We start from the raw sequence: 108,488 nt of genomic DNA, 5'->3' as shown, positions 1-108,488 counted from the left end.
GCCTCTCACTTCATTGGCACCATTTACACTCACACTGAACTTCTGCTCTCACGCTGCCATGCTGAACTGTTGGAGCAAATCCGAAACCTTATGCTTCCTGCTCCCTCAAATTGAGCCCACAAAGAGGGAGGTTCTGGCCTAGTTTTGTACAGTCACTCACATTTCTAAGAGGCAAGGATTTTTTTTAAAATTTTTTTGCTAAATGAATCCCAGCCCATTTCTTCAAAGGGTGCGTCAAATGCCTACGCGTTTGAGAGCAAACCAAACCAGTTGCCTTTCGTCTATTTCCAGTTTTATTTTTGTGCTATAAGATGCAGTTTCACAAAGTTTTCTAGGGAGGCTAGGGATTGCCAGCAGCAGGAAGAATGTACTAAATTAATTATGGATGGATGTTAAATTACTTTCATTACCACTCTCCGTTCTGGGATGGGATCCTGCAAGCAGGAAGAATGATGAAACCGCATTTTTATACAGCTCCCTGGTAGTGGACACTTTTACTCAACTGGCATTGTTGTTTCTGAATTCAGGAAAGCTAGAATTGTGTTTCAGAAAGCCCAGGGCCAATCTAACACAAACCTCGGCTATTGGAAAAGTATTGTGGCTAAAATGTGCACACTAGAATTTTGAGCGGTGCATCTTGATTCTAATGTTGGTACCACTTCATGGAGAATGTGGCAACAAGCCCCTAAATGTATACCTCAGGTACCGAATATTAGAATGTAAATAGTGTTTACAAGCTGGCTAGAATATTTGGACACAATTCAAGAAACCTAGTTAGCTAACTGGGCATTATTTCTAAAGACATGCCCAAGACATAGTTGCTGAAACTGAATCAGCGATGAAAGAAATCCATGTACATTTTTCCTGTTTCCCTTTATATCTAACTTGGCATAGTTTATTTTCTAGGGAGTGATGGCCAGATGGAGTTAATAACCATCAGCTTCACTTCAGTCTATCAGCTCTTCACAGTCAGTCATTAATCCCCAGGAACTATTCTGTTCCATGATTTTTATTAAAATCAGTACACTATATCATCATGCACCATCCCTAATTACTAGCTTTAGATACGCTTCACAAGGCAAGTAAATTAACTACAGTGTAGTTAGCTTGCAATTACAATGCAGTTACAGTAGTGTGCTAATCCTTGTTACAAGTGATTACCACTGACTCCTATAACTGGAAGCTGGACTTAATGGCTGAATTACTTAGCATGATCTCTCCAGTCTCATACCCAACACTGTATATAATGTACCTGCATTTAGTTTCTCCAAAACTTGTAAATGATTGCGCTAATTTTACAGTGAGTGAATTGCTTAAGTAGTCAAGTGTCATGTTTGATTCCTTGTAAATGTTGAAAAATAAAATGGGTAGAAATATTTTACTTACAATACGAAAAGTTCATATGTTACAAAGAATTTGTGACCAGCATAGAAAAATGTGAAAAGTAAGAAGTGGGGTTAGCTGGTAGTGTAGACTTTAAGCACTTCGTGTATTTTTCTTCAGAAGATGTGGGTGTTTAAATAAAGATTAAATGGTGGTTCAACCGTGAAATGAGCACCTAACGAAGATTAGGCAAATCAGTCTTGCTACTATCAGGGCACATTGCAAGACCCTCCACTTCATTCAACCATCCTGGCATATGTATATACCACTAATATTACTCATGATATATTAATAATAAACAGAGGCTAAGACAGCCAGTAGAGTCTAGCAAAGAGCTAGTGAGTTATAACACTGCTCGACTCTTTTGTGGCTAAGCACAGGTATCCAGATTGACTCAGAGAGCTATGATTTAGACACGAAAGTGGGGGTATCCAGAATTAGAGGCCACTTTAGCAAACATGTAGCTGAGTGAGCAAAAGAGTATGTGCCCTATGCATTTTGGGCACCAGGAATGGAGGCACCCTGTGACAGGGCACGCGCCCTGCACTGGCCCTTTAAGGGCAAAACCCAGGCCTGGAGCAGCGGTTGGCAGTAAAGACCCCGCTAAGGCTGTTCTGGCTACTGAGGGCCCAACTGAGGGCTATATAAAGGAGAGTAGTCTCTCATCTGGAGGGAGAGCAGTAAGGGGCTGGCAGCTGAGTAAGCAGGAGGCTCACAGGAGCTAGAGCAATGCTGGAGCAGCAAGGCAGGGCTAGGGGACCTCTAGCCAAGCAAGCTCCCAGGCTGTAGGGCCTGGAGCAAGGCCCAGGCTGTAGGGCCTGGAGCAAGGCCCGGGGCTAGGAGGGCTGTAGCGAGGAAGTCCTGGTAAGTGGGGATAGTGGGTCCACACCCCCTCGCCAGTGGTGAGCGGCCAGCACAGACTCTAGGTTGCCCTGAGATGGGCTAGACGAAGACTGGCAGTGGGTCATTGAGGCAGGGTGGTGAGGCAGCCCCCCAACACACCCCAAAGCATGCTGGGTAAGTGGCATTATCATTAACTAGCTCTCAGACTAGCGAGCTGTTCGATTATGGTAAAATTGAAAGCTTGTTTGCATGGTGTCTCACAAAGCTGTATTCCACTCAAAGGAAAAGGGAGGTTTCAGTCCTGATTTTAATTTAACATCAATGCTCTATTTTTCTGTCTTTGTGCAGAATAATGTTTGTTATGTGCAGATGTGCACCATCAGCAGAAACATATGCTGCCAGTTGTAGGAAGCTGTGGGCACTCTACTACTTAGCTGGGCAGCTCCTGAATCTCTTCTGGGTGGCTGCCTAAGCTCACAACTTACAGGGAACACTGCTTATCACTAAAAATCATTAAGAGACAATGTATCTTCTTTATAATTTTCTTGAATGAAACTCAAAGGCTCATTTGTCTTAAACATATCAGCTTTCTCACACGGTTGCCAGACAGAAAAATGACAGACATCGTAGACAACACATCTTGTCAAGACGGAATATATTTTCTCTTAAATCATTAGAATATGCCCACCCTTACTCTGACTAAGGTGGCTTATGAGGATAATGCTGGGGAAGCTGCAAAAACATCAGTCATGGAGAGGAAGAAGAATGTGCCACTGCATCCTAAATGTCATCCCTCATAAACAAGGCCTACACCCATGTTAAAAATCTCAGCTTGTGAGCTGGAAACGAGTCATACGTTTTTGAGGGATGGGCACAGCCAAAGGTCAGATGTTGTGCTGACCCTTCATGCTGCCCTATGCTTGTGAGACTCAACACTCGTAGACTCATAAACCACTCGAACTAGAAGGGACCATGAGAGGTCATCAAGTCCATTCCCCTGCCTTCATGGCAGGACCAAACACCATCTAGATCATCCCTGATAGATGTCTATCCAACCTGCTCTTAAACATCTCCAGAGATGGAGATTCCACAACCTCCCCAGGCAATTTATTTCAGTCTTTAATTACCCTGATAGTTAGGAAGTTTTTCCTAATGTCCAACCTAAACCTCTCTTGCTGCAGTTTAAACCCATTGCTTCTTGTCCTATCCTCAGAAGCTAAGGAGAACAATGTTTCTCCCTGCTCTTTGTAACACCCTGTTAGATACTTGAAAACCACTATCATGTCCCCTCTCAGCCTTCTCTTTTCTAAATTAAACAAGCCCAGTTCTTTCAGATTTCCCTCAAAGCTCATGTTTTCTAGACCTTTAATCACCTTTGTTACTCTGCTCTGGACCTTCTCCAATTTCTTCACATCTTTCTTGAAATGTGGTGCTCAGAACTGAACACAATACTGCAACTGAGGCCTAATCAGTGCAGAGTAGAGTGGAAGAATGACTTCTCGTGTCTTGCTCACAACATGCCTGTTAATGTATCCCAGAATCATGTTTGCTTTTTTTTGCAACAGTGTCACATTGTTGACTCATATTTAGCTTGTGGTCCGCTATTACCCCTAGATCTCTCCTGAAGTACTCCTTCCAGACAGTCACTTCCCATTCTGTATGTGTGAAACTGATTGTTCCTTCCTAAGTGGAGAATTTTGCATTTGTCTTTATTAAACTTCATCCTATTTACCTCAGACCATTTCTCTAGTTTATCCAGATCATTTTAAATTTTGACCCTATCCTCCAGAGCAGTCGCAACCCCTCCCACTGGGTATCGTCTGCAAATATAATGGTCATATTCTCTATACCATCATCCGAATCATTGATGAAGATATTGAACAGAACCGGACTCAAAACAGACCCCTGTGGACCCCACTTGTTATGCCTTTCCAGCATGATTGTGAACTGTTAATAAGTACTCTCTGAAAATGGTTATCCAGCCAGTTATGCACCCACCTTATAGTAGCCCCATCTAAGTTGTATTTCCCTAGCTTATTGATAAGAAGGTCATGTGTGACCGTATCAAATTCTTTATTAAAGTCTAGGTATACCATCTCTACCGCTTCTCCTTTATCCACAAGTCTTGTTATCCTATCCAAGAAAGCTATCAGATTGGTTTGACGTGATTTGTTCTTTACAAATCTATGCTGGCTGTTCCTATCACCTTGTTATCGTCCAGATGTTTGCAGATGGATTCCTTAATTACTTACTCCATTATCTTTCCTGGCACAAAAGTTAAACTGAAAGGTCTGTAGTTTCCTGGGTTGTTCTGATTTCCCTTTTTTATAGATGGACACTATATTTGCCCTTTTCCAGTCTGCTGGAATCTCTCCCGACTTCCATAACTTTTCAAAGATGATAGCTAAAGGCTCAGATACCTCCTCTATCATCTCTTTGAGTATTCTAGGATACATTTCATCAGGCCCTGGTGACGTGAAGTTGTCTAACTTTCCCAAGTAATTTTTAACTTGTTCTTTTTTTTGTTTTAACTTCTAAACCTACCCCATTTCCACTAGCATTTGCTATGTTAGGCATCCTGTCAGCATCAATCTTCTTGACAAAAAACAAAACAAAGAAGTCGTTATGCACCTCTGCCATTTCCAAGTTTCCTGTTACTGTTTCTCCCTCTTCTCTGAGCAAAGGGACTACCTTGTCCTGGGTCGTCCTCTTTCTTCTAATATATTTGTAGAATGTCTTCTTGCTACCCTTCATGTCTCTAGCTATACTGAGCTCGTTTTGTGCTTTCACCTTTCTAATCTTCCAATCTTTCTTGCCTCTTTATACTTGTGTTGTTTGCTTATATTCATCTTCTGTAATTTGACATAGTTTCCACTTTTTATATGACTCCTTTTTGATGTTTAGATCACATTAGATCTCCTGGTTAAGTCAAAGTGGTCGCTTACCATACTTTCTATCTTTCAGTGGAATAGCTTACTTTTGGGCCATTAATAATGTCTGTTTGAAAAACTGCCAACTCTCTTCAATTGTTTTTCTTCTTAGTCTTGCTTCCCATGGATCCTTACTTACCAGCTCTCTGGGTTTTCTAAACTCTGCCTGCCTGAAATCCATTGTATCTATTTTGCTGTTCTCCCGTCTACTCTTCCTTAGAATCATGAACTCTATGATTTCATGATCACTTTCACCCAAGCTGCCTTCCACTTTCAAATTTTCAACCAGTTCCTCTCTGTTAAAATCAAATCAAGAACAGCTTCCCCTCTAGTAGCTTTCCCAACCTTCTGAAATGAAAAATTGTCTCCAATGCAGTCCAAGAACTTAATGGATAATCTATGCCCTGCTATGTTAGTTTCCCAACATATTCCTGCATAGTTGAAATCCCCCATCACCACTCTCTTGGGAGTGTAGTCCTCATTTGGATTTCTCTGTGCCTCAAAATCCACTTGAGTGGGATCTGTCTATCCACCCTTGGGGCATATATGGGCCTATGAGTATAGTAGCTTAGCACCTCACAGTCTTTCATGAATTTATCCTGACATCTCTGTGAGGTCGGACAGTGCTGTTATCCCCATTTTACAGATGGGGATCGGAGGCAGACAGGCCAAGTGACTTGATTATGGTCACCCAGGAAGTCGGAGGCACAATTCTGGTCCCTCAGATCCCAGGCTAGATCTCTAGCTTCCAGACCATCTTTCAGGAGAAAAGGACAAGGGCTTCCTTCAAGGACAGCTAGTAGCCCCAAAATCTCTGTCAACATGGCTCTTGAGAGACACCTTCTTGTGGGGTCTGAATGCCAGTAGAAACCAGGAGCACAGGCTTCTGCACATGGGGATCTAAACAACTGCTGGCCCTCCATGATCCACTGGGGATTGGGCGGGGGAGCGGGGAACCAACCCCCCCGATGAACTAATGGGGAGAATATTGCAGATTGCTTCCTCCATCACTCCTCTTCCATGACTGGGCCTTCGTAACCTCCTCCAATGGTATAAAATGTGCCAAAAAGCTATTAGCCTGGCAAATCTGTTTTCTAAGGGCTGGATACAGATGCTGGGTTGTAAGGAAGATGCAGGAAAGCTCATTGTGGACCTTCTGAGAATCTTTGGATTTGTGCTGGTACAAGGGCTGGTCGGTATTGAGTATCAGCATTGCTACACACCTATTAAACATGTGAGCCTGTCATTTGTTCAGGAAGAGAACGCAATCCCTCAGTCCTGCTGCTACTCGTAGGAAACTCCCTCCCCTCTCCCCGTTATTTCATTTCAGCCGTAGCAGCACATCCACCCCCTGACAGGAGCCACTAGCTACCGCTCTGCTTGCCCACCTAAGAGGCCATCTATAATGTAACCTTACTATGTGCTAGTTTTAATCAGAATTATATATAAAACTCATTGATGCATGAATGATGGTCTTTGCTCCTAACTAGATGGCTTTTGATAATCAAAGAATGAAAAGAGTTCTTACTGGGGAAGGGAGGGAAATATCCTATTAGTAAGAGCAACAGACCTCTGTCTTCTAGTAGAGCTGAACGTTTCTGTAGCAGAGTGTGTTGGCTGGATGTCTTTGCATTGGCTATCTGCACATGTGAAATGCAATGACTATTTTGTAATGTTTTGCTTGCCCTGAATTTAAACTGCAGCTCCAGGCTACTCTCAATCTATATAATTTTTAATAGATCCAGGGTGCTCATTCAATAGTCTCTCCGTGTCAAGGGCAGGGTTTGATTATACCTTTCACATTGAAAGGGGAGGGGAAATTGAGTGACTTTTGCAATAGCAACCTCACTTTCCGCCATGCTCCTCCATGTCGCTTTCTGTTTCCTAGAAATGGTGCAAGATACGGAGGCAGGCCGTGAGTTGGGTAAGGCAAACAGAGAACTCTCCTACCAGTGCTGCAGAGGGCAGAGTTAGACTGCCAGAGGCCAGACTATGTGTGTTTGGTCTCAGTTGCCGACTAGTAAACTTTGCTTTGGAGAAATTAAATCATCTCACGAGTGGTGTTGAGCCATCACTTTCAAAGTACAGCCAATCTGAATTTAAGACTAAACATTTGAAAATACTGAGCCCACCCTAACGACAAGTGAGTGTGTGTGTGTGTGTGTGTGTTTATATTTATGCCATATGCATGGTGCTCATGTTTGTGTGACGAATTGCAAGAACTATGTGATTGTAATGAGTCTAGGACAGCAACATGGCCTCCCTCTGACCCAGAAGAGGAAGGGCCCTCTAAGACCCCTTGGTAGGAGGATGCAGGCTCACCCAGCCCTACCCACAGGAGTATAAGAGCTCAGTTGGAGCCTAGCGGCTGAATAGGCCAGATGCTCGGCCCCAGCTCCCACAGCAAAGGGCCCAGCTGTGCTGCACCCGACAGGGGGACTGGGTTGGGCTGCCAGGACCCCTGCCAGCTCCCGACAACTGGCCCAGGCTGCTGAGACTGCTGCTATGGTCCGAGGACTTGCCAAGACCCCAGGGACCCTCGCTAGGCCCCACCGACTGGACCGATCCATCCAGGTCCTTGCTTGAGCTGGAACCAGAACCGATGGACCCACGGTCAGCACCTCCATCCCCAGCTGACCCCAAGGAGCAGCACCTGAGCCAGGTAGGCTCCCAGGGGGAACTGGGAAGTGGCCTAGAGACAGCCAACCCCGGGGCGGCTGAGGAGATGGAAGTTGGTTGGGCCGCGTGTTGCAGTCCGGATCCCTGCCGACCCAGCGGCTGTTGTGCTGCCACTCTCAGGGCCCTGGGCTGGGACGCAGTGGAGCGGGTGGGCCTGCATCCCCCCCTGCCCTCCCTTCTCTTAGGGAGCAGGTTCCCCCTGTAGGGAGAGAAACCCCTGTGCTTGTTGGCTCCCTGCCATGAAGAACACCCAGCCCTGGGCTCAGCCTGCAGACTGGCCAGGGTTTTGGACTGTTTACTGCTTGACTGTTATTTACTGCCCCACCCTGAACAGGGGCATGGCCTCTGTCACCGCGGTTCAGCCTGCGGCCCCGGACTTCTGTGGCTTGTGGCTAGTCGGCGTGGCTGACAGGAACCAGTACAGTGAGAAATAAAACTTAAAATATTCAACAATTACATTCTTTTAATTATATCCCAGCCTGCCAGCAAGGGCCTCACAGAAATCCCAGTCATAGACTCATAGACTTTAAGGTCAGAAGGGACCATTATGATCATCTAGTCTGACCCCCTGCGCAGTGCAGACCACAGAATCTCCCCCTTCCCCTCCCCCTCCTAGAATAATCCTCTCACCTATATCTTAGAACTGGAAGAGACCTCAGAAGGTCATCAAGTCCAGCCCCCTGCTCTAGGCAGGACCAATTCCAACTAAATCAACCCGGCCAGGGCTTTGTCAAGCCAAGACTTAAACACCTCTAGGGATGGAGACTCCACTACTTGCCTAGGTAACCCATTCCAGTGCTTCACCACCCTCCTAGGGAAATAGTTTTTCCTAATATCCAACCTGGACCTCTCCTACCGCAACTCCCAATTCAAATAGTTTGAAGACCCCAAAATGCAGAGATTCCTCCAGCTGTGACCTGTACCCCATGCTACAGAGGAAGGCGAAAAACCTCCTGGGCCTCTGCCAATCTACCGTGGAGGAAAATTCCTTCCTGACCCCCAAAAGTCCATGCCACTGCCTCCAAAACCCACCAATATAGGATTCAGCAACGGGAAATTACCTCTCATGTGGTGACTGAGCCAAAGCCCACTGAAGCAGTGCAAAGGCTCACAGTGAAATTAATTAGCTTTGGATCATGCTGAAAGTCCTGTTAACATCCATTGGATCCCAAGCATGCTTCTTTTTCAAAAAATCTGAAGAACAGCGGGCATTAAAATGAGAGACAGACCCATGGCACAAACCACCCCAGAATGTTTCATTCTAGAGCTGAAGGTTTAGCAGTAAAATTTGAATCCAGAATGAGCTCTGCATTTCCCTGAAATCTAGTTGTTTGGCTCTAGAGGTTTGGTTTAGACACAGCTCTAATTGATTTTAAAGGGATTCCATATTTCAAACTGACAAATTCTTGCAGGAGTATTCTGGATGTACCTGGCACTGTGTGTATATCATCAGAATATTAAAGGGCCCTACTGAAAACCATAGAAATGTTGTCACTGAGGGCACATCTACACCACAAGGTAAAAGACAAATTAAGCTATGCTACTTCAGCTACATCAATTGCATAGCTGAAGTCAAAATAGTTTCTCAGCTTTTGGTGCTGTCTACACAGACAGAAGTTGAAGGAAGAACACTATTCCTCCATCTTCCCTTACCCCTCATGAAATGCAGGTTACCGGAGTCAGAATAAGAAATCCTCCCTCTCTCCATTATTTCAAAATAACAGCTTGCTCTGTAAACACACTTTAAAGGGTATGTCTACACTGCAACACTATTTCAAATTAACTAGCGCTGTTCTGAAATAATTTCGAGTATGTCGACACTAGCTCATTAATTCGAGCTAGGTAGGTAAATGAGGCAACCGGAGTTTCAAATGAAGCCCGTGATTTAAATATTTGCATGTTCCCGTCTGGTCGCCATTTTGAAATTTCACTAGCCTGAACTCACTGCCGCGTGGCTACACGCAGCAGTGAAACGTTAATTCGAACTAAGTCCTTAGTTCGAATTAACTGTTATTCGTCGTGGAATAGTCTGCCTCAACACAGCAGGCAGTTATTTTGAAATAGAGTCAAAATACTGTCAAGCTGGAGGACTTCTTACTCCAACTCCTGTAACTCTCATTGTACGAGGAATAAGGGAAGTCGGAGGAAGAGCGCTCTATTTCGAAATAAGTGCTCCCTATTTCAAAGTAGGCTATTTTGAAATAAGCTACACAGCTGACATAGCTCCATTTGCATAGCTTATTTCGAGTTACGTCCTGCCATGCAGACGCACCTGAAGTTATTTCAGAATAATGTCTGTTAGTCCGAAATAACGCAGCTGTGTAGACATGCCCTGAGTTCAGTGCGGCTAGGATTTCTCTCTGACCCTCCCCACAGGGAGTTCCAAAGGCCAGGATGTTTGTAGTAGGAGCTAAGCGTGGCCAAGAGAAAGAAGAGCATGGCCACGTGTTTACATTCTTCATACAGGATTAAATGCAGTGGGCAAGGAATGGGGCTGCCCCAGGACTAATATCATGTACCCTAGGCCCTTGCTACTGTGGGGATTTTCCTGGTTACAAGCATTGGTGCACTCTTTGGCTATGTCTACACTCGCGGCTTCTTGCGCGAGAAATATGCAAATGAGGCAAAGCGTGGACTATCGCCGAGCCTCATTTGCATACCTAATGAGCTGCCATTTTTGCAGAAGAGGCTCTCGTGCCAGAAGGAGCTGTCTACACTGCCCCTTCTTGCGCCAGAAAAACCCTCTTGCGTAATGCCTTTCTTCCTGTCAAGTAATAGGTGTAACGGCATTGCGCAAGAGGGTTTTTCTTGCACAAGAAGGGGCAGTGTAGACGCTCCTTCTTGCGCAAGAGCCTCTTCTGAAAAAATGGTGGCTCATTAGGTATGCAAATGAGGCTCGGCGATATTCCACGCTTAGCTTCATTTACATATTACTCGTGCAAGAAGCCGCTAGTGTAGACATAGCCCTTCAGTGGAGTACCCCGAGAGACACCACTTGAAGACGAGTCAAAAACTGCAACCTCCTATGTGTTTCCAAGAAGAAAGTCTTGCTTAATCAGTTTGTTCCTTAACTATTGGCCATTGGTAGCATCTTGGCTGGCATTTTGCTCCTGACAGGTTTCCCTAGTAACAGAAAACATAAAAAAAGCTAAGAAGTAAAACACTTACCAACACTAGCTGCCTTTCTGGAGGATACGTTTTAGCTAAGTTAATGGGCTCAGTACAAATATCGCTAGATAACATTTGAGTGGTTCCTCGGTGGCTATAATGTGGGTGCAATCCTGCATCTCTGGCTACTTGTGTGAACTAAGGTTGCAAGACTGGGTCCTGTCTCTCCTATACTCTGCAACTCACATTATTAACAGATAGGCTGTGTCTAGACTACATGCCTCTGTCGGCAGAGGCATGTAGATTAGACAGATCGGCAGAGGGAAATGAAGCCGCGATTTAAATAATCGCGGCTTCATTTAAATTTAAATGGCTGCCCCGCTCTGCCGATCAGCTGTTTGTCGGCAGAGCGGGGCAGTCTAGACGTTCCCCTGTCGACAGAAAACCCTTTTGTCGTCCGCCCCGTTATGCCTTGTGGGATGAGGTTTACCAGGGCGGATGACAAAAGGGTTTTCTGTCGACAGGGGAACGTCTAGACTGCCCCGCTCTGCCGACAAACAGCTGATCGGCAGAGCGGGGCAGCCATTTAAATTTAAATGAAGCCGCGATTATTTAAATCGCGGCTTCATTTCCCTCTGCCGATCTGTCTAATCTACATGCCTCTGCCGACAGAGGCATGTAGTCTAGACACAGCCATACAGACCAGGTCTACACATAGGTGGCCATCACTGGCACTCAGGGGGTGTAAAAACTGTCACGTTGTCACTGCCACTGCCAGGGCTCGGGGATCCGGGCCATAGCCTGGCCCCAGAGTCACCGTCAGCAGCGGCTTCCAGCTGTGGTGGCCAAGCCCAGCCCCACTGCTGCTGGATCCTAGTGAGCAACCCACTACACTACAGACCCTACCCCTGGGGCCCTCCTGATCCTGGCTCAGGCAACATCCCCCGCATCAAGGCAGAGAAGCCAATGCAGCACTGGGTGCAGGGAGAAGAGAGAATCCCGGGGAGAGGGGAAATGGGGGTTTCTGGGCATACTGAGCCTTATTCCAGAGACCCACTGAGCCAATCATCGAGGCATGGACGAGACCTGGCAGCATGCTGCAGCCCGGCCCCAGTCCGTGGACTGGCAGTTGGGAACCACTGGCTTAACTTGTCACATGCCTTTATTTTGGCCCACGGTATAGAATTCAGCCAGCTGTGATTCCTTCCATTGCTTTAGATTCAGTGAGTTAATCTCAGAGGCAATGTTTAAGGAATAGGGAGGAGAATTGTAAATTACAAGTTAATATGAGGGATGACTCTAAAGCTAAGAGAATCTCTATAAAGTGTTACCCGTTACACCACATTAGCCCCCCATTACTTGTACTATGGCTCTCTCCCCAGCTGCAATAAAGAACATAATCGCTAATGGAGAAAGGGATAGAATAGGCATTCTCTTGCATGTAAGGAGGTGCAATTGATTGGCGAGGAAATGTTGAGAGACTGAAATTTTGCACATCTCATTTTGTGAGAGGAGCTATATTTGAAACCATTGGAGACAGAAAGTGGGTGAGGTAATGTCTTGTGTTGGCCAACTTCTGTTGGTGAGAGAGACAAGCTTTTGAGCTTACCCAGCGCTCTTCCTCAGGTCTGGGCCAACTGATGCAGCTCCATTACAACCCAGCAGGTGGTGCTAATCAGGCCTTCATGGGAAACAGCGGCCATTTTTTAAAAAGACAGAGCAAGAGGCTCACTAGAGCTAGTGAGGCCGCATGGTTTCATCTTGCACGTCTTCTGTGACTTAAAACAAATGGACGTGAACCCCAGGGACATCAATAACAGGGCCATTGCAGTAGCAAAGAGGCAGGGGAAATCTTTGCTTCTGTTTCCTCAAGGACTCTTTCCTGGAGATGGTTGTGCACTCTATCTTGGATTTTTACTACATTAATGGGACTTGTTGGCTAAACAACGTAATAAGGATTCTTTTAAACCCCCAAGCAATCCGTCAGTGTTTGAGTGACACACTTTTCCATAAGGTTACATGTTAATGTAATGCAAAATATACGTCTAGTACTTGAACTCAAGTGAAATGGTTTGAAAACCATCCTTGCACATCTAAAATCTTAAGCATGCTCCCATGTGCCTGTGATGTATGTTTATTAACCGACAGTCGTTCCTCTTGACTCACATTCGCAGATGCTTCCCAGACTTGAGCATGCATGGAAATATGATTTGTGTGTCCGAGCTGCCATGCAAATTGCCAAATTAGATGCACACTCAGAGTGCGTGGCTTCTCAAGAGCCCACTCGAAAAGATGCATCTCATTACAACACTTTCATATTCAACGACAGCAAAAGGAGCAAAGGAAAGTTATCTGGCGGTGATTGACTTTGGAAGCTCAATTTAAGGGTTGATCCTGCCAGGCTCTGAACGCTCTAGCCCCAGTTCATCAAAGCGCTCAAGCATATGGTTCACTTTTGACACATTACTGGAGCGCCTCAGCTGCTTGGAAGCTTTGCTGGATTAAAGGCAGAGTGTTCAGCACTTTGGTAGTATCAAATCCGTATTGAGCTGATAGCAAAGCGCAGAAAGTTACTTTGGACCTAATGACTGAATTAAAACATGCTGGCCTCTTTTGTGCTAGAAATGATGTCATAATCTTCTAGCAATGACATACATACAAACTAAAAATCAGTTCAAGCAATAAAGAAAGACGATAGCTGGAAGGAAATGATGAGAGAACTGGTTGATTAACTTAAGGAGAGTTATGAAGACATACGGAACTTATTATTAAACAGACTGACGGCTTGATCTGACACCTGTGCTGTGCTAACATTCAGATTTACACATTTAGTTATACTGCCCACATATGGATGATTTTATTTATCTGCATTAGCAATGTTACTATCTGTGGCAGTCTTATTTTTTATTTATAAACCATGTATTAAGTTTCTTCTGGCTTCCCATTAAATCATGGTGCAGCTCCTCAGCTGTTGTAAATCAGCGTTATATCCATTGACTCCGCTGCGTTCTAGAGTTCACAGATGGAGAGGAGCTGGTGGGAACCTGAGATATGAAAGCAGGGCCGTTGTAGAGGAGCCCTCATTATCAGCTGGGGCATCATTCTCAGCTGCTTTCAATGGCCTCAAGGAGGCTGCATATCAGTGGGAGCACTAGGCTAGCAAAGTAAATGGAAAGATGCCACAGTGGCTTAAGACTTTTTGCGTTCTGTCCCAGAAGAACCATCTTCGTGAGAAGGAGGATGGATCCTTATCTTTCCCCAATTCCTCATCAAAGAGAATTCTGATGCTCTCACTGCGGGAGCTGCTGATATTTGGGGTGGTAGCAAGAGTAGGTGTCCTAAGGGTTGGTGGTGGTTCTGGCTGACAAGCGATAGAGAAAAGCAGGAAGTACCCATGTGTTGCTGGCCTAGGAAAGTCTTAGGGCTTGTCTTCACTACAGGCTGGATTGTCGCTGCAGTGACCGATCCACCGGCAGTCCATTTATCATGCCTGCTTAGACATGATAAATCAATCTATGAGTGTGCTCCTGTCGACTTTTGTACTCCATCAGGATGAGAAGAGTAGGCAGAATTAATAGGAAAGCAGCCCCTGCTGGCCTTCCCATACGGAAGGCACTGTGATAAGTACGTGAACTTCAGCTGTGCTCTAGCTGAAATTGCGTATCTTAGATCAATGGCGAGGGCATAATTGGCACAGCTGGTGAGACCCTGTCACTACTGAAGCCAATAAGAATTTTGCCTGATTTCCCTGAGACCAGGGTTTCATCTAATATCTTGCAAAGAATTGTATTCCAGAAGCTCCGCTCTTCATCGCAACTACTAGGCCCTCTGAGAATTAGGCAATGCCACTTCAGATACCAAAAGTGGGCATGTTTGTTTTGAAGATGGAGACATGTCCATTCTTCCCCCTGCCGCCTGCTGCATGAACAAAAAGGGATGCGGGGGAAGGGGTGGGAAAGGAATCAGCAGGTGTCAAGCTGAAAATGATGCCAGTAAAATGTGCCATAATTAGAATCATCTTAGGTCATAGGTTTGTAAGGTCATGTTTACTGACCCAGCTAAAGAGAGATTGCTCGCTTGCTAACTGCTATGGATTTAGTATGTTAGCTTTACATATTGTAGAATATTTGTTCCTGAATTGTTCTGGGACTTCTAACTTTTAAAACAGATACAGCAGAACAATATAATATAAAAACACAAGCAACAGAAAATGAATGGAAGAATGGGCTGTCCTTGATCAAAACAAGCAGCACTGAAGGAAAAATTTTGAGAGTATAATACTTTGGATATTTCTGTGAAGTCCAGTATGGCTATCCAGGCTTTGGTATGAGAGATTATGGTACCACTTTATTTCATACTCAAGTATTAATCTGATTTTATTAAGCCATTCTGTAAATAACCTTGCCAATATGTCATAATGTTTCTTTATGAAGAGGTTGAGACATTTATTTAACTTGCTAGGTTGTAGCTTTAGGAGAGCTATTCAAAATTGCTGGTAGTAGAAGATAAAATGTGATTGTCCAGGAGTGTTAGAGCAAAAGTTTAACTTAGATTCAGAAATCCTAGCCCACATTATCTATAGATCAATGAACACATGCAAAATGAGGGTGGGGAGGATTTGACATGTTCATAGAATCATAGAATCATAGAATAATAGGACTGGAAGGGACCTCAAGAGGTCATCGAGTCCAGCCCCCGCCCTCAAGGCAGGACCAAACTCCGTCTACACCATCCCTGACAGATGTCTATCCAACCTGTTCTTAAATATCTCCAGAGAGGGAGATTCCACCACCTCCCTTGGCAATTTATTCCAATATTTGACCACCCTGACAGTTAGGAATTTTTTCCTAATGTCCAATCTAAACCTCCCCTGCTGCACTTTAAGCCCATTACTCCTTGTCCTGTCCTCAGAAACCAAGAGGAACAATTTTTCTCCTTCCTCCTTGTGACACCCTTTTAGATATTTGAAAACCGCTATCATGTCCCCCCTTAATCTTCTTTTTTCCAAACTAAACAAGCCCAGTTCATGAAGCCTGGCTTCATAGGTCATGTTCTCTAAACCTTTAATCATTCTTGTCGCTCTTCTCTGCACCCTTTCCAATTTCTCCACATCTTTCTTGAAATGTGGCGCCCAGAACTGGACACAGTACTCCAGCTGAGACCTAACTAGTGCAGAGTAGAGCGGCAGAATGACTTCACGAGTTTTGCTTACAACACACCTGTTGATACAACCTAGAATCATATTTGCTTTTTTTGCAACAGCATCACACTGTTGACTCATATTCAACTTGTGGTCCACTATGACCTCTAGATCCCTTTCCGCCATATGTTCACTGCATATGTTGTGATAATCATCTTCATTCAGTGTGCCTGTAGTATGCATGACATCAGAGTTGAAAAGCAGGAGCAAAGGATGCCTATAATATTCCAGATTGGGTACATGTTTAAGGCACAACCAAAACCATGCAATCCCTTGTCCTCTGGGCAGAGTCCTGCGTGGTTATTACCAATGAATACTTAGCCTGAACACAGTACATGATGGCTGTGTCTAGACTAGCAAATTTTTCTGCAAAATCATCTGATTTTGCAGAAAAACTTGCCAGCTGTCTACACTGGCCACTTGAATTTCCGGAAAAGCACTGACGATCTCCTGTAAAATCATGAGTGCTTTTCCGGAAATACTATGCTGCTCCCGTTCGGGCAAAAGTCTTTTTCCGAAAGACTTGCGCGAAAGGGCCAGTGTAGACAGCATAGTAGTGTTTTCCGCAAAAAAGCCCTGATCGCGAAAATGGCGATCGGGGCTTTTATGCGGAAAACCACGTCTAGATTGGCCACAGACGCTTTTCCGCAAAAAGTGCTTTTGCGGAAAAGCATCCTGCCAATCTAGACGTGCTTTTCCAAAAATGCTTTTAACGGAAAACTTTCCCGTTAAAAGCATTTTCGGAAAATCATGCCAGTGTAGACGTAGCCTAAGGTTACTAAATCATGGTACAGATGCTGTGCAACTCATGCAGGTCGCTGTCCTACCTATGTCAGTGGCACAGTGTTTGTATCATGATTGGCAGGTTCGTGGCAAGCATGCTCATAATAAGCTTGTTAGGACATTGCCTGAATTGCACCTGGGTTTGGTTTAATTAACATTCCGCCAAGAGCGGCACAACAGGCACAGTGATGAGAAAGTCTTTGGTCCTGTTTGTTCAACTGCCATCAGTGCCAACTGGAGTTATGCACAGGCGTCAGAAGGAGATTAGACCCCAAGCTTTCTAACTACATCAAGGATCCCGGCTAGCAAGAAGCAAGTGAGTGTGAGACCTGGTGATGCTTGCAGCAGTAAATGGAAGAAATGACATAGTATGGAACAGCTGCATCACTTAAGCCAAGGGTGAGGGCCTTTTGGGGGGGGCACTAACCCCACAGAGATATCTGTCAGGCGGGGTACACACAAGTCACACACACACACACGCACAATTCCACAAAACCCCTTGATGTGCTAAAAATGAAATTCTAAAAATGTTAAAAAAAAAAAAACCCCTTGTAGATGCCCCAGCCAGCGCAAAGCTTCTGGGTCTTGCCTAGCTGTGGCCACCTCTTCCTCCCTAAAGACACCCCATGCAGGGAAGGTGCTGGGGGGGGGCATGCCCTCCTCCCCCCTCCCATTCTTGCAAGGAATTCCATCCCATCAGCTCCCTCATGCCTCCTTAATTATTAAGGCTCCAGTTTTCCAGAGGCTGTTCCCTGCTGCAGCCAGCCCATTGGGGGGGCGGGGGGCAAGCTGGCCTCAATATGGCCTCCCCTTCCTCCCAAAAGGTGTCCGATGCAGGGAAGGGGCTCAGGGGCTTCCCTTCCCTCCCGCTCTGGGAACGGATCCGCTCCCTCTCTCTCCTCTGGTCCCACACGCCTGCTCACGGCGAACGGAGTTTTGCTGGAAGCCTCTGCAGCAGCTCCCCAGCCTCTTTTTCACTGAAATGCCGCAGGGCTCCAGGGCACGGAGCTTCTCCCGCCCGATCTCCTGCACGCGCCTCTCCCACATGCAGGCGAGAAACCAGAAGTACCCGGCCACACTGCAGGGGAAGTTTCTAAAGTCGCCCCAGGGACCCTCTGCAGCATTTCACAGCTGTGGGACCTTCCCCTCACCCCCGAGGGCTGGATTAAATTGGTGGGCTGCAGGTTCCCCTCTCCTGACTTAAACCAACAACAGGCAACCTTGGCTAGTGACTGGGCTGCATGAGCGGGCCTCCTTCATCTCAGTGGGCTGCATGATTGATGTAACCAAGACGGTCTCCCAGGACAGGGTAGTTTTGCTAATTACACTGGCATACTTAAGAGTTTGCAGGAGGTGCGGATGGAATCGTAGCTGCACTTTGACCGGCTGCAGAGGGAGCACGCAGCTCTCACAGTCAATATTGTGTACAGTCAGCACTCGCCTCACATGCTCTTGCTGTATGTGCGTGTGTGACGGCGCGTTGGGGGTCCCCCGTCTCCTGCACCCCGAAATGCCACAAACAGACTGCACCAGCCGGTGAACTAGAGGAAGTTTATTGCCTCTCCAGGATACAGCACAGCACAGATGTAATCTGGTCACAGAGCTGGGCTAGGATGCCTCAGGCCCCCTTGAGATGGGGGAGACTGGGCCCCTAAACTCCAGCCCCTTTCCCTAGGCTGTCTCCTCCATGCTCCCAGCCAGCAACTAACTCACTCTCTTCCAGCCCTGCCCCCCAGCCACGGCAGCATTCCACCTTCCTTTGTTCCTCTCCATGGGGGGTGTCTGGCCATACGGGTTTGCATAGTGACTCATCCTGTTTTGCTGGGTCGTGGTACCCACGGCAGCCAGTGGGGGTTACCCCAGAGCCAGCAGCATAGAAACCAGCCAGGTACCCCCACTACATCACAGTGTGTCACTGTAGTAATTCCAGTAGGGGGGAAAAAACCGACATACACAGAACCCAGGAGAATCTGCAACCCTGTGCATGGGCAATGGTGAACAACATGTCTCGCCAGCCACGTATACAACCCCAATGGGCTGCACGCAGCCCTTAGGCTCCAGGTTACCTGCCACTGGTTAAATCAAGGAGAAAAATATTTCCTCCTCAAATGATCTCTTTGGCTGCCACTTGTGCCACGCACAGTCCCGGTTTTGACGTCACGGGAAAGCTTTCCATTCGGGGCAATGAGTCATGGGTCAGGTTCACACTCATGTTCTCATTGAGGATAATGGCAAATCGATCAGGTGTTAGCAAAATATAAAATGAAACACCGCTCACCTGCTATCCAGCCACATTAAAAAAACAATTGTTTTAAAATCTAGAGAGGCTCTTAGGGACAGCCAAATTACAGCAGGCCCAGGGTCTCTCTAGCGTCATCGCCCCTTGCTGAAAATGCACACTAAGCGTGGCTGAATGTAGCTATGGGATAGCCTGCTACCAGAGGTGGTCTCCGGCTGAGCCTCAGTAATTTGTAATGGGTTTGTGCCCTGCCCAAATGCTTGTTAGTATGTTAATATTTACTACGCTAACGATGTGTGTTCTGATTAGTCGTAGAAATATTCAATCCCTCTTTGAGTCCTGCTCTGCTCTTGGCCTCCGTGACACCTTGTGGCAAGGGGTTCCACTGGCTTTTGGAGTGGAGAAAGATGAGGCTTAGTCTCCCACTCTGTTTGCATCAGGCTGTCCTACCACTTGGATGGAACAGGCATGGATACTATGGTATACGAGGCTAGTACCAGATTCTCCACAAAAGGAAAGCGCAACGTTTTCCTCGGAAACTGACACTGAATCCATTACAATGTTTTTCGAAGAGCTGTAGTGACTAGCTTAAAGCTTCCAAATGACATGTGCTGTCAGGAACAAGATGTTCAAACACCTTCATCAACACCATTAGTTCTGAATAATGCTGTTCCTCTTTACGTGTCGGTGTTAAGTATTTTTTTTAAATCCAGTTACGGGAATGTGTTGTCCACAACAAATACAAGACAGAGGCTAAGGCTGAAATCCTAGCCCCACTGCCTTCGCTGGAAAGAGCATTTCAAGCTGACTGCACACCTTTAAGTGTTGTGGAGGAAAGTGTTGGTCTGACCTATGTTTAAAGGGCAGCAGAGAACATAGAAAAGATTCATTTTTTTAAACAGTCATCCTTCACAACTAAGCTGTACTCAGTGTGTACATTGGGTTTAATTAAACCACAGCTGACAGAGCTAAGACATATGATTTTTCTCCGGTATTTGCAAGCAAGGAAGTCAGGGGCTTCAAAGATATTTATTAGATGCCTAATGGCAGTAGAAAGGCATAGGAGTTAGGTGCCTAAGTACTCTGCAGGACCTGGGCATTGGTGTTTATACAAAACCTTTACGGGTTTAATTAATGACCTCTCACAACTCCCTGTTGTTAGCTGCAGTTTATCGATGGGAGAATAGGTGGATGGAGAAACAATTGCAGCAGCTGACTGGTGTGTGAAACACTATGATGATGATATGATGCTAGATGTTGGGTTGCATGTGCGGGTGTGCACACTACGCCACACCAGCTCTGTGCAGATAGCTGGCATGGCAGACATTGAGTGAACTGCCCAATGACCACAAGATCCTTTAAGGCACAAAGGCACCAGGCCAGGTTTATTCCTGATAAAACACATACTAGCACCTGGCAGATTCTACAAGGATACTAAGACATGTATGCCCGTTACAATGGATGCGGCTCAGTGAATAGCACGATTTTCCATTCCCTCCTCAGCTGGACAAAGATACTTCCTCTTGAGATAAGATCAATGCAGCTTCAGTCGATCAGCCGAGGTTCGAACTAGCAGGATCTAGTGACACGCTAATTCGAACCAAGAAGGCGCTCCTGTCGATGCCAGTAGTCCTGCTTCTAGAAGGAGTAAGGGAAGTCGAATGGATAGCGTGCTCCCTTCGACTTCCTGCAGTGCAGACAACGCCAAAATTCAAGTTAACATACTTCGACTTAAGCTACGCAATTAACGTAGCTGGAGTCGCGTAGCTTAATTTGAACTTATCCCTGAGTGTAGCCCAGGCCTCTCCACGCAGACAAGTTAATACTGCCCCCTGCCATCACCTTGGACATGTTGGTTCGATAAAAACATCTCTATTATGTATCGTCATCCTGACCGTATCTTTTAGGGGAGGTCAGTGTGTTCCTGTTATCCTTAGGGAATATTTTTTACCTATCTTTGACACTGGGATGTTTTGGTACCACGTGATATTGGGATGCGTTTGTGTGACTAGCCCATGTTAAGAAGGTCTCTTTCTGCAGTATCAGCCCTGTTCTCCGATTCTGTGAGCCGCTACTGCCTCATCCCCAACCTGATACAAGGATTTGTCATAGAATACTAGGACTGGAAGGGACCTCGAGAGGTCATCGAATCCAGTCCCCAGGCTGTCTTCCTCCTACTGCTCCTACTAGAATGGTGTTCCCATACTAGGGCCTAGATCCTGCAAGCCCACATGCTTATCTTTACTCAGATAAATCGCCTCTCCGTCAATGGGACGAGTCAGGAGTAGAGGTTAAGTGTAAGCTCTGCCACACCCCTTGGCTTGAAGTGGTTTCCATCATATACATGGTGAGCAGTTTGGTTCACTAGCTCTCAGCACCCGGCTATCCAGATTGTTCCAGCACCCCCGTGTATAAGTCATTGTAGGGCTCTAATTGTTCCTACTTAGTTTTCCCAGGTTATTGATGTTGATGGTCGAGCAAGTTGTTGGTCGAGCTGGTGCTAGAATTAATGACGGGCTGGTTCCAGGTCCTGTGCTCAATCCACAAGACAATGTTGCTTACCAACTACAGGGCACATACGCAATCATGTACCAGGGAATACGGTCATGTCAGAAGCAAGGGCTTTAAGTCAAGCTGAGTCTACGGTTGCCAGGTCTAACTGAAGCTATTCCGGAAGATTTCCACCCTCCCCCTCTCCCTCCCCTCATGTGATGTCATGTCATTTTCTTAAAATATCCTATTAAATATCTCCTGCGTGGCTTTCAATCATCGCTGGGAGGCTGGTGCTGATTCCGTGAGACTCTAGGCCAATCCTAGAGGATTGGCAACACTAGCTGAATCTTTAAACCAGCGCTACTCGACTTTGGAAGCCCTGGGGGCCACAATGATATTCACAGCACATGCCGAGGGCAGCAAATTAAGTGTGGTTGCATATGCATGCAAATATATATGCAAATATATGCAAATAGATTCTTTCACACAATGCCCCGGTACTCCCGGCAGCCCCTCCCTGGCGGCTAGAAAAGCCGACACCCTGTACCCGTCTGTTCCAGCCAGCCTGTCTGCTTGCGTCTGTCAGTGCTCACTCATCCTGGGAGATGCCTCGCCGTTGTGGAGCGTGTTCCCAGAGCAGGCCATGTTCAAAGGTTCCCACCCGCAGGCCATGTGTTGAGCCCCGGGTAAACCCAAACTGCACCACGGCTCTCAAACAAACCGGCCTCCAGCTGCATGTGGCCCGCAGGCTGTGTGTTGAGTAGCCCTGCTTTAAACTGAACATGGCTTCCAAATGAAGATGACTGGTATTAAGCCTAGGTCATTAGCAAAAGAGTAGCTGCTAAATGAGAGCGGCATTGAAGCCTTCAAGATCGGCCCTTAAGCCCTGAGCCAAGACACATTGACAACAACGGGAGCCTTTTGGTTGGTTTCAATGTACATGGATCAAGCCCATGATGTCAGTAGCGCTTACGTGGTTCCAGAGCAGTGGAAGATTCCTCTCTAAAACTATCTAATTCAAAGCTCACGGAAGCCAATGGACGGCTTTGCATTGGCTGTGGCTACATCTACCCTATGAGCTAGCGGAGTGATTCCCCTGCACATACGTCCGCAAGCTGTCACTAGGCTCGCATGAGCATTAACAGCAGTGTCGTTACTAACAGCGTGAGAAGGGGCAAAGAAAATAAGGCCAGAGCCACGTTAAGTACAAACCTGCCTGAAACCAGTGAGTGTGTACTCAGTTCAGCTTAACCACGTGGGCTCAACGCTTTTAAGATCCCTATTGGGAACAGGAAATAGCTAAAGCCAAATGGTGCAGAGCTTCCGCACTATAGGAACAAGTATTTTACTGTATGTTCCAGCACTTCGTAAAAAGCTAGCCTTATTTTTCTCTCTTTAAGGGTGTCCCAGACAAAGCAAAGTATAGAAATAGTATAAATGCAGAATTAGAAATCTAAACTCATGGCACTGTTGCAGTCAATTTGAGAAACACAAACAGCAGTATCCCAGTCAACCCATTAAAACAAGTTTAAACTTCACTTTTGCCATTCACTTCTTTTTTGAGTCCCAGTTCTTCTCTCAAAGGTTCTGCCTCAGACCCATCCTGCATCTTTTCTTTGTCCCAGATATTTCCATCCTCTGTTTCTGTCCTTATATGTTTGCTGTTCTGCATGTTCTCTTCCATCTCTTTTTTCTCCTTCTCCTCTTTCGCCAGCATCCGGTAATTGTAGTAATTCATGATGAACAGGAATATTCCTGCTAAGACCATCACAGCTCCACATTTGATGAACATGTACTTGTAATCTCCAAAAGTATCTATAAGAGTTCCTGTGAAATACAAAACCAAACCAGAGTTTAGAAGTGAAGGCAAAAATCTAAATATCCGAGGGTTCATCTACACAGCAGCTACATCGACATTATTTCAAAATACTGTAAAACTCCAGTGGACCGGCATCCAATGGTCTGGCACTCCTGATGGTCCGGCACCATCTGGAACCCAGAAGTGCTCTGGGCAGCTGGACAATTGGAGCTGCTCTGCCCCAGACTTCCCCGAGTCAGCCGCTGCTGAAATTGACCAGCGGCTGACTCGGTGAAGCCGGGGCCAGAGCAGCTGGGGTGCTGCCAGGTTGGTCCCGCAGCGCCGATGGGTGAATCCCCCCAACTCCACCCCAGACCCGTCATAGCCCCCCCTTCTGATAGCCCGGCATATCTGATAATCCGGCACCCCCAGGTCCTAAAGGTGCCGGATTATCGGAAGTTTACTGTAACATAGTACGCATCTACATAGCCAGCCGTAACTGTGTCCATATATGATGGCTTCTATTTCCGAACAGAAGGGCTACTGTTGTGATCAAAGAACAGAATAGGATATTTTCTAATTACTTAGACTCTGTTCGAGCAAGGACTTACCCTTTGCTTAACTTCATGCCCTGTGAATATTATTTTGAAGTCAAAAAATGAGGAGTAACGTTAGTTCGAATCAAGGGGATTGGTTGGAACTAACGCGTCCCGACGCGCACTTTCACTTTCGAAACAGCTGTTGATCAGAGTAATGCGCTGGCAAGATCATGCTAATGAAGCACGGGATATTTAAATCCCTGCTTCATTAGAAATTTCAGTTACATACATTGGCATCCCTAGTTTGAGCTAGACGTAGACGTACCCTTGTGTGTCTAATATTCTGGGACCAACACAACTACAAAAATACTGCATACAGCTATTTCAAAGGCAGGAAAAATGTGACAGTTTCATCTTGTGCCTTGGAAGTTCAGTTATGGAATCGCGGAAGAGATTCGGTCTAATTGTAATGTCCGTGTTCTCCATTATATCACATGCAACTATGGGCATCTGGTAGCCTAGACGGGGGAAGGCTTTGACTTCCCTAACCACCAGGTATGGCCCCGCCCACACTCCACCCTCAGAATGTCTGCTGTAGGCGTTCTGGGGGTGGAGTGTTGCTGTTCCCAGTACCCGCCCTCTTGTGCTCCGGGGCGGGGAGGCTGGAGCCATGCAGTCTCCTCCCTCCTTGGTACTCTGGGGCCAGGGAGGCTCTGGCTATGTGGCCTCCTCCCTCCCCAATGCTCTGGGACACAAAGGCTGTAGTTGTGCGGCCTCCTCTCTCCCCGGTGCTCGGGTCCAGGGAGTCTGGTGTGTGTGCACTCACCTCCTTCCCTGTCTTCCCCTCCCCATAGTGTAGGGCGGAAGAGCATGCTCTGCATGCTGCTCTGCCTCCTCTCCATCCCATGGGCTGTAGGTGGGGCTAGGAGCCTGCCTCCCCTAGCTGCACCTACCGCCCATGCATGTGTAACCCACACACCGAGTGTGGTTACTGAGCAATGCAAGTGGTACCTAGACCACAGCAACAGTTAAGATCAAGAGACTTGCACAGCATGGACTAGGAGCCAGCTGGCTTTTAGCTTAGAGGGTAGAAGCTCCTATACCCCACTTCAGAGAGCCCAGGTTCAAATCCACTCGGTGGTGATTCCAAGTGGGGGCTCACCCAGGATCTCAACTGGGTCTCTGAAGCTCGGGATGCGCTTCCTCACCTAGGGGAAGTATGTAACACACACACCTAAGCTACATCTACACTGGCAGCTTCTTGTGCAAGAACTCTTTTGCGGAAGAGTTCTTGTGCAAAAACTCTTCCAGAAGAGAGCGTCTACACTGGCATGTGCTTTTGCACAAGAGATGTGCTTTTGCACAAGAGCATCCATGCCAGTGTAGACGCTCTCGCAAGAAAGCTCTGATGGTCATTTTAACCATAGGGGTTTCTTGCACAAGAAATTCATGTTGCCTGTCTACACTGGCCTCTTGCGCAAGAACAGTTGTGCAAAAGGGCTTATTCCTGAGTGGGAGTGTCAGAGTTCTGGCACAAGAAGCCCTGATTTCATACATTAGAACGCCAGTTTACTTGCACAAGAACACGCGGTCAGTGTAGACAGGCAGCAAGTTTTTGCGCAAGAGTGGCCGCTTTTGTGCAAGATTGTGCCAGTATAGACACAGCCCTAGTGTGGTTACTGAGCAATGCAAGTGGTACCTAGACCACAGCAACAGTTAAGATCAAGAGACCTCTACAGCATTGGTTGTGCAACACTTGGCTTTTAGCTCGGAGGGCAGAGACTCCTATACTCCGCTCTAGAGGTCCGAGGTTTAAATCTGCCCGGTAGTGGTTACATGTGCAATACAATGCAAACCTTGTTGAGACTGTGATGCTGAATATTAATGCGCGTGTATTGAAGCAGTATGGACTGAATTTAGCATCCCAAATCCTAATTAAAATACAACTGACATATCTCTTTTAGTTCCTTCTTGCAATTAACAGGCTGTATATAAGGTCTGACTTTTTGAAGTCATTTTTTCTCTTTTTCTTTGAGAAGAACCCCCCTGAGTGACAACTAATCTGTTAAAAGTCTGGAGGTTAATTATCCCAAATTATATTCACACTACTTAGGTATTTTATCACCCATTAATGTATTTACTGATTGCAGAAATTATTATTTCAATCGTTTTGGCCAACAAACTTATTTGTTCTATAAACATCCTGGAACACAGCTTTCAATATATTGTCTTATGGACATTACTCACGAAACATCAACCAAAGGCTAATTACTGCAATTCTTGCTTCTTGACAACCAGAATGATCTGGAAGTCTGTTAAATAGGTTTCAATGAAGGTTTTAATGAGTAAAAGCACTGGAATATTCAACAGTAAAACAGTCTCGCCTCTTTTCCTTTGAGAATAAGAGAAGCCATAAAACACACTGGGAACAATTTGCTTAGTTCATTAAAGCGGAACCCTGCAGTGGGTTATTAAATGCCAAAGACCCACTAAATTTGTGGCTTATTAAAATGATAAAAAAATACTCCAAAACTAATATCACTAACTATTATGCCTCACTGTTTGGGCCTCATTAGCAGTTTTTGGCAATTAGCATAATCTCTAGCATAAAAAATTACAGAATTTAGAAAAAACAGTCACCATAAAACTGTGTTTTCTTCTGTTTGCTATAAATTATATAATTACTCTGTGTGAAAAGAAGAGGCTGCAACGGCTTTTATCACAGTGCACGCTACCCAGTGCAAGGAAGGATCATATTGCTCTGTAAGAGAATGAAGCTTAATCAGTTCCTAGTCGTTTTTTAATCCCATGAAATTCAAAACCGTTTTTACTCTGCCTTGTGCTTGTGAGGTCCTTGAGTTTACTATCATGAACAGCTGTGTTGAAGGGAGCAATCACAGCTTTATATACAAATGCCTGTGGAACACCTTACCTGGTAAAAAATGGACAGCTGTTCAATTCATGTAAAGGTGACAGATTAACAGTCCTCGCAGCAGACAGTTAACCTGTCTAGCATGCAAGAGCTGGGTAAGCCTTACCTCCTTATGTGTCCCACCTTCTTCTATTCTAGTCACTGGTTCCTTGTCTCTACTGATATATGGAAAATATGGCAGCTGGGTGTCACATACAAACTCATTTAACTCATGGCCTCATGTGGTTTACGTAAAGGCCCCAGACAGTGAAAAGTGTGTTCGATAATTATATTATGTAGATTTTGTTTGGTCCTGGATGGTAAAGGAATTTACAGTCTATGCTACATAATGAAACAATAGGAGGTAATTCTGTTCATGGGAGAAGCCTTCTACCTGCTGCCAATGACTCTGGGCATTGCTGCAGGTTTAAACGCGGGTTGTTAGTATGGGCCTTGAGGGAGAATGAACCTAAAGCTAGATGTCATAAAGTGGGCTAGTACTCAGCAGCAACAGCTGTGTTCAGCAGTGCTGCTCCTGTGTTTAGTTACAGCTGTGTTTAACTCCTGGCCCGAGCTGATAAAGGCAAGTGTAGCTCTGCTTGCTGTACCAGAGGGAGCACACGCAGCGACTGCAACAAACTAGGGATGTAAAAAATGTGAATAAAAATATTAACAGTGTAACCGATCAAATCAGTGATATGGTTAACCGTGGGGCTGCCAGCTGCTCACCCATGCTCCCTAGCAGAGCTGTAGAGTTTAACCATCAGCTTACTGGTTAACACAGGGCTGGGCAAGATGCGGCCCAGAGGCCAAATCCGGCTCCCCTAACACTTCAATCTGCAGATTGCATCTGGATGCTTTTATTTATGTTCCAGGTGGTGGCTCAGGCAGTGGGAACCTATTTCAAGGGCTCATGGCTCCTGGTTGCAGCGCTACCCTGGCAGGGGCCGGAGCTATGAGAACCTAGAGCAGTGGTCTCCAACCTTTTCACACCCGAGATCACTTTTTAAATGACAGAACAAGCCAAGATCTACTGTCCCGCCCCTTCCTCGAAGCCCTGCCCTTTCCTTGAAGCTCCGCCTTCTCTATTCTCCTCCTCTCTATCACTTGCTATCCCCAGCCCTTATACCGCTGCTTTTTTCCCCAATTCTTCTGTAGGAAGAGGTTTTTCCAACATTTGGCCTGTCTAGACTGGACCAAATGTCAGAAAAACCCCTTCTTTTGGAAGCCCCCTTATTCCTTGTGGAAAGAGGAATATAGAGGTGTCCAAAAGATCATGTTTGCTCTTCCACTAAAAGAAGTGGAAGAACAAATGCATCTGTGGATGCAAAAGAGTTTTTCTGGGATATCTCCGGAATCCTGAAAAACTCCTGCAGTCTAGCCGTAACCTTGCTGGGTTGAGACAGGATGTGTAGGCTCTGGGGTGGGAATGAGGGATTTGGGTGTGGGAAGGGGTGAGAGGTGCAAGCTCTGGGAGGAAATCTGGATGCAGGAGAAGGTGGATAAGGGGACACTGGCTCGGGGAGAGGGCGCCAGGCCGGGCAGTGTTGGGGTCAGATGTAGGGTTTTAGGGTACTAAGCAAGCCACAGACTTCTGGATGTGAGGGTTCAGGAATTTGGGTTGGGGTATGTGAGGGGCTCAGGGCAGGGGGTTCCAGTGTATGATCGGCTCCGATGTAGGGTCTGGGAGAAAGGAGAGTGCAGGAGTGTTCTGATGCTGTGGCCAGATGGGTTCTTAGCCCCAATTTGGGGTTTGTTGGCCAGGCTTCATTTTTAAATAAAATACTGTGTCAAACAAAAAAAGTTTCTGCATTGTCTTTATTTCTGAGAAGGGCAGGGAACCTGTCTTGAGTCAGGAGTCACTGACCCAAGAAAAGTCAGTTGGGGCCACACAAGTGAGATGCAAAAAAAACCCTCCTCCCACCGCCAAGCTTCAGTAATGTGGCCCCAACTGTGTTGGTGGGAGCAGGGGACATAGTACTGGGGAAGGGAGCTAGTGGGTGCTTTGGCAGGGGACAGGGGAGGGATCACGTGAGGATTCCCTGTTCTGTTCTCTCCCTCTGGGACATCTGGCACTGGCCACTGTCAGCAGACAGGACACTGGCCTAGATGGACCTGTGATCTGACCCAGTGTGGCCGTTCTTATGTTATGTTCTTACATTTAGAAATGTAAAAGTTTAACTGGTTAACCCAGGAGAGGGCAATAATTTTCACAGGGGAGACATTTAATGAATTTTTGTATGAGGTCACAGGCCGGCTGGAAGGGGTGGGGCCTAGGGTGGAAGAGGCAGGGCTGGGCACTCAGCCTCTCCCCAGAGTTGCCACTTTTATTCTTTACTATAATTTGCTATAATTCTAACTAATTTTCCCAGTATGGATGTTAGACTTGCTGGTCTGTCATTGCCAGGATCACCTCTAGAGCCTTTTTAAAATATTGGCATCACATATGGTTATCCTGCAGTAATTAGGAACAGAAGCTGATTTATAGGATAGTTTACAAACCACAGTCAATAGTTCCACAAACCAAACCGGAGGCTGTGAGCATGTGGGACTTTTTTGTTCTTTCCACGCCAAAAGGTACTGAAGGGGCCTGGAGAGGAGAGATGCTTGGTGAGTGGGTTCTCAGGGCCTATGTGGGAGGAAGGGTTATAATAATAAAAAATGTCACCAGATGCCTGTCTACGGAAGGCAAACGGTCTCATTTTAGTTTGACCTAATTTTAAATGATCAGTCCTTTGTCAGCATGGCACTTAGAGCGCTGATCTGTTTAGGACTCCTACTCTGAATACCAGATAACATCTAGGGCCCGCGACCCCAGCGATATTTAGGTGCTTAATTCCCTTCGATTTCAGGGGAAGATAGGCCCAGATCCTCCAAAGTATTTAGTATCAGAGGGGTAGCCGTGTTAGTCTGAATCTGCAAAAACAACAAGAAGTCCTGTGGTACCTTATAGACGAACAGATTTATTGGAGCATAAGATTTCGTGGGCAAAGATCCACTGATAAAGTGGGTCTTTGCCCACGAAAGCTTATGCTCCAATAAATCTGTTAGTCTATAAGGTGCCAAAGGATAAGGTATTTAGGTATCCCTTTCCAAGAGGGCTATCACCATCACCGAGACACAGGCTAACTTTCCTGCAGCCTTGACTCAGGGCAGGTTTTGTATCATTAGCTTGTAGCACAACAAATTGTAGCATGGTACTTGGTAACAGAGGGAAACTAGAGTCGGAGGGGTCCCTGCAACAATGTTGGGCAGTGGTGACAAGCCTACCCCATGGGTCTAGCACTCAGCCGTATGCCAGGCCCTTCACAGCGACATAGGATTCTGCTCAGAGCTGCTTTCAGTCTACGAGAACACACAATCCAAAGTTTTTCATGGGTGAACACTGGCTGATGAGAAAAGAATAAAGGCCCCAGATCGCTGTCAAATTTGTTTTCTATTTTGTCAAACATTTTATATTTTAATGAACTGTAAGAAGGAAAAGCAAAAATTCTCAAATTATTCAAACTAAATTATTTTTCCTTAAAAAACAACTTCTATTCCTCTTTACAGCTCGAATGCTATTTGCCAAGATGAGAGGTTGGAAATCCATAAATAGAAATGTGCCAAGTTCCTTTATAGCCAGACTGTACAGCTGCATAGAAATTAAAGGCATCTACATCTGTGATTGTTTGGATCGATCATGTTCTTCTAGACAAATAAAAAACATCAGCTAAGATCCAGGGGGTCTCGATTCAGCAAAAGCGCTTTAATGGAGTTTTTATCATGTTTAAAATTAACCAGGCGCTGGATGGTGGCTGTAAGCAGTCAGTGCTCCGTAGGATAGAGACCGTGGCCTGTTAACACTTTTCCATATGAATAAGTTTACATTTAGGAGTAGTCATAAAGCCACCTGAATGTTTGCTCATCCTCAATCCACGTCACACCTAAAATTGTTGGTTTCAAGATGAATTTTTACATCTGAGACATATGCAGGTTTAAGACCCATGGAATAAATCCCTGGAAGCTGATCTTTTTATTTTTAATGTGGCTAAATCGTCCCTAAGAGACATCATAGAGGACAACTCTATGACCTGTATTATGCTACACCTACTTACTGGTAAAACCAAAACAAAGTGGGATTGAAATGGAAAAGATGAAGTTAGATGCCCGCCCCACCCCACCTATATTTATCACAAGATCAATCTAGGAATGAAAGCAGAAGCTGACATGTCACCATAGTTACAGTCTAGAAACATGCTCACCTCCAATAGGTGGTCCAAGAAGTATAGTGCAACACTCCGCTATGGTGACAAGGCCAACTGCACTTGTGAATCGCGCTGCTCCCACGAGGTCCATGAGGGTTTCGAAGAGCATGGCACAAACCATACCAAAGGCCAAGCCAAAAAAGACGGAGTATACGACTAGACCCGTGTAGCCGGTGGCCAAGGGGCACAAGAGGTGGCAGGCCCCGTTAAAAGCAATTGAAAAGCTGAAAAAATACTGGATCTTTGGCCTCACCCATTTACTGTTGGCAATGATTCCAGTGGCGGGCCTGGCGACCATATCGACCATGGCAAGAATAGAGAGAAGGAAGGCGGCTGAGTATTCATCAATGCCAAGGTGCTTTGCGTAAGGGGCCAAAAAAACAATAGGGGCAAAAAATCCCAGAAACATGAGCACGTTCCCAATCAAGTAAATCAGGAAACCTCGGTGCTTAAAGAGGGACAAATCAAGGTATTTATTAAACTTCTCACAGCAGTCTTTGTCCTCTTTCTCGCCAGTTCCAGCCAACGAGCTGACCGTGTTGGGATGGACCATTTCCACCAGACTTTTACTGGGCTGCTCTTGTCCAGCGTGCTTGATGGCTTGTTTCGGAGCAGGGCTGGCTGCCATTCCAATGGGCCTGAAGAGAGCACCAGCCACACAGCAGTTCAGCAGAATTGCCCCAAGAATAAAGAAACTGCCCCTCCAGCCAAAATGGTCGAAAAGGAACTGGTTCAAAGGCGCCAGGGTGCAAAGCATTACGGGGCTCCCAGCCATGGCAAGGCCGTTCGCAATGGGTCTCCTTTTCAAAAAGTACTTCCCGATGATGATCACTGAAGGTTGAAGGTTCAGAGCCAGGCCAAATCCTGTAACGGAGGAAAAAAACGGTCATAAAAGGGATGGACTCTACGCCCAATTCCACCAATCAGACGGGGGCTCTGTGTATGTCAAAGGTGAGAGCCTCGTTGTCACACTGGCCCCTTTATACCAGGTGCAAGGGCTGGACTGGCACCAAGTGGCCCTCAGAGTCCCAGCTCTGGCTGGGGGAAGGATTCCCCCAACACAGGAACTAAGGAGGGCCACCATAAAGCTGCCTCCAAGGACCCCATTGAGAGACTTGGCTAAGGACACATGCTGGGGAGGGAGGGGGAGCGAGAAGCATCAATGAGGGAGGGATCATATTTCTGGGCTGTGTTTGTCCAGCACTTAGCACAGTGGGGCCATGACTGGGCTTCTTGGCGTGTTCAGTGAAACAAAAGTCAGGACAGGATGCCGCACACAGTGGTGAGGGACTGCAAACAGCCCTGCGGACCATAGGGTAACCTGGAGAGGCTGCTGTAAAATTATAAAGTCCTTGGTGGTGTCCAATTTATACTTCTTCAGCCCCCAGAGGTGCCCCTGGTCAGGAGGGTGCAAAGTGAGCTTCAAGCCACTTTCCAGCCTCTTTACTGGGGGGGATGCAAATCTCACCCTTATAGTCCTGGCTCACAGCAAATGGAAATCTATATACCAGGTCCCCAGCGCTTTTGTAAAGACACAACAGTGTGGTGTGGTAACAATGCCAATCTATTAGCCACAATTTCGGGATTTTTTTTTGTCCCTGTAAACCTCCATGCTTGCATAAAAATACGATGGCCTGTTGTCTGTGACATGTTCATGCTCACTCTAGTGGTCATGTTGCGAGGCACAGGTGGACTTGACCAGCTCTTTTGATTTTAAATCAGACTTGGGACCATCTCCTAGTGCTGAAGTTGCCTTAGCTAATATATCTGCTGCTGAACTCATTCTGGAAATGAGCAACAGAGAATGGTATGGAGTAGCCACAGTAGAGCCATCAGCAATCCTGAAGTCCACTGTCCATCAGGTGTTGGTGAAGATGCTGTGGTCTCTGGCTCAGATATGTAGAGCTGCTTTTAAAAGGATTGTGCCTGAATAGAAAACTGTGAGTGCTTATAGGCACTTGCCTTTTTCACTGACGCCATGTCTTCACTAAGCAGAAGATCAATGCTGCTGCAATTGATCTTTTGGAGTTCAATGTAGTGGGTCTAGTAAAGACCTGCTCAATCAAACTCAGAGGGTGCAGCCGATACTCCTGCGAGGAATAAGGGAAATGGATAGGAGCAAATGCTCCCATTGGTCTCCCACTGTAAGAACGGCAGGGAAATCAAATCAAAGTACATCAACTCCAGCTATGTAATTAACGTATCTTGATTCAACTTTCATCTTTAGTGTAGACCTGGCTTGAGAGATCTCTGGGGAGCTGCAGGATTTCATTTGGTTCTCACTGCTGTTCAACAGCCAGAGGGGAGACAGGTGTAGAACTTAAGTCAAACAAATATGAATTTATACTTCTTTGACAGCACAGAGGGCCCTATGACAGTGCTGGTCAATGCTGCTTTCTTAGCGTCACTGATTTACGTATGCTCAGATACCAAAGTGGTGGGCAACCCTATAAAAACTTAAACGAGTGAATCAACTCATTGCACTCACAGGCAGACCTCTCCCTGGTCATCCATGCTTTCGCTACATCCAGACTATACAATGATATGTTCCTAGCTGGGCTTAGATAGGTTGCAAGACATTTACTCTAAATATGGCAATGTCAGCATTGTGTCATACCTAGCAGTTGCTATTTAACCACTAGAGGGCAACATGCTTACATGCTTGATTAGGACTTTCATCTCATTCCCTGGAGGGCTGTGGCTCCTCAGCACACTGCAGAAAGGCAAGCAGACCTAGGTATCAAGTATAGTAGCACCCATCCCTTCAACTGTTAGGCTCAAGTCTACACTGTGGGGGGAAGGTCAGCTTAAGGTACACAACTCCAGCTACATAAATAACATAGCTGGAGTTGACAGACCTTAAACCAATCTTGGCGCCATCTCCATAGCAGGAGATTGATGGGAGAAATGTTCCCATCGACTTCTCTAACTCCTTGAGATAGCAAGGAGTACTGGCATCAATGTGGGGGCACTCTCAGCGCTTGATTTAGTGGGTCTTTAATAGACCTGTTAAATCAAACCCCGGAAGATCGATCACCAGAGCTTCGATCCTCCAGTATTTGGAGATGTGGCCTTAGTACACTGATATGAGCAATTTAGGCAAGAGATTAAAAGGCCTGAGAGGTCAAGAGCATAAGTATATTGTGATAGCAGAAGTGGCAGACACTGCCGCTCATACTAATTTAGAAGGTCCCTGGAGCTATGAGATGTTTAAATTAAAATACCTTTTTTATTGTATTTAAATAAATAGTAATAGTGCTATACATCAGCATAAGTAATTCAACCGCCTAACTGATCATTTGCATTCCTATTGCGTGAACTGAAATCTGTTTTCTACAACAACAGATGTTAAATGTTGAGTGTTGGACCTCTGGAGCATTCCTAGGTTCTTTAGAATACCAGTATGGAATATGTTCAACTTAAGAGATCTTTAAGATTCTGTATGCTGCTTTCCCTTACAAAATAAAATTACATAAGTAATGCAGATTGGTCTTAAAGTTACAATTTAAAAAATAAACACACAATTTTCTACCCTAGTCCTTAGCTAAAGCATGATCCTTGTAAAACAAAAATGAAATTTAACCCTTGAATTGAGACTACTAAAACTGTGAATCCTGAAACCAGGACCATGCAGGCTTTTTAAGTTCACTTATTAGTCTATTTAATTGTGCAGTACCTGACCAACCATATGACTTTACAGAATAAAATGTAGGAATATCCAGGTCTTTCAAATTAATTAAGGAAAGCTATTGTAAATAAGTCATATTAGCTACACAGAATTCCCCACTGGTGTTGCACAGCTCAAATTCCAAATATGTCATAATAATCAAGATGGTGATAAATAATTATTTCCCAACAGCAACACTTGACTTTTAAAACAAATAATCAAATGTTCTGAAATTTTCAAAAGAAAATTGAACAAATACATATTACAATAATCTTAAAGTTACATTCTTTGACATTCAGACATTGGTATGAAGCACAGATCTGTTGTGTCTCTTAAATGTGATGGGGCACCTGCAGCTGTTATAGACTGCATAGTATGCAAGAAGGCTGAAGTTCCCTGCTGTGCTGAGGGGTAGCTTAAGGTCTCTAAAGGTCACTAAAGGCCAGCTTCTGCAAAGTATGCAGGCAACCCACTTGCACTGAAATCAGTGAGAGTTAGACACCTAGATACCTTTAAAAATCTGGTCTAAAACCTACAAAAAAGGCATAAGGTGAGACGTGCAGGGTATAGTGCTGGTTCTTAGCAATAGCAGTGAATTTCCACAGCTAATATAACCCAGAGACCACAGAGACCTGCACAATTGTTGGGTTAAAGAAGTAACTGCAGTTTTCACTCCAGATTTTCCAGCCTTTCCCAGATGAACCTGGAAACTTACCATTAATTTTAATGGACCCTCTTTCATCTGCAATATGCAATGGCTAAAAGTCACTTTTAGCCAAATCAATTAGAATCCTGTATTAGCTAACCAAAATAATTCAATCTAACTTCATTCTGTTTCTGCTAATTAGGATTTGATCGTTTCAAACGTACTGGCTGGAAGTTCTAATTACTTTAATCTTTTTGCTCTCTGCACAACAGGCCGGGACACTGGCTGGGGGGCAGGATTTGCTATGGAGCCCTTCCCCTCTCTTGGTCACATCCTGCCACGTGGGGCTTGGTATGTAACACAAGTACCTGCAGCGTTCTGCAGCGCTAGTTACTGACTGCTGGTGGTCAGGCTTTTGGTTTTATGTCTCATTCAAAAGATAAGGTGGATGGAGGAATATCTTTAATTGTCTTGCTACAACAACCCTGCCTATATCATCCAAAAGATGGCAGCTCCCACAGTGCAGGGCTTCCTGGCAGTAGGCAGGGTACCTTTTCCCTGACTCACTGACTACATGAATTTGCATCTGGCCTACATATAACGAGGGGGGGGGATGGATACGCTTTAATTGAGAGAGCAGTTGAGAATGGTGTGTCTAATGTAGTCCACGTCACGTGATACATTCCTTTCCAGCCTCTACCTCCGAGGAGATGCTATTAACAAGGCAAGGGAGGGAGGCAAAGATCTTTTGCTGGTGGGTTTCTCATTTTAACTCTGTCCCTTGGGAGTACACAGGGCACGCTCTTCCCAAGTCAAAGTGCGTCTCCTTGTCAGGCTAAGCAGCAGACTAGTTGAAATATAGTTCACTGTAAATTGCTGGGTGTGTATTTCTCCGGTAATTACTTTCTCACAGTCATGCGATCAGCAGGCTGGCTTTATAATAGCCCTTAAATGCTCCCACATTAGATCTGACCAAACTAGGGTAAAAAAAAAAAAACACTTTCAAATAGAGCTAGGAGCATCAAGCAAATTAGGAGCATCACAAGTGTATTCGTCACTCTCTGGACAAAACCTCTGGAGAGGATTCTTATTCTCTCCTGAGCACAGTAGCAGCAGACCCAGGAAATTATAGGTGTTCCTAAGGCCTTGGGCACTTGGGGGAGTCTTACCAGTTATACAAGTACTGATATACAAAAAATAAGTAGGGGGAGAGGTGGTGCGCTCTGCACTTGCACAATTAGATAAAACCATTCCCTTAATTTTCTCTTGCTGGCAAGCTCGTGTGCGGCAACTTGCAACTGTGTCATGTTGCCTTACTGGTACAGGCAATTCCTGTGGTAAATTCTTTGGGAGCAGTGCCTAGTGGGGTGTTTTAAAGCACATAGGCCCAGTGGGAGTTGGGCACTTTACCCACTAGTTACTTAGTCACATCGTTAGATGCAAAAATCTGGGCCTGCAGCTTCTTGTGTGATGGCATGGCCATAGGGTTGCCAGTTGCCTGGTTTTGAACCAGACAGTTTAGAATTTGAGCTTTGTGAAACAAATTGAGAAAATATGAATGCGAAAATATAAATGTCCGGTATTTTCTAACTAAGATGTATGGTAGATTGTGATGTAATGTCAAGTGTGTCCAGTATTTTTGTTGAAACCATCTGGCAACCCTACACATCCAGGGCCAATTGAGGGGCCGGAGAGCCAGGAGGGCCATTTGGCCTAAGCCTCAAGCTCAAAGCAGGCCTCAAATTTAGACCATTGTTAATTTGGGGGCATTCGATAAGTTTCACAACTTGTTTTTTATGCGCATCCCTATCGGACCAAAATGTGGCACGCTCCCTCCGCTTAGAGCTTTGATTTAACAAAAGACACCATTTTTTTTGTTAAGTGATATAGAGTTTGTCATATGAAAGAGTTAGGAATATGAATAAAAATGTATCGGTGCTGAGGGTACGAGATTAGACTGTGATAAATGTGTTCTCTCAGATCAGCTGATGTGCTGGATTAATTTGTATTTTTATTATGGCGAGGGGCCTCTCTGGACTTCTGTGAGGGCCTGGGTAGAGCAGCTAGAACAGTAGGGACATGATTCTGATTGGAACCTTTGTGAGTTCAACTAAGGCAAATAATAAATAAACATAGTTCAAAGGAGAAACTTCCCCGAGGGGCAGCTTATTTCAGAATTGTCCATTAAAGGGAGGAGTCTAGTAATGCGCAGCAGCTGGTAAAGGCCAGGGACAAGTTGCCACGTGGAACTGATCAACTGTGACAATTTACTGTAGCTCAACATTTGCTCAAAGACATGTGCTTCTATTCACCGTTGATTGTATGAAATGCTTATATAGCCTCTAGCAAAAGAACTGTGTTTTACATTAGCTATGATGACTTCTTAGGCCAGGGCTACGCTAGACCAGGCAGGTGGGCTGAAGGTACGCCATCCAGCTATGCAAAATGCATAGCCGGATTCGGCTTACCCTAAGCTGAGCTGCTGCAGCATTTACACTGCAGGAGACCAACGGGAGCAAACGCTCCCGTCAGCTTCCCTAACTCCTCACGGAATGAGGAGTCCTCAATAGCAACAGGAGCTGCCCTCAGTATTTGATTGGGGAGTCTGCCCTAGACTCACTAAATTGAATGCTAGAAGATCAACCTCCAGAGGGTCGATTTTCTCCGTAGTGTAGACAAGCCCTTAGTGGGCATTTGTAAGGGGATGCTGCAATCAAGTGTTCAGCAATGGCTTATAGCTGGGACCCTTGCCCCTTGGACTAGCACATGCGGTTAAGAATTGCAGGTTATTTTTATTCCTGGAATCCCCTTCCAAGAAGCTGTGCCAGTCGTTGCTCACTCAGCGATCACAAGGTCTCCCCTAAGTGTGGTGGCATAATCAGAACAGTGTAAGAAATAAAAAACAAGCCAGTCAGGCACACGAAGTGCCATTTCACAACCAGAGTTAATGAGGCAGTCTGGGTGTAGGGAAGCACGGTGACAAGTTTTCTGTCCCAATTAATATTTCTCCTCTTACCAGTAAACTGGGTTATTAATCTTACAAGTTTAGCCCCTGGAGTTCATTATTGGAAGTCAGAAGTAGCTAGTATAGCCACAGCGAGACAGGATATATTAATTCCCCATCTCGTGCAGGCTGTAAAGTCAGTATTTTAGCTTAACATGTCGCGCTTTCTCACAGATGTACTCGATGCACTAGAGGCAACAATATAGACCTCTCTTCTAAAATGATCAAACGGATGCTGAAAATTAAGCACCTCGATTAGTAGCCTGATTTACAGAGCCCCCCCCCCCCCCCCCCCCCCAATCATCGGTGCCTAATCATGAATTTCAGAGTCTAATTTTAGCCATTCAAGCTAGGCAGTGTTGTTGGCTGTAGTGCAAAGCCAGCCTTATCCTAGCTGGAAAAGGCCGGGTTTGACTCAGTCTGAGGGCTTCACAAAAACAAGACGTATAAACTGGAGAGCAGGGCTACTAAACATGCGGCCTGTGGGTGGGAGCCAAAACCAAAAAGTAGTCAATATAATGGTCTTTTGTTGCTATGCATTTTAGTAGTTAAATTCCTGGACTGTTATTGCTCATTAAAAGTGCTGTCATCTGGGTGGAAATTGAGTAAATATTGCATTTTATTAATATCAGCAGAACTGACTTAAATGGGGGCCTATGTGTTCTGTAGTCTTGCCTTAATCTTTGTGTTCATGCCCATCAGCGTGAAAGAAGCTATTTGCATCTATTTGCATATATATGTGCTTGTATATGCAACCACACTTCAGTTGCGGCCCGCAGCATGTGCTGTGAGTATCATTGTGGCCCCTGGGGCTTCCAAAGTGAAGTAGCCCAGATGGAGAGGGAACAGATTTCATCAGTAATCGGTGGATCCTTTTGGCTTCATGGAGAGGGGTAGAGTCATAAGGGGAGCAGGGTTCAGTAAAAGAGGCTGCCTCTAGCCGAACCTGCTCACTTCCTCCCTGCCGAGAGGCAGCTGGAGAACACAGCCAAGGCTACTGCTCTGCAGCTGAAGTGGAACTGAGGTTGAAGAGGATTATTAAGGGAGCAGGAAGGAATCCATTGATCATCCTTCATGTAGGAACAAATGATACGGCTAGATTCTCGCTGGAACGAATTAAGGGAGACTATGCTAGGCTGGGGAGGATGCTCAAGGAAATTGAGGCTCAGGTGATTTTTAGTGGGATTCTGCCTGTTCCTAGAGAAGGGCAACTAAGATGTGACAGGATTATGATGATCAATAGATGGCTTAGGCAGTGGTGCTATAAGGAGGGCTTTGGGATGTATGGTCACTGGGAGGCATTTATGGACAGAGGACTGTTCTCTCGGGATGGACTTCACCTAAGTAGGGAGGGAAATAGACTTCTAGGATGGAGGCTGGCTCAATTGATTAAGAGAGCTTTAAACTAGGAATTTGGGGGAGACGGTTGGGAGATGCCCAGGTAATCTCTACGCCAGATTTTAATACTGAGAGGGAGGAAAACGAAGTAAGAAAGGATATAGCTGGGGGTAGGAGAATGAACATGAGGAAGGGTGGGGTGGATACTAGTCTAATAGATCATATTGGAGGTATAACGTCCGTGTCAAATTGGGTAAAGAATGTGAATGAGGCCAAACAGCAAAAATTAAGATGTTTGTACACCAATGCGAGGAGCCTAGGTAACAAAAAGGAGGAACTAGAGCTATTGGTCCAGGAAGTGAAACCAGATATTATAGGAATAACAGAAACATGGTGGAATACTAGGCATGATTGGAGTACAGGTATTGAAGAGTATGTGCTGTTTAGGAAAGACAGAAATAAGGGTAAAGGTGGTGGAGTCGCATTGTATATCAAAGAAGAGGTAGATTGTAAAGAAATAAAAAGTGATAGAATGGAGAAGACAGAGTCTGTTTGGGCAAAAATCACATTGGGAAAGAAAACTATCAGATCCTCCCCTGGGATAGTGCTTGGGGTGTGTTATAGACCATCAGGATCCAATTTGGATATGGATAGAGACCTCTTTAATATTTTTAATGAAGTAAATACTCATGGAAACTGCGTAATCATGGGAGATTTCAACTTTCCAGATATAGACTGGAGAACAAGTGCTAGTAATAATAATAGGGCTCAGATTTTCCTAGATGTGATAGCTGATGAATTCCTTCATCAAGTAGTTGCTAAACCAACAAGGGGGGGATGCTATTTTAGATTTGGTTTTGGTGAGTAGCGAGGACCTCATAGATGAAATGGTTGTAGGAGACAACCTTGGCTCGAGTGATCATGAGCTAATTCAGTTCAAATTAAATGGAAGGATAAACAAAAATAAATCTGAAACTAGGGTTTTTGATTTCAGAAGGGCTAACTTTAATACATTAAAGAAATTAGTTAGGGAAGTTGATTGGACTAAAGAAATTATGGACCTTAAAGTGGAGGAGGCCTGGAATTATTTTAAGTTAAAGTTGCAGAAGCTGTCAGAAGCCTGTATCCCTAGAAAAGGGAAAAAATGTATAGGCAGGTGTGTTAGACCAAGCTGGATGAGCAAGCATCTCAGAGAGGTGATTAAGAAAAAGCAGAAAGCATATAAGGAGTGGAAAATGGGAGGGATCAGTAAAGAAAGCTACCTTACTGAGGTTAGAGCATGTAGGGACGAAGTGAGAAAGGCTAAAAGTCAGGTAGAGTTGGACCTTGCAAAGGGAATTAAAACCAATAGTAAAAGGTATTATAGCCATATAAATAGGAAAAAAACAAAAAAAGAAGAAGTAGGACCGCTAATTACTAAGGATGGAGTGGAGGTTAAGGATAATCTAGGAATGGCCCAATATTTGAACAAATACTTTGCTTCAGTCTTTAATGAGGCTAATGAAGAGCTTAGGGACAATGGTAACTTAACAAATGGGACTAAAGATATGGAGGTAGCTATTACCATATCCAAGGTAAAAGCCAAACTTGAACAGCTTAATGGGAGTAAATCGGGGGCCCCAGATAATCTCCATCCAAGAATATTAAAGGTACTGGCACATGAACTTGCAAGTCCATTAGCAAAATTTTTTAATAAATCTCTAAACTCAGGGGTTGTACCATTTGACTGGAGAATTGCTAATATAGTTCCGATTTTTAAGAAAGGGAAAAAAAGCGACCCGGGTAACTATAGGCCTGTTACCGTATTTTCCGGCGTATAGGGCGACTGGGCGTATAAGACGACCCCCTATCTTTTTAATTAAAAGATAGGGTTTCATCTTATACCCCAGCGCCCCTCCGCCTCCTTTGCTCCCGGTGTCACTGGTCTGCTGGAGATGGTCCCCAGCAGACCAGAGGCACCGGGAGCAAAGCCGCAGCAGCTTTGAAAGCCTCGGGGGAAGCCGGCGGGGGGGCAGCCCAGTCTGGAAATGCAGTGGATCTAATCTACCTCGACTTTAGTAAGGCATTTGATACAGTACTACATGGGGAGTTATTGGTTAAATTGGAAATGATAGGGATTAATCTGAAAGTTGAGAGGTGGATAAGCAACTGGTTAAAGGGGAGACTACAGCGGGTCATATTGAAAGGTGAACTGTCAGGTTGGAGGAAGGTTACTAGCGGAGTTCCTCAGGGATTAGTTTTGGGGCCAATTTTATTTAATCTTTTTGTTGCTGATCTTAGCACCAAAAGTGGAAGTGTCCTAATAAAATTTGCGGATGACACAAAGTTGGGAGCTATTGCCAATTCAGAAAAGGATCGGGATATCATACAGGAAGATCTGGATGATCTTGTAAATTGGAGTGATAGCAATAGGATGAAATTTAATAGTGAGAAGTGTAAGGTTATGCATTTAGGGATTAATAACAAGAATTTTAGTTATAAGCTGGGGACACATCAGTTGGAAGTAACGGAGGAGGAGAAGGACCACGGAGTCCTGGTTGATTATAGAATGACTATGAGCCACCATTGTGACATGGCCGTGAAAAAGGCTAATATGGTCTTGGGATGTATTAGGCGAGGTATTTCCAGTAGAGATAAGGAGGTGTTAGTGCCATTATACAAGGCATTGGTGAGACCCCATTTGGAATACTGTGTGCAGTTCTGGTCTCCCATGTTTAAGAAGGATGAATTCAAACTGGAACAGGTACAAAGAAGGGCCACTAGGATGATCCGAGGAATGGAAAACTTGTCTTATGAAGGGAGACTCAAGGAGCCTGGCTTGTTTACTTTAACCAAAAGAAGGCTGAGGGGGGACATGATTGCACTTTTTAAATATATTAGAGGGATAAATACCAGGGAGGGAGAGGAATTATTTAAGCTTAATACCAGTGTGGACACAACAACAAATGGATAGAAGCTGGCTAGTAGGAAGTTTAGACTTGAGATTAGACGAAGGTTTCTAACCATTAGAGGAGTGAGGTTCTGGAACGGCCTTCCAAGGGAAGTAGTGGGGGCAAAAGATCTATCTGGGTTCAAGATTAAACTAGATGGGTTTATGAAGGGGATGGTTTGATGAGATAACATGATCTTGGTAACTAATTGACCATTCATTATCAGTGGGAAATAGGTCAATGGAGGGATGATAGGAATTTCTAGAGAACTTTCTGGGTGTCTGGCTCATGAGTCTTGCCCACATGCTCAGGGTTTAGCTGATCACCTTATTTGGGGTCGGGAAGGAATTTTCCTCCAGGGTAGATTGGCAGAGGCCCTGGAGGTTTTTCGCCTTCCTCTGTAGCATGGGGTACAGATCACAGCTGGAGGATTCTCTGCATCTTGGGGCCTTCAAAGTATTTGAAGGCTTCAATATCTGAGATATAGGTGAGAGGATTATTTTGGGAGGGGTGGGTGAGATTCTGTGGCCTGCACTGTGCAGGGGGTCGGACTAGATGATCATAATGATCCCTTCTGACCTTAAAGTCTATGAGTCTATGAAATGGAACAGAAACCCAAAGGAAGGGCTCACAGAACCAACCACGGAGAAGGGTGGTCAATCCTTCCTATCATCCTGGACTCTTTCTGCCTTCCACACAGCCTGACAACTTCCTCCTGCTGCACTTGGCTCGGTGGTGCTTTGAACTGCGATGGAACAGCCCAACCACAGGTGGATACAGCTGTCTCCACACACACAGATGGGCAGACGGAGGGCTCTATCCACCTCCCACTGAAGTCAACAGCAAAATCCCTGCTGACGCTAGCCGTAAGGATTCCAGAAATGTGGATTATTTAGAATTCTGTCTTTTCAATGGAAATAAAAGGGACTGGATTTTAGGAAAATATTCAAAGGAACAACTTCCTTTTCCCTAATGTGTATGGTTTTTATGTAAAGAGCCCCTCTTCCCTCCTCCTACCAAAACAAGTATCAACAAAACCTGAACTCTCATAGCTCCATTATTTTTGTATTAATGGCCACCTTCCGAGAGAGAAGAATACTATTAGCAGGTAGGGCTATTAGATCATGCAAGGTGCAGTGTGAGCCACTGACTTCAGCAGGAGTTGAGGGCATGAATAACCAGGGCTCGACAAATAATGTAATCTACTCACCCGTGGCGAGTAGGTTACACCCCGGAAGAGCCGGCGCTGCGCTTGCGCAGAACGATCTGTGCACGCGCAGAGCACAGAACCGCGCAGCTGGTGAGCAGGGCTCGCCGCCGCGTGGCAAGCCCTGTGAATAACCCTCTCCACTATTGTCCTAGGAGAGCATGCTGCATGTTAGACAGTGTTATTAAGAAGCAAAGGCCCCACTCCTGTAAACACTTGTGCACATGGAACTTTACTTGGGTGAGTAGCCCTGGCGGGAGACTACTCCAGTGTGTAGACTGTGCACATGCTTGAGTATTTGCAGGACGACGGGGGCTTGTCTTAGAAAAGACATCTCAAGCGCAAGTGAAAAAGGAAAAGCTTGTTTGTTACCTGAAATGACGCCAATGCAGATGTAGAGCTGTAGAATGCTCGTGCAGAATGCCGCTGAAATCATCCCGACTCCACACAGCAGGCCTCCAAATATCACCACGGGTCGGCTGCCAAAACGATTCACTAAAATACTGCTAATAGGTCCTGAACAACACAGGCAGAAGAAGAATCCCAGGGTTAAATAGCTTCCAAACACGCTGCCTTTTTCAAAATAAAGTGCTTAAAGCTCATGGTAGTTTCATTAATACTTAAGTAGTTGGTAGCTGCTGCTTGAATTTCCTCACCCTAAGAAGGACGATTTGTATTGTGGTGGCGTAGAGAGGCCCAACTGAGACAGTGCATGGCATGCTAGTTACACATCAAATGAAATGAACAGAGAGGATATTGATCTATTGTTCTCCAGAGCCACTGAAAGTAGGCCAAGATGTAATGGGCTTAGTTTGCACCACGGTAGAGTTAGGTTAGATATTGGGGGAAACTTTCTCACTGTACTGGCAGAGGAACGCTGGAACAGGCTTCCAACGGGGGTGTGGAATCTCGGTCACTGTCCAACACGTTCTTAAAAACTTCCAGACACCTGCCAAGGATGGTCCAGGTTTGCTCGGTCCTGCACCAGCACATGGGGCTGCATTTGATCACCTCTTGAGGTCCCTTCCAATCCCATCTTTCTATGAGTCTATAATAACGGACAGTTCCTGCACCAAGGAACTTACACTATAAACAGCCAAAGGGCAGGACGGGAAATGCAGCCACAGACAGGTTGGGGGCAAAACTGGGAGTAGAATCCAGGTTTCCTGGGTGCCAGATCCATGCTCTAAGCCAGGGGTGGGCAATAAAATGAGGGTAGTTCGCCAGGGTTAGCCCCTGGCAGGTCACCACCACTATATTCACCTGTCCTCCTCAGGTACAAGCAATTGCAGCTCCCATTGGCCACAGATCACCGTTCCCAGCCAATGGGACCTGCAGGAAGCGCTACGGACTGGGACACCACTTCCCGCAGCATCCATTGGCTTGGAATGGTGATCTGCAGCCAACAGTTCCAGTACCTGTGGCCGGGGAGGTAAACATAATGGCAGAGGCCCATCAGGGGCTCACCCTGGTGAACCGGGTCTGGCCCATGGGCAGATATTGAACTATACTGCTTATCCAGCATTTAGAGTCCAGTGATCCCAACTGCCAGTGTCAACGGGATGAGGAAATAAAGGACTATCAAGAACATTGGTCCATTTGGGCAAAGCAAGCTCTCCTCCCCTGCACCCGCTCCAAATCTTCATGTGTCTTTACTTAGCGAAAAGTGGCACGGTGTTGGTTATACCAGGATAGTTAAAGCAGTACAGTGGCTGCAGTTATACTGGTATAAGATGCATAGGGTGGCTCAGCTATTACCACACAGGAAGGGGAATAAAGCTATAGTGATATGCCAGTATATTTACTCTAGTATAACTGCATCCACACTGGGCCTCAGGCCAGGGCTTAGTTTGAAGAGGAGGGGAGCCACCCAGCTAGAAGATGGGCAACTAAGCAGAGCAGGCTGCTGGGTCACTCCACTTCCTGCAACTCCCATCACCATGGTGAGTGCAAGGCCAGACCAACCCCCGCTGTCACCCCATGACAGGCCCCCTAAGTAGTACCCCAGGCTGCCCTGGGCCCCACAGCTAACCTCTGTATGGAGAATTATCCCATCCGTGAGATGGTTAAGGCAGCCCTCAGGAAGCTCCCCAAAGTGTGAGGCTGAGGGTGGCCACCCCGAACCATCCTATGGACGCCACGGCTTTGCTAATGAGAGTTGTTAAGGCAGCAAAGAGCTAGATGAAAGGTCTGTGTTTCTAAGAAGGGGGCAACAATAGATCATGTCTTGGTTTTATAGCTCCCTCCGTGCACCTAGTCGTGTGAGGAAGCCGGCAGCCTCAGTGACCCTGCACACTCGGATCCATGTATGACCGGGCTGAGGGGATGGTGTCAGGTCTTACCCCAGACCTCCAGAGTGGTAGGGGAAACAGGCAGAGAAAAGCTATCCAAAGTCTCACACAGCTGTTTTCTCTGCCTGCCCAGCATAGGAATCCCCACATGACTTGTCACGGCCCATCTCTTGTTGGACTGTAAAGTAGCTATGACAACTTCAGGAAGATTATTTTGATATTTCTCCTACATCTTCTGCTTTTGTAGGGATAACATATTAATGTATTGAAAATGATTCCCCCAAATGGAAGTGACTCCCCATAATTTGTTCCCCACAACTTAAAGTGTTTAGATTTATTATTAATTCTTCTTCTTATTATTATTTGTTAAGATTGTTAAATGTTTAGATTTATTATTATTATTGCCCCTTTAGAATATAATGTATTAGGTCATGTAACTTAGAACTGTTAAGAATATAATCCTATGTAACCAGAAACAGCCCCCCCTCTGTGCCCCAGGGCATGCTCAAGCTTGTGCAAGGGGCTGCTTGAAATTGACATTGCAGAGATACATTGTAACAATGCATTGTCAAGCCACTAACTCTGCTATGGGAGCCAAGCCCTGTAATTGACTAAGGGCATTGTTACATAATTGACGCCTGTTCTCTTTAAAACATTGTAACTTTACTCAGCACTCAGAGAATGTTTTAAGCAATACCACCTAGAAAGTTTTTGTAACTACAACTCTGATATATGTAAAGTTATTATTATACAAAAATATTGTATGGGAAACATTAATTAAGGAATGTATGTAAGAGAGAGAGTGCTTGGATGATGAGAGAATGGTTCTGAGAGGTGCCAGCCTGAGAATACAGCAACAAAGGGCTGAAGAAGGCGTCAGGTGCCAGTGCAACCAAAAGGTGTCAAGTGGAGAAAACCAAGTACTGGAGGTCCACCCGATGAGATCACTGATGAAGCACCATGATGCAGCAATTTCCATAGACTGGCATAGGAAGAAATTCCTATAAGAACTGGACTAAAAAAACTATGGAATCAGAGTCCAAGGTTCTGCTGCCAGCCTACCAGGAGCTTCAGATGCGCATCTGATCAGGACTTCGCTCCCCACTACCATCACTTGTGTACAGAGTACCTGGCCAGTATTCTGTCACAAGCAACTTCCAGGCTGGTAACTATAACAAATACACAGAACCTGAATGAATGGATGAATGCATGTTTATATGTATATGGGTTAAGTAGTTAAACAACGTTGTTTGCTTCTATCTTTTCTTTATTTTTTATTATCTTTACAATAAATGTGGCTTTTTGCCTTATCCCCCTCATAAGATCCTGCTTGCTTTTATTTGGTACAACACTTTATGCAACACCATTTGCCCATCAAATTTCCCCCCCCCTCCAGCCCCCGGTATTTTGTATTTAGAGGCTCCTCATAATCTGAGATCTTCACTGTAGCTTATTTAGCTTGTGCCTAAACCCAGCACTGATTAAGGACATTGATCCAATGCTCGCTGGAGTCATCGGAAAGGCAGTCATCAACAAGCAGGTTTTGGATCAAGCCCTATGTGCACAGCTGGGACGGTGGAGATCAGAGCTGAAGGTAGGGCTACACTTACTCCTAACACAGAGGTTCACCCGAACCCATCCAGCCAGATCACGTGCATCAGAAAGAAAGGAGAGATTCATTTTCCCCTCATAATGGACCCACATCTGTACTGAGTTACATTCCCTTCTCCACCCACACCCTATTTTCTTTCATGCTTTGTAGGGTCTTCATAGAATCTACTTTTTTTAAGTGACTTCAGAGGGGTGAGAACTGCAAATCATAATATAAACCATCTCCATAGAAGGTCACATTAAGAGTCCCAGAAAAACACAATGACTCATGTTTCTGTTGTGTAAGCACCCCTTTACAATCTGAATGGAGATAAGATTAACATCTTTATAGCATAACGTGCTATGTGAGATTAGTAGGTACATGTGGCAAAATATGTATTACAGCCTTTAGAACAAAATATGTAATGTTAAGCATTTCACTGTTAAGAGCTGCAAAGATACGACACACACCGCTAGCTGTTGCTTCAAAATCCCAATGAAATCCCAACTCTAACACAATTAACCACGTCTGGTTATAAAATGCAAACAGTGAAGGAACCTACGGAATTCCTTTATACAGCCTTTGATAAGTTCCTAAATATTCCTACATTAGTTCATGCCAAAGCAGTTCTCATCCTAGTGGGTAAAAGGGAAAAATAACCTAAAATATGATAGGGATGTTAAATTGAGGATAATCAGCTAATCAAGTAGTCGATGGAATTTCCATCAACTACTCGATTAGTCGATGTGTGGGGGGAGGTTCTCACTGCCCCTGTTGCTCACTGCTACCTGGCTCCACTATATTTAAACTGCAGAGCAGAAGCGGGGTTAGCTCCCAGGGGTGGTGTGAGCTGGAATTAAGTAGTCCCGGCTCGCACTGCCACCAGAAGCTAACCCTGATGCGGCTCTGCCTTTTATATGTAGGAAGAGCCGCCTGGCTCTTGCTATTTTTAAAAAGCAGAAGCACAGCGCAGGATCTGGGGTGAGCCAGGACTGCTTCCGTCCCAGCTTGCTCCAGGTCCAGATCACTGAGGCTCTGCCTTTTAAATGTAATAAGAGCCACTTGACTCTAAGAGCCACTACATTTAAAAGGCAGAGCCGCAATGCTGCTGTGCCTCTGCTTCCCCTACCCTGCCCCTACCGCAGAGATGGTGCTGCGGGCATCTGGCTTTTAAGCCTGCTCCCCGCCAGCTCCAGCTTCTCCTCCCCACCCCACCTTGCTGCCTCTGATATAGGGGGACATTGTGAGTAGGTGACTTGACTACCTGATAACCCTAGGCTTATCAGTAGTCGACTATTCTTTTACATCCCTAATACATAACTGACTTCCAGCCCAAACAACTCACAGCCCCTTTGTTAAATTCACACCTTAAAAAGTCCCTATCCTTCTTCTTTTTAGCTAGATGCATATATCTAAAATTCCCAAAGGGAGCTGCACCTCTATTTGAAAAAAATTAGAGGGTCTGCAAACTTAAAAAGGTTGAAACAATGGATACAAGTAACCCTTTCCAATGTTTTTCTGGTGTTTAGTGGGTAAACATGAATTTCATTTTTTGCAATGAGAGTCTGTCGTGTTTATTGACTAAAATCTAAAATCAGCATACCCCCCCATATAATGCATACATATTTCTTCTTTAAATGTGGGTCACAACAGCAGTATGGAGATTACGAGGACCAAACCTCCTTTTCCTCAGATTGCCCAGCATTTCCAAACCAGCTGGAAGATATAAATCCTGTATTATCATTCATTAGGGGTTTGGAATGGGTCTCATATGAAGAGAGGTTAAAACGACTGGGACTTTTCAGTTTAGAAAAAGAGAAGACTGAGGGGGGATATGATAAAGGTATATACAATCATGAGTGGTGTGGAGAGGGTGAATAAAGAAAAGTTATTTATTAGTTCCCATAATAGAAGAACTAGAGGACACCAAATGAAGTTAATGGGTAGCAGGTTTAGAAGTAATAAAAGAAAGTTCTCCTTCACACAGCGTGTAGTCAACCTGTGGAACTCCTTGCCAGAGGAGGCTGTGAAGGTTAGGACTATAACAGAGTTTAAAGAGAAGCTAGATAATTTCATGGAGGTTAGGTCCATAAAAGGCTATTAGCCAGGGGATAGAAATGGTGTCCCTGGCCTCTGTTTGTCAGAGGCTGGAGAGGGATGGCAGGAGACAAATCGCTTGATCATTGTCTTCGGTCCACCCTCTCTGTGGCACCTGGTGCTGGCCACTGTCAGCAGACAGGCTACTGGGCTAGATAGACCTTTCATCTGACCCAGTACAGCCGTTCTTATGTTTTTATCTTCTTATCTGGAGCATCATTAACTAGGGACTGTTTAGCTTACGTCAATGTTGAATTTGTCCCTAAGTGTCCTGCAACTCAGTAGAGAGAGGGAGCCACAGTCAAAGATCCTGATAAAGACACTTCCTCTTTGAAGCTGGTTTGCAGCCAGAGAGGACACAAGCCTTAGATTTTTCAATTTTACTCAATGTCCATGTCTCATCATGTGAACCTAATTATGCAATTGGGAAAACGTGGCTCAAATTACATTCTCCTGCAAGAGTACCTTAGGGCTTTGTAGAACAGTGGAACATTCTAAAGAGTGCGGAGACACACACAGGCCATTATGGCTTCTCTTTTGCCCTATGTCAATCTGTTAACCCCGTCTTAACTGAAGAATAACTCAAGTCATGGGAAGACATTACTAGGTCACATGTAAGAATACCCCTCCCATATTTTCATTAATAATGTAGCTGAAGTCAGCATACTTAGATCTACCCACTGCAGTAAGTCGAAAGTTGATGCCCTCCCGTCAACACCTTACACTTCTTGTTCTGGTGAAGTACCAGAGTCAACAGGAGAGCACTCAGTGGTCAATTCATCCTATCGATTGCTGCCCATTGATCCAGGGGCAGTGAAGACATGCTCTGACATGATTAGCATCTTTAATTGTGGTCTTTCCTTTGTTTCTCTTTACTGTGAGGTTTTTTTAGTGAAGGCAGGTCAAAGTGTAGCTTCCACTGGAATGGAAGTAGAGGGGTTGTGTGGTGGCTCCTTTGGGAGCCTTTGGGAGTTTGTTCCAACCCCCAAGAATAGAGTTTCCTGTCCAAGGAAAATAAGAGCTTTGTTCTTAATCTTATTTCCATCTATTGATGCATGCCCCAATTCAGTCTTCAGTGAATTGCTTTATAGCAAGCCCATGTGACCGTCAACGACTTGGCTTCATCTTTATGACTAGCGTTATCAGTTACACCTGGTGATAGCCAATTTAATTTGTGGATTTGTACTGATACACAAGCCATAGTCTCAGTGGTGTCATCTGGGTGGGTTGCAGGGTATTAAGTATCAGAGGGGTAGCCGTGTTAGTCTGAATCTGCAAAAGCGACAAGGAGTCCTGTGGCACCTTATAGACTAACTGAAGTGTAGGAGCATAAGCATCTGACGAAGTGGGTCTTTGCCCATGAAAGCTTATGCTCCTACACTTCAGTTAGTCTATAAGGTGCCACAGGACTCCTTGTCGCTTTTGCAGGGTATTGATAATCTTAGGGAAGAGGCAACATAAATGTTTCTCCTTGAGATTCTGGCACTTTAACATGAATTACCATTTCTTTTTATGGTGGGATTTCTAAAAGGAAGCTAAGCGACAGCCTCCAGCTAAAACCTCTTCAATACATCATCCTAAACGATGATCCCTTGCTCTCACAGACCCTGGGATTCAGGCCACTCCTTCCTTACAGACAGTCCCCCAACCTGAGACAAATACTCACCACCAACTACACACCACACAAGGCAAACACTAACCCAAGAACCAATCCCTGTAACAAACCCTGTTGTCAACTCTGCCCTAACCACATCAGCCACACCATCAAGGGTTCATTCACCTGTTCTTGTACTAGTGTGATATACCATCATGTGCTAGCAATGCCCCTCTGCCATGCACACTAGATAAACCAGACTGTCTCTAGGCAAAAGAATAGATGGACACAAATCAGACATCAAGAAGAGTAGCATACAAAAATCAGTTGGAGAGCACTTCAACCTCCCTGAACACGGTAACAGACTTGAAAGTTTAAAAGTCTCAGGAGGGGGTAGCTGTGTTAGTCTGTAATTAAAAATTTTGTAAAAACAAGTGGTCCCGTGGCACCTTAGCGCATGTCCATGCTAGGAAATTATTTCAAAATAACTAAATTTGAAATAATAACTCCTGAAATAACAAAATTGAAATAGTGTGTCTCCACTATGGGGGAGCCTTAAAATTAGTGCGAGACAGGCTCCATTATTGTGATCTCACTACCTTGACTTAGAGGTCCCAGGAAGCACTGAGCAGTAATTACTTCAAATTACTCTGGAATGTAGTTATTTCAAAATGCAACAGATGAGCATCCACACTACCGTTATTATTTCAAAATAAGCGTTAATCCCCAAGGAAACACTGTTATTTTGAAATAGTGAGCTTGGTACTGTGGACAGTCACTTATTATTTCAAAATAAGGGGCGTTATTTCAAAATAACTCCCAAGTGTAGACCAGGGCTTAGAGACTAACCAAACAATATCGAGATAGGATCATGCACTTTTGTGGGCACAACCCACTTCTTCTTTAAGGCTTGAAAGTTGCCATCCTTGAGCAAAAGGACTTCAAAACCAGACTGCAGCATGAAACGGCTCAGCTGGAATACATATGCAAACTTGACACCATCAGAATGAGTCTGAACAGGGACTGGGAATGGATCACTCATTACAAAAAAGTAAGTTTCACCCTCACTTTCACTAGGTATTTTCACTTTCTTACCCACTGTTGGAAGTGAGCCACATCCACCCTGATTGAATTAATCTCATTAGCACTGAAGTAACACTCACATTTCTATACATAAGCATAAATCCCTGCCAACTGAACCTTTCACTTCATGCATCTCACAAAGTGAGTTGCAGACCACAAACGCTTATGCTCTAAGAAATTGGTTAGCCTTTACGGTGCTCCTCGTTGTATAAGCAAGTTGAAAATTTCATGCAAATCATTCCTACTTAAATAGTTAGGGCCTCATCTTGCTTCCCTGGAGCCAGGCAGAGATCTGCCATCAACTTCAATGGAGAAACACTGGCTATAAACAGCCATGCTATGTGGATAGCACATTTCTCTGTTGTGTGCAGTGTATTGCATGCCTGTACTCGTTGCAGGACACAAGCCCAGCTACTTTTTGCAACTATGAAAAGCCCAAGCAAATACACCTCAGCCCATTCAATGTCTTTTCATGATCACTGTTGCACCTACTGGACCAAATGCACCTCACCTGTCCCAACAAAGCTTCCCCTGTAATTTTCTGGGGAGCTTTAGGAAACCTCACACAGCTCAGTATAGTGGAATGGAATTAAGAGCAGCCACCCAAAGGAACTAGTGCCGCAGCTACAGAAAAAGGAAACATGATTCTTCCTTCGCTTGGAGCTAGTGCAAGAATTAAATCGGTGACAGCGCCTCTGGGAACTGCTGGAGTTGAAAGGCAGGACCCATCATTTACAAGCTCTTTGGCGTGCGTGGCCAGAATAATGATATTGAATATTACCATGCAGAAACAAATTACAACAGCAGTATGCATAGTTTAGATCCCAAGCCTATATTGCTCGCTGATACCTGCATGGCCAAAGGGCAGGAGTTGTAGGCTCCCTGTCCTGCAATCTGTACTAAATTATTCCAATTTCTTGTAAGTATAAAAGATTGTGGGACTAAAATGAGCCTGTGTGATTTTCACCTCTTAATTAATAGAATGAGGGGATGACAGGGCAAGGGAAACAGCTGTTCTATCTCTACCATATACTCATAAAGCTGCCAAGTACTTGCCTTGACCTTGCAGAAGAAACAACAGATCCCCTGAAAAGTCTCAGAAATGAGGGAAAAGCCTTTGAGGTCCATTCAGCAGCTGGCGAGTGTGTCACCAATAAAGTGCACAGCCTTCAAAACCCAAAACACCTGAGATCCATCATTGTTAGCCCAGGGCATCTCAAAGAAAGGATGATCAGCTGCTATCGTCTAATGAGGAAGCAGGAGATAAAGCTGAATACTGTGGCTCCTTATTACACCAAAATATATTACAAATGGCTCAGTGCCTGACTTGAAGAACAGACATAATGAGCTTTGCAAGGGATACTTTGCTGATAAAAATGAATGCACGTCCTTCCCCCTCACACACACTTCGCTTAGGCTATGTCTAGACTGCAGGCTTCTTTCGAAAGAGGCTCTTTCGAAAGCATCTTTCGAAAGAGCCTCTTTCGAAAGATCGCGTCTAGACTGCAGGCGGATCTTTCGAAAGAGCAATCCGCTTTTTCGAAAGAGAGCACCCAGCGAGTCTGGATGCTCTCTTTTGAAGAAGCCCTATTTACATTGAAGAACGCCTTCTTTCGAAAGAGGAACTTTCGAAAGAAGGCGTTCTTCCTCGTGAAACGAGGTTTACCGCCATCGAAAGAAAAGCCGCGTTCTTTCGAAATAATTTCGAAAGAACGCGGCTTGAGTCTGGACGCAGGGGAAGTTTTTTCGGGAAAAGGTTACTTTTCCCGAAAAAAACCCTGAGTCTGGACACGGCCTTAGTGAGGCAGCCGACTGCATGACCCAGGAAAGTGCTTCCTTCTTGATGAACTTTCAGTCTCTGTGCATTTCATAACTCATCCGTCACCTAGGAAAAGAAGTGAGCCAGCACGGGACAATCGGGCAATGCGCCTGCTTTCCCGCTCTCTTCCATTGGAATTATCCCTAATATTAGTCCATTATATTCAATGGGACAGCTCCTAATTTCTCCCCATGTAATCAAGGGGGGAATGGGGTCTGAACACTGGACAGTATACCCTATGTTGCACCATTCAGTGCATTCATTAGTGTAGCTTCCACAGATAGGGGTCATCATTTAGTGGTGTGGAGGATGCTGGAAAGCTATCCAAGTACCACCAATTGGGCCTCTGCTCTGCTGCTTCCTTCCTGTGAAACAACAGGGAAAAGGAACCAGTAGGAAGAGATTTGCAAGATTTACAGTCAAAACCAGTGTGACAGGTCGGAAATGGCTATTTTAGAATCACAGATCCTAGAACTGGAAGGGACCTCGAGAGGTCATTGAGTCTAGTCCCCTGCCCGCATGGCAGGACCAAGCACCATCTAGATCCTCCCTGATAGATGTCTGTCCAACCTGCTCTTAAACATCTCCAGCGATGGAGATTCCACAACCCCCCTAGGCCATTTATTCCAGTATTTAACCACCCTGACAGTTACAAAAGTTTTTCCCTCATATCAGGGTGGTTAAAGACTAGAATAAGTTAATAAACAGTTAATAAATCCCCATTAACTGTTTTCCATTCCAGAGTCCTTATGCAATGGGAGGGAGGGGTGTGCACTAGCAAGATGTCCTGTTCTCCAGAAAACTTACAAGCCAGGGACCAGTAATCTATACTAAGCATCCCCTACAGGACGCTGGGAATAATGGCCAGCCAGCACTCCTGGAAAACTAACTGAATGTAAAGCACTGTATTTAGCCCATATAAATCACACCAGTTTAATGCCTGCCCTGTTTAAAAGACATATTTTCTCATACCTGTGGCAGATTTCCATTCATTGCTTGCCTGTACATGAAAAGCCATGTCAAAGAATCAGATTTTGGTGGCAGCAAAATACAGAAACTTGCCTACGGGAAATACACGCAGGCACCTACTCATTTGTTATGTTGTCCAATTACTTTTCACCTTGAGCTTTGAGTTTTCAAAAAAGAAGTGACTCTTTAAAAGGAGTCTATAAAAATCTACATAAAAGAACTGTCTGACCTGGGAGCACCCTTTCAAAATCCAGGCTACGGCTGAGAAGATGATCCAAATTATAGTTGCACTAACAAATACTGCTTAGGTGTTATCTGTCACTGCACAAAGGTCTTGTTCAAGATCTGTCCCTTGTCAACACTGGATTAATTAGCATGTATGAATATTTATTGTTAAGTAAATGAGCGTAAGAATGACACCCATGGTGGCAGCTCTGACAATGACTAAGACACTGGTGTCAGCCACCATTCACTCTATGTGAGAAAGGTGTTCCTGTGATAAACCTGGAGTGCGACAATAAAATCCTTTCTTTTAAAAGCTGAAGCAAATGTAAATTTGGTAAATCTGGCAAATTGTAATGCCATTAACATTATCCAGTGTTGTGATGCTAATTTGCGTGCCATACTTCTGAGATACTGAAGACTGGGGTCTCTCACCTCTTATCAGTCTGCCACTCCATGTAAGCAAGAGGAGACAGCTTTGAGGAGACAAAGGACCTTAATTCTGAGCTACTGGATTATGGCTTTACATTTTAATTTCCAGGATTCGTGTCCTACGTGCATGGGTTCAGATGGCATCCTGAAACACGTTAGGCCCACGCTATTTTTAAAGTTCGGCTCTTATATGCATGTTTAGGCCCTACAATACTTCCAACAGCACCAAACCTGCAACGGTTTCAATTGGTTTCAGTGGATGCCACTTGGCGGATAATTAGGATGCTCACATACTAACATGACAACCTAACTGTAGACCAGGAGTCTCAAACTCCAAGCCCATGGGACAACCCCAGCGGGAGCAACTGTACAATCTGGCCCAGGACTCTAAGGGTATGTCTACACTGCATTCCTTCTTTGAAAGGAATGCAAATGCAGATGAACGAAATTGCAAATGAAGCAGGGATTTGAATTTCCTGTACTTCATTTGCATAATGGTGTCTGGCCACTTTTTTGAAATACCCTATTTCGGAAAAAAGCGCCGTCTAGACGAGGTTATTTCGGAAAATAACCCTTACTTCTTAAAAAATTAGGTTTAAGAGTTATTTTGAAAGAAGGTATTTTGTTTTTTTTTAAATAATCCCGTCTAGACAGCGAGGGGGTTTTTCTAATTAGGGTATTTTGAAAAAGCAGCCGCACCCCATTATGTAAATGAAGCACGGGAAATTCAAATTCCCACTTCATTTGCAATTTCGTTCATCTTTATTTGCATTCCTCTCTCGAAAGAGGAATGCAGTGTAGACATACCCTTTAAGTGGGCCGGGAAGGGGAGGATGCCCGTTACTGGCCCCGAAGCCCTGTCCCTCCCTGCCACCACCTCACCATCTCCCCTACATTGGGGATCACCAGGGGGCATGACGCCATGTGGCGGCAGTAGTTGTGTGTTCTCCATTTTCCCTGGCACTCCTTGTGGCGGCAGGAGCCATGGGGATGAAGTGCCATGGGGGAAGAGAGTGGGGCATGGTAAGAAGGGGCAGTCTTTGGGGGCGAGTAATGGACAGCCCCCCGCTAACCCTCCGGGAGTCCCAGATCAGATTGCACAATTACTCCAGCCAGGGATGGCCTGGGGGCCAGGAATTTGAGAAATCTTGGCCTTGCCTTTTTGTGATCCCCCCCCTCCCCTCCCCTGCGCAATCTTTGCTGAAATTTTGACAGAAATACATCCCTCTCGTAACCTGTCTCCATCCAATGTCTACATGCTAGTTTGCTAACCCACCGGGATGCCTATTTCCTGACCACACAAAGGTTTGCTTTACATCCTGCTTGAGACTACGAAGAAGCTAGTTTTCTTTGTGCATGTGTATAAGGATTCTTATCAACCTCCACAACATGAATTTGGCACGAGTAGGCTAGGCTCTTCAAGACATCCCTCGAGCTGGAATACTTCTCACATGGCTAGTCGCCACAATTGGGAGCAAGGAGCAGTGACCACAATGCGCACACCTCATCAATACCTGGCTCAAACCAGGGAAGCCAGTGCTCCAACCCGAGGGCCAAATTCGGAGATGAATCCTGCTCACATGTCACCGGAGGCTCATTACACATACACTAAGAAGAGGACTAATTGAGTGAGTAAAGCTCTGTGGAAGCCGTAGCGGGCTTTTCTTGTACACATTTGGCAACATCAGTCCAATGGCAAACACGTGTGGTTGCAATTGTAGCACCTGGATGAAATTCATACCATGCAGATTTAATACAATGTGCTTTCATACACAGACTTTCCATTGTATTGTTAACTATAATACCTAGTGGCTGTGTCTACACTGGGCCACTTATTCCGGAAAAGCAGCCGCTTTTCCGGAATAACTTGCCAGATGTCTACACTGGCCCCTTGAATTTCCGGAAAAGCAATGACGATCTACTGTAAAATTGTCAGTGCTTTTCCGGAAAAACTATGCTGCTCCCGTTCGGGCAAAAGTCCTTTTCCGGAAAAACTGTTCTGGAAAAGGGCCAGTGTAGACAGCACAGCAGTCTTTTCCGCAAAAAAGCCCCGATTGCGAAAATGACGATCGGGGCTTTTTTGCGGAAAAGTGCGTCTACATTGGCCACGGACGCTTTTCCGGAAAAGGTGCTTTTCCGGAAAAGCATCCTGCCAATGTAGACGCTCTTTTTCCGAAAATGCTTATAACGGAAAACTGTTCCGTTTTAAGCGTTTCCGGAAAATCATGCCAGTGTAGACGTAACCAGTATGTGACACCAAAGAGTTAACAAAACCCCCTTTCATTTGTTTCTTATTAGCACATAAGAAACAAAAGTCTCTGGCTTTTTGAAGTCTGTCACAACTCTGCAACTCCTGTCTCGCGACCTTGCCAGCTACCCCGAAGGACAGAATGATAAAGCTTTGTGACGACGGAAGACCGAGAACACTGACATATTTCACCAGAATCCTTGAGGCTAGGTTTGCTGTTAACTAGACTGGGGCTATTTAATAAAAAATAAAGCACACACGCAGTGACCTTGAGAGGTCTGTGACGTTCAGCAGAAGGATGTCACTGCATTGAGCACGCTCAATGGCATGGCCCAAATCAGTGTGTGTGTGGCTTCTCCACATAAAACAGCATTAAAATGGAGATCCTTTCCTGGGAACTGCGCCTTGACTTGGTGGGAAGGCTTGTGTATCCCAATGACCCCGAGAGCGGAGTGTGTGGAAGGTTCAGTTCAGGTGAGGGCCACCCAAGCCAGACAAGGTGGAAAAGCAGGAAAGGCAGTTGATTGGACTTCCACCCTTCCCCCAACCTAGCCTTGTCACAGAGCCATAGGTAGACCTGCCGATGGCGGACGGGGGCGAAGAGGAAGTTGTCCCAGGGCGCAGTGATTCAGAGAGGCCCTGGTCCCTTTAACTTGCTAGTGGAGTGCTGTGTGGTCCACTCTCTGCAGCTCTGAGGGCTTGGGCGGAAAGGGGGCACACTGTGCTTTGTGCGGTGCAGGGGGCTGGCTGCCTTATCCCTACCCTTTCCCCTTCCAGGAGCACACAACTTCCTTCTCCCCCGACCCTGCCCTGGGGCCCACACAGGCTGCCAGCCCCCCCGACCATAGGGTACATCTACACAGCAAAGGGAGTCTCAGAGCCTGGCCCAACTGACTTGGGCTTGCCTAGGGAGTCTCAAAATGGCCAAGGAGATGTTCCTGCTCAGGCTTCAGCCACACTCTGGGTATGTCTACACTGCAGAGTTTTTCGGAAAGAACGGCTGTTTTTCCGGAAAAACTACACTTACCCGTTCACACCGCAATTGCGTTCTTTCGACAGAAAGTTGAAAAGATCAGAGGGGTTTTTCCGACATTGGTAAACCTCTTTCTTGGAAAAGGTGTGTGTGGACGGGGAAGAGGGATTTTTTCGAAAGAAGAGGCCTCCAGGAAAAAGTACGGCCTCTCCCTCCATAGTAATCACAACTTCAATGCAAGATAGTATCCAATCAATGTGGACGCTATCTCTGATGCTCTTTTGCTGTTTGGACACTCTCTTCCGGAAAAGATTCTTCCGAAAGAAGCCTGCAGTCTAAACGTAGCCTCTGAGACTAAACCCCTCTCTGCGTTTCGGAGCCTAGCTCCAGCACATCTATGCTGTTATTTTTTGCCCTACCACTCAAGCCCATGAGCCCAACTCAGTTGGCCCAGGCTCTGAGATTTGCTGCTTCACGGTTGTTTTTTTGGGTTTTTTTTTTTTTTTTGTCGTTAGACGTTCCCACAGAGTTTAATGCCAGAAAGGCTACCAGATCATCTAAACTGATCTCCTGTATATTACTGGCTGCTGAAGGCCACCCAGCCATCCCTGCCCCAGGCCCTGCATCCAGAATTAGACCAAAATATTAGAGTCCTCAGGAGACTAAATGATTGTGTGCTACACAGAAAAAAGTTATGTTATATAAACACAACAAGAGAGCCATGCCAGCAAACAGCACAATTGACAGGGATGGCGGAGCCGTGTTCACGCCCTACATAAGTATTTCTCAAAGCGGGTCATGGGGCCACTCTGAGAAAGCTGCTAACGGGCCGCTCCGGTTTATTTACCTAACAGCTCCGCAGCCCCGAAGCCTCGCAGCTCCCATTCTCCCCACTTCACTCTTTCCAGCCAAGGGGAGTTGCTGGAAGCTCCCATGGCCACCCTTGGCTGGAAACGATGAATTGGAGCCAGTGGGAGCTGTGAGGCTCCATGGCCACGGACACTGTAGGTAAATTAACAGGAGTAGCCCATTAGCAGCTTTCTCAGAGTGGACCCGCAGCCCACTTTGAAAAACATTGCCCTACAGGCAACTGATGACACAGGAAGGATTCAGATTATAATGAAGACATCTATTAAACAGCCAGGGTTCTTGTTCTTAAGGAGCTAGATTTTTAAAATTAAGGAGCGAGATTTTTAAAGTATCAAGGTGCCCAATGTGTTTAGGTAAGTGCCTAAATATTTTGGCAAGTCTGGCTCCTGAGTCCTTATTATTACACACCCTCTTCTCTGTATTTATGTGAGCAGTCCCACTGCCTCCACGGGTGTAAAGTCAAGTGCATCTTTAAGTGTTGGCAGGATTGGGACAATAATGCCTGGGAATTACAGCATGACTTTTAAAAGCTAAACAGAATCAAAGTCCAGAAAAAAAAGAAAAGCTACTCAATAGCAAAAGGCAATAGAATTAAAAATTATGAGAGCAACACATAAGTATATTATTATTCCTATTATCGTGTGACTTAGGACCCCATTGTACAGGTGCTATATAAACACTGAGCACGAAGATCATTTCTGACCCTGGCTATGTATAGACTGCAGGCTTCTTTCGGAAGAAGCTTTTCCGGAAGAAATCTTCCAGAAAAACTTCTTTGGAAAGAGAGCATCTAGACAGCAAAAGTGCAACAAAAAAGTGATCTGCTTTTTCGAAAGATAGTGCCCACATTCATTGGATGCTATCTTGCATTTAAGTTGTGATTACTATGGACGGAGTGGCCACCAGGGCATCTGTCCTTTTTCCTGAAGGCCTCTCCTTTCGAAAAAACTCCCTCTTCTGTGTCCACACACGCCTTTTTCTGAAAAAGCTTGTTCGGAAAAAGGTTTCTGCCTCATAGAAAGAGGTTTACCCCTGTCAAAAAAAAACCCTCAGGTTTTTAACTTTCTGTCGAAAGAACGCAATAGCAGTGTGGACGTAAGTATCGTTTTTTCAGAAAAGCTCTGCAGCGTAGACCCAGAGAGGTTACAATCTAAGGCATGGGTGGGGAACCTCAGGCCCAGGGGGCCAGATGCAGCCCCCGGGTTGCCTGGATCTGGCCCATGAAGCTCAGGGCTCTCCCCTCCCCACCAGCATTGGGGACCCTGTGCTGGCACTTCAGCCCTTCCCCCCCCCCCCCGCCATTCCACCAAAGGCTGGGGCACACAAAATATACTAGCCTAGCCCCCCCCCCAAGCTCTGGTGTGCGAGGGGAATGTGGGGGGAGGGTCTTTCTCCTCCTCTGTCAGGGGCCACATCAGTGAGGGTTTGTTTCTTTGTTTTCACGTCTCACTCTTGTGAGGCCAGTAATAGAGATGTAGCCGTGTTAGTCTGGTCTTGCTGAAACAAAAACAGGGCGATGCAGCACTTTAAAGACTAACAAGAAGGTTTATTAGGTGATGAGCTTTCCTGGGCCAGACCCACTTCCTCAGATCAAAGAGTGGAAGAAAATAGGCACGACCATATATACCAAAGGGATACAATCAAAAAAAAGTGAACACATCTAAAAAGGACAAATCAAATTTCAGAACAGAGGAGGAATGGGGGCGGGGGAGGTAAATGTCTGTGAGCTAATGATATTAGAGGTGATACTTGGGGAAGCTATCTTTGTAATGGGTAAGATAATTAGTGTCTTTGTTAAGACCTCGGTGTAAAGTGTCAAATTTAAGCATGAATGACAGTTCAGAGGTTTCTCTTTCAAGTCTGGTGTTAAAATGTCTTTGAAGCAGTATGCAGGTAATCAGACATGCATCTGATGAAGTGGGTCTTTGCCCATGAAAGCTTATGCTCCAACACTTCGGTTAGTCTATAAGGTGCCACAGGACTCCTTACCGCTTTTGCAGATTCAGACTAACACGGCTACCTCTCTGATGCAGGTAATCAAGTCATTGAGACAATGCCCTTTCTGGTTGAAATGGCAAGAAACTGTTTTTTCTTTGTGATACTGTCTGATATCCATTTTGTGTTCATTGATTCTTTGGCGAAGTATCTGAGACGTTTGTCCAATGTACATAGCGGACGGACACTGTCAGCACATGAAGACATAAATTATATTTCTGGATGAGCAGGAATATGTGTTCTTGATCCTATAAATGAATTGGTTAGGTTCAATAATGGTGTCAGCAGAGTAAATATGTGGACAAAGCTGGCAACGGGGTTTGTTGCAAGGAAAAGTTCCAGGGTTGGTATTAGCGTGGTATGTCCTGAGGTTAGGTGATTGTCTGTAGGGGTATGTCTTCACTACCCCGCTAGTGCGAACTAGCGGGGTAATGTATGCATACCGAACGTGCAAATGAAGCCCGGGATTTGAATTTCCCGGGCTTTATTTGCATAAGCCGGCCGGCGCCATTTTTAAATGCCGGCTTGTTCGAACCCCGTGCCACGCGGCTACACGCGGCACGGGCTAGATAGTTCGGACTAGCAAGCTATTCCGAACTATCTGTACCCCTCGCCGAGGCGTACAGATAGTTCGGAATAGCTTGCTAGTCCGAACTATCTAGCCCGTGCCGCATGTAGCCGCGCGGCACGGGGTTCGAACAAGCCGGCATTTAAAAATGGCGCCGGCCGGCTTATGCAAATAAAGCCCAGGAAATTCAAATCCCGGGCTTCATTTGCATGTTCGGTATGCATACATTACCCCGCTAGTTCGCACTAGCGGGGTAGTGAAGACATACCCTAGGAGACTATGGGTCTGTCTCCCAGAGCCCGACTGATTTTGCTGTGGGTCAGCCCTCCCCCTCCCTCCTCCCCACTGTCTACCCTGGCCCTAGCAGGTACTAGTGTAAACAGTGCTCTCCTGATGACAAAGTAAATGGCGCTTGGAGGAGTTGGATTTTTGTCTGTAAAAGTGTCGATCAATGGTGTTTACACAGCCTGATGTTTAGCGACACAGCTATGTGGCTAAAAGCCACATTGTGTAGAGAGAACCTAAGTAGGACAACACGTTTTCTTCAGTACCTGGCATGTGAGGCTTGCATGCAGCTACTTGCTCATCATTCCAGTCCCTCCCTAGGAGGGCCACAACGACAGAGAGGGCCACAACGACAGTTATTTTTTATACAAAATACAAAAAAAAAAATCTTTGTCACTGAACCAGCACTATGTACACATGTCTACAGTGAGTTGCCAGGTGATGGTACTCCTGTAAATACAGTCCTTTTGTTCCTCACCAGCCCACACTGTTGTTACACTACACATGATACTAAGGGCGTGTTTACACTAGGAAATTATTTCAAAATTACTAAAAGCGAGTTAACAACTCCCAATTTAACAGAATCGACATAGTGTGTCCACACTACGGGGAAGCCTCAAAACCAGTCCGAGGCAGGCTCCCTTAATGTGAACACGTTACCTCGACTTAGAGCCCCAGGAAGCACTGCGGAGTGATTAGCTCTAATTACTCTGGAGAATCGTTATTTCAAAATAGTACCACTGGAGCGTCCGCACTACCACTATTTTCGAAATAATTACTTAGGGTACGTCTACACTGAATGCTTATTTCGAAATAAGCTATTCCAGAAGAAATACTCCAAAATAGCTTATTTTGAAACAGAGAGTCTACGCTACAGAGAAGCCTCAAAATCAGTCCAAGGCCAGCTCCCCTAACGTGGACGTGCTACCTCGATTTAGAGCCCCAGAAGCCAGTGGGGACAAATTACTTTGAATGGCTCTGGGGAGGAGCTATTTTGAAAGAGCAGCAGCGGAGCATCCACACGACTGCTATTCCGAAATAGCTATTTTGGAATAGGCATTATTACTCGTGGAATGCAGTTTACAGAAGTCAGAATAAGCTGCCCGTTATTTTGAATTTATTTTGAAATAACGGAATTGCTGTGTAGTGGCTCTCATTGTTATTTCGGAATAACAGCTGTTACTCTGAAATAATGTTGCTGTGTAGACACAACCTTGGAAATTAGCATTATTCCTCAAGGAAAGCAGCAGTACAGATTTTGAAATAAGCACCCAACTATTTCAAAATAACGGGGTTGGTAGTAAGCCACGAGAAGTCCTGTGGCACCTCATAGACTAACAGATTTATTGGAGCATAAGTTTTGTAGGCAAAGACCCACTTCGTCAGATGCATCTGACGAAGCGGGTCTTTGCCCATGAAAGCTTATGCTCCAATAAATCTGTTAGTCTATGAGGTGCCACAGGACTTCTCTCTGTTTATGCAGAGTCAGACTAACATGGCTACCCCTCTGATAATTGTCAGGGTTGGTGGTGTGGATGCTCCGTTTATCAATTCTACCTAAGGGGGGTTATTTTGAAATAATGCCCTAGTGTAGACCAGGGCTCAATGTCTAAACCTAGTACTTGATTCTCCATCATTTTCCTCTTTTGTCAAAATTAACAACTGCTCAATGGGAGTGCAAATTATGAGTGGCAAACAACTCCCTACCTGATGGTGCTGAACTTGTGATGACACAGTCCCTGCAAACACAAAGTGTCACTGCAGATCATAGGTAGGACCAGAACCAAGAGCCACGTGCCAGACCATGCAGAATCAATCCCATTAATTATATACAGTACTGCTTAGCGCAGGAGCCCTGCATTTCTTTTCGTTCTTACAGAGCACCAGGCATGGCTTAGTTACAATTGCACTTGGCAGAATTTGATTTTTTTAATAACAGAGAATATCAGTGTTTATTGTTCAACATTTTTTCTTACTTCCATTGATTTCAAGTTTCATGGTTGTGCAAAATTATAGATTGTAAACATTTTGAAAACTTGTATTGATGTCAATGTTCACAGTCATAGGAAATTATGGGCAGGGTGAAACAATAACTATTTGATGACAGTAGAGATTCTGTTTCAAAAAGTTTTGGCCTTATAATCATTGAAACACAGATTGTCAACCTCACGTCAAAATATACAGGAAAAAAACTTAACTAAATTCTAAGAAGTTCTCAAACAGCATTTTTTTTCTTTGCCTGTCTTTAAATATCTATCATCATCGATGGAAATTGCGTGGTATGTGTTTGGTGAAATTTACATTTTTTCATTGCTTGGTATGTGTTTGGTGAATTTACCTTTACCCAACATACCTCCCCCCACCAAAAAAAAAGCCATCCAAACCTAAGAAGAAGCACAGATCTGAGATAACACAAACTACAACTCAAATTCTCATCTATCAGCAACAGTATTATGAGAAAAATTGGAGACAGGCAAGATAAGAAATAGGCATTACAAGCATGTAACAGTGAGTACCAGAGAGCTAAGTGCTACTGCTGCCCAGGAATTAGAGTCATAAATATACCCTGAAAAGTGGTTTTGGCCCAGATCCTCAAAGGTATTAAGTGCCTAACTCAGAGGCACTTTGTCTCTACTTAGGCTAATTTATATAGAGTCCTGAAACCACTTAGCACATATGTACCTTTACTAACATGAATGGTCTCATTGGCTTCCCATGAGGCAGATACATGCATAAGCATTTGCAGAATCAGCACCATGGCTTGTTTCTGGGAAAGGCAATGCAAGAGTTGCTGCACTTAACTTCTACAGCTGACGATGATGCTAAATATGCTGCTAATCGACCTCTGCATGAGCAGGATGATGCACTTTGGAGGAGCCATTTCTTGAACTGAGCCAAACTATGAACCATAGGTGTCTCCCCTTTGAACAGAACTGCATTTAGGGTTGTTGGGTTTTTTTTCCATTTTTTGTTTTTTTCTATACCCATCACTGTAATTTATAGTACTAGCTGCATAATACAACGGGGCTACGTCTACACTGGCATGATTTTCTGGAAATGCTTAAAACGGAACAGTTTTCCATTATAAGTATTTCTGGAAAAAGCGCGTCTACATTGGCAGTATGCTATTCCGGAAAAGCACTTTTTCCGGAAAAGCGTCCGTGCCAATGTAGACGCACTTTTCCACAAAAAAGCCCCGATCGTCATTTTCGCGATCAGGGCTTTTTTGCAGAAAACACTACTGTGCTGTCTACACTGGCCCTTTTCCAGAACAGTTTTCCGGAAAAAGGACTTTTGCCCGTACGGGAGCAGCATAGCATTTCCGGAAAAGCGGCTGATTTCTTACAATAAATCGTCAGTGCTTTTCCGGAAATTCAAGGGGCCAGTGTAGACAGCTGGCAAGTTATTCCGGAAAAGCGGCTGATTTTCTGGAATAAGTGGCCAGTGTAGACACAGCCAGGAGGTACAAAATTCTGGATTAAAATGTGCAAAGTCAATGGTTGACTTTCAACTTCCCAAGTCTAGCACAAACCCAGCCTTGCCATTTTTGCAGATGCTGTATTAAGTTTATGTGCTTCCAGCTCATCTGAGGAAGTTTCAAGAGGGAGTTCTCCAGGTAAAGGAGGAGCGAATACGGGACCCTTGAGGTAAGTGGCTGTCTGTAGTGTGTGTTTGTGTGTTACTTGCTGTGTGCTGAGCTTGTGTTTGTCTGTTTGTTTGTTTGAAGGAGTGTGTGCTGTGGCCAGCAGCTGGAAGTTGTGAGCTTCTAAAGGTTTGAAATCTAGAAGCCTCTGTTAAGTGGCTGAGCCTTAGTCAGGGAGTGGGGCTAATCAGGCAGGCCAGGGCTTTATAAAGCAGTGAGTCAGTGACCAGAGAGCTTTGCAAACAGGAGCAGCAAATAGGGAGTTCTGAGAGGGAGAGTTTGGAAGGGGCCAAGGTACACTTGCCATTCTTTATAGTTTAGTTTAAAGTGAAGTGGGGTTTGCCCATGAAAGCTCATGATTCTGTATATTTTTGTTAGTTTCTAAGGTGCCACAGGACCACTCGTTTTTAAGTTTACAAGCTTCGAGAGAGAGAAAAAAAATCAATCGAGAGGATCTCCAGAATTAGATCTTCTGGCTTTCTCATCCGATTTCAAACTGATAATTAATAAATAATGACCGTCATAAACACTGCCTTGCTCATGGCTTTCTTCAAAAACAAACCACGATTTCTTTGGAGTTTCGAGACGCTGGTCTGTATATTCCTGTATTTCAAAATATTCAGACAGTGATTCTTAAAACAATAGCATAAATATTAGAATGGGAACCTTGTTGTGATTGTCCCTTGGTTTCGTTATTAACTATAGCACAGTAGCAGCTAAAGGCACTAACAGGGCCAAGATCTCACTGTGCAAGGTGCTATAAAACCCTGTTGTGTTTTTTCTCTCTCCTCTGTCTGTTTGTTCAAGAACTCCTCCTAAATGGTAAGAACTAGGACCACCTCATTTGGTAGGCAGCTTCCTTGTCTCATAACTTAAAGCAAGGTCAGAGTTTGGTTGTAATGTGGAGGGAAGGGTGGAGTGGGCTGAAGTTCTTCTCCCCCCCCCCCACCCCAATTTGTACAATGATGCATAATAAATAATTCCTACTAAGTGGTAAGAGCTAGGACCACCAAATTTGGTAGATAGCTTCCTTGCATCATAACTTAAAGCAAGATAGGGTTTGGTTGGCAGGGGAGCTAAAGCTCCCCTCCCCCCCTCCACTACCACCACCAATGTGTATGGGGATACATAAAACCATACAGAAACAAGCTCTTTCAGACTCATTTGTGAAATGTAGATGGGGGAATAGTAGGATAAGCAATGAAGGCCAAGAGCACATCCTTGTAATGAGGATCATGTGAAGGCAATGAGGAACAGCATTACTATTATTAATCTGCACAACAGTGTCTCCATATTTTGTTGGAGGAGAACTGATTTCAAAGGAGCTATGCCAGTTTCCAGAATCCCACCCCAGTGCCTTTCAATCTGCTATGCAAATCGGCCCAGTTTTTTGGCTCTGTCAGACTTAGAAATCCCATCTAAAGGGGTCTCGCTCCACCTCTTCCATCTCCAGCAGCACATGAGCGAGAAGTTAATAATCAAGGCTATATCCTTCTCTTCTCGGTCAGCTATGCAGGGTTAAGAGGAATCACGAGACAGAACTTCACCCATGGCCAGGTGCCAGAGGAGGAAGGCAACTGAACGACCTGCCAGTGAACTGGGATGAACAAACAGCAGACTGATGACTATGAACAAAGCTGGATCCCATTTGGCCCTTTTGCTGCTGTACAACATAACCAACTTCCTGTTCTCCTAAATACAGGGCTGCTCTGGCATGGGGGTTGGAACAGAGGCCACCCAGCTCCAGTTGCAGGCTGGAAAGTATTGTACCTTGATTTCAGTGCTAAAAGACTGATTGCAGAGGTATGAAACGGGTCACTTCTCTCAAGGCACATTATGGACATAGATGCTTTCATGCTGGATAATTCAGTTTCGCACCAGTCAGTTACAACATATTTGCACTGGTATCCAGGCAAAGTTACTCCCTGTCTCTTTTACACTGCTTTGTTTTACAGTGCCTCTCCCAGACCCCTCGCCTTCACCACTTGTTTCAAGCAGGATGCATAAGTGACCGCAGCTTGCAAAAGTGACCAAAGATTTTGAGGTCGCAACTTGAGACACTGTGAAAGGGGCCTGATTTTCTGAAAGTGCTGTAAGATATCAAAGTTTCATCCATCTTCATTTAGGCTAAATGAATACAGGTTGAATCGCTGTGGTCCAGGATTCTCTGGCCTGGCAACATCTATTGTCCAGAGCAGTCGTCACCAATGCAGTGCCCGTGGGTGCCATGCCACCCGCCGGGGCATTTATGTGTGCCTGCCTAGCACTGTCCCCATAAGCGTGGCACATGCATGGCCCTGCCCCCAGGTGGCCTGGCAGCCCCGCGCGGTGCCCGCCACCCAAAAAGGTTGGGGATGGTCCAGAGAGCCCCAGCGGGGGAGGAGGCAGCTGGTGAGGCCAGCAGGACAACGGAGCCTGCAGGGCCCGAGAGCCCACAGCCGGTGGCACAGGGAAGCTGGTGGTACTGCTGGAACCAGTGGAACTGGAGATATTCCTGATCCAGGTTCCACCTCTTGCATCAGTTACTACAGCAAATGTTACAAGATGTTTGTTCTGTTTTGATGGTTGAAACATTTTGAAATTAGATATTCTGACGACATTTTCATCAAAATTTCAGCAAGACCAACAAACAATAGGTTAATTTTTGTGAAAATTATATTCTTAAACCACTTCTAGTAAAGGACATATAACTTGAAGTTCTGACTTTATTATTTCAAATAAAAAACAAAGTTACAAAAACAGATCTCAAACTATCAACTACCTTGCAGAGTAAAACAGGCTTCATTCTCCTGGCTTGCAGATAAATACAATAGCTTCACTCAAAAATACTGGTGCGCTGTTCCTTTAATGAGATCTTCTAACTCACTCAAGCTGTTTATGTCAGTCTGCTCTTGTGTTAAATGCCCAGTCAATCACATTAGATGTGTTAAATACACCCTCGGGCAAGTGTGTTTCAAGTGCTTAATGTTCCATAAACTCCCACAGCTACCTTGTCTGCAGTCACTAAGCAACTTAGCATCATCCAGTCTTGAGGAAAACTCAAGCAAACATAAACCCAGTGCAGGAATGGAAAAAGAGAGCAGAGAACATGTACGCAATTCTAAAGGATGGCATGGCAAACGTGAAGGCCTTGGTCATACAACTTTACCAAAGATGGATCTCTGTGCATTCATTCATCCCGTGTAACAAAAATTGTGCTAGTCTATGTGGTAACATTTAAGGTCCTTTCCATGGGACAGTTAGTTAATTGGGATAAAATGCCTTCTGCTGCAATGTCCTTTAAAGAGCATACACTGTATTTTAGACCTCTTGTGTGAAACAATGTAAGAGCCAGAAGAAAATAAACTGCAGTGTGGGAACATGGGAATTGCCAGACTGGAACAGGACAGCACTGTACCTAATACAGCATCTTTTCTGCAATAGCTGCTAATACCATGGGTCAGAGCAAGGTGCAAGGAATCCCGAATTAAGCAGTTATCGAATAACCTACCCAGAGAGAACATTCTAATCCCCAATGGTTAGAGGTTAGACTGATCCCTGAAACATGAGGGTTCATATCCCTCCAAGGACTTTTTTCTGTTTTAATACTTCTTATTCTAACTAGGTACTTTCATTACCCAAATAAATAGGCATGCCATTTTCAAGCTCTTGCCCTCATTGGTATGCAGTGGCAATGAGTTCCACAGCTAACCACACACCTGACATTCCCCAACCACCTACTCTAGCCTCCATGTTCACCGTGTAGAAGTCCCCTAGGGTATGTCTACACTACAGCACTAATTCAAACTAACTTAATTCGAATTAGTTAATTCGAACTAAGCTAGACCTAAAAACTAGTTCGAATTAGCATTTTGCTAATTCGAACTAGCATGTCCACATTGGGTGGACCCTCAACCGAGGTTAAGAATGGCCGGAAGCAATGCCGGTAGGGCATCAGATTAGGACTTAGAACGTGGAGCTGCTGTCTCAGGCTAGCCAAGGGCTATGCTTAAAGGGACCCGACCCCCACCCCGGACAGACAGTTCTCAGGGGTTCCCCGATTGCAAAGCAGTCCTGTCTTGGAGTGCCCTGAATGCCCACTCGGCACATCACAGCACTCGGCCATCAGCCTGGCTGCACTTGCCGCAGGCTGCCATCCAGGGGGAGGGTTCTCGGGGGGCTGCAGGAGAGCTTCCACCCCGAGGAGCCCGCAAAGCCACCCCAGTCCTCCTCATCGGGGGCTCGTACCCCATTCCTCCCTCACATCCTTCCACTTACCCCTCCCTAGCCCCCCTTCCTGATGTACAAAACAAAGGACACGTGTGTTCAAAAATAGAAACTCTCTTTATTGAACAAAACTGGGGGGGGGGGGAATTAACCTCTGGGGAGACTGGGAAAAGGAGGTGGGAGAGGGAAAGAGAGAGGGTGGGAGAGGGGAGGGCAACTAAAATGATCAGGGGTTTGGAACAGGTCGCATATGAAGAGAGGCTAAAGAGACTGGGACTTTTCAGCTTAGACAAAAGGAGACGGGGGGGGATATGATAGAGGTCTATAAAAGCATGAGTGATGTGCATAAAGAAAAGTTCTTCATTAGTTCCCATAATAGAAGGACTAGAGGAAACCAAATGAAATTAATGGGTAGCAGGCTTCAAACTAATAACAGAAAGTTCTTCTTCACAACGCAAATAGTCAACCTGTGGAACTCCTTGCTGCAGGAGGCTGTGAAGGCTAGAACTAGAACAGAGTTTAAAGAGAAGTTAGATAAAGTCATGGAGGTTGGGTCCATGGAGTGCTATTAGCCAGGGGGTAGAAATGGTGTTCCTGGCCTCTGTTTGTGGAAGGCTGGAGATGGATGGCACGAGACAAATGGCTTGGTCATTTGTCTTCGGTCCATCCCTTCCGGGGTACCTAGTGTTGGCCGCTGTTGGCAGACAGGCTACTGGACTAGATGGACCTTTGGTCTGACCCAGTACGGCCATTCTTATGTTCTTATGTTCTAAGCTCAGGGCTTAGGGTCGGGGGTCTCACTGGACCACCCTGATTTTCATGCAAACCTGCTATTGGGTGGCAAGGCTGGCAGCTATCCTGCCCTAGACGGCCACTTTCCTGTGCCTAGTGCGGAGGTCGTGGATGAGGTCCACGATCTCCGTGCTAGACTAGGCGGGCGACCGCCTCTTGCAGAGCTGGGCAGGCTCCTGGGAGCCACCAGCCTGGTCCCAGGAAGAGGCGGAGGGCTGGGTGGCAGCGGGTGGCCGGCTCGTGCCGTGCCAGGTGCAGAGTCTGCTGTCTGGGTGCTGGCAGGCTTGCACCTGGCATAGGCACCGTAGCCAGACCGTGCCCCTTTAAGGACACCGGGGCCGTGAGGGGGGTCAGAAGAGTTTCCCTGGTGATGCCCAGAGTGGCCACCAGGGAAAGCTGGGGAGGGCTAGCCTCCCACTAGTTCGAATTAAGTGGCTACACAGCCCTTAATTCGAACTATTTAATTCGAACTAGGCGTTAGTCCTCGTAGAATGAGGTTTATCTAGTTCGAATTAAGCGTTCCACTATTTTGAATTAAGTTCGAACTAGCGGTTTCTATGTGTAGAGCCTATCAAAGTTAATTCGAACTAACATCTGTTAGTTCGAATTAACTTTGTAGTGTAGACATACCCCTAGATAGCAGAGGCATTGCACTTCCACTAGATGTGTGGCACTGTCAGGGCCCAAAACATGGGCTAGTGACCTAGTGTTTGGAGACAGGCATATTATCAGGATTGCGGTCGCACCTAGGGTGAAAGATGGAGTCAGCCACTGGGGTCAGGGCATGGTGACAGGAACAGGGATGAGGTGTGGCGGAAGGAACAAAGGACAAAGTGAGACAAGAACAAAGTGCAGGAATCGGGCAAGGAAGTAGGAACTTCATCTCAGAGGTCTAGGCAGCAACAGGCCTAGTGACTAGTTGCTTAGACATGGATGGGGCAGGACAGGAAGCTTTGCGCCTGGTGATGCCCAATCAGCACTCTGCTATTAGTCACCTGACCTCACTTAGTCAGTACCGCTTCTGGTGATGGGGTATTAGCAGGAGTTTACTCAGTGGCCCAGAGCATATGTCTCCCACTCGGCGGGCCTGGGTTCAAGATGTGTGCTGGCTACCTGACAGGAGATCTGTGCACAGGAGGCCAGCTTTGGTGCCACTGATGCCAATGGAGAGGCTCCCTCTGAATTCAGTGAAAAGCAGAACTAGAGATTTCCCTACACTTCCCCTGAGGCGGGAGGAGAGGTTGTACGCTCTGCCTAAACTCTCCCATCACAAATCCCCCAAGTGGTCACACTAACCAAAATGAAGAACATACCGAGAACACACCTACATGTCATCTGAAGTTTCAAGTGGTGGACTTACATTTGAACAGTCCAAAGCACAAATCCAGCTACCCACTGAAGAAAAAATGTCTCCACCTCTCGACGTTTGTCAGTCTCACGTTGTTACTGAAATTAGAAAAGAGGGCTCCTGTGCCCATCATGCAAAAAAGAGAAAAAGGAAAGCTTCCCATGGTTACTATCAATAGGAGTGGAAGAACTTGATTTGCCAGACAGATCCGCCATGCCCCTGCTGACATACCTTGTGAAAACTCAGCAACACACCGAGCCTCTGGATTCCACAAAGCCAATCACTTTCAAAAGCCAATTTTCGAAACACTTAGTGAGGCCCTTCTGAAGGCTGCAGACACAATACCGTTCATGTGAACAAATGCAGCTGTCGCATTGTGCTTTCTACTTAAGCAAGAGAGACCACAGGCTGCAAACTGGAAGTCAACATTAAATGCATTGTCACTAGCTAACCCTGAAGCTGGACACTGGAATGGTTCTGAATGTGACCAGCAAATGCCGTATTTCTGCAAGAAACTGACTGGTTAGAAGCATGAGGTACAACCCTGAAAGACTCAGCAGCTGGGAAAGTGAAGAATTCTCACCACGTTCAAAAAATATGCATTCCTGGCTGATGAATGCACTGATTCAAGTATTAAGTTCATATGTTATCTTGGCATCTGTCTAGGATGGACAGTGGGGGGTGCAAAGGGGACAATTACACTGAGGCCAGGTGTTTCAAATGTTCAATGGGGCCTGGACCTCCTGGCCCCTTTGACAGGTTGCAGGAGCACTGCACCTCTGCTCCATGGGGCTCTGAGAGCTGGGCGGGGGGAAGGCCCAGCATGTGCTCTGGGCAGTGCTAAGGGCTGGCTGCTGTCAGCTCCGTCCCTTCTGCAGAGGCTCTGTCCCTTCTGGGAGTATGGAGCCGGGCCCCTCCACACCAGCCCTGTTGGTGGCAGGCCAGCAGGTGCATTTCTCCATGTTCAGGTTATAGAAGCCACATCAGCTGCATCTGTGACAATCCATATCTGAGAAGAGTTAAATGCTTGTAAACTGAACCCCCAAACAGACGACTGCTTTTTTGGGCAAACTTCTAGAAGGTAATACGACAATTAAATACCAGTCCGCGAGGATTTGTCGAGAACAAATCATTTCAAATCAATAATACCCAATAATAACAGGGTAACAAGCCTTGGGGACAGGAAGGAAGCATTGGTATTGTGATGGGGTGCGGCTATAGAAGACGCCTTGGGGCTGCTTCTCGGAGTGCTAACAAAGCCACTGACCCTTAGCACGCTGCTCTCTGGGGCTTCTCACCACCCTTTCCTGCTGGGCCAGATCTCCTGGTCTCCCCCATCCAAGGCACAGAGCTGAGATTACTGCCCTCTCCCCTCCAAAGAGCAATACAGACACTGAATCTCTTCACGCCTCAGGAGAATGCAGTTACAGCCCAGCATCTGGGAACCCCCAAATGGGATCAGAACCCCAAATGAATTATTCCAGTAAGCCCCCTTTAACAATGAAAGGGGGATGTGCACACTGATCGCTCCCCCAGGTAACAATTATTTACACTGAGCTTGATAGCAAATAAAAGTGATTGTATTACATAAAAACAGTAGGATTTAAGTGGTTGCAAGTGAGAACAGGCAGAGCAAAGTGAATTACAAATTTAAACTAACAGAAAATGCATCGCTTGGTCTAATGCCCTAAAACTCATCACAAACTTAACCTAAAACTGTTCTTATTCCAGCTAAACCTCCAATCCAGGGAAGATCATTTTTCCTGGGGTCCCTAGTTCACACTCTTGGGAGTGACATGCCAGCCAAAAATGAAAGCCTGAAAAACTGCATCTTAAATAGCCTTTTTAGGCAGAAATTCTTTGTCTCTACATTCCACCCCTTCACAGAAAATTACCTGCTCAGATTCCTACAGGTGGGGTCCTCATGTGTGTTCCTAAGACCAACCACTGCTTAGACTTAAAACACTGTTTACAGGTGATCACCCAAACCTTGAGGAAAACACCCTCGATGGCTTTCATTTGCACATTTAAAACCATAAGCCATTCCATATCCCATACCTCTAACTTTACATACAAGAATGATACACACATCAAAATAAGATGTATTGGCACGCTCACTACTGGTCTATCCAGCTATGTAGACTCTCTTCTCAAACCCTTCGCAACCAACACCCCCAGCTATCTCCGAGACACCACTGACTTCCTAAGGAAACTACAAAACATCGATAACCTCCCCAATAACACCATCCTTGCCACCATGGATGTAGAAGCTCTATATACCAACATCCCACATGAAGACGGATTACAAGCAATTAGAAACACTATCCCAGAGGACACTACTGCCAACCTGATAGCAGACCTATGTAACTTTGTTCTCACCCACAATTATTTCCAGTTTGAGAACAACTTATACCTCCAGATCAGCGGCACAGCCATGGGTACACACATGGCCCCACAGTATGCTAACATCTTTATGGCTGACCTAGAACAACGTTTCCTCAACTCCCGTCCCCTTTCACCCCTCCTCTACCTACGGTACATCGATGACATCTTTATGATCTGGACACATGGCCAAGAAACACTGGAGATATTCCACAGAGATTTCAACAACCTACACCCAACCATCAACCTCAGTCTGGACCATTCTACACAATAGATCCACTTCCTGGACACCACAGTACAAATCAACAATGGAAAATTAGACACCACTCTCTACAGAAAACCCACCGACTCATACAGTTACCTACATGCTTCCAGCTCCCATCCAGAACACACCACACGATCCATCGTCTATAGCCAAGCCCTTCGATACAACCGCATCTGCTCTAATCCCACTGACAGAGACCAGAAGCTTCAGGATCTCTACCAAGCATTTATAAACCTCAACTACCCACCCGGAGAAATAAAAAAGCAAATTGAAAGAGCCAGACGAATACCTAGAAACCATCTACTTCAAGACAGACCCAAGAAAACCAACAATAGAACACCACTTGTCATCACCTACAACCCCCAACTTAAACCTGTCTAACACATTATCAATAAACTACGCCTATACTGGAACAGGATACCATACTCCAAGAGGCTCTGGGAGACAGACCCATAGTCTCCTATAGACAACCACCTACCCTCAAGATGATTCTTACCAACAACCACAGGACATACCACACTAATACCAACCCTGGTACCTTCCCTTGCAACAAACCCCGTTGCCAGCTTTGTCCACATATTCATTCTGCTGATACCATTATTGGACCTAACCAAGTGAGTTATAAGATCAAGAACACATATTCCTGCGCATCCAGAAATATAATTTATGCTATCATGTGCCGAAAGTGTCCGTCTGCTATGTACATTGGACAAACATCTCAGACACTTCGCCAAAGGATTAATGCCCACAAAACAGATATCAGACAAGATCACAAAGAAAAAACAGTTTCTTGCCATTTTAACCAGAAAGGACACTCTCTCAATGACTTAACCACCTGCATTCTGCTACAAAGACCTTTTACATCTGCACTTGAAAGGGAATCATCTGAACTGTCATTCATGTTAAAATTCGAAACTCTCCGAGAAGGAATGAACAAACACTCAAACTATCTTACCCATTACCAAGATAGCGTCCCCAATTATCACCTCTAATACCATTAGCTCACAAACATCCCACTCTCCCCACCTCTAATATCATCAATTCACAGACACTTACCTTCCTTCCTTTCCCCCCCCTGCATCCCCCTCCTGTTCTGAAATGTGATTTGTCCTTTTCATATGTGTTCATTTTTTTAATGGTATCCTTTGGTATATATGGTTGTGACTACTTTCTTCCACTATTTGATCTGAGGAAGTGGGTCTGGCCCACGAAAGCTCATCACCTAATAAACCATCTTGTTAGTCTTTAAAGTGCTACATTGTCCTGCATTTTGCATCAAAATCAGAGATATAGATCCAGCAGGGTGTGACTTTAAAATGAACAGGTTACATGAGGTATTTTGTCCAAAGCATCTTCAAGTTATGCATATTTGTATTGATAAGACAATTGCATACAGCATGGATGTGGGGACAATCACAGGTATTTCTTAACTTTACTACGGCTTGATGACACTGTCGCGCATGGTCTTCTCATGTCAAGGATGGACAGTGAAATGTAGACAGAACTTATATAAGGTGAGTACATACTGCTTAGGAAAATGTTCTCGGAAACCCAGGTATGTCTCCACTACAAAGTTAATTCGAACTAACAGCCGTTAGTTCGAATTAACTTTCATAGCGTCTATACATACAAACCGCTAGTTCGAACTTAATTCGAACTAGCGGAGTGCTTAATTCAAACTAGGTAAACTTCATTCTACGAGGACTAACGCCTAGTTCGAATTAAGTAGTTCGAATTAAGGGCTGTGTCGCCACTTAATTCGAACTAGTTGGAGGCTAGCCCTACCCAGCTTGCCCTGGTGGCCACTCTGGGCCAAACCAGGGAAACTTTTCTGCCCCTCTCCCGGTCCCGGAGCCCTTAAAGGGGCACGGTCTGGCTACAGTGCTTGTGTCAGTTGCAAGCCTGCCAGCACCCAGACAGCAGACGCTGCACCTGGCACGACATGAGCCAGCCACCCGAAGTCATCCAGCCCTCCGCCTCTTCCCAGGACCAGCTGGCGGCTCCCAGGAGCCTGCCCAGGGCCGTAAGAGGCGGGCGCCTCCCTGGTCTAGTGCGGAGATCGTGGACCTCATCGAGGTTTGGGGGGAGGCCTCCAACATCCACGACCTCCGCACTAGGCACAGGAAAGTGGCCGTCTAGGGCAGGAGAGCTGCCAGCCTGGCCACCAAAGGCCACATGCGAACCCAGGAGCAGGTTTGCATGAAAATCAAGTTGGTCCAGTGAAACCCCCGACCCTAAGCCCTGAGCTTAGAACATAAGAACATAAGAACGGCCGTACTGGGTCAGACCAAAGGTCCATCTAGCCCAGTAGCCTGTCTGCCGACAGCGGCCCACACCAGATACCACGGAGGGGATGGACCGAAGACAATGACCAAGCTATTTGTCTCATGCCATCCATCTCCAGCCTTCCACAAACAGAGGCCAGGGACATCATTCCTACCCCTTGGCTAATAGCACTCCATGGACCCAACCTCCATGAATTTATCTAACTTCTCTTTAAACTAGCCTTCTCTCTAGTTCTAGCCTTCACAGCCTCTTGTAGCAAGGAGTTCCACAGATTGGCTATGTGCTGTGTGAAGAAGAACTTTCTTTTATTAGTTTTAAACCTGCTGTCCATTCATTTCATTAGGGCTGTGTCCAGACTCAGGGGTTTTTTCGGGAAAAGTAGCCTTTTTCCGAAAAAACTTCCCCTGCGTCCAGACTCAAGCCGCGTTCTTTCGAAATTAAATCGAAAGAACGCGGCTTTTCTTTCGATGGCGGTAAACCTCATTTCACGAGGAAGAACGCCTTCTTTCAAAAGTTCCTCTTTCGAAAGAAGGCGTTCTTCAATGTAAATAGGGCTTCTTCGAAAGAGAGCATCCAGACTCACTGGATGCTTTCTTTCGAAAAAGCAAGCCGCTTTTTCGAAAGATCAACGTGCAGTCTAGACGCTCTCTTTCGAAAGAGGCTCTTTCGAAAGTATCTTTCGAAAGAGGCTCTTTCAAAAGAGGCTTGCAGTCTAGACATAGCCTTGGTGTCCTCTAGTCCTTCTATTATGGGAACTAATGAAGAACTTTTCTTTATTCACCCTCTCCACACCACTCATGATTTTATAGACCTCTATCATATCCCCACTCAGTCTCCTCTTTTCTAAGCTGTAAAGTCCCAGTCACTTTAGCCTCTCTTTATATGGGAACTGTTCCAAACCCCTAATCATTGTAGTTGCCCTTTTCTGAACCCTTTCCAAGACCAAAATACCTTTTTTGAGGTAATGAGACCATATCTGTACACAGTACTGAAGATATGGTGTACCATAGTTTTATACTTCCCCTCCTCCTTCTTCCCCTGGCTTCCCCTTTCCAGCTCCCTCCTCCCAGGTTTCCACCTCCCCTCTCCCACCTCCTTTTCCCAGTCTCCCCAGAGGTTAATCCCTCTCCTACCCCCCCCCCCCCATTTGTTAAATAAAGAGAGTTTCTATTTTTGAACACACGTTTCCTTTATTTTTTACATCAGGAAGGGGGGCTAGGGAGGGGTAAGTGGAAGAAGGTGAGGGAGGAATGGGGCACGAGCCCCCAATGGGGAGGACTGGGGTGGCTCTGCGGGCTCCTCGGGGTGAAAGCTCTCCTGCAGGGCCTCCTGGATCCTGACAGCTCCCTGATTGACCCCCCTCCCCCCGGATGGCAGCCTGCGGCAAGGGCAGCCAGGCTGATGGCCGTGTGCTGTGATGTGCCGAGTACGGGCACTCAGGGCACTCCAAGACAGGACTGCTTTGCTGTCCCTCATCGAAGTAGACAAGCAAGCGGGGAACCCTGAGAACTGTCTGTCCGCATTGGGGGTCGGGTCCCTTTAAGCACAGCTCTCGGCTAGCCTGAGGCAGCAGCTCCACACTCTTAAGTCCTAACCTGATGCCCTGCCGGCACTGGTTCCAGCCAACCTTAACTTCGGTTCAGGGTCCACTCAATGTGTACATGCTATTTCAAATTAGCAAAATGCTAATTCGAATTAGTTATTAGGTCTAGATGCACTAATTCAAATTAGCTTAGTTCAAATTAACTAATTCGAATTAAGTTAGTTTGAATTAGTGCTGTAGTGTAGACATACCCCCCGTTATCAGGGATCCACAGCAAAGCTGCAAGGGCATATGGTAAGAGATCCTGGGTCCCATTCTGTTCGATATCTTCATCAACTATTTAGATAATGGCATAAAAAGCGCACTTATAAAGTTTGCAGAAGACAGGCTGGGAGGGCTGCAAGTGCTTTGGAGGACAGGATTAAAATTCAAAATGATCTGGACAAACTGGAGAAAGGGTCTGATGGAAACAGGAAGAAATTCAATAAGGACAAGTGCAAAGTACTCTACCTAGGTTGGAACAATCAGTTGCACACATACAAAATGGGAAATGACCAGTGGAAAGGAATCTACAGAAAGGGATCTGGGGTTCTATAGTGTCACACTGCTACAAAAATGCAGGCAAATATCATTCTGGGGATTGAATTAGCAGGAGCATTGTAAGCAAAACATACAAAGCAATAATTCAATTCCACTCCGAGTGGATAAGGCCTCACCTAGAGTATTGTGTCAAGTTCTGGGTGCCAGATTTCAGGACAAATTGAAGAAAGTCCAAAGGAGAGCAAAAAAAGGTGATCAAAGGTCTAGAAAGTATGACCTATGAGTAAGGCTCTACTTAATTTGAAATACTGAAGAAATTGCAGATCCTGCATTATTAGGCTTTTACCACAATTTTGATTTCAATTAGCTTATTTTGCACAATCCAGTTTTTGCATACTTTTTTCTCCATGGCTACGTCTACACTGGCACCCTTTTCCGGAAATGCTTAAAACAGAACAGTTTTCCGTTATAATTATTTCCAGAAAAAGCACGTCTACATTGGCAGGATGCTTTTCTGGAAAATCACTTTTTCCGGAAAAGCGTCCATGGCCAATCTAGACGCGCTTTTCCGGAAAAAAGCCCCGATTGTCATTTTCACGATCGGGGCTTTTTTGCAGAAAAGACTACTGTGCTGTCTACACTGGCCCTTTTCCGGAACAGTTTTTCCAGAAAAGGACTTTTGCCCAAATGGGAGCAGCATAGTTTTTCTGGAAAAACACTGAAAATTTTACAGTAGATCATCATTGCTTTTCTGGAAAAGCAAGCGGCCAGTGTAGACAGCTGGCAAGTTATTCCGGAAAAGCGGCTGCTTTTCTGGAATAAGTGGCCCAGTGTAGACACAGCCCATGAGTATAGAACCCCATTTATCCAAGCTGATAGTGGCTGGGGCTCAGGCTGCCACCCCAAGCATTAGTGACTGTCATATAGTTGCAGAAAAATGCCTGGTTATGAAAAAAAAAAAAAAAAAAAGCAGGCCTAACATAATATTTGAGTGTTTATAATGTTCCAGCCAATGTTTCTTAAACAAACAGGTCTTCTTTCGCTTTTCCAAATTATCACAATTAATAAAAGTCCATTATTACTTTTCCACAGTTTTCCATGTCTTGTCTGCAACTCAGCCACAATTGTTTGACAATCATCCTGCAATTCAAGTAGGGCCTTATCTATGCAGAAAGACTGATAGAATTGTTAGGGAGTAGCCGAATTAGTCTTTACAGGATAAACTTGAACAACAAATGGTCTGGTAGCACTTTGTGTTTGTGAGGTATGGAAAAGGGAAGCCTGAGGGGGAACATGATAACACTTTTAAGCTTACTGGTCCATAGTTTCCTGGGTTGTCCTTATTTCCCTTTTTATAGAAGGGCATTATATTTGCCTTTTCCAGTCTTCTGGAATCTCTCCCATCTTCCATGACATATCAAAAATAATATTCTCTCAAAGCTGACAGGGATCCCAGCTTTCAAGCAGCATAATTAATTTATAACATCTATTTTTGACTTACAAACGGGGCTGTTCTTAAAGCATTTAAAAAGCAAGTAGTCCTGAAACACCTTAGAGACTAACAAAAAGTGTAGATGGTTTCATCATGAGCTTTCGTGGGTACAACCCACTTCTTCATGAAAGCTCATGATACCCTTTAAATTTTTTGTTAGTCTGTAAGGTGTGCAGGACCATTCGTTGTTTTTTAATTTTTTTCAGTAACAGACTAACACAGCTAAAACCCCTAAAGCACTTATCAGCATCAAAACAGGTAAACCAAGGAGCAAACTAGTTGCTTTATTTTCCAATGTTCATTTGCGTTCGCTTTTTTAGGCCTCGTCTACCCCTAAAACATAGGTTGACCTAGCGCAGGGGACCTAAATCCAAGCCTAAACTATGCTTCTGTTGATGTGGCTCCCACCTCTCCAGGGGGAAGATTAACTACGCCCATTGAAAAGATCTTTTCTTCATGATAGCCGGTGTCTACACGACAATGACACAGCTACAGTGTCCACTGTGTTGACAAGGCTTTAGACAATGTAACATTCTACATCATCAAAATCCAAATAGCCAGTTAATAAGGATGAAATTCACCATTGTGCAGAGAGTCTGCATGAAGTTTACGTGCCACTTCAGATACATTTAACCCCAAAAGGGGACTCGAGTGGTATTGAAATGATGTACAGAACTTGTTCTGGACCACTGCATGAAATGAATTTCACCCTGACTGCAGCCCAGTCTAACAAGACTGCCATTAGAGACTTGTTTTAAGATGCCTGATTACAGTGTCTGATGTATCAATGGTTCATAGTCAAGCTCAAAGGGCATAGCAAATGGGATCCCGCATAGATTTGTTAAGGGAGTGGGTCAATTCAACATCTTCATAAATGATTTGGATAATGACTCTGGGTATGTCTACACTACCCTCCTAGTTCGAACTAGGAGGGTAATGTATGCATACCGCACTTGCTAATGAAGCCCGGGATTTGAATTTCCCGGGCTTCATTAGCATAAGCGGGGAGCCGCCATTTTTAAATCCCCGCTGCTTCGAACCCCGTGTAGCGCGGCTACACGGGGCTCGAACTAGGTAGTTCGGACTAGGGTGCCTATTCCGAACTACCGGTACTCCTCGTTTCACGAGGAGTAACGGTAGTTCGGAATAGGCACCCTAGTCCGAACTACCTAGTTCGAGCCCCGTGTAGCCGCGCTACACGGGGTTCGAAGCAGCGGGGATTTAAAAATGGCGGCTCCCCGCTTATGCTAATGAAGCCCGGGAAATTCAAATCCCGGGCTTCATTAGCAAGTGCGGTATGCATACATTACCCCGCTAGTTCGAACTAGCGGGGTAGTGTAGACATACCCATAGAGAGTACACTTAAAAAATTTGCAAATGGTACCAGGTTAGGAAGGGTTGAAAGTGCTTCAGAGACAGGATCAAAATTCAGAATGATCTTGACAAACTGGAGAAAGGGTCTAAAATAAATAGGATGAAACTCAATAAGAACAAAAGCAAAGTTCCACATTTAGGAAGGAATAATCAATCAAAGTATAAAGGAGTACTGCAGAAAATGATCCAGAGGTTACAGAGGGTTACAAACTAAATATAAGTCAACAATTTAATACCGATGCAAAAATAAGCCAATATCATTCTGGGATTTGTTAGCAGGTTTTTTGTAAGCAAGACATGAGTACTTATTCTTCTGCTCTACTTTGTGCTGGTAAAACCTCAACTGGAGTATTGTGCCAACCTCTAGACACCACAATTTGGGAAAGATGTGGACATACTGGAGAAATTTCAGAGGAGAACAACAAAAAATTATTAAAGGTCTAAAAAAAACTATAACTCACAAGGGAAGACTGTAAAAATTGGTTTTGTTTAATCTGGAGAAGAGATCACTGAGGAGGAGATATGATAACAGTCTTCAAGTACATAAAAGACTGTGATAAAAAGAAAGTGCTCTCTTCATCCACCAAGGACAGGACAAGAGTCAATGGCCTTAAATTGCAGCAAGGACAATTTAAGTTAGACATTAGACAAAATTTTCCAGTCAGGGTAATCAAACACTGTAATAAATTACATAGGGAGGCTGTGGACTTTCCATCAGTGGAGGTTTTTTAAGAACAGGTTAGACATACACCTGTCAGAAATGTGCTGGATAATACCTAGTGCTGTGTCCATGCAGGGGACTAGACCAGCGAGGTCCCTTCCTACCCTACATTTCTCTGATTCTGTGATTGTTTATCAATAGCCATGCAAAAGGGATTAAATGCACAGCCAATAATGAGCTTCAGGGGTAGCAATGTAACTTCTCCACAAAAATTATATATCTCACCTGTGGGTTGGCGCTGATGGGCCTGCATGTTTCTGAATACTCCTCTGAGATAAGGAGAACCTACGTGCCCATGGAAAGAGATGCTCAGGTCCTTGCAGACACGGGTTTTATGGGACTGACCCCTGGAGTCCACTGAAAAACTCATATTGATTTCAATGGGCTTTTGAATTAAACACTAGGTCACCCATACCATCCATACAGCATTCAGCACAGGTATGCCTTTAACCTTCCCAGAGTGCATTAGTCCATAAGGGAAGGAAACTGTTTCATCCTATTTCTTCTAGACCTTTTTTCCAGTTTGTCAAGATCATGTTGAATTTTAATCCTGTCTCTGAAGCACTTTCAACTAACTTGATACCATTTGCAAATTTTATAAGTGTATTCTCTATGCCATTATCCAAATCATTTATGAAGATGTTGAACTGACCCACGCCCTTAACAAATCTATGTGAGATCCCATTTGATATGCCCTTCAAGCTTGACTACGAACCACTGACACCATCAGACATAGTAATCAGGGTTCTCAGAGGCTAAAACAAGTCTCTAACAGCAGCCTTGTTAGACTGGGAGGCAGTCAGGGTGAAACTAGTTTCATTTTATTGTAAAGGAATGCAAAGGGATAGTCTATGGCTGTAAAAATGGGAGTAACTTGCTGTAATTCCAATTCAGGTTCAGTATTGACATTACTTTAACCAAAGACCACCCAGACAGCTTGTTACAATGGAAGTAGCAAAACGTAATAGCTGCCTAATAAGCTCTGTTTTATGAGGGTGACTAACTATTGCTATTTAGTAGCTACAGCCTGTCACCAACAACAATAAGCTACAATTCAAGGGACGGCTTCATTCACTGCTCTGTTCAGTGCTTGATTTTGGCTGAATACCGTAGCCAGTTATCAGGAAACTCTGCCAGCTTCTCCATAGAGTCTGTTCCAATGCCAGGGAAGCCAACGGGAAGAATCCTATTGATTTCCATGGGCATTAGGTCAAGGTCTTAGATATTTGGCAATGCTACTCCCAAAGACATTGCAGCGCACGTCTCCACTCGCCATGCTGGAGATCGACGCTCTGGTGTTCAATTTAGAAGGTCTAGTTTAGACCCATAAATTGAATGCGGAGGACAGCTCTTGCAGGCTCCTATACTCCTCACAGTCGCAAGGAGGAAGGGAAGCTGAAGGGAGTGTAACAATATGGCTTTTCTGTAGCCATGTTGGAAGGCCTGTGCTAGGCCTGAACCAAAACCGCCTTCTGCAGCCAGACTGAAGAGCAGCAGCCATTACTGTAAGGCCTGGAGTCACGTACTCACCGTTCCATCTACACTGTATTACAAAGTGTCACACCAGGTTGTGAGGAGGGGACTTTGCCCTGATAGCTCCCTCACTGTCACCAGATAAAGAAACAGATCTCAAGATATAAAGAAATTTGTGCGTAACACCATTTTGTCTGGCAAGAAACTGCTTATCAATAGAGGATGTTGTGGAATCCTTGTCCTATGAGCATTGTCACTACACTTTCCTATTGTTTGACTGTATGATATCTGTCTGGTTTGTAACTGTTTCTGTCTGTTGTATAATTAATTTTGCTAGGTGTAAATCAAGTAAGGTGGTGGGGTATGATTGGTTAGGTAATTTTGTTATGATTGATTAGTAAAATTATACTAAAATAATTGGTTGCGGTCTAGCTAAGCAAGACCCAGGTTTCATTATAAAAACGGGTTCAAGAAGGAGAAGAGGGGAAAGATCATCAGGAGTAGCAGAAGGAAGAAAAGGCTGGAAGAGGACCAGGAGGAGGGGGAAGACCTGGAAAAGAAGAACTCACCTCCGAGACACAGCCTAAGACCAGAGACACTGATATTGCCTGGCCAACAAGGGAAGTCTGCCTGCCTTTATCAGGATTGGTGAGCATGACACTGTGTGCTTAGCAAGTGCATTCTGCTTGTTTGGGAATTGTCAGTAAATAGAGGAGAAGGACATTACTGTGTGACGCTCTTTCAAGTGGCTAACGATCCTGCCAACCCGCGGGTTATTACACTGAGCCCTAGGAATTGGGTAAGGGTGGGTGTGTAAATTCACAGGGTTGCACCTTGAACCCTAGAAACTGGGTAAAGGTGTGTGTCCCTACAGCGTGGAAGGGATAATAAAATTTGTGCGGGTAACAGGAGAGTTTGCATGCGTCAGCCTCCCGCTGAGTGGATGCCGCCAAACTTGACTTAAGGTAAGCTGACTCCAGCTACATATTTTAAGTTGACCTTCCAGATCTAGTATAGACCTGTCCCTAATGCCTTTGCTGTACAGGCCAAATTGCTTCATAGCTACCACCTTGATTGGGAGAAGTTACTGGTGAAGCCAAAGCAAGGAAAAACATTTCCAGCATGCTGTCAAAGCAGACATCTTATGCCCCCTTCACACTGATGTAGCTTGGGAAACAAAGTGGGGAAGACTTTCATTGGCTCCAACCAAGGGAGCTCAGGTGATACTTTATCAGAGGCACAGAGGGTTAAAGTCCAAATTCCTGCCAATAAAGGGCCTGATGTGATGTAAAATTTGTTCTGGGTAACTGAAGCTACACAAAACATGAGATCAAACAGGCTGTTCTGAATGTGTGCAGCAAGCCATCCTAATACCATTTATGCAGCAGATCAGGGGCAAAGGTGAACAACGGTGTACTGAAAAAGCGGACACCCAAAACATCACACACACAAGGGAAACCCTGCATGTTCCATCCTACTGAGTAGAAAATGTCAGTCTCCACCACTGATGAAACGAGATTTTACATCCCTAATCTTTTCTAGGACCAGGTTGAGTTCCACATCCCATGTCCCTCGACTCATTTGGATTATTTTCCAACACTGACTTCCCTGGGTTTTTCCCATTTCTTTCATTCTATCTGCACTTCTAGCATTACAGCCTCACTGCTTCTCATCCCTGCCTATTCAGCCCAAATCTCCCACAGCCTCATTCCCCTCTCACTACTTCAGTCAACCTAGGCTCAGTTACCACACACACACAAACCATGCTATTCCCATGCTTTCTCCTTCCTCAACCGCCCTGAGTCCTGTATATTGCCCATGTTCATAAAGGCAATTGGATGTGGTGGGGGAATATACTGAGGATGAGAATTCTGAATGCAAGCCAAGGGGGACAATAGGAGGATAACTGGCTGTGTGACTTACCTATGGATATTGATAGCTACCTATTTAACAAAACACTTGTAGCTGGGTAACAGTTAAGGTTGCTCAACTGCAAAATTGACAAAGATAATCCTGAAAGGCCAAGCAGATCAATAATCACCATAATTTCGCTCTTAGACATGCCACAACATTTAAAAAGTTTGGAACAAGACACAAGGCTTTATAAAAGGTTACGGGTAAAAAGCACCTACCTGACTTTGGAGGCAAAGTCCTATTTTCAAAAGGGACTGAATCACATCAGATCCCATTTGAAAGTGAATAGGATCTAGGCTCCAAAGTGCCCAACATTTCAAAGGTTATATAGGCACCTAAAGATTCAGAAAGGCACCTAGTAAGGTATTCCAAGCCATCTAAGTAGATTAGGTGCCTGATTTCCATCAGTCAGAGTTAAATGCTTAAATAGGTGTTTTTGTAAACCCACTAAGCACTTAGCTGCATCTTTAGGCACCTAAATACCTTTGACAATATGTCCCTAAATCACTTTTGACAATCACATTTTGAAATATTTACTTTAAGTGGCATGTTAAACATGATTTCGTTATCCAAGTACAGCTTTCTAAAGGACGACTAGTCCTCCAACATACACAGTCTCAAATTAGTCAGGATCTACTCCCTTACTAGAAAAAAACAAAATCAACTGGGTATGTCTGATGTACTCACCTCCGCCATAGGTCGTGGCCAACATAATTGAAGACACCCATGCAATCTCACTGTAGGATGTGCCAAAGAAATCCTGGATTTCTTTGAAGAAGATAGCTATGGCTTTAGGGAAAGCATATGAAAATCCAATGGAAATGAATGCGCCGAATACTACTGCCCATCCCCATCCCCCATCAGGAGGGGTGTAGGCCAGGCCTGTGTTAGCTGGAGGCGGCATGGCCAGGTAAAATTAAAGCCCAGAAAGTTCTCCTCTGGAAGTCTGAAAAACAAAGTGCACACACGCAAAGTTAGTCCTTGGGCAAATTCTCCACAGCCAATTCTCGCTCTCTTGCTTGCTCACTTTCAGCGGTCAGGGTTTGGTGGAGGAGTAAGGTCACCAGCTCTGACTGAAGCTTTTCCAAGAGACTGTTTTCCCAACATGGACGTAATGTCATTTCCTTAAAATATCCTATTCAGGTCTCCAGGGTTGCGTTCAATAATCTCTGGGAGATTGATGCGGATTCCTGCAGACTCCAGGACAATTCTGGAGGTTTGGCAACCCAATGGAGCAGAGTCAATAGACATTCAAACTTGGGATGCGAATGGGTAACTGGTTAACTCATTGCTGGGTAAGCATCACCCTTCCTGAATGGTTCACTGGCACGTGGGAGTAACCCCTGTTTGCTGCTCCAGCCCCACCAGGCCCACTGCACCACAGATCAGAGTGGGAGCCAGCAGCCCCGCATGGGGCCAGGAGCCTTACAGGGCCGGGAGCACCATAGGTGGGGGCTGCTCCAGCTGGACTGAAACGACCCCCCCCCCAATCCGCTTAATCTTTTAAATGGTTAAAGCTAAAGTTTAACTAGTTAGCTGATTAAACGGGATTTTACACCCCTACTTCAAACACTGTTTTAGAACACACAGTGCCTAGATAAATCTCATTGTAGTTTGTGCTTCAGTGTAATGGGCAGCAGCTAATTCTAAATCTACTAACCCCCTGCTGTCCTCACTCAGCCTGGTTTACTCACTTTTCTATTCCAACGATGAGAGGCCAGGGATCTCCATAAGAAGTCTTTTGGGGTGGCTATTACTTAGTAAGTCTCCGATTTTGTCCTGGAGTCACAGAACTCATGGAATCCATGACTTCCAGTCACCTCGAGATGTTTTCCACATCAGCTGTAGGCAGCGTGGGTCACTGCAGCTGCCCCAGAGCTCCCAGCTGTGGGCCCAGTGCCTCTGCACTCTGCACTATGGGTGGCCCTCGGAGCCCGAAGGATGGGCACTGGATTCTGCTCCCGCTCTATTTTGTCACAGTTATTTTTAATAAAAGTCAGAGACAGGGACAGGCTTCGGTGAACTTTTGTTTACTGCCCGTGGCCTCGCCGTGGTTTGTACTAAAAATACTCATGACAAAATTTTAACCTTATTTAAGAATTAATAGGCTAATTTTTAACCATTTCCACACCTCTTTGCAACTCTAGTAGCTTCTGTTGGCTCACTCTGGGATATAAAACCAGGAAAAAAGTTGTTCCATGTGTAACTTTCCACTCTTATGGAGATAACAGAATTGTCTCAGTGTATCGTCTTCATACAGTTTTGTGTGTTTAAAGGAAAACTGCCCCCACCCCCTACACATAAGCAGGAAAGTGCTTGAAAATACAGCCAGGTGCACAAAGACAGTGTGACTACTACAGAACCATCAGTGGGAAAATTCACTCTCAACATATACATGCATGCTCAGGCGCACAGATTATATGTAGCGTATGTGCCTGCACATAGAATGAAGGACACTATTATGTGCCATGCACATTCCAAATGAATACAATCCACAGAGAATACACACGCATACGACACATAGAACATACAACATGCCCATGCATATGTAGTATACATAGACAATATACACGGGAAACAGATATACATGTAAGGCATTGTGAACACACACGGATACACAGAAGCAGTACAAGAAGCATGCACATATAGCATGCAGACTATAAATGACGTACATGAGCACACAGCACACAGAGTACATTGGATACATTGGCTTAAAGCACGTGTCAGGGACAGCGCGGATACAAAATTTGTATCCCCATCTGCATCAGTATCCGCAAAAATTAACCACAGATATCCGCATCAACATCCATGGACGGGAATACCTGCAGATAGAAAGAAGATAGCTACAAATTTGCAGGATTCTAGATACAAAAATGAGCCATGGATATCCGCCTCCAAATCCTTCAGTGCAGATACCCTCAAAAGCAAATATCCACATATTCGCAGGGCTCTGCTAACAGGACTCATGAGCATTTGGAATGGCAAAGATACATGGAGCACGCTGGTATCTAGAACACAAGACTGTACATTGGCTGCATAGGTGAGCAGCAGACACATTGGACTCCACTTCTGGTGCTGAACACAGAGGGTGCACACACATATTCACACATACATGCGGCACACACACTTTACACACGAAACATGAGTGTGTAAAACTGCACAGCATGTACATAAGTAGACACATACATACCGTACACAGCTGTACATAAGGTGTGCACACTGGCACATGCATGCAGCACACAGGCAGCATAGGGTGCCCACACAAGCACGTGTAAGGTGCGTACACAAGCACATGTGCGTGGCACACGTGTCACACACAGGCAGGCACATGCATGCGGCACAGGGCAGCACAGGGCGCACACGCAGGCAGCACACGGAGACACAGGGCGCACATGTAGGCACATGCATGTGGCACACGGGGACACAGGGCGCACATGTAGGCACATGCACGCGGCACACGGGGATACGGTGCACACGCAGGCACATGCACGCGGCACACGGGGACACGGTGCACACGCAGGCACATGCAGGCGGCACACGGGGACACGGTGCACACGCAGGCACATGCACGCGGCACACGGGGGCACAGCGCACAGGCTGCGCCTGCAGGTCACCCCCCTCCCCCATGCACGTGGCCCCCACTCCACTACTTGCTCCCTAGCAAGTTCCCGGCCGCCCCCCTCTGGAAACACCCCGGGGGGGTCCTGCCCCGGGCGGCCACTCACCTGCGGGCGGAGCGCGGCCGGGCCCGGGCACTGCGCTGGTAGCAGCGGCGGGAAAGCGCCAGTTGGCGGAAAGTCTCAATGAGGCGCCCGCGCTGCCAAAGCCGGCGCGGGGGCGGGGCTGGGGGCAGGCTCCCTCCTCCCGCCCGCCCCGCACACGCGCTGCCCGGGGAAGTGTCCCCGTCCCACCCCGGCAAAGCCCTGAGCCTCTTGCACGCTCTGCCCGGGACCCTGGCTCCTCCTTTGCTCCCCTCAACGAAACCCTCGAGAGCGGGGCTTGGAGACTCCCCCCGAGGCTTCCACCCCTGGCGAGATGCCCCGCTGCTCTGCCAGGCATCGGCCCGGGGGTCTGCAGAGCCGGCTGCTGGGGGGATCTAATGCACTGTGAAAAAGGAACCTCGGGTCGGTGTGAAAGGCCAGGCCCGCAGTGAAAGGGACGCGCACATCCCCTTCCTGCCCCGGGCGAGGTTTACAATTGTGAAGGGGGCGGGGGAGGGGAGCGCCGAGTTGCTGTGCGCCGCCCCGGCTTTTGGGTTCGTTTGTTGCTAGTTTCCCGCAAAATGTTTCCCGGCGTTTGCTTCCTTCCCGGGGGTGAGTTTCTTCACTGGTGCGTGCGCCCTCTCGGTTTGGCTCGCTAGTTCCCAAGTGCTAGTTCCCAAGGCTGCAGTGCACCGATGGCGGACGCGGCAAGGCCACTTTTTCAGATTCAAACCTAAACCTGATTATTCCATTTATTTGTAAAGGCAAGGACACTCTTGCAGTCAGTGCACTCCTGAGGAGGCCCCTGCCACTCTGCACTGCTGCCTTTAAAAACCAGCTCCCCTCCCGGACTGGCTGCCTGTCCCCCTGCGGATGCCTCTAATACAGAGGCAGCAGGGCAGGATGGCAGCAGCCCCTATCTGGGGCTGGGGGGTGAAGTCTGAGCTCCCTGACACAGCACAAGCCAGAACTGAGTTGGGCTGCCGGCCTGGCTCCTTCTACACCAGGCATGTCCAAAGTCCGGCCCGCGGGCCAATTGCGGCCCGTGTTCCGGTTTAATACGGCCCCACAGGTAATTTGGCAATATCTATCTCTTATAGCCCCCAACGAATCCATATGTATTGAGATGAATACATTGTAAAATCTCAGTTAATGTCAGTTGGTCTAAATCAGTTATAAATATATTTGGACACAACATGTATACTTGGTGTTATGTTCCTGTTCATATTTTTTTAACTTAAAAGTTGACAGACAACCTTTATTACCAATAATATGTAATGTACTTTACAATGTTCCTGACATATATTTCAGCTTCCTGGATTTTTTTTTCATCTGGCCTTCAGATATGAAAGGCAGAGTGATTTAACACCTGTTTAGATTTGTCATCCATGTGACGAAATGAAAAGTATGCCGTTTGCAATAAACTTTGCATAAAATAGTTAATTTGCATTTAATTTTAATGGTTCAAAGAATGTCAGGCAAAATGGTCGGCCCTCACGCATGTTCACTTCATCAAATCTGGCCCTCTTTGAAAAAAGTTTGGACACCCCTGTTCTACACTTTAAATGCAGAGCTGCAGCAGGGGTGTGTCCTACCAGTGCAAGCCGGGACTGAGCTGAGCTGCTGACCAGCCTGCTAAAAACTTTACTGGCAAGGGGGTGGGGAGGGAATGCGTGTAGTCTATATAGCATTAGCCTATAAGCTTTTGCTTATAGGATAATCAACTATACTATTACTTCCCCAACAGGAAAACTCTTGGGAGAAAATAACGTGGGTGAAGATGTGAATATGGCTGAGTGGATCAACTGGTTAATAACGTAAATAATTCACCTTGCAATGCATCGTTCTTCAAGACTCACTCCATGCCTTTTAGTAGAAGTGTGATTTGACAAGTAAATTCCCAAGCTGTTTGCTCAGTTGCATGTTTAGCTTAGCTAATCCTTATGGCTTGTTTAATTAGTTAACCAGGTTTAGAAGCTATCACTCAAGTATACCCTGCAGAAAGCTGCAATAAGCGAAATCTAGCAGTGCCAGTTGCCACTGAGTGCCATTTTCTTATTTTATATAATACACACCCCTTATTTTGGAACTTCATGGCCACAGACCGTAATGGTGATGCCATAAGTCTATTCAATATTTTACTTCAGTGTAATTCAGCTTTTCCAAGGGAATCCCATCCTATACTTGTTTTCTCTCAAAACAGAAGTGCCAGTGAGTTCAGCGGGGCTTATTTCCAAATTAAGTTTTAGCTTTTTTGGTAACTTGGTTTTAAATCAATGATTTTTGGGAGGGTGACTTCAATCACCTTGATTTAAGTCAATCCATCCCGCCAGGGACACGTCAGCATATCACAGCATTGTGCTGTCAGAAAGTACAAGGCAGGTCTCCTTTCTAAAGGCCACAACCTCACTTCCTGGTTGCCATACATGTTCTCATAGTCACAATGCAATAGGTACATTGTATTTATGAAACCTTTAGTATTGGGGAGAATAGTTTTCCAGCAAGAAATAAATTCACCAAAGTAATTTCTTACAGTTATACCAGGGGTGGGCAAAAAGGCCTCCACGGGCCAGATTCAGCCCACGAAGTGGGTTGATCCATCCCGCGAGGGCCCTGCCGCCCCCCTCCCCAGGCCAATCAGGGCATAAGGACAGGGGAGCATGCAGCACGTAGAGTCGACCCTGATGGTTAACTCTAAGCACCGCAAGCCAGAGGGCAGGCAGCCAAAGACTTTGTGCTCCCCGCCCCCACTCCCAGGCCAATCAGGGCTTGGGGGCGGGAGGCGTGTGCAAAGTCTCCTTCTGCCCTGCAAGGGGCTCTGCACTTTAAAGTCAACCACCCGCTGCTGCGTTCCCTTGCAGGGCAGGGGCAGAGTGAGAGAGACTTCACGGGCATGGGCACCTAGAGGGAACTGCCAGCTGTTCTCTCGTGTGGGCGGGCAAAGACATCCCCAACCGCCAGACCAATCAGGGTCTGTGGGTGGGGAAGTAGGGAAGTGCCCTGGCCCCGCCCCTTCCACCTGAAGCCCCACCCCTTCTGGGACAGCCTGGGGCCACTTCAAAAATTTCTGAAGTGGACCCAAGTCAAAAATTATTGCCCATCCCTGATCTAGGCTGTGTAGGTACCACAACCTAATGATGATCTAGATAGGCCGAGCTTCTTCAGACTCCCCCACTGGGAGCTTTCCATGAATGATTAACACCGCTCCTTCTAAATAAAGCTCCTTTTATACTCTGCTCGACTCCCTTTGTTTTTCTCTGTTTTGTGGCTTTAGTCTTTCCATTCAAAATCAGCCCTGTCAGTAGGGGATCAAGCTAGAGTCCTTAGAACTGATGGGTCGGGCAACATCCCTTAATAGATCTCGGGTTTGCTAAGGGGTGGCTTTATCTTTTTCTTCCTGATGGTTTTCTCAGCCAACCTTATACTGAGGTAATCCAATATATTCATATAGTGAATGTGCCAGTAACCCACCTAATGTACCACCTTGATAAATTATCACAGAGCAACTCCAAAGCCATGTCTGTTATAACTCACCTGTTCAAGAGAGCCTGGTGATTTTGATTTTTAAAAGGTATCTGATTTAAAGAGGCAAGATTGTCACCTCTGGAAATCTGGCCTCTTTTGGTGGTCTCAAGTTGAACACCTAAATCATGACTTTTGAAAATGTAGTTCTATGTTTGCATTAATATCCACTTAATGTGTATGGTTTTGTTGAATACAAGCAGATTTACAGCTGTTTAGTTTTTTGAAACAATCAAGAATTCCATTTAAAAAGACTACTTTTGACCTGAGTATGTGTCCTTATAAAGCCACTAATTGATCAAAGATAGATTTGGTTTTCTTTTAGTTACCTTAGTAAAGTCATGAGCTGGAATGCCATCCATGCATTTCACAGGAAACACGCTTTTTAGAGCCCGAAGGGAAAACACAACCATAGAATAGTGCAGGAAGCAATATGTTTCAGTAAAGCCAATGTTTCCTAAGTCCAGAATTTAAGCCAGATCTTTCATGTGCCCCTGAATTCTCATGACGGTTGACTGTTATCTGACAATTAGAAAATTACCACAGATAAACTTTAAACCCCTGAAACAATCCAACTTCTTTACTCACAGATCTCCATAGAAACAATTTATTATCCTGATGTAACTTTACTCATTTTTTATTTTAAGTGGTTATATTATATAGAGCCAATACCCAAGATAGATGGCAAGTTATGAATGGAGATGCCTATCTTCTAGAACTGGAAGGGACCTTGAAAGGTCATTGAGTCCAGTCCCCTGCCTACACAGCAGGACCAAGTACCATCCCTGACAGATTTTTGCACCGGTATACGCCTCTTCAAAGATTGAACCTCCCATTAAACCCTGGGTTTAGCAGGCTAATGCTCAAACCACTCTCCGCATAAAGATAAAGATAAAGATAAAGCACTGTATAAGTAATCATTTATATCTGAGATAACTTCAGTTCAAGGCTAACACTTGGTAGATCAGCCTGGCACATAAAATGACATTACCCATAAACAGTAACTTTTATGAAATCCAGACCCTTCTCCATGCACAATTCCATTAATATCCCATGACCTGATATTGGGGGAAAAGATTACCAGATACGTTTGAAAGTAGTCGTGTGTGTTTTAGAGTTCTTCAGTATTCTTAATTTTGCTCAAGGGATTCAGTACTGTGGATTATTGTTCAATAATGGTTTTTAATTGCCTAATGTCCTTTGCATTAGATCTAAAACAAATGCCATCCTTACATTCAAGCGTTATCCTCTTTTGACCAGAACTTTGGAGTTCCTCATCACTGAGCATGACTAAACAAAGCTAACATAAAACGCCTTCATGACCATTTAGCCACAGGCCTCCACCCCTTAGGGATTTATTAGCACTAATAATTGCATGGGAGGATTTTTTAATTAAATGAACCCTTACTTATTCAGTTCCCAGAGCTGTGATCTGGTCAGAAGCAGACTGCAAAAAAATACACCGCCATTAGCCATACTCCAAATATGAGTGTCACAACCTTTTAGGTCAAGCGGAGATTTGAGGGGAAGGGGAGAGACTTCTGCTGTCATCAGATTTCTCAGCCATCAAGGTCAACAGCTCACTAAGGGGATTCACCTCATGAGCGCAATTTCAGTTTCAAGTGTCACCTCACCAGTTAGATCCTAGATCTCGCATCTCTACAACTGCTCACATTCACCATTAATCAGAACTCAGTGGACATTTCATAGAACAATCCGAAAGCAAACAAAGCTCACCCCAAAATTCAGGCTCAGTCCACCGAAAGACTCATATTTTCAGATGAAATTGGGCCGGAGACACCCGATTTCTATCAGCTTGCTTTGCACTGGTACATTCTGTGAGCAAGTGTGGGCGGCAGATGCCCTATTACATGTCAGATACACTATCACTGCAGATATACCTTTGGGCATGGGCAGTGAGTGAAAGCGCAGCTAGCGAAGGCTGACAAAGCCCCACCCCTTCCATCTGAAGCCACACCCATTCCCCAAGACCGTACCCCTACAACAACCTCCAGCCCAGCCAAGCCCCGCCCAACCCCAGCTGAGGGCCGAAGCAGCCACATGGCGCGATCCTGAAGAGTCGGGCTGCTGTGTTGTGCAGCCCCAACCTTCCCCAGCCACCATGTGGCCCCAGTCCCTCCTGGGCGGTTGGGCAGTAGAGAGAGTTTCTGGAAGGCAATACCTTCCCTTGTCTGCATTACCTGCCACCCATGCCTTTGGAGCTGGGGCAGCTGGCTCACTCAGTCTCCTCACTTTCAGCCCTTCTCTTTAGCACAGCAGTAATTAAACGATGCAAATAGAAACAATGGGTATAAGATGCTGGATCTTCACAAGAGTTATGAGGGATGGAATCTCAAATTTGAAATGGCCTCCAGGTAAGAAAAAGTAATGTATCCAATTCTTTATCCAATAAAGCCAACTATAGGGCAATATGCCGGCCACTAAGTAAATTAATTCTAAGGATGGTTAGATGTGGATTCAGAAAGAAGACAGTGGGCAGCCGCCGAGGTGGACGAGTGCAGCGAGTTTATGCAAATAAGCACTCCAGAAGCAATGCAAAACCCTGTGTTGGATATTCATGCTAAAGGCCTAAGACCAGAGCTTGGGAAGCCAAAGGTTGTGCTCTTTGGAGCAGTGAAATAGACAGCTGGCTATTTTATTAAACTTTCTCACTTGGAAGGAAAGGCTGGGATAGCACTGGGGAAGGGGAATCAGGATAACGGTAGGTATTACCACACCAGCAGAGGTGGTCGGAGCTCCAGGCCCTTGAAATCGCTGCTGGAGCACCCTACAGCTCGCTCCGGCAGTTCTAAGAGCTAACGAGGGGCGGCACATTCTGAGCGGCAATGAGGGCTGGCTTCCCTCAGCCCTATTCCCCCAGTCTGAGATCCTGCCCCATCTGGGAGTGTGGAGCCGTCACCCTCCGCTTCCCCCCCCCCCCACACACACACACCTTACCCGGGAGCCCAGCAAGTCTGTCAGCTCCCCTAAGCCCAAATCAGCTGGTAGGGATTTAGGGGATCTAATTTAAGTGTAGACATGCCCACAGGCTCCCTGCTGCCTAGGCAGCCTGCAAAGCACAGGGGTACTTATGCTACTACATTTCCCTTCCGCCCTCCCATGCTTCATGCAGAATTGGCGGGGGCAAGGGGCTGGCCCTGCAAGAGCGTTCAGCTGTATTGGTATAAATTGAGATCATCACCACCCATCCACAGGGCCATGACAATCTTCTCCAGCTCACGTCCCTTTCTGTTTAGTAGTGTTTTACCAGGGCTCAACAAGAAGTCAAAACGGAAGCGTGGCATTCGCTACGCCCCAGTATAAACAGCAGAGAAGAGGCCAAGCTGCCAGAGGAATTCATACAAGAAGAAATAATTCAGTCACTATCCAGAGGAATGCTGAAATATCTCTAGGCCCAGGTCTGTGTGGCAATAACAGACAGGTAACACCCACCATCACTGGTGGAGAGGATCACTTTCTGCAGACCAGAAACTAGACATAGCAGCAGTGTTCCCTGAAAGCTGTGTGCGGCTACTCAGGCGAGTGTGTCAAATACCACACCGCTGATTAGCAAAGCGCCCACAACTAGGTTTTGTTTCTACTGGTAGTGCCCATTCACACATGTATCGGTGCACAAAAAAAATTATTCTGCACATGGATGAAAAAATTCTGCATATGGATGGCAAATATTAGAGGGAACACTGCATAGCAGAGAGAGAATCTTTTTGGTAGCTGTGTTGATCCCAGGATATTAGAGACCCAGTAGTTGAGGTAATGTCTTCATTAACTTATAAAAGATATTACCTCATTCATTTTGTGTCTCTAATATCCCAAAAAGAAAGTCATGCAGACAAAACAGCAGATGATTCCTTTAAATCTAATAACCAGAATGTTTTCATTTGGCAATTATTCCCTACCTACTGCATTGCAATATTCTTTCTTACCTTTTCATGCTGGTATGGACTCTTCTCTATTACATGTAGAAAATGGTGACTCAGGAGCAGGAAATAACATGGCTGGGGTCTTCAAAGCAGTGTAGGGTACTTAGCAATTCATTTTAATAGAAGATGTTTGGCTAACTCCCCTGTGCAACTCAGAAAATCTCAGCACCTGTATTTAATTGTATCATGACTGGGGAAAAGAGGTGGCAGAGTTTAAAATTTTGCTGACACACGGCCAAATGGCTGGCTTGTGGAAAAGGGTGTATAATTATAGGTTAGTCAGTGGGTGTTTCAGCGTCCCTCTGGACAGAGAAGAAACAGGATCCAGTTGTTTGCCTCATATATAAAGGGATTTGTTTATTGAGGACACTGGGCACAGACATTCCCTGTAGCAAAGTCTTTAACTCGTGATTTGAGGACTTCTGTAACTCAGCCCGATCTTAGGGGCCTAGTATAGGAGTGTGGGGTGAGTGTCCGTGGCCTGAAATGTGTAGCATGATCCTAACAGTCTCTTCTGATTGAAATTCTATGAATCTATGATATCTCTGTCATTCCCGCTCCATGGTTGTCTATCCCTAGACTAAGACCTTGTCTTCACTGGCAAGAAGAGAGATATTTTTACCTCAAGGCAGTGAACGCATCCTAACTATTCTGAGGTAAAAATGGTGAAGACAAGGCACTTTAGTGTTATTATAAGGTAAACATTTTAGTTTTTATTGTGAGGTAAACTACAGCAGGATTACAGTGCTGACTTTGCCTAGTTTACCTGATGGTAAAACTAAAGTGACTTGTCTTCACTGTTTTTTTACCTCAGAATAGCTTGCACATGTCAGCTACTCCAAGGCAAGAGCCAGGCCATTTTTAGTACTGAAGACAATGCCTAGCTAAACACGACTTGTGTTGCACAGTGTCACCACCACACAGGATGTCCCTAAGCCCTGGCGTGGGGCATCCAGAAGTGGAAGGGACAGGTGCAAAGGAGTCTAAAGATCTTACCTATTTGAGAGGAAGTTGAACAGGTTAACTTAAATTGTGAGCTGGATGTTGCACTTTCTCTGGCTCAAAGAACAGAGTTAAAATCCTTAAACAGGAGAAACTGAGACCGACTGACTGACTTTATAGCCTGCTGGCTTGGGCACTCAGTTGGAACATGGGGAAACCCCATTCAGGTCCTACTTGTGGCTGTGCTAGAGCCAAGACTTAAGCCTGGGTCCCCCATGTCCCAAGCAAGTAGCCTGATGGTCAGGACATTGGCAATTTTGGTGTCTTTCCTTTAAAAAAAAGTCTACGAAGGTTTTGTTTCAGCTCAATGCAGAACAGGAAAAATCTTTGAAATATCAAGTGTTTTCCTGGAAAGGAAAACGGTTTTCCTCCCAGCTCTGGTCTCTGGTACCGTCGGTCATCATGGAATCCAGTCATGCTGTTTGGGGGCTTAACCCCATCTATTGTGAGTGATCAACAGGAGGAAAGAAATCAGCTAAATTCCGGGGAAAACTGACACAGAGAGGCAGCATGGCCCAGCGGATCAGGTATTGGAGAAATCTAGGTTCCAGTCCGGCTCTTCTACTGTGGGCAAGTCACTTCTGTGTCTCCCACTCTTGTTTATTTGACTGGTATATGTTTCTTCCGGGCAGAAACTATTTTTTACTATATACTTGCACAGTGCTTATGTTATACCTCTGTGAGTGGTGATCATATCTAGTGCAATGGGGCTTCGTCTCATTCAGGACTTCCAGGTACTACTATAATACAAATAATAATAATGAAGAATAGGTCTGGGGAGAAAAAACAAGTGGACGTAGGTAGGGACCAGAAAAGGGATCCAGAGAAGTGGTCAATCAGAAAATAAGTAGCAGTTACAACTTGTGCTGACTAATTAAAGAAGGAAGCAGAGATATTTTATTGTTCTCACCTTTAAAACGCAGACAAGGGCTCAGATAAGTGAAGATCACTGCATTAATGTCTAGAAAGATTAGACTGCACATCAGCCATGGCCTAGTTTGCTTTGGACAAGAGCTGTGCAAAAAATACACAGCTGTCAGAAAGGTGATCTGACCTCTGAACTCTGGTACCCAATGCTGCCGCTGATTGCTACTGTGGGTAGAGTTGGCCTGACTGTTTGCTCATGTTTTTCCCCCATTGCTTTGCTCTTTGCACTCCCTGGCTGTTGGGCACCAGATCAAACACAAGGTTTTAGTATTAACTTTCAAGGTCCTACCTGGATTGCTCTTCAGTATCACTGAACTGTCTCTTGACACTTTTGTTCCATTGTACCCTCTTTGGTTCTGAGGGTAGGGCTAGCTCAAGCCATCTGCATCCTTGGGACAATGGAATGGCCTCTTCAGTAGCCTTAAAATGCCACAGAACTGGGTCTCTCTAAAGAGGGGCTTGTCTATTCTTGAGTCCACCTGAGCTCCAGGCTCTAAGCTCGGGGGTCAGCCCGAGTCACAGCTGGTTCAGCAGTGGCCATGCTACTATCTTCAGCCTGCTAAGTTAAGGCAAATTAGTGCAATTCCATCTACCCAGGATGGGTGGCTCATTCCCAACTGCAGGATAAACAGCCTGTGTTGTGTTCTTTGTGTGGGGCACTCCGTTAATTAACATACTTGGAAAACATAATAACCACACTCAGTGATCAGGGTATTTCTAAAAATAACATTAAGCCCTTAGTCTTTTTCTCTTAACTTTCTCAAATAGAAATATGATCTCTTTGGGGTGAAACTTTCTGTGCTTGTAGCTCCCTCAACTTCAAGGTGAATGTTTGAGATGAAAGCATAATAATGACTCCGTTGGAATCAATGACAACCATATTTTCTTCAAGAGAGACAGGCTTTCAAACAGAAAGTTTCAGCCCCATCTGTTAAGCCATTTTTGAATTAGCCAAATGTGAAAAAATATATATTTACCTTTTCTAATTAAGACTTCTTTCTAATATTTAAGACCTGTGTGTGTTAACTCAGAAATTGTTGGGGGCTAAACAGTGAGGTTGAACTTTCCAAAAGGAGATTCACCCTCACAGTTTCCATGGGAAGTAATGGAAGTGGTCTGTTTTAAAGTCCACATGGCATTTTCTATCATCTCAACCTGAACTTTTCCATGCCGTAAGCCAAAAACACTCTTAGAGCAAAAGCTGACCAATGATTTCTATTCAAAAATAGCTAGAAGGAATTTCACAAGTTTCAGTTTTGAAAGGCAAAGTTTCTTTTAAAAAATGAATTTGACAAAAAAATGAAATCCACGAGATCCCCAACATTTTGAAAACTCATTATTTGAAGTTTGTTTTCATCTTTCCTTTCCTCTTTCTCTGGCCCCCCTTTTGCTATAATTAATAATAGTGAGCGCCCACCTTTTCTTTCCACTGCCCCTTTCCATTTTTCCTTTTGCCCCTCTAACGTTTCCAAAGTCGAGGACATTTTGAAAAGACAGAGGGGCAGAGAAGAGCAGCAGAGAGTACAGAAAAGAAAAGGGAAAAATCCCACCCAAATGATCAATTATATAGACTCCTAGATGCTAGAGTAAGATAAACAACAAACAAAAATAGAGTATGTGGTGTAAAAGGGGTGGGAGTTGTAATAGCGACAGTTTGAAATGTATATAAAATTTCATTTTAAAAAGTTTTACAATTTTTAAATAAAAATAATCCTGTTTGGGACAAAAAGGACAGAAATGCTTCACTTATTTCTACCGGCTATACTAATAGCTAAATATAAAATAGCAACCAAGAGAAAGCAACAGAAATTACCCATATGCAGTAAATTGTATGTCTTTCCACTGATACACAAACCTTCTTCAATTTTAATAATTTTTTAAATAAAAATGAAGTAGAAAAAGATCTTCAAAGTAATGTCCCAGTCACTTAGCTGAGTCAAACTTGAAGGTGTGCTCAGCAGTTTGAAGGAGTTAGCCCTGGCTGAATACAATGTTTTTATATAAAACAAATTAAAAAAATCAACTTAGGTGTTCATGATAAATGCCAGAAAAGTTTTGGGTAGAAAAATTCTGCTTGTGAACAGTCATTAAATCCAAGAAGTTTGAAAAATGGGAATTATTATGGGCCTGCAAAAAAGTCACCTGATTCTCTAGCCATGGGAACATCTCACCCCTTCCCCATTTAAAATGGCACTTTTATTACAATGAGGCCAAGTCTATGCTATGTGGAAGATGGATGCAGCCACAATCAGTCTTCTGGAGTTTGCTTTAGCAGATCTAGTATAGACCCATTAGACTCGTGGTCCCCAACACGGTGCCTGCGGGCGCCAGGGCGCCCGCGGGGGCATTTCCATGCGCCCGCCAGGTGCTCGGGGGTGGCCTGGCACCGGGCACATGGCGGGGGGAGCGCCAGCCCTGGGCACGCGGCGCTAGGCGGGGGGAGCGCCGGCCCCGGGCGCGCGGCGCATGGCGGGGGAGCGCCGGCCCCGGGCGCGCGGCGATGGGGGGGGGCCGCCCCCAGGCATGCGGTTATGGGGGGGGCCGCCCCTGGGGCGCAAGTGTCCCCGCCCCCTGGCGCCCGGCGGGCGAACGGCCCCGCCCCCTGGCACCTGGTGGGCGAACGGCCCAGCCCCCTGGCGCCCGGCAACCTTGAAAGGTTGGGGACCACTGCATTAGACTGAGCTCAAAGGGCCGCCCCCATTGGCACTGGTACTCCTCAAAACGAGTAAGGGAAGCTGCTCCCATTGGCCTCCCACTGTGTGGACAGCACGGAAACGTGATGTAAGATATGTTGACTTCAGCTATATAATTTTTGTAGCTGGAGGTGCGTGTCTTGCTTTGACCTTCCCATGTAGCGTACACTAGGCCTGATATTCCCAACAAGCAAGTTTATCCTATCAGCAACATCTACTAAAACCGGGATCTTACACATCATTTTGATTTTTAATTCAGAAAGTGAGATCATGCCATTTTGTGACCGACCAAAGAAGGGCAGCATAAAGTTCTTGTTATCCGGAACTAGATAACATGTTCTATATCTCTTGTGATTAGAAATGGTCAAAAAATCATTTAAGCTTCCTTCCCTTATCCCCCCCCCCCCCTCCCAAATAGAAATGGCTTTTTTACCAAACAATTTTTGTTAAAAAAAAGTCAATAAATGTTTGGATCTCAAAAAAGAAATTTCAATCTGACCACAAAAACCCATTTTGTAAAATTTCAGTTACTTTTTTTTTCCCCAGAATAAAGCGTTCAGGACCCACTCTCCTTGTGTTCTACATAACCTCCAATGGAAATACATAAGGAACTGAGTTAATGGACTATTTTAAAAAATGAAGGCCAAGATTTTCAGAAGGGAATAGGGACTTTGCAGGGTCTCCATTTTTAAATGCTCAGGTTGAAATAACTGATTTTCAGAAAGTGCTGAGAACCCACACCTCTGAAAAAAAGTCTCGGAGGGGTAGGCATGTTAGTTCATAACTCTAAAAACAAGTAGTAGTCCTGTGCCACCTAAGGGTACGTCTAGACTACAGGCTTCTGTCGACAGAAGTTTTGTTGACAGATACTGTCGACAAAACTTCTGTTGACAAAGAGCGTCTAGACTACATTGAGTTCTGTTGACAAAGCAAGCTGCTTTGTCGACATAGTAGTGTGGACGCAAAGGACAGTTTACATGCAATAACACCTTCTGTCGACAGAAACTCTGTCGACAGAAGGCGTTATGCCTCGTAAAGTGAGGTTTACCAGCGTCGACAAAACTTCTGAGTTCTGTCGACGTTATGTTGACAGAACTCAGCGGTAGTGTGGACGCAGGTATAGTTTTGTCGACAAAAGTCCACTTTTGTCGACAAAACCCTGTAGTCTAGACACACCCTTAGAGACTACCATATATATAGGATCATGAGCTTTCATGGGTAAGACCGACTTTGGTAGTCTCTTTGAAAAACGGTAATCTGCCTCATGTTGGGAACCCGAAATCATCTTGGCCCAAACAAACACATACTGTTAACCCTTTCCATTTCATTAGGAAACATAAAACCAAGAGGTGTCAAATAGTGGCCATTAATTCTGATTATCCATAGTGAAGTGTGCAGCACAGGAAGAGAGATTGCAAGATTTTCTCTACAGCATTCTACCCATTGTCGTCCACCCTGACTTGAAGAGGCCAGTGCGGTTGGTGAGAAAACAGCTAATTCTTTACACCAATTCAGTCATTTACATACCACAGAGGCAACAGCCGACAACCTTGCTGGACGCCTGGCCCATGCAGTGCTCCAGCATCCATTTAAAGTGCCTGGGCCTGCTGTGGCTGGAGGCCCCAGGCCCAATGGGCAGTGGGTATGCTGGGCAGGGGGGGAGGCATTGCCTTCCCAAACTGCTGGCCTGGCCCTGCCCACACTCTGCCCCCAGAAGGCCTATTGTAGGCGTGCTGGGCTGGAGTGTTGCTGCCCCTGAATGTTCGCCCTTCCTGTGCTCTGAGTGGGGAGGCTGGAGCCACACGCCCTCCCGCATGCTGTGGGGCCAGAAAGGCAGGGCTGCGTGCCACCCACCCTCCCTATGCTCCTGGGATGGGAGGCTGGGGCCAAGCGTCACCCGCCCTCCCTGTAGTGCTGAGGGGAGGGGATGCAATTTGGTTCCTGGGGGCGGGGCAGAAGGGTCAGGGCCGAGGGCCAGGCTGGGGGTTTGCCTCTCCCAGGCCTACCTTCACCCACCCATGCCAGGCCCTTTGGAATCACTGGGCCCCGGGACAGCTGTTCCCCTTGATCTCCCCCTGCCAGCGGGTCTGTTTACCAATGCACATTATCTGTGATCTTGATACCTGTCCACTTGGACTGAGACCATCTGCTGACTATTTAGAGGGGGCTGCGCTTGACGTGGGAAGGTGAAAGGTTACTTGTTTCAGCACCAGTTTTGAAATGTGCCATCCCGGTGGGAAGCACATTCTATTAACTCCCTAAGTGACAACATATGAGCTATCATACCATTGGCGCACAAAGACCCTTGCTGCTGGAGGAGTCCACATGGGCAGTTCATAATGTTGCCCTAACTGCATGGTTATTTTTGAGATAACGTCCTTTCCTGGACTAAGTCTACACTCGTGGCTTCTTGCGGGAGTAATATGCAAATGAGGCTAACCATGGACTATCACCGAGCCTCATTTGCATACCTAATGAGCCACCATTTTTTTCAAAAGAGACTCTTGTGCAAGAAGGAGCGTCTACACTGCCCCTTCTTGTGCAAGAAAAACCCTCTTGTGCAATGCCATTACACCTATTACTTTTCAGGAAGAACGGCTTTGTGCAAGAAGGTTTTTCTTGCGCAAGAAGGGGCAATGTAGATGCTCCTTCTTGCGCAAGAGCCTCGTCTGAAAAAAATGGTGGCTCATTAGGTATGCAAATGAGGCTCATCAATATTCCACGCTTAGCCTCATTTGCATATTACTCCCGCAAGAAGCCACGCGTGTAGACATAGCCCTGTTGTATTTTACTACCTTCCCAAAAGCAATGTCCATGCTTAATGGACTCACAGGTTGAATTCTTTATTTATAGTATTACTAGAAGATTTGCCTGGTGTTTGTTCGGGTCCTTAACTCAATTTTTGTTTTTCTTCATTTAAGTCATTGCTCTGGGGTGGGGCTGGGGAAGAGGGATTCAGTCTGCAGGGTGCTGCAAGGGAAGAGGACAACCCCAGCCCTCTTTCTCCTCAGCAACTTGGAGCCAGGAGAGAAGCGCCTCTCCATGGCCGCAACAGCTTCAGCGGGCACAGCTAGGGGAGGGGTGCATGTCCCCCAGCTAGGGCAGGTTCAGGTTCATCTGCATCCTCCTGTCACCAGCCAGAGTGAGGAATGAAGCAAATTATGCACTTTCCCCTTGCTCCCCGATGAAGGGGAGCAGCCTGCAATGGTCCCATATGCATCAGGTAGAAGGAGGTTTCGGCCCCCCTGCCTTCCATAAAGGACCCTCCAGGGTGGCAGGTTCGGTCTGGGGCAGTCCTGAAAGGGAAGTGAACACACACACACACACACACATATCCAGCTCCTTTCACTTGCCTGATGAGTCTGTCTCTTTTCAGTATGCTTTTATGAGAACCAATCCCATTCTGGGCACATCCCATTTTCCTGGTATAACCAAACCCCGACCTTGGTTTAAGTTATGATAAGAGGAAACTGCACACCAAATTTGGTGGTCCTAGCTCTTATTGTTTAGGGAGAATTCTTGAACCAACAGACAGACACACACATTCACAGACAGACAAATATATAGCAGATATTATTTCTGAGAGCATGTGAGGAGGGCGTGTGTGAATATATACACAATGTAGATGGCACATGTCAGTTACATTTCTAATGTTTTAGGCATTAGTCAAAAAAGGAAACGGAATGTTAGGAATCATTTAAAAAGGATATAGAGAATAAGACAGAGAACATCTGTATATAAAACCATGGTATGCCCACATCTTGAACATTGCATACAGATGTGATCTCCTCCCTCAAGATATATTGGCGTTGGACAAGGTTCAGAAAAGGGCAACAAAAATGATTAGGGGTTTGGAATGGGTCCTATATGAAGAGAGATTAAAAAGATTGGATTTAAAAAAAAACCGCAACAACCAATAGTCCTGCAGCATTGGTTTCACATACAGACTAACACGGCTACCCCTCTGAAACAAAAAAAACTGGGTCTTTTCATCTTGGAAAAGAGGAGACTAAGGGAGGATATGATAGAGGTCTATAAAATCATGACTGGTGTGGAAAAAGTGAATAAGGAAAAGTTATTTCCTTATTCCCGTGACTTAAGAACTAGAGGTCACCAAATGAAATGAATAGGTAGCAGGCTCAAAACAAATAAAAGGAACTTTTTCTTCACACAGCGCATGGTCGGCCTGTGGAACTCTTTGCCAGAGGAGGTTGTAAAGACCAGGAATTTAACAGGGTTCAAGAAAGAACTAGATACATTCATGGAGGTTAGATCCATTGATAACTATTAGCCAGGATGGGTAGGAATGGTGTCCCTAGTCTCTGTCAGAGGCCAGGAATGGGTGACAGGAGAGGGATCACTTGATAATTCCCTGTTCTGTTCACTCCCTTTGGGGCACCTGGCATTGGCCACTGTTGGCAGACAGGACACTGGGCTAGGTGGACCTTTGGTCTGACCCAGTACGGCCGTTCTTATGTTCTTAGTCTGGACACTCCCTTTTGTCAGTGTGTGCTCTGTTCATACTCCATGAATTAAACAGAACAGAGACTTTACTGAGACAGGGACATAGGACCGTGAGGGACTTGCTGGTTCTCCGAGTCCAGTTCCCTGCTATTTCGGGTTTATCATCTTGTCAACTTCCATTTTAAAGCTACTTAGATTGCTTTCCTCCCTCCCTCCTCTGCCTCTCCCCCCCCCCCCGCAAAAGCTGTTCCAGAATCTTGCTTCTCTGCTGATTAGAAGCTTTGTAATTTCCAGCCTAAAATTTATTCATGTCTATCAGAAACCCATTTGTTCCTGACAGATCAGTTGCCAGGCCATAACCCTGCCTCAACTGCCTCGTAAAACATCCAGACACTTTTCCAAGTGTGATGTCCAGGGCGTTTGTAACTTTCTACAGCTGAAACAACAGAGAGTCCAGTAGCACCTTAAAGACTAACAGTCTTATTATGGCAAGGTGCCACCAGACTCCTTGTTTTTGCTGAAACAGACTAACACGGCTACCTCTCTGAAACCTTTCTACAGTGGGTTAGTGGTAAGTGGTACAAGGATAGTCAGAGCTAAGTGGACAACTAACATCAGTCTTCAGTGCAGGAGGCCAATACCCCACTGAGAACAATCATTAAAACATCCAAGTCTGAGGACTAAGATTACTTTTCCATATGTTTCCAATAAACACTATGTGATCTAGACTGTAACGAAGGGATGGGCATTAATTTTTGGCCAGGGGCCACCCCGAAAGGAGCGGTGCCTAATCCAAAAGGGACAGGGTCTAATCCGGAAGGGGCAGGGTCAGAATGCTTCCGGGCTTCCCCACCCCCCAGACCATAATTGCCCCTTTGCCCCCCTTCCCATAGGCACCCATGCCGCTGGCAGGGCGGGAAGAAGCTTCACACACTGCCCTGCCCCCAGGCCCTGATTGGCTTGGGGGAGTGCGCGATGCCTCTTCCCGTCCTACGTTCACCCTGCGAGGAGCACGCGATGCTTCCAAGTGCCACGCGCTGCTCGCAAGTGGGAGGAGATATCACACGCTCCCCTGCTCCCAAGTCCTGATTGGCCGGGGTGCAGGGGAGCTGTGCGCAGCTTCCCACGCCCGGCTCCCGCCCTGCACGAGCGTACGGCACTTTGAAGGGCTGTGCGCTCCTCGCAGGGCGGGGAGAGGGCGGAGGAAATTTCACACGCTCCTCCCGCCCCCAGGCCAATAAGGACCTGGGGCTGGGGGAGCACGTGACGTCTCCTCC

General features: G+C 45.5%; 1 protein-coding gene across 2 annotated transcripts; it reads right to left on the bottom strand.

Annotated features, from left to right (window-relative positions):
* Positions 1-20,522: 20,522 nt before the first annotated feature.
* LOC102446585 (monocarboxylate transporter 2-like) lies at positions 20,523-90,822 on the bottom strand. 2 transcript variants are annotated; one of them, XM_075938554.1, is made up of 5 exons: positions 90,687-90,822; positions 87,649-87,907; positions 44,318-44,461; positions 31,151-32,017; positions 20,523-23,485 (listed from the first exon to the last, which is right to left on the bottom strand). In XM_075938554.1, exons 2-5 carry the CDS (start codon positions 87,863-87,865, stop codon positions 23,187-23,189), a joined length of 1,527 nt encoding a protein of 508 aa, XP_075794669.1. In that variant the 5' UTR covers positions 87,866-87,907; positions 90,687-90,822; the 3' UTR covers positions 20,523-23,186. The 2 variants fall into 2 exon arrangements, with proteins under 2 accessions (XP_075794669.1, XP_075794670.1); XM_075938555.1 differs by lacking the exon at positions 90,687-90,822 and adding an exon at positions 82,864-82,939 and having other exon boundaries at positions 87,649-87,778.
* Positions 90,823-108,488: the final 17,666 nt, after the last annotated feature.

Source organism: Pelodiscus sinensis, chromosome 11 (genome assembly GCF_049634645.1).
Source record: "Pelodiscus sinensis isolate JC-2024 chromosome 11, ASM4963464v1, whole genome shotgun sequence".
Lineage (NCBI taxonomy): Eukaryota > Metazoa > Chordata > Testudines > Trionychidae > Pelodiscus > Pelodiscus sinensis.
The sequence above is the reverse complement of the archived record's forward strand: the minus strand, read 5'-3'. Positions and strand labels throughout refer to the sequence as shown.

Bases quoted from the DNA above. Each gene is read 5' to 3' on its own strand.
- LOC102446585 (XM_075938554.1), bottom strand. From the start codon at position 87,865: ATGCCGCCTCCAGCTAACACAGGCCTGGCCTACACCCCTCCTGATGGG. The intron at 44,462-87,648 runs GTGAGTACATCA...TGTGTTGTTCAG, and splicing joins GGCCACGACCTATGGCGGAG to GACCTATTAGCAGTATTTTA. The intron at 23,486-31,150 runs GTGAGCATGTTT...TGTATTTCACAG, and splicing joins TCTTGGACCACCTATTGGAG to GAACTCTTATAGATACTTTT.